We start from the raw sequence: 144,179 nt of genomic DNA on the forward strand, positions 1-144,179 counted from the left end.
CATTAAAATTACCACCGAAATTAGAAATTCCCCAGTCATTCCACCCCATATGAACACAGCACTTATATCACTCCTCCAGTATAGCGAAAAACAAAAAAACCAATACAATGATCTTGTCATTAGATGCCGAAAAAGCATTTGGCAGGGTTGATTGGACATTTTCATTCTCCACATTAGAAAGATTTGGTTTTGGGAAGTCATTTATTCAATGGATCAAAATTTTGTACAACTTGCCCACAGCACCAGTAATCACAAATGGTATAATTTCACAATGTTTTACACTTCACAGGGGTACAAGACAAGGATATCCACTCTCGCCCCTACTATTTGCCCTGTTTATTGAACCCCTAGCAGCTGCCATCTGCCAAAACTTGATATTTCCTCCAACCTTTCAGAGTTGTTTGAACTTAACTTTATGCCAGTTCTTAAAACCACTGGAAATCATTTAAACCGATGAAATAACTTACCACTCTCACTTGCTGGCCGCATAGCTGCAGAGAATATGTCAATCCTACCAAGAATCAGCCTTTTTTCAATGACTCCCATCTTTCCAACATCCAATTTGTTTCCTACTCTAAACTCAATAATCACAAAATTTTACTGGAAAAATAAACAACCAAGAATTAAACTCTCAATACTTCATGAAAGCAAGCTGCTTGGTGGCTTAAATGGCCCAAACTTTTTTCATTACTTCTTAGCTCATCAGTTACAGTACATAATGAAATGGATATAGTCAGACATGCAACAAGATCCTTGGATTGAAATTGAACAGTCAATATGTGAAGAACTCTCCATTAAAGACCTACCATTCTTGTCCCAATCAAAAAACATAGCATCGCTAGCCATAGCATCGACCATTGGTTTTGGCTAGCTGACATCCAGGACCCTTGCATTGTTGGGCTGGACTTGCTGGCTAAGTGGGAGGCCACGGTGGATGTACCCAGGGCTACGCTTGACCGGGACCAAACAGGCTGTCAACGACCTGTATCAAAGGAGTTGCGGGGGCCTTGAGGCGGACCAGAGGTGTGAGCTGCAGGAGCAGGGGACGAGGACTGCACGAACACCAGCCTGGTGCAACACGGCATCGACACCGGTGGTGCGCGTCCCATCCACCTCTGCCCCTGTCGCCTACCCCTCGCCAAGCGGGCTGCGGCGGAGCAAAAGGTTAAGGAGATGGTGGTGGTGGGAGTCATCGAGCCCTCCAGTAGTCCAGCTGGCTCCAGCCATCCTGGTCCAGAAGAAGGACGTCACCTGGTGCTTCTGCATTGATTAATGCCTCCTCAACGGGGTCACTAGCAAGGACTCCTACCCTCTGCCTTGCATCCTCGACGCCCTTGACTACATTGCTGGGTCCCCCTGGTTTAGCTGCCTCGCCCTTCACAGCTGCTACTGGCAGGTGGAGTTGATGCCAGAAGCGAGCCCTAAGACCACCTTCTCCATCAGCCAGGGGCTGTGGCAGTTCCGGGTCATGCCCTTCGGCCTATGTAATGCCCCGGCCACCTTTGAGTGCCTGATGGAGAGGGTCCTGGCTGGCATCCCCCGCAGCCACTGCGTCGTCTACCTGGACGACCTCCTTGTCCACGCTGTGGACTTCGGGGGTGCCCTGGCCAACCTGAGGGATGTCTTCCGTGCCATACACCCAGCTGATCTGCGCCTTCACCCCAAGAAGTGTTACCTGTTCCGACGGAAGACGTCCTTCCTGGGGCATGTAGTCAGCACCGCAGGGGTGTCCACCAACCTGGTGAAGGTGGCCGCAGTAAGGGACTGGCCTGACTCCCACAACGACCGAGAGCTGCGGAGCTTCCTGGGCCTGGCATCCTACTACTGGTGGTTCATCCGGCATTTTGCCACCATCGCCAGCTCGTTTCACCAGCTGACCCAGAAAGGCTAGGTATTCCAGTGGGGTGAGGACTGTGCCGCCACGTTCACCCGGCTCCGGTCAGTGCTCGTCGAGGCTCCCGTGCTGTCTTATCTTGTCCCCCAGTGACCATTCATCGTGGACACCGATGCCAGCAATGTGGGTCTCGGCGCAGTGCTGTCTCAGGAGGGGGAGCACAGTGAGCAGGTTGTCACCTACTACAGCCACTCCCTCAGTCAACTGGAGCGGAATTACTGCGTCACCCATCGAGAGCTGCTGGCCGTCATCCTGGGGCTCTGTCACTTCTGGCCTTACCTCTACGGGCGGAGGTTCGTCCTGCACATGGACCATGCCTCCCTTACCTGGCTCCTCAGCTTCAGGGAGCCAGAGGGGCAGCTGGCCCGGTGGCTCGAGACTCTGCAGGATTAGCATTTCAAGATCCACCACCGGGCTGGTCATCTTCACACCAACGTGGACGCTCTGTCCTGACACCCTTGTAAGGGAGAAGAGTGCCGGTACTGTCAGCGTGTCGAGGACCGGGACGCGCCGGCCCCAGTGGTGGTGGCCCTGCAGACAACCCCCTTGGGCAACAACAGCGCCTCTCCGTTGGGCGGCGATGGCGGCGTGGAAACCATGGACCCTCAGCAGCTCTGACTGGGCCAGAGCCAAGACCCTGTCCTCTCCCGGGTCCAGGCTTGGGTCAGGGCAGGTAAACGACTGGCATGGGCAGCAGTTTCGGCGCTGTACCCTGAGACCAAGGCCCTCTACTCCCAGTGGTCCAGCCTCACCAGCCAGGGCACCCTTCTCCATCGCCGCTGGCAGTCCCCCGAGGGCCACCATGACATCCTACACCTGCCAGTGCCCCGCCAGCTGCACCCTAAGGTCCTCCAGCTTGTCCATGGCTCAGTGGGGGTGGGCCACTTCGGGGTCGCTAAGACCCTGCACCGGCAGTGGTCCCGATTCTATTGGCCAGGGTGTTGGCAAGACGTAGAGCTCACGTCCATGAATTCGACCCCTGCACAGCACCAAAGGGGCCGACCCGGAGCTCACGTGCTCCCCTACAACAGTACCTGGTGGGGGCCCCGATGGAGTGTGTGGGTGTGGACATCCTGGGCCCCTTCCCTACCACTGACCAGGGGAACTGCTACGTCCTAATGGCCATGGATTACCTCACCAAGTGGCCTGAGGCGTATGCGGTTCTGGACCAGAGTGCCACCACCACGACCGAGCGCCTGGTCAGCGAGATGTTCTGCCGCTTTGGTGCACCCGAGGAGCTGCACAGTGACCAGGGGAGGAACTTCGAGGGCTAGGTGTTTGGTGAGGTCTGCCGGTGGCTGGGCATCAGGAAGACCCGGACCATGCCACTCCATCCCCAGAGCGATGGGCTGGTTGAGCTGGTTCAGCATACAGAAGGTCACTTATACAGTTCACTCATTCATTAAGTACAACATTGCATGCAAGTATGGATGTGTAACTTTTCAACTCTCGCTAACTAGCTAACACAATTTTACTGCTGGCAGTAATTCATGTTCAGATTTCAAAACCATAAATTACTGGTTCCTTTGGAAAAAGAAACAAGAAAAAAGATGTTGGCATTTCAAACCTATCGTTGAAAGAGGATGATAGTTAACAAGCTAGCCCACTTTGCGTTAGCCACATAGCAAGAGTTGAAAAATACCCTACACTTTAGATAAATACTTAACAGGGTGGTAAACAGTTTGAGCTGATCAACAGTAGATATATCCTAAAATAAAACACTATATGTGAGTGTAGCGGAGCTGAAGTGATTAGCTCGTGTGAGTCCTGCGTAAAGCCTTAGGTAGCGGGTAGCAGGTAGCCGAGTGGTTGCAGCGGCTACGTCACTCCCTCTGAGACCTGGCTAAGTAGCGTTGTTGCCGACAGGCTAACGGCAATTTGCCTTTAGCTCAACTGGCAACGACGCTGGCTTTAAGGGGTTGGCAGCGAGCAGTAAGAACCTCGGTTCGAAACTCGCTCGCTCGCCGACCCACGTAACATCACATTAAAACACAACGCAAGAGACCACCCGTTACATTGGTGCCGTGACCCGGATCACTGGCTAAAGCACAGCTTGGCCGCCAGTGGTCGCTGAGGAGTCAGAGGAGGTCAAAGGGGGGTGAGTGTAGCGGAGCTGAAGTGATTAGCTCGTGTGAGTCCTGCGTAAAGCCTTAGGTAGCGGGTAGCAGGTAGCCGAGTGGTTGCAGCGGCTACGTCACTCCCTCTGAGACCTGGCTAAGTAGCGTTGTTGCCGACAGGCTAACGGCAATTTGCCTTTAGCTCAACTGGCAACGACGCTGGCTTTAAGGGGTTGGCAGCGAGCAGTAAGAACCTCGGTTCGAAACTCGCTCGCTCGCCGACCCACGTAACATCACATTAAAACACAACGCAAGAGACCACCCGTTACATGAGCAAGGAGGTGCTGTAGAATTAGGTCATTTACATAGGTACGAACACTTGTATTGTTCACTGTTGACCGGGGGAATAAAAAAGAAGAGTAGTTCCGGAGTCACAGGAGTGTCTTGTCATCTGTCGTGTCTCTTGCTCTATCTAAGGTATATCGTTGTACCTAAAACAATAGAACATGGTGTCAGAAGTAAAGGTGTATGTACCTGATATACATTTTTTATATACTTCACTAAATCCGCAGACCGATAACAAACTGGCAATTTCCTGGTAAACAAATGGAGTTAACGAGATTAGCATTGTACATAAGAACATAAGAACATATTATGACGAGAACAGGCCATTCAGCTCAACTAAGCTTGCCATTTCAATTAGAGTACCCAAAACTGCATCAAATCTGGACTTGAACACAGCAAGGGTCTCTGCTTCAACTACATGACCTGGCAACCTATTCCATGTATTGATAACTCTTTGTGTAAAATAATATTTCCTTATATCAGTGTGGAACTTACTCTTAACTAGTTTCCATCTATGTCCTCTTGTTCTACAGACTGAACTCACCCTAAAAAATCTATTATAGTAAACCTTATTGAGTCCTTTTATGAATTTAAAAACCTCAATTAAATCACCCCTAAGCCACCTCTCACTAAGTCTAAATATGTCAAGTAACTTGAGGCTTTTATATTTTATGCCAGTAACTAATTTAGTTGCTCAAGATCTTTCTTATAGTGTGGTGCCCAGAACTGCTCACAGTATTCCAAGTGAGGTCTGACTAAAGCATTGTATAATTTTAATATAACCTCTTTAGATTTAAACTCAATACTTTTGGCTATATATCCCAGCATCCTGTTGGCCTTTTTTACTGCTACAGCACACTGCCTAGATCTTGTTAAGCTTGGGTCAACTATTACTCCCAAGTCTTTTTCAAATTGAGCAAATTTTAGTTTTTTTCCCCTCATGAAGTAGTCTTGTCTAAGGTTCTTATTTCCCATCTTCAAGACTTTACATTTATCTAAATTGAATGTCATCTGCCAGGTATCTGTCCACTTTTGGTTTAGGTCTTCCTGTATTACATTAGTTGATTCTATACTGTTGGCTAGACCCCTTAGTTTTGTATCATCTGCAAATTTTAGTACTTTGCTACTAACCTCTGCATCCAGATCATTTATGTATATAAGGAATAGCAAAGGCCCCAACACCAGTCCCTGCAGGACTCCACTTCGTACAAGACCCTGTTCTGATACAATACCTCCCACAGTTACAGTCTGCTTTCTACTAGACAACCAACTTCCAACCCAGTCAGTGATAACTGCAGATTTAATTTTCAATAGGAGCCTCTCATGTGGAACTTTGTCAAATGCTTTTTGAAAGTCCAAATAGGCAATATCATAAGCTTGGTTTGAGTTCAAACATGCTGTAGCTTCCTCAAAGAAGTCCAGGAGGTTTGTTAAGCATGACCTCCCTCTGCGAAAACCATGTTGGCTATCATTTAAGACACCATTATGCTCCAGGAGTAATTCCAAATTATCTCTAATGATGGATTCCAGTAATTTACACGTGATACAAGTTAAGATGACAAGCCTATAATTTCCTGGATCAGTCCGGTCTCCTTTCTTGTAGATAAGTACTACACTGCCATGTTTCCAGTCATCTGGTATTTCTCCAGTTCTAAGGGATTGTTTAAAAATAATTGTCAGAGGCTTGTAAACCACTTCTGCTAGTTCCCTGAGAACTCTTGGATATATTCCATCAGGGCCTTCTGCCTTATTTTCTTTATGTTTATCTAGTACTTCTGCATCATTTAAATGAATTTCCTCCATAAGTCTCTGAGAACTGACTGTACCTGAAGGCAATGTGAAAACACTTCACTACTGAAACTCTCCACAAAGTAACTTTTTAGTGTATCAGCAATAGCTTTGTTATCATAAACCACAACTCCATCCTTATTTTTTATACCTCTTATTTCATCCTTAACGATCCTTTTTTGACTGTAATATTGAAAAAAGAGTTTAGAGTTGCTCTTTGCATCTAGTGCAATCTGACTTTCAAAACGCCTTTTAGCTTCCCTTATTTTTTTCTTAACTTGAGCTTGCATATTACTGTATTCAATCTTATTACTCTCTGAGCTGAACTTGTATATTCTAAATTTCCTTTTTTGTTTAAAACTGTCCTGTAATGACTTATTCATCCACTGTGGATGCTTCTTTTTCAGCGTCCCTTAAAAAGCTTCTTTTTCAGCTTCCCTTCCCTTCCCTTATTTCACTTGCGGAATGAATGAATTACACTGCACATCCAGAATAATCGTTTTAAATATGCACCACATTTTTTTCACAGTTTTACCATCCAGAAGAGGTACCCAGTTTATAGGTACCCAGTTTATAGGTACTTAGCATAGTTGCTGAGATAACATTGCTGTTTCAAGTCCAACCGCTGGAGAAATTCACATTCAAGGCTGAAGACTGGCCCAAATGGATCAAATGTTTAGAAAGATTGCATCAGGATTGGAAACGCAATCAGACAAAAACCAAGTGAATGCCCTGGTCTACGTGATGGGGGAAGAGGCAGAGGATATTCTGACTTCTCTGTATTTGAGTCCCGCCAAAGCAAGCGAATCAACACAGTCAAAAGCAGGTTGGATGCTCACTTCATAACATGCAGAAATGTCATCTTTGAGAGGGCCAAGTCAGAGGCAGCAGCAGTTGGGTGAGTCAGTTGACTGTTTTATTACCGCACTGCATTGCCTGGCCGAACATTGCGGATACGGAGCGCTGCATGATGAAATGGTGAGAGACAGGCTAATAGTTGGGCTGAGAGACACAAAACTCAGAACAAAAAATCAGAGCAGTTACAAATGGACCCTGAATTAACACTTATCAAAGCAGTCACCACAGTACAACAGAGTGAGAAAGTAAAAAAGTAACAAGAAATGATGAAAAGAAATTTCAAAGGAGACATTTCTAACACGCAGCTCGACAATATGCATGTCCAGCAGCAAGGCAGTGTTAAATACACACAAGCCACAGTCGTCCCAGTCAGTTAAGTAGCACAGAAAGTAGCACAGAAAAAGACTTTCAAGCAGACACAATGTCCCAATACTAAATCAGCTGCCTGCTGCCTGCATCCTTAGAAGTGAGCTCCCTTATAAGGTAGCAACCTAATGGAAAAGGAACCTCAAAAGGCAACAAAATCGGGACACACTTTGAAGGCAGGATGACGTCATAGATCGTAAATAATGTGATTACTAGCAAGCTAGCTAGCTAGTTCATGGAAAGCTCACTGAGGCTTAAAAACATTACGTACATTATTCCAGTGTATCTAAAAAATACATTGTAATTATTTATAACCACAAAAAATTACTGTGTTCACTGTATATGGACATTTATAATGAGCTCCTCTGCTACCACCCTGTCTACGGCTGTAGTGTTTTCAGCTGCCATTAATTTAATGGAAGTTGAGAAGCCTGAGGTAATCGCAAAGACTCACGGGATACCCTACCTAGTGAACGATACATCGGATGTTGCCTTCAAATTTAAGCAAAATAAGGCACCTCAGAAGGGCGCATTTTATGATTAGGACTCGTAATCGAAAGGTTGCCGGTTCAATCCCCGCTAGACGCTGCTGCTGTACCCTTGGGCAAGGTACTTAACCCACAGTTGCCTCAGTAAATATCCAGCTGTATAAATGGATAACATTGTAAAGAACTATAACCTATGTAAGTCGCTTTGGATAAAAGCGTCTGCCAAATGAATAAATGTAAATGTAAAGGTAAATGATGACTTTGGTGTGGGACATGCCTACGAAGGGCAAGTGTGCAAAATTGTGAAAATAGTGAAAATGCTCCCTTCAAATGCTGCCTTCTAAGGCAGCTGACTTCGTATTGGCACACAGCCAATGTAAAAGGTGTGACAAAAAAGGCCACAGCCTGCAGCAGTGTCCAGCTAGGGAAACAATGTGTAACCATTGTAGGAAAAAGGGACATTATGCCAGAGTGTTCCGAGCAAGAAAGGTCAATGAGGAGTACACTGCCCTAGTGACTGAAGATTTCAAGGTTGCATTCCTTGAAATTGATTCCTTCCTCACTGACTGTTGTTGCAGGTGAAGGTTCCATGGATGACAGAAATAAAAATGGATCACTACAACATTGTGTGTAAAATAAACACAGTGGCAGATGTAACGGCAGTGCCAGAGACGCTGTGCAGTCAGGACCAGCTCAGTAGACTGGGAAGAACATCATTCTGTTTAAGTGTTTTTGGCACTTTCTATAGGCCGTTAAGAAAATGTCTCCTTTTCCTGTTATTTTGGATGTTTGCATTCTCATTGGTTGTTAAAAGTCACATGATCAGTCCAGTCACATTGATAGTCACATGATCTTAGTCACGTGATCAGTTCAGCCATTTTCCTGAAAAACAAGCTAGAGAACAGCATGATTTAAGTCATTTTCATCCTGCTCAATCTGCTTGTGTGATCCTTAGAGAAGCTTTGTTTTTTCACACTACAAAAACTTGACTAAAGGGAAGTGCTGTATTTTCATTAAACAGACATGCAAGTGCCTGATAACTTACTTGATGCTCCTTCATCATTGATGCTACCTAGCGCTACTTCAGTCAGGTAAGTCAAGAGTGTTTAGCTATCTGGTGATGTGTGTCTCGCTACATGCTCAGGTGCCAGAATGGTGAAAAAAACAGCTCTCACAGTGGGTTCTACACAGCAGACACCCTCATGAACAAGAGAAGTACTCTCTGTTGGCCATTCCAGTTGTGCCAGCTTCATCAAAAGCTACAAGATGGACGCTACTCCACTCACAGAAGAAGGGCAGACAGCTCTGCTAGCAGATGAGACGTTTGTCACCAGGTCAGTAGCTAGCGTCTCCAGCTCAAGCTCAAACAAGTCTTCTGCTAACTTAGCTGCAGCTAAAGCATGGGCTAAAGTGTTAGCTGCGCGAGCCTGCACAGCCTTTGTTCAGAAAGAAAAAGAGATTGCAGCAGCAGAGTACATTGAGTATCATTCTAAAGCAGCTTCTGAGCCTTCTGAGCAGCTTCTCAGCACATCGTCAGCCTCAGCAACGCAATCCTGCCGCCTTCAACAGTGCCGCTTCAGACCCCTCCAATGGTGGCGTTAAGGGGACTAGACCACATGTCTCAACCAGCCAGCAAGCGGAGCCACATCCTGATACTAACCCTCACAGCTCACACCCCATGAGGTTACATCAGCCACTCCACTCCACTTTCTACAAATAAGCTCATACTCTCTCTGCCGACCGCACAGAATTCAGTGACATCGCTAGATTCCACGTTCGACGTGAACTGCTGAGCTCTGGTCTCACCAAATTCGACGATTGTCCTAAAGGCTACTGGGCTTGGAAATAAAGTTTCCTAAACTCAATTCGAGGAACAGGACTTACCTGCAGTGAAGAGCTCGATCTGTTAACTAAGTGGTTAGGCTCGCAGTTTTCAGCACACGTCAAGAGTATTTGAGCCGTCCTCTAGGCCTGAGAATGAATGGCATGGACTCATCTTCAGGAGTGTTATGGGTCACCAGAGATGATCGAGAAGACTCTCTTCAACAGATTGGAGAGGTTTCCGAAGATCAGCAACAAAGATCCCCAGAAGCTCAGAGAGCTTGGTGACCTACTACAGGAGTTAGTATCAGCGCAGCATGAGGGTAACCTACCTGGGCTGACTTACCTAGACACTGCTAGAGGCCTGAACCCCATAGTGGAGACATTGCCATTTAGCCTCCAAGAAAAATGGATCTCTCAAGGGAGTAATTACAAGCTACACTACAAGGTGTATCTCCCACCATTCGGCTACTTTGCCAACTTTGTTTGCGGAGAGGCCTACATCCACAATGACCCAAGTTTCTCTCTGTCCTCTTCAGCTGCTACAACAATGAAGGCAGATAACGCAGTGAAGAAGATAAGCTGCTCCAGAAACTTCATCTCCTCGTGAAAGACAGAGATCTCTTCTACGTCTGACTCTAACACTACAGTGACCCGCAGTGCTAGGCTGGATGTCAGTAGGCAATGTCCTATCCACAAAAGGCCTCACCCCCTTAAACACTGTAGAGGCTACAGAACCAAAACCATTGCAGAATGCAAAGTGTTTCTCAAAGAAGCTGGCATATGTTTCAGATGTTGTTCTTCAAGTGAACATCTCACCAAAGATTGTAAAATCGCAATTCAGTGTAAAGAGTGCAACAGTGACAAGCACATAGCAGCTCTTCACCCTGGACCAGCTCCATGGTTTAGCCAGACCCCTGAGTCAGAGAATGGTGGGGAGGAGCAAGGTGAGTCATCTCCTACTGTGAACTCCAAGTGTACAGAGGGCTGTGGAGAAAACAGTCCATGCTCCAGTTCCAAAATCTGCCTCATCACAGTGCATCCTAATGGACAACAAGAGAGGTCAGTGAGACTCTACCCTATTCTTGATGACCAGAGCAACCGTTCTCTTGCCAGATCTGAGTTCTTTGACCTCTTTGGCCTTAAAGGTACAGATGCCTACATGTCTACACACTCCAGACATGTGCCGGTCTCACTGAGATGTCTGGAAGGAGAGCCATGAGCTTCGTCGCGCAACCTTTGTATGGGAGTCTCAGCATAAATCTCCAGACTCTCATAGAATGCAACTACATCCCTGAAGACAGGTCAGAGATACCCATTCCAGACGTGGCAAAGCATCACACTCACCTCAACTCCATTGCTAAGCACATTCCTCCACTCAACCCAGAGCCTCAGATTCTACTTCTTCTTGAGCGTAATGTCCTACAGGTCCACAAGGTGAGAGACCAGTGCAACGGACCTAATAACGTGCCATATGCCCAACGCTTGGATCCCGGCTAGGTCATCATCGGTGAAGCCTGTCTAGGCGCAGCTCACAAATCCAAACATGCAAGGGTGTTCCACACTAACATTCTTGAGAACAGGCGCCACTCTCACTTCATGCCCTGTCTGAACCATCTCACTCTGAAAGAGAAGCTCACTATGAACAGTCAAGGATCTCGCAGTTCCCACGATCTAAAAAGCTCACAGCTCGCTTGTCTTCCAGCTCCGTGCACTGAAGATGACTCCTTGGGATGTAAGATCTTCCAGTGCACAGAGGATGACAACAAGGTTGCCTCCTCTATCGAGGACAAGCACTTCATCGAGCTAATGATAAGGAGATGTTCATCAACAAAGGAAACAGCTGTGTAGCCCCACTCCCCTTCCGCATGTCAAGGTCACGTCTACCTAACAATGGAGAGCAAGCTCCGAGTTGCTTTAACACTCTTTGTCGTACTCTTGAAAGAAAGGCTGAGATGAAGCAACATTTCGTCACCTTCATGCAACGGATCTTCAATTAAGATCATGCAGAGCTGGCTCCACCATTGGCAGAGGGAGAAGAGTGCTGGTACCTACCCATATTTGGAGTGTATCACCCCCACAAGCCAGGTCAAATCCAAGTCGTGTTTGCCTCCAGCGCCAAACAACTTGGAGTGTCTCTCAATGATGTGTTGCTGACTGGACCACACTTGAACAACGGTTTGCTGGGAGTTCTGATGCGTTTTCGACATGAACAGATTGCTGTCACCGCAGACATCAAACAGATGTTTCACAGCTTTTTCATGAGGGAAGACCACAGGAACTTCCTCTGATTCTCATGGTTCAAGAAAAACGACCCTACGGATGAGGTTGTTGAATACCGTATGTGGGTCCATATATTTGGCAACAGCCCCTCTCCAGCGGAAGCAACCTATGGCCTCAGACGAGCTGCTCTACACGGAGAAGATGAGTTCGGCCATGCAGCAAAGGAATTCATATAGAGTTCTATGTGGACGATGGCCTCATATCGCTGCCCTCCATAACTGAAGCTGTCCTACTCAAAGCAGCACGAGGTATGATGTCCAAATTACACCTCCACAAGATTGCATCCAACTGTCCAGCAGTCATGCAGGCATTTCCGTCCTCTGAGTATGCTAAAGACTTGAAGGATCTCGATTTAGACAATGATTCTCTTCCAGTGCAGCACCGTCTAGGATTGAACTGGGACCTGAGCAACGATATGTTCACCCTCCGAGTTGCCAGCACCAAAAAGGCATTCACACGCAGAGGTGTGCTTGTTACTGTGAACAGTTTGTTCGATCCACTTGGTCTAGTGGCACCGATCTCTATACAAGGAAAGTTCCTGCTGAGAGAACTCACCCACAATACTGTTGACTGGGACGAGACCCTCCCAGCTGAAAAGGAAGCAGAGTGGATCACTTGGAGAGATTCACTATAAGCTCTCGAACACTTTGAGACCCCTCATTGCTATACAAGTACATCTGTCTCTAATGCCCAGCGCATGGAGCTGCACATCTTTTCAGATGCTTCTGTGAAAGCCTACCTGAAGCTGTTAGATGACAGTGGCATGGACCACGTAGGTTTCATCATGGGGAAGGCCAGGCTCACTCCTACATCAGTCCACACAATCCCAGGGCTCCAGCTAGGAACTGCAGTCCTGGCAGTCGAGATCGCAGAGCTGGTGTCCAGAGAACTGGATGTCAAGCTTGATGACGTGAGGTTTTACACCAACAGCAAGGTCGTGCTGGGTTACATTCACAATGTTAACCCCAGGTTCTATGTGTATGTCAGTAACAGAGTGGAACGCATCAGGAAGTTCTCGAGCCCTGAACAGTGGCACTACGTACCCACCAGCCAGAATCCAGCAGATGTAGCAACAAGGTCAGTACCTGCAGCGCTACTCTCGAACACCAACTGGCTCACCAGGACCAAGTTCCTGCTGCTACCCACGAAGGAAGATGCTCCTGTGGAAACACCTTAGAACCTCGTAGACCCAGAGTCTGACGCAGAAGTTTGATCTCACCTCACTCATGGCATGCACCAACACAAACCCGGACTCTCAGCGATTTGAAAGGTTCTCAACATGGCAGTCTCTCATCAGGGCCATAGCCATTCTGATCCACATCGTCAAGACCACCAGATCCAAGACTACAAAGCAGAACACAGAATATAGAGGTTAGCATCAATGTTTGAAAGCCCACTCACCTGACAGTCTGTCAAAGGCGAAAGAAGTTATCATTGGAGGCGCCCAAAGTGAAACATATCAGACTGAGATGGCTTGTCTGAAGCAAGGGATAGACATCCCGAATAACAGTCCATTGAGGAAGTTGGATCCTGTCCTCGATGGTGATGGACTCCTGAGAATCAGGGGCCAGCTTCATCACTCAACTCTCACAGCAGAGGAGAAACACCCTCTCATCGTCTCTGGTCGCAGCCACATTGGCACTCTACTCATCAACTACTACCACGAGAGAGTCAAACACCAAGGCCGGGTCTTTACGGAGGGAGCTATACGCTCAGACAGCATCTGGATTGTTGGAGCCAAGACAGGCATTGCCAAACATCTGCACAAGTGTGTGAAATGCAAGAAGCTCTGAGGTAAGACAGCCAAGCAAAAGATGGATGACCTCCCTTCAGATCAGCTGAGCACAGAGCCGCCCTTCACCAATGTAGGCATTGATGTATTTGACCCTTGGAGTATCTCTACTCGACGCACCTGTGGTTGCTTCACCTGCCTCAGTGTGCATGCTGTTCATATAGAGCTCATCGAGGCCGTGGACACATCAAGCTTCATAAATGCTCTTCGTCGATTTCTTGCTGTCCAGGGTCCTGTGAGGCTGATCTGCTCCGACTGTGGCACGAATTTCAAGGAGGCCTGCAAAGAGCTGAAAGTACTCCTACAAGATAACAAGGAGCCCAACATCTCCAGGTTTCTCAACAAAGAAGGCTGTACATGGATCTTCAATCCGCCCCATTCCTTTCACATGGGCAGCATGTGGGAGAGGTTGACTGGGATCTCCAGGAGGATTCTGGATTCCATGCTGTCCCAGATTCAACCTTCTCATTTTACCCGCAAGGTTCTGTCTACTCTTATGGCAGAGGTATCCGCCAAAATCAATGCCAGACCTCTGACAACCATCTCAATGGATGTGAATGCTCCATCCCTTCTTACTCCAACCATGATTCTTACTCAGAAAGTCTGTAGTCCTCATCCTCCCCCAGGGTGCTTCGTCGATGCAGATTTACAACGCCAGCAGTGGAGAAGAGTCCAGCACTTAGCCAATACCTTTTGGGAGAGGTGGAGGCGCAAGTATCTCTCTATGCTCCAGAGTCGTTCCAAGTGGCAGAATAGCCATCCCAATATCAAGGAGGGAGACCTAGTGCTTCTTCATGATACCCAGGTGGAGAGAAACCAGTGGCCCATGGCTTTGGTCACGAAAACCTTCCCTGCAAGCAACGGTAAGGGCAGGAAGTTGGAGCTCAAGGTCAACAGAGGAGGGACCTCCAGGACCTTCCTCCGCCCTATCACTGAAGTGGTGGTGCTCATGCCCCCCTAGGATTACTTAGACTCCTATTCCTGTTATTTTGGATGTTTGAATTCTCATTGGTTGTTAAAAGTCACGTGATCAGTTCAGCCATTTTCCTGAAAAACAAGCTATAGAACAGCATGATTTAGGTCCCCATTTTCTTCCTGCTTAATCTGCCTGTGTGATCCTTGGAAAAACTTTGTTTTTTCACTCTAAAACAACTTGACTACATGGAAGCGCTGTATCTTCATTAAACGGACACACAAGTGCCTGATAACTTACTTGATGCTCCTTCGTCATTGATGCTACCTAGTGCTACTTCAGTCAAGTCAGTCAAGAGTGTTTAGCTATCTGGTGATGTTGCTACGTGCGGTGTTGTCACAACTCCAGGAGGCTGGGGTCACGCTCAATGAAAAATGTGAGTTTTCCAAGAGCAAAATCATGTTCCTGGGGCAGGTCATAGAGGCATCAGGCGTGAGCACAGATCCTGACAAAGCGAATGCAGTGAAAGCCATGAGAGAACCCAGTAATGTCAGTGAAGTGAGAGGACCGCTGGGGATAATAAATAATCTGGGCAAATTTCTGCCTCATATGGCTGGGAAAACCCATCCACTGAGAGACCTGATGAAGAAGTCAAACCTGTGGGCATGGGGGTCCCAACAGCAGAAGGCTTTTGATAGAATTAAAAAGGAACTAACAACACACCTTGGCTGGCACTATACGACCCGAATGCTGAAACATTTGTCTCTAACGATGCTTCGTCATATGGGCCAGGTGCCCTCCTCCTCCAGAGGCAATCAGATCAAGCATGTAAACCAGCAGCGTATGCTTCGCGTGCCCTCACCAGCACTGAGCAGAAGTATGCTCAAATAGAGGAGGCGCTGGCCTCCACATGGGCCTGTGAGAAGTTTTATGAGTACCTCATGTGGAAAAACCTCCACATTGAGACAGACCACAAACCATTGGTCCCTCTGTTAGGCTCAAAAACACTAGACACACTCCCACCGTGAATACAGTGTCTTAGGATGAGCCTGATGAGGTTCTCATACACAATATCACACGTGGCTGACAAGAATAATCATAGTCATCCCAGCATCACCCCAAACAGACATAAGGTGCACGAAGGATATCTGGGCATAATGAAATGCAGAGAGAGGGCTAAACAATTGAACTGTGACACGTGCACATGAGAGAACAAACTTAAGGGAACCGATTCTGACTACACTGCTTCCATTGAGACCATGGTCCACTGTGGGAGCAGATTTATTCCAATACAACAACCAACACTACTTAATCATTGTCGACTATTTTTCTAGATACTTTGAAGTTGCCAAAATGTTATCAACAACGTCAGAAGCAATGATCCAGCACTTCAAATCTTCTTTGCTCGCTATGGAATTCCAGATGTGGTGCGTTCAGACAATGGGCCACAATTTTCATCAGGTTGTTTGCGAAACTTTGCACAGGATTGGGGCTTTAGCTACGTGACATCCAGTCCTCACTTTCTGCAGAGCAACGGGGAGGCAGAGAGATCAGTGAGAGCAATCAAAAATCTTATAAAAAAGTCAACTGATCCCTACCTCGCTCTCATGGCCTACGGCGCTACTCCACTGGCCAATTGGTACAGCCGCACTGAGCTTCTCATGGAAGAAAGGTTAGAACACCTGTTCCTGTCATTCCATCCCAACTCAAACTGAGATGTGTGGACATTGAAAAGCTTAAAAAGACAGAAATTACATACAGGCAAAAACAAAAATGTAACTACAACCGTAGACATAGAACACATCACATGTCACACCTCCATCCAGGCAAACATGTGGATTAAAGACACTGCAGAGCGAGGCACAGTGGTGTCTACTGCAGGCACACCCAGATCTTACATCGTGGAGACACCTGGAGGCACCCTATGGAGAAATAGGTTCCACCTATCTTCAACCCCGGTGACTCCTGAAAATGAAACCAACTTACCTGACACATCGACAAAAGTAAACACATCAGATACAGCGAGAACACCTATCTTACCAAAGGCTCAAGATCAACAGCAGCAGCAGTGCCAAAGGACTGAGAGCCGATAGCCATCCAGAGAGAGAAGGGCCCCAGGGTACCTAAAGGACTTTGTACTCGTAGGTAGAGGTACCAAGAACTGAGTGGGTAATAGGGCAGAATAATCCCTACACTCAGTAGAAGGGCTGGGCAGTCTACCCCACCTTTCTTTAAAAAATAAACATGTTGAAATGGTGTTGAAGAAAAAAAAAGTTTAGGTAAATTATTTTGTTATAATTGTTGAGTTCAAAATAGCAACATGAAATGTAAATACAGGAAACAGAAGTTGAGTTGCACTATGGATTGTGAAACTGTTCATTGAATACATCTCCCAAGAAAAAAAAACACTATCTCAGAAAGGGGGATGTAGTATAATGTCATTTACATAGGTAGGAACTCTTGTATATTGTTCACTGTTGACCGGGGGAATATAAAAGAAGAAGAGTTCAGGAGTCACAGGAGTGTGTTGAGTTGTCTGTTGTGTCTCTCACTCTACCTAAGGATCTAGTTTGTGAGATCTGAGTGCCTTCTGTGTGACCATTTTGTACTCTTTGTTTTCCCCTGCATGTATAAAACTTATACACAAAGATGTTATTCTTCACAAAGCCCTCTGTGTATTCTCCTGAAATGTTAATGATGTTGTATTTTTCCTGAGCGGAGCAGATTATCTGCTTCTGGCCTTGACTGGTTTCTGTCCTGTGTGGGTCTAAGGAAGCACACAGGCCATGCCCGGTCAGCAATAGATATGGTTTCACCTGGCTCAAGTTTAAAAGAATGTTTTTTAGGGAGTTTTCATTTTTAATTAACTGCCAACCACAGAATATTTCAAAACACAGTTATAACTTTTCTGCCTGAATACTGCCTAGAAATTATGTATGCGTCTATTTTGAGAATTGCACACCTTATCACTGCATAAAAAATTGTGATGTACACTACTGAAAGGGGCAATTGCTCTGATTTCTCTATGCAAGTTGTTGGATGAATTTTCCCCTGAGAGCTTTCAGAATAAACATGGAATTGTCTCACTGCACTGTTTCATCACCAAAGTTTCTTTCTAGAAGGTAAGATTCCATGACAAGCTATCTAACATTAGTTAGCTAACTAAAATATCTAGCTAATTTAACCAATGCTAGCTTAATGACAATTATTTAGCTACATTCAATGGCCTGAAATTTTTGCTAGACTAAATCAGGGCCAGCCCGAAGCATAAACGAACTAAGCGCCTGGTTAGGGCCCCCCGTGGCCACCAGAGGGCCCCTGAGAGCGCTTGAAATGTTTATTTATTTATTTAATTGTGATATTATAGTATGTCAATGGTAATTATACAAAAATATTATGTTAACCGGCTGGCTAGCTAATACTAGGTTTACTACTGGTTTAATAAATTCCCGCTGCCTCTGTCAGAGCTGGTGTCATGTTCGTGCACATGCGCACTGTAACGAACGTTAACTGCATTTTGATGAAAGCACCCCCGTATCCAGTTATGAGGTCGCCGAGGTCTGGACCTCGGTAATTTTTTTCCCTCTCAGGCTGACGTTTTGCATTATATATGTGTGTGAATGAACATGGTTTTATTTTGTGAATGAAAATGTTTTGACATCGTCATAAATCTCCCTACTGACACATCTATTAGGGTAATGTTAGAGCATAGCCTGGGCAGAACAGTCAACAAATCTGAGCGAATTCTCTGTAGGTCCTATGGTTGTATGGATCTGCCAAATAAGACTTATTCAAGCCAATTAGAACTTATTCCTCAGTGATAAGTGATCATGTTTCTGTCACATCTGATAGTAGGAGGGATAAGAACTAGTGATGTGCAGTTCGTGAATGAACGAATCTTTTTGAACGAATCTTTGAGGTGAACTAAGTGTACTGAATCATGAGTCTAAAAGATTCGTTCCTTCCTCTTTGCAAACATGCTTGCTCTAGGTTAGCTAGCTAGCTAGCAAAGTACTCAATCTATGGTCAATCTTCATGTTTGCAGGGACTAAATGGCTTATCCTCACCTGTTAGTCACTTTTAATAAAGGCTTCTGGGAAGTGCATGTGCAGAATAACATTGTAATCAGGGTTTGACATTAATATTCAGCTATCAACCACTGTAGCTAGTTGATTTCCAAAGTTAACATTAGCTGCCATCATTTTCACCAGCCAATGTCTCTATGCCTCAAGTGTAACTGCAATTTGTATTTTATTTAGACTTGAGCATTTGATCTTACATGACAATATGGAAAGTTCATACGGCATTGATTCAGATTGATACAGAAGGAGGGTAATGGTAGTGCTAATAATTTGTAGCCTAATAATAGGCAATAGACTTGAGCAATTTGACCACAGTGTTAGCTAACGTTAGCTATCTAGATGACAATATTGACTAGCTTAGCCTACCTGGTGATTCGATCAGGTAATGGTAAAAGTCAAAATAAGCGATGGCTGGCCACTCTGTGGGGTCATTTTTCCACACTGATTCTGGGATAGAAAAGGGACACTGAGGTAGTCCAATCAGACTCAGTTTCTCTATATAACTGGCCCTTTCTTTGGGCAGAAAGGTATTGAAATAGGCTGGTGTTGACATTTTATGTTAAAGCTGTTTGAAGACACGCAATTTCCTATTTACTGCCTTTCAACTTCGCGGAATGTTTTCCCCCAGGAGGGGCATGGTTTTCCCTCCGATGACGTGTTGCGCTCTGTCTCTATAGCAGCTATAACCCTCCTTCCAGCGGATATTAGCTATGCCGTCTGTCCATGAAGCAGCCTATCACAAAACGGTATCAGCAGTATGTTCATGTCGACAGCTAGCCAATGGCTGAAATGCTAAAACACTCGAAGCACCTCTCACTGGCAATCTCGGCACAGCTGACGATATAGGACAATGCAAAAGATCTGGTGATTACGAAGACTCCAAACTCCCCCTACTGACCTGATGAACTGTTGACAAGTTCTCAGTACAACAGTTCCTGCAGACTCGAAAGATTCACTGACGATGAAGATCTGGTGACTACGTGTTGCCAGAATCTCTAGTTCTCAGTATAGCTGGCTTGGGTTACATCTGCCATTGACTGTGATGATGCAAAAGGAATCAGAGTGCTTCCGCGACATTATTATAGGAATTAAAAATATTATTAAATATTATTTTGCTCTACCTGGAATATTATTTTATATTTACATTTTAACAGTAGCATATTTTAGGTGCGCACAAGGTCTTGCAGTTCTCGTTTATCACAACTGCAATTTTACGTAGGCTACGATTTATTTAATGTTCTAGGGTGACCATACGCCCTCTTTTTCCCAGACACGTCCTTTTGGGAAATAAAACATGCGTCCCAAAAAGAGGACGTGTCAGGGAATAAGAGGACGTATGGTCACCCTAATGTTGACAACACATTTCCTTTTTAACGTGAATAAAGTCCTTATTAATAAATACTGACAAATCAACATAGTAGGCTACACAACAAAACAGAATGTGATGCATAAGCCTATGTATCACATTTGTAGCGTATTATGTCTACATTAACAACAAATAAAAATACGACATCACTGACTAGGTCTACAAGCATATTAAAATGTTTGGGCTCGGTTAGTTCAAAACTTGTAAAACGAAGTTCAGTACAGTACATACAGAGCCATTCAGATTTGCTCTAATTCTTCCCCTCCCTATTCAAACTTGGCATTTTTTTCTCTTAAGGCCTCACCTATTTCTTAATGAGTGTGTGAGAGAGAGAGAGAGAGAGAGCGAGGGAGAGAGAGAGAGCAACAGTGAGATAGACAAAGTGAGAAAAGAAGAGAGACAGAAAAACATAAAGACAAAAAAGAGGGAAAGAATGAGTGAGAACCAGGCGATAGGATTGCCATTTTCACAAGCAGTGAAATTCGTCACATAGGTTCAAACAAAAATTTAGAATAAAACAAAGACTTCCTTTACATCTGAAAAACATCCAGGTCTAATGATTCATTTTTCTACATTTTTAGGTTTTTGTTTAGAAACAGCAGCATGTTTACATTTTTCCCCTTCAGTTGGTTTCTCCGTTGGCTGATCAGTTCTCCCGTCTTGGAAAAAACTCTCTCTGCAGGGACAGAGGAATCAACGATGCCCAAGTATTTCACTGCAAGTCTACTTAGGGATGGGAAAGTTTGTTCATGCTCTTTCCACCAGTGTAACGGGTCTTGGTCCCTGAGAATTACCCTTTCCTCTAAGTAGCGACGCATCTCAATGAGCGCATCAGTGCCGGCTGAGCGGTACTGTTGGGCTGACAGAGCTTGAGTGTCAAAATGCGACCATAACCCTCCTTTTGCTGTGGATGTGGTAGAGCTTGGTGTAAGTGCAGAAGACATGGGGAGGCAGAACTTGGCACAGACGTGGAGGCAGTGCATGGTGCTTGTGACGTAGGATCATGAATTTCTTGCATTTCTGTCAGAATTTGTCTTTTTACATTTTCAATGTTGTCTTGGCTGCAAAACGCAAGGTTTTTAAAACGGATGTCTAGGAATGTGCAAGCAGCAAGACTGTGAAACGTCTCAATTCCACGGAATCGCCATTGGCACTGCTGTAACAGTTCTCTGGAAAGTGTGTTTCCTTGACACTCTGTGGCTGCAGCTGCTCTCAAAAGTAGAGAAACAAGAGGGATCACCTTCGACATGGACACATATTTTGCTGCAGAAGTTGCCTCTTCGAACGTTCTCAGGGCCTCAATGGTTGGCTGGATCAAGTCCAGCTCTTCAGTGCTTAAGCAGAGGGCATTCTTTCCAAGTACACAAAGTGCGGTGATGACTGCTTCCCTCTGCTCCTGAAGTTTGTCCAACATATAGAATGCAGAATTCCACCTTGTTTCTACTGACTGAACCAGTTTATGCTCTGCCACATTCAGCTGCTTCTGTATGTCTGTGAGTTTCTGCGTGGCTTTTGTGCTGTGGTGGTAAAATGATACAATGCTACTGCATTTTTCCAAGAGCTGAACAATTGCAGGGACAGCTTTAATGGCATCTTTGACTACCAATTTCAAGGTATGGGCAAAACAGGGGTAGTGCATCCACCCAGCCTTGTGTACCGCAGAGACAACATTGGGACCATTGTCTGTGACAACTGCTAGCACCTTCTGAGTTATGCCGCATTCATCTGTGATTCTTTTTAGCTCTAAACTAATGTTGACAGCTGTGTGTTGTTCACGGAAACAACAGGTTTCTAAAAGAAATTCTTCCATTTGCCAGTTGTCAACAAAATGACATGTTACAGCCAAATAGGCCTCTGTGGACCTCGATGTCCACATATCTGTGGTCAGAACCACACTGTTTGCACGCTGTAAAGCTGCCTTTACTTCATTTTAACAGTTTTTGTACATGTCTGTGATCCCTTCCATTAGCCGTTTGCGGCTTGGGATTTTATAGCATGGGTCGAGAGTCTTCACAAATGCAATGAAACCCCTGTCCTCTACAACTGAAATAGGCTGGAGGTCCTTGCATATCATCTCTCCAAGGTGTCTTGTAATAAGTATGGCTCTTGGAGAGTCATCTATAAAAAAAAGAAAAATTCTTCAGCTACACTACATGTAGTTTAATCTTTATGTGCCACTAAACCTTTCATAAAAGCTTAAATAGGCCTAGGCCTAGTTTCACCAAGTAGCCACAGACAGTTAGAATAGGCCTACTTTAATGACACATTTTGAATGAAACTACAGCCATTCCAAAATCTCTTAATATCCACCATTAGATAAAATTGATAAAGTGTGCTAATGATGACTTATAAAAGAGTAATATTCATTGTAGATGGCCTTTTCTCTTCAGATATCAGCAAGATGTGGTTTTAAAACATGTTTGTTTCTCTTTTTGAAAATGTGTCCTATATAGGCCTATAGCTTCACATAGCCTACATCTAACAGTAGCCTAAAGCCTACTGACTGCAAAACTTGGGCTTATATGTAGGCCTAAACTAATCTACACCAATACCATGACTAGCTTTTCATACAATAAATATCCTGCACATCAATATCCTGCTTACATTTTACATGTTTAACAATTCTATTATCACTATTTATCTATTATCACTAATTATCTATTTCCTGCCTTTCTGAAACGCCTCTGCTAAAGAACTTTGCCTCAATGAAGTGGGGGTATCTGCCTGCATTTTCTCCACCTCTCGTCGTTTCTCCTGTAACTGGTCATTCTCTTTTGGGTGGCATTTTTTTAAATGTTTCATGAGATTTGTGGTATTGCCACGATATCTGACCGTTTTGTCACATATGCTACATTTCGAATCATTGTTATTTACCATATCAAAATAACTCCACACGAGGCACCGTTTACACAGTTACACTGCCATTCTGCAACCGGCACTGGGGCTGAGTGACCGAGTCTGTTTCTGTGTGTGCCTTATTACAGACGTTGTTGGGAGCTGAGTGCGAAAGCGGAAGGAAAAGTAGTTCCTATCCAAACTAACCCTTCAAAAAAACGAGCAAAAATACTATGAAATTAAATTAATGAAATCAGACGTTTAAAGCATTACCTGTTATCGATTTTTTAATATAAGGATCGATCCTTAAAACTGAACCATCAGGGTGGAAATATCGATATTTTGGTATCGATCCGCCCATCCCTACAAGCGCAGCACTGGCTGGTGCTCTGCTTCTTGTCAATGTGATTTCATTTTACAGCACTGGCTAGCCTCGTAATTCGACAGCTTTTAACGCTACCTGTGCAATGTGGTCCAACAGAGTTACTATATGTTGCTATATCAACTAACTTACAGTACTCAAGGTTAAGCTAGTGTAACAGACTTGGTTTTCTATCAGGTGAGTAGGGAGATTAGAGTAAAATGCATGTATGTTTTCCCCTCGGGGCTTTCCGTAAATGGTAAAGTGTATTCCTGTGCACTCGCAAGAATCATTTTAGTTGCTCCAGTGAATGACATAAGTAAAACCAAGTTTGTGACTTCTCCCCAACTTTGCTTACGCGATTCTTTATTTCACCCAAGTGCCAACGCTCGGTTACACTAGCTAAGACTGGCTAGCTAACGTCGGTCACCTCGGGCCGCTGTCTTTTTTAACCCATTCATGTCCATAACAGAAACATCTTTGCTTACAGAAAGGACTACTGATTTTACAGGAATCGTTCAAAATGCCTTAAAAGTGAGTTGGTGGTAAGAAAGAAGGGATGTTTGTTTAGCCTACATCTTTGGTACACAATATCATATTACAAATCACCATAAAATTTCCTGGGAAAAAAGTTTTTTAAAAAGTACAAATGTACAGTTATAAAATAAACCTGCTCTACTTATACTTCTGGACCTCGGTTAAAATTTGGCCCTGGCTACGGCCCATCATGCAAGCACAGTCAGTCAGACTAACGTTAGGTTACAGTCCGTTCGAATGATCAAGCATTGACAATAGTCAATAATATTGGCGGCGCTGAGGCGGTGGGGGGCCTCATAAAGGCTTGGGCCGGCCCTTGGAGGTAGACTACGTTTATTCACCTATGGAACTCAAAAGGAACGTTCCATAATTTGCGGTTACTTACAGAGTTGTCTTTGCGCTGATTGTTGGGAAGTACATTGGGTAGAAGGAAATTTATAGGTGTTTCCCCGCTACAATATTTTCCACATTATTGCGAGGTGAAAAGTTTGACTTGAGTGTTTTCTGGTCCGTACTCCTGCACAGTAGGTGGCGGTATGCGCCCATGCGTAAGGAAACAAACCTATACTAAACGTCTACCGAAGAAGAAGAAGAGTGAAGAAGTCAGCTGAGCTGGGGGAAGAAGAGGAAGAATGATGGAAGGGAACAGGGACGAAGCAGAAAAATGTATAAGCATAGCAATCAAGGCTCTCGAAGCAGGAGATAAAGAAAGGGCTTTAAAATTTTTAAATAAAGCAGAAAAACTCTACCCAACCGATAAAGCAAAAGGTAACGTTTAGCTGATCTGACACTTTTGTTAGCTGCATATCTTGCTCTAAATATTGGGCTAGCTAGCTGCAGGCTGTATTCTTTCACCTCTAGCTAGAAACATATTAACCGAGCACTGATCGTCGTAACAAGTTAGCTAGCAATCTCAGCAAGGAAAGAAACGACAGAAGTAACTACGCCTGGCTACGCGTTTTTAGCACAGCGTTTGCCATCTTGTGCCGAACAATTAGGTTATCATATCCAGGGTAACCACGTTAACCGCGGCTTGATGTTCTCGAACCTATTAACCTACAAGCAAAAAAAAAAAAAGAGGCTCATCGATTCACCCTAAATCTGCGTCTGCCTGATCATACATGTGTGCCTAGCTAGCTAGATAAACAGCAGTAGACGTATAATTTCGATGCATTTAAGTGATTGTCTGGCTGCTCGTCACATTAGAAGCATGCTAGCCACTAGTTTGCTAATTGCTGAAATCTACAGAAAGGTGTCTAGGCCAACGTTAGCTAGCTCCAGTCGGTATCGCCTCTGAGGCCTAGGACTGAGCTCATATTTTGTTGTCTTTGGTTTAATGAATGGTACAGTACGATTGGATCGAGAGACGTAGTCGATTCCACGGTTGTTAGCCAACTGGCCATAGAGGGGTGAGTAAGTACAGTGGGGAGAGTGCTGCATGTGTGTCTCAGTTTCGTACATCGCCCTTTCTAACAGTGGTTCATGATTGTATTAGTAGTTTTAGTATTGTTAACAATAATAATCATAGCTTTATCTTGTTGACGGTTATAATATTACAATAAAATAGGTTGTTGTTTTTCTGATGCAGTAGTTACAATTGGTCACAGGCAACGTTGAAGGAGAGCTAGTCGTGACTGCTTAGAATGCAGAGCAAAGTATGTTTGTGCAGTATTATGTTAATATCTTATATAGTTTGTCAATGTCTCTGTGTGCATTTTAGAAGAACACCAGTTTATACCTTCAGGCGTGAAATATCACTTGTGATGGCTTAGTTTAGTGGCCGATATCTTAATCACAAGTCTAATTTTACTGGCAGAGTTTCATGTTCTTGTTTGATGGAGTAGTTTTTTTATTTGATCTTACCTCCTTCAATATACTCTCAGTGTAGGTTTGATTAAAAAAAGTCAAGCTCCACATGTGACATTGTCTGTATGATCACATTGAGAGGAAGTTATGATGGTCTACCTTGAGTGGGGACAATTGGAGGGTTAAAAGTGATCACCTAGCATCATAGTTTGGGGACAGTCTTAAAAAGGAAAGCATTTCACAGCATTCTCTGTACACTCATTAATGAGTGTCTGTGGCAGTGAAGGGGATTTCATGAGGAACAGGTCAGGAGGGATTCCAGAAAGATCAGTAGAGGTAACTAGAGCATGCTGGTTGAAGCAGAGATTATGAGGCTTGAGTGCAATCCTTTAACTGCATGATTGACTACATTCTGAGTTTAGCATTGTGGAGAATTCGCAGTGACTACACAAGCGCTGTATTAAGTCATTATGAGGCCATGTCCACACATACACAGGTGTTTTTAAAAACGGGGGTTTTCCTCCTTCATTCTTAAAAAAATCTCCGTCCACACAAGCACCGTTTTAAAAAAATCTCCATCCACATGAAGACGCAGAAACGCGCTGTCAGGAGCATGCCAAACCAACAGGTGGCGATATAACCCTAACTGTAAAGCCATGTTGGCCAATCAGAAGCTTGAAAAAAGTTATTAACGGTTCTGGTAGGCTAACAACAATGGCGCAACGAGGAAGGGGGGAATTGTATGTGTGGATGTATGTAACTGTGCATGTATGTGTAAACATGTAAAAAGTCCTGTCAGAAAGGTTAAAACCAAAAAAAAAAAGTATTTTGGCGATGTCCGCCATTGCACAAAATCATGTAAACAAAAAAGATAACGGCGCACACTCTGACGTTACAAACAAAAACACTGTTTCCCTGTCTACACATCAACACTGAAAACGGAGTTTCTGAAAATCTTCACCCTGGAAGGCGTTTTGCAAAAGCTCCGTTTTCAGTGACCTAAAACGCCGTTTGCGTGTGGACGAAAGGCCAAAAAGCATAGAAAAAGCTAGGTTTTTAAAAATACCCGTGTACGTGTGGACAGGGCCTGATTTAATATAAATTCATTGAGTTGTGAGGTTCTCACACTTTTTTTTTACTTTGGTACCTCTGCCCTCTTATAAAACATTGTAGATTATGAAGTATAGTAAATGTATTGGAATATTGGAGATTAAAACGTTCACTTTTACTGAGTAAGTATTCGAACAGTGAAACAAAAACTCTGGTTACTCACTAAATGAACTGTTGTGTTGGTGTTAACTTTTGTATCACTTTCATTTGTTGCTAAATGCAGTTTCATCAAATTGGCAGTGTTAAATGAGAGGTACTGTGTTTGACCACTGTGCTACACCTGTTAGTTTGTGTCTTTCTGCAACTGAAGTTGTGGGGAAGACTGGTCATGAAACATTCACTCTACTTAAAAACCAAATGTTATTCTTGTGCTTGTACAGTGGTGTGAAAAAAGTATTTTCCTCCTTCTTGATATTGTCTATAATTGCCTATTTGGAGCACTAAATTGTTTCAGATTTTCAAACAAAATGTAATATTGTCCAAAGGGAATCTGAGTAAACACAAAACACAGTATTTTAATGTTTATTTTGTTCCTTCAGGGAAAATGGTTAACATACACCCATATCACCCCTGTGAAGAAGTACATTCCCCCTTAAACTTAATATCTGATTGGACCACACATAATGGCATTAACTATAACTAAACACTTCCTATAATTTCATATGGGCGTTGCATATCTCTGTGGAATCTTGGCCCACTCTTCTTTGCAGAATGGCTTTAACTCTGACAGATTGGTAGGCCTTGGAGCATGAACTGCTCTTTTCAGGTCCTGCCACATCATATCTATTGGATTCAAGTCAGGACTTTGCCTAGGCAACCCCACAATTTAATTTAGCTTCTTTTTAGCCATTCAAGATGTGGACTTGCTTCTGTGTTTTGGATCATTGTCCTGCTACATCACCCATTTTAGCTTCAGCTCACACACAGATGGTCGGACATTCTCCTTAAGAATTGTCTGGTACGTGGCAGTATTCCATCGATGATAGCAAGCTGTCTAGGTTCCGAGGCAACAAAACATCGCCATACCATCACACTGCCACCACCATGTTTCCCTGTAGGTATGATGTTCTTACAGTGGAATGCTGTATTCTCCTTATGCCAGACATAGAAAGCCTTATACCCTCAAAAAGAAAGCCTTGTACCATCCACTTTTGGCTCATCTGTCCATAGAATATTGTCCCAAAATTCTTGGGGATCATCCAGGTGCTTTTTTGCAAGTGTTAGATGAGCTTTGATATTTTTCTTGGTGAGCAGTGGTTTCCGCTTTGCAACTCTTCCATGAAGCCCATTTTTGCACAGTTCTTGGAAATTTTTCTGGGATCTTTGAGACTTCCTGGATGAGGTGCCACTGTGCCCTCTGAGAAATTTTGGCAGGTCGGCCACTCTTGGGAATATTCACCTTCACCTCTTCCATTTGGAGATAATGGCTTGCACTGTAGTTCGGTGGAGTCCACGAACCTTAGATGGCTTTGTAACCCTTTCCAGACTGATATATCTCCACAACTTTTTTTCTCAGATGTTCTGGAATTTCCTTTCATTGTGGCACTGTGTGCTTGTAGAAGGTTTGTGGTGACTGCTTTTCTTTGATGGTAAGGTTAAATATATACAGCGGGGAAAATAAGTATTGAACGCGTCAACATTTTTCTCAGTAAATATATTTCTGATGGGGCTATTGACATGAAAATTTCACCAGATGTCGGTAATAACCCAAGTAATCCACACATACAAAGAAATCAAAACATATATGTCCATAAATTAAGTTATGTGTAATAAAGTGAAAGGACACAGGGAATAAGTATTGAACACGCTTACTGAAATTTATTTAATACTTAGTAGAAAAGCCTTTGTTGGTAATGACAGCTTCAAGACGACTCCTGTATGGAGAAACCTATTTTCCCCGCTGTATGCCATTTAAACTCAACAGGGCTGGTTGCAATCAAGCCTGGCTGTGTTCAGTCACCTGAATCTGTTTATGAACTAAAATTTTGTGGATTCTTTGTTTCAAAACTAAGGGGGCAATATGGGTAATTGGTGACTTTTTATATTAAATAAATGAAATAATGATTTAAAAACTGTTTTGTGTTTTCTCAGGTTTCCCTCATCTAATAATGAATTTTATTTTATGATATGAAACTACACAGTGAGAGGAACATGCAGTAAAAGAGGAAGTCATGAAGGGGCAAATACTTTTTCACGCCACTGTATGTTGCTTTATGCTGAAATCACATTTCCTTTTTAATCCTTTGCTTGCTTTCTAACTTTGTTGACCATACTGCAGTATTGTTGAAACCGCTTGGAAGTGTATTTTAAATGTATTGAACATTTTTATGAAATGCTACATTTTGCATTTAGGGTACATGCACTGCTTTGACAGATACTTGTATTTGAAGCAAGCCACAGAAGTGCAGCAGTGTAGGGTAGTGGTTAAGGAGCAGGAATCATAACTGAAAGGTTGCTGGTTCGATTCCCCACGGGGGCACTGCTGCTGTACCCTTGGGCAAGGTACTTAACCTACAATTGCCTCAGTAAATATCCATCTGTACAATGGATAACATTGAAAAAAAGATACCTGCTGTAGCAGAAAGTATATTTTTCCTTTCTCATATTAATTATCTTTTCTTATTAATTTCTCACTGTTATGCTGGGGCCTATATCTTGGTGCTCCTTAAACAGGACTGTATCTGTTGCGTTGCTTGTGTTGTACTCTGCCTCACTTGTAAGTCACTTTGGATTAAAGTGCCTGTCAAATAAACCAGAATGAGAACTTTATTCGCCAAGTACAAATGTACAAGGAATTCCTTGGTGCAGGAGTTGACATTGAAAACATGAACACTGACAGAACTATACAATACAAAACAATACAATAAATACAATAGAATACAATACCATTAAATGTTAATGTAACTAATTTGGGGTTGAGGGTGTGGTTACAAATCTGGTGTAGGAAAATGGGTTCAGTTTTATGTGGCACTGGGGCTGAGACAGGTCCTGTACAAACGCTGTGGGTTACATTTGAGTAGAAGGGTCATGGATGCATTGGGCCTGTGAATGTGTAGGGTAGCTGAGGGAAGGAGGGAACTGAGGAGACATGAGGTTACATATGGGGGAACGCAGACTGCCTGGATTAGAGTTGGGACTGATCCAATCCAATGTCGGTATCGGGTGCCGATACTGACATAATTCAGTATGTGAATTATGTGTGTCTGCTACCGTAATGTGCTCTTGTTCCACAGATGCAACATATACTTTTTTTATCTCTTCGCAAAGAAGGTGTAGGCGGGGCACATTGCAACATGACCTCCTCTGTTTGTTATTCATGGCCTGTTCCTCATGCTGTAATAAATAATATTCATAAAAAGGAACTGTGTAAAATATACCGCGCTGCACAGATTCGTATTTCGCTTCATGTTTCTTCAAAGCAGGGCAAATTGTAACACAGCGTTACTATGTTCCCCCTCAGTGCAACTGGGATTTAAACCTAGCTAGTCACTTCTGCTTGCTAGCAAAACATTACAACACTATACAAGATGTTTACCAACATATTAAAGATCAAAATAGTGATAGATTGTCTCATTTATAGTTGACACAGAAAACAGTAATCAAAAATGAATTTTGGTGTGAAGTATTACTTACTCTAATTTTAATGAACTTTTGACAAACTTTATTTTATTGCGCTGGCCGTTTAAAATTTTCACGCTATGTTTGGCCTGTGCACTGTTGATATGGCAACAAATAAAAGAAGTATCGTCATACTACTGTGTTTATAAGCTTAGTAACAAGCAATGTTACAATGTGCCCCACGTTAGTTTGTGCCCCGCTCTCTTTGAAATTCTCTTATTACTTTGGAACTCATGTATAGAAATCTACTTACAAGTAATTTAATGCATTGCTGTGCACTTGATTTGTTCAGGTTTTTCAAAACATTAAAGGAGTTGCCATAGCAATTTGTACTCCTACATCTGTTTGTATGTGAAGTCTACTTAAACTACAGTTCAAATAAATTGCTTTGGAATACATTTAAATTTAATGCATTTTTGTATATTTTTTGCTCTATTAATAAGAAGTGCTGTGTGGTTTACTACAGCCTCATGTGACCTTACACATAACATCAATAACAATAACATTAATAATAATGATAATAATGATAATGATATTCAAGAAAAAAGAGCTCTGGTATCGGTATTGGTATCAGTATCAGCAGATATCCAAATTCAGGTATCGGATCATAACTCTAATCTCTAGCCTGGATGGCAGATGTCAGGGGTGCTCCTGATAACAGCAGTGATGGCATAATTCTGTGGGAGGCCTGATGCAATGAGAGGTTGGAACAGGAGAGGTAATGTACTGAAGTGCTTTCATTTGAGTAGCAGTATTAAAAAGAATTTTTAGGGCTAGATGTTCTTGCTTCAGCTGAGTGCTATGACAGAGCTGTTATTACAGAGACTGAATACAGGTGCTAAGGAGGAGTGCAACATCACTGTATAACCTTTTCAGAACAGACAGAAGTAGCACATGAGGAAGAGTGGTTATTGTGCATAAATGAAAACCTGAATGTACAAGAAATTTCAGGAACTTCTTCCCTAAATCATAATGAAGGTATATGGGTTACATTTCTGTGAGGTAAAAGAGCATGATCTAAATGGCCACTGGGGTCCGATTATAATATACCATCTTCTCTATGCTGTCACATGACAGCAGTCTGTCTTGTGTGTCTCATGCGGGGGTACAGAACATTTTTTTTTTGTGTAGTGCTGCTGGAGGCTTTGACGAAGAATGGAAATACGACAGCAAATGGCACATACCACCGCAGGCCAACGGAGGGCGCCGAGAGGAGCAGGCCAGAGAAGGATAGCCAGGAAGCGGTAACGGGAGAATCTGCCAAGAGCTTCACCAAGGAGCAGGCGGAAGGGGTGCAGAGGTGAGTGTCTTTCCGGGGAGTGTGTTCAGCATGACTGCCTTGCAGCTTTCTTCCCATATTTAGGAAATACCAGCAAGCCTTCCATCTTTCAGAATCTTGCACAGTTATTCTCACCCTGGCAGTTGCTATTGCAAACCAAAATAATGTTAGAACAAATAATCATTGCAGTAAGAATCGAATCAGTGGCTTGAGGTTGTTTCTCTAAGTTAAGGACGAGCACACTATCAGTTAACTGAGCTGTCTACACTTTTTCTCACTGCTGTACTGGGGCCTACAGACGGGTGACAAATGAAAGGAAAACACTGAATAAATAAATGGAGAAACATAACGAACGCAGATGCTTCCACAAAGGTGTACTGCATGGTGCAATTAAGCAATTAACCATAAGTGCAAATGAATAGTATTATTTACGTTATTATTTATCTGAAACAGCTTGAAGCAGTGCAAATGTAAAAGTACTGAGAGTGCAGTAATGAGTGCAAATAATACTTAGCGCTATGGTGTGGAGTTAAGCAGGGTCACAGCCTCAGGGAAGAAGCTCCTCCTGAGTCTCCTGGTGCGGGAGCGGATGCTCCTGTAATGCCTGCCTGATGGGAGGAGAGTAAAAAGTTCCTGGTTAGGGGGGGTATCCTTGATAATGCTTTTTGCCCTGCCCAGGCAGCATTTGTGATAAATGTTCTCAATGGTGGGCAATTGGGTGCCGGTGATTCTTTGGGTAGTTTTCACCACCTGCTGGAGTGCTTTGCGGTCTGATGTAGAGCAATACCACACTGAGATGCAGTTGGTGAGTATGCTCTCAATGGTACAGCGGTAAAAGTCCACCAGTATCCTAGGATACAGGTGAGCTTTCTTGAGGCTCTGCAGGAAGTAAAGGCGCTGTTGCACCTTTTTGATCAGAATGGAGGAGATCAGGGACAAGGTGAGATTGTCAGATGTGGACGCCAAGGAATTTGAAGCTTGATACATGCTCCACTACAACTCTGTTGATGTAGATGGGGGTGTGTGCGTGGTTTCTAGCTCGCCTGAAGTCCACAATGATCTCCTTGGTCTTCTGGGTGTTAAGGGCCAGGTTATTGTTGGCACGCCACGCAGCCAAGTGCTGGACCTCGTCCCTGTAGGCCGTCTCGTCACCCCCTCTGATCAGGCCTACCACCGTGTCATCTGCAAACTTGATTATGGTGTTAGAACTATGTTCAGGAACGCAGTCGTGGGTGAAGAGGGAGTACAGAAGAGGGTTCAGCACACAGCCTTGCGGCATGCCGGTGTTCAGGGTCAGAGTGGAGGAGGAGAGGTTGTCTAATTTAACAGATTGGAGTCTGTTAGTCAGAAAGTCTAAAGTCCAGTTGCAGACGGCTGTGCTAATACCGAGCTGGCTAAGCTTGGAGATCAGCTTGGAGGGGAGCACAGTGTTTAATGCTGAGCTGAAGTCAGTGAAAACCATTCTGACGTAAGAGTTGGGACTGTCCAGGTGGGTCAGGGCAGAGTGGAGTGCCGTGGAGATGGCGTCCTCTGTTGACCTGTTGGTGCAGTAGGCAAACTGATGGGGGTCCAGGGTAGTGGGCAGACAGGATTTCAGATGTGATAAGTCTCTCAAATAACTTTTTAATGATGGGGGTGAATGCAACTGGGCGGAAGTCATTCAGGGCCGTAGCAGTGGAGTGCTTCAGCACTGGCACAATGGTGGCCATCTTGAAGCTTGTGGGGACAATTGCCTGGGCCAGAGACAGATTGTCCGTGGCAAGAGAAAATTATGGTTGACAGCACACATTCGATGACCGTGATGCTCGTGCATTAGTGCGATATGTAAGGAAAAACAGAAGAGCAGATCTTCCTCAGGTGCCTGAGAATGTCAATGCAGGACGTGATCAGACTGTATCAGCAAGAACAGTCCGTCGACAATTACATAGAGAGGGATATTATAGTAGGGCTGCAGTGCATAAACCCCTCATTACCAAGTTGAATGCACATTTGAGAGTTCAGTGGTGCAAAAACCATAGGCATTGGTCTACAGAGATGTAGAAAAAAGTGATATAGTCAGATGAGTCATCCTTCACCATATTCTCAACAAGTGGGCGAGTGCATGTGTGGCGTACACCAAGAGAACGGTACAGGCCTGAATGCTTGACCCCTACAGTGAGGGGGTCCGGTGGCTCTGTTATGCTGTGGGGGGCATTTTGCTGGCATGGTCTGGGTCCACATGTCCCCTTAGAGTGAAGGGACACTGAAAATCAATACAAAATAGTTCAGCGTGATCTCCATTCCTCCATCCCTTGCACATCCACGCCATTGGAACGCATCTTCTTGAAGGCTGGCTTTATTGTGAGCAAGACACAGAGCTCACTTCTCCCTGACAACGTGGAAAAACTCGTGTTCCTTTCTCATAATATGAGAAGACTGAGATCGGAGGAAAAAAACAGTGACAGTGAGTCAGGTAGTAGCCTAGCCTAATATAATAAACACACCTTTGTTCAGTTTGTTGCTAATATAGGCTATAGGCTAATTGATAATTCGTTTGGGCTGTTGTGAAAAACGAAATGTGTGTTAATGTTACATTTTTGTTTGCATTCTGACCTCAGAAAAAATTGAAAGGCTACTTCTCGGTAGGCCTGTTTATTTTTGCACTGATTTTTCTTTGTGTTTCAGTTTGCTGTATATTTATTTATTCGTTTATATTTATTTAAAGAAACGAAAATATTTTTTTCAATTTAGTTTTTTAACAAAAGGCTGTTTTTATTTATCATTTGTTTTACAAGTTATTGTGTTGGTGTTAAAAGTTAATACGTTGTGTGATGTCATACTGTGTTGAAATAAATTAAGAAAATGTTCAGTCCTCTTGCTGGTTGTTCCGACACATTCAGAATCATTACTGCTTTTGCCGTTGGCATTGTCGTTAACAGCATTGTCGTGCATGCGCTTGTAAAATTTATATTTTAAAGGTTCATTATTATGGTTTTGTATTTCTCTGTAATGTAGCACAGTGTTAACAGAATCAGAATAGACTTTATTGTCATTGCACGGTGGGGGTACAACGTGCGCACAGCGCACTGTGGAACATTTATATAAATACTATTATATTCAGAAGTTTATATATACTTACATATACTTAGTATTTGGTAGCATTGCCTTTAAATTGTTTAACTTGGGTCAAACGTTTCGGGTAGCCTTCCACAAGCTTCTCGCAATAAGCTGCTGGAATTTTGGTCCATTCCTCCTGACAGAACTGGTGTAACTGAGTCAGGTTTGTTGGCCTCCTTGCTTGCACACGCATTTTCAGTTCTGCCCAAAATTTTTCTATTGGATTGAGGTCAGGGCTTTCTGATGGCCACTCTAATACCTTGACTTTGTTGTCTAAACCATTTTGCCACAACTTTGGAAGTATGCTTGGGGTCATTGTCCATTTGGAAGACCCATTTGCAACCAAGCTTTAACTTCCTGGGTCATGTCTTGAGATGTTGCTTCAATATACTGTAACCACATAATTTTCCTTCGTCATAATGCCATCTATTTTGTGAAGTGCACCATTCCTCCCTCCAGCAAAGCACCCCCACAACATGATGCTGTAGATCTTCATCTTTCTGTCCACACATAAATTAGATGTTGTCAATACCACACATAGAGGGTAAACAGCTATCCAGTCCATTTGAATGCAATTTTAAAGGTATTTTGCCGCAAAAGAGGAGCGGGACTATTAGGGGCTCTAGATGTGTCCATGTGTCGAATGCTGGTTTGATGTACATCGATATTCATTTAGCAAGCCAACAATCTAAACTTTGCTTTTTTAACTTTAAAATGCTTAACTAAGTCTTGCAAGCTAACCTATAGCCGCTTAACCTTGAACACTGAAAGTAGCTAGCTAGCTAGTGAGCAGGTGTTAGGTAGTTTGCTAGCTTCCTTTGTTTGCAAGGGACTGAAGATGATCAAATTGTAGCTGCAAAACACTGTGTTTGTGAAATTCTCTATTTCTTTGGCTTACTAATGTAGCACTTAAGATATGGTTGCTTTCAGTAAAGAATAAAGCTTGCAACCTAGCTCACTAGCAAGTTGATACAATAAATGTGTATTTTACTGGTTCATTGGGGAAAAAAGACTAATGTGCGGGGCTGCCAATTTACTTTAGTGGTCAAGATGTTCACCTTGAAGCCAATATGAGCTCTATTGCCTAAATCTTCATACTGCCAGGGATAGGAGTGGATAGGTCGGCCAGGATTTATCCATCTCATTGCATGCCAGCGACCCCTGCAGTTCTCCTGATGACTCCACATGACTGCGGTGTGTAAAGAAGCAGCACTTGGCGCCATGTGCTTCAGAGAAGAGACTATGTTTGTCTGCACTCTGTTGGATAGCTAGTGGGGTTTGCAGTGATGAGCTGCATCTCTGATACACCTGGGCATTCCATATTGGGGGGGAAAAATTTTGGGTGTTTCAAAATAAAAAAACTAAAGTGTAAACTTGCAAGATGCTAGCCAATTATGGGTCAATCTAGCGACAAAACAGTTCAGGTCGCTAATGTAGTCTGACAAATAATTCCTTTTTCTATGAGTTACATTATCACTGGATTCAACTACATAGACAATCAAATAGCTGGCTGTGAGAAGGCTAGATTGTTGTGTTTCAAGGTCTTCTTATCAAAATGTGCTCACTGAACTACAGACACAAGTATACTTTTTCAGTGAAGTGAGTGCTGGATTCATGGCCATTTACCAGCTGTTCATAGGCTGTCTTTCATTGAGAAAAGACAAAAAAATTAAGTCTGAAATTGGCATGCAGGGACATTACAGGGACGTTGCAGTCCAGGGTGCCAGAATGGCTGTCCACAGTGACTAAATAAAACAAACAAACAAAAAAACTTTAATTAGGATTCCTATAAAAACTGCATCTTTTGCAAAATGTAACAAGTATTACAAAATTCAGCCCAAGCAGCCTGTATTTTTTTTTTTCTTCAACAAAAAGGTTGATAATCGGATCCGATATTCAGCATTTTTACGATTATCGGCATCGTTATTTTCAAGGCTGGTCCAAGCCCGAAGCAGAATCTTATTTGGGGGCCCCCCACCGCCTTAGTGCCGCCAATACTATTGATTGTTGTCAATGCTTGATCATTCACACACCTACTGTAAATCTAACACACCCATTAGCAATTTTATTAGTTGTAGCTGTGTTGCGCTTTACATCATACCAGTGTCAGCCCGCCATGTTTTTACCCTTCTATGGTTTTTAATCTTAAGAGGTAGCAAACTCACAAGAGTGGTTTGGTGTTAATTTGCACTTTAATATTCAAAATGATACAGTACTAAGTGGCATACTGAATGTGGTAATACTCAAAAGTAACAAAATAAACCAGCAGACAATGCATTTACTGTAAACAAGTTAACCACTGCTCTTGGGGGCCCTCTGATGGCCATGGGGGCCCTAAGCAGGCGCTTAGTTCACTTATGCGTCGGGCCGTGCCTGGTTATTTTTTTTTTATCTGATTGCTGATAAAATAAATAAATTTAAAATTGCGCTACTTTGGCTCTGATGCAGCCGCCTCTCTCTGTCTGTAGTCACCACTCTGTGATCTCGAGCAGTCCCGCCCACATAATAGCCTATCAACATTGAAGGCTACTGTGCCACAGACGGGCACAGAGGAACGCATTTGCAGACTGGAGCAGCAGCTCTGGTGAGCAAGGGGGGCTGTGTTTCGAAGGTAAGGCAGCAGATATTGCCGAAGTTGCAATAAACATCACAGTCCTCTATCCTGAAGTTGCAAAAACACCACAATTTTATGATCCATTTCTATGATGACAAACATGCCCAGTTTCCCAGTTACACTGAAAATGCCTGAATAATGCACTTTGTTGCAGTGATATAAAGTTAACTATAATAAGATAATAGAGTTTATTTATGTAGCGATAGCTATATCTTTGAGTAATGTTGGTGCCAGTGTAACTGGAACTTATTTAGCTACCATATTGCGAACGTAACATTATTCGCCCGCATGAGTTGGTGTTTTTACATGTTATAGGTAGCCGATGGTCATAATAACATAAGCTAATGTTGATTCGTAGAGCTAACTTGAATGCGATAGCGAAAGTCAACAAGTTCATTTGTTGATCCATAATTTAGCCAGCTGACTGGCTGAGCACACTGAGCAACTCTGCTTTCTGCACCACAGTCTAGTGCTGCTGAATTGGGACTACTAATTGAGACTCAAATTTCAGTACAAATTTAAGTTTTACTAGTTTTATTTATTTTTACTTTATTTACTTTATAAAACTTCGGGGAGCTATTTTGGTTATTTATTTATTAAAATTTTAACTTAACTTTAACTTTATAAGAAATGCTGCTGGGAGCTCCCTGTACTTTTTGTTTCAAGATAATGTTGAAAAGTTCTCTTTTAATAAAACATATGCTTGAAGGCATTTCAACAAAGTTTTGTGTTGGAGTTTGTGTTATTCTAAATTTTGACACCAAGATTTTCATTTTTACTGCAAATATATATCGATTCCAAATATCGGTTATCGGTCTCCTTGATTACTAATAATCAATATTGGTATTGGCCCTGAAAAAACCATATTGGTCGACCCCTACTGCTGTGGACCACTGGCTGAGCTCAAAGCGGGCCAGACGACCTGCTCACAAAAGCTGCTGGACCAGTGATGTCCTTTGTGTCTAAACGGACTGACCAGACTTTTTTGGCGTTTAGAACTACAAACTATTTTATTATAGAGATGTTCATACCATTCATATTGTTTATACAGTTTAAAGCAGTTTAAAGTATAAATAATTACATAATTATTAAATACAGTTTGAAGCAGAAGTAATTAAAAACCTAGTGTACATTTTGTATTCAAATACATCAAATCATTTTGCTTGTAAATGTCTCCTCATATCCCTTTATTAAGGAAAAAGACATTATTTGATAAATTTTCACTGCACCCCTAAAGTTCTTTATGCGCTCCTAAATTTTTCAACTTAGGAGCACATGTGCTCCTTGGGAAAAAAGTAAGCGTCAAGCCCTGAGGTGTGTCTGGTGGTTGAATATGAGGAGAAACTAATGGTGAGAAACAGATAAGGGGGGTGTTTTTTCTCGGAAGGTCTGCTGTGATATTGCTCCAGCTTTGGATTGCTGTGATCTTAAGGCTGGTTATCCATGTTGTTATAACAGGAAAGGAGGGTCACTGCACGGCTGTAGAGCACCCTTCTTAGCAGTAGTAAGTACAGCCAGAAGTATCTGTCTTTGCCACTCTGAAAAAGTTGGGTCATTCAGTAGAAATGCACACAGAACCTCAGTAAAAGGTCTTTTACGATTAGACAGTCTGGGAGATCACACATAGTAACAAAATCGTGGCCACAATAAGATACGCCGAAAAAAGCAAGTGAAAGCAAGTCCCTGCACATAATGTGTCTCTGCATTTACAATGTCCCACAGCATAAACAGATCCCACACTATGCATCCACATCAAGCCCCTTTCCTCTTCAGTGTGTAAGAAGTTTTATGTTTCTTGGTCCACTGGGAGTGACTTGAAATTGGCTGCCAGTCTGTCTCTGTGACAGCCAGTGATGGTGTCCTTAGCACCCTGGAGTTTCCCAGTGTCTACTTCATTACATGTCTCCATCCTTCATTTGAGCTGCAAGTGAACAGTGGTTGATATCTTCCTGTCTGTCACCAGATGTTCTGTTTCACAGGAGCTGTTTTTGACATTGCTAAGTCCTTTTTAAAGCAGCAGAATCCTTCAAGAGTAGCCTGCAACAGCTACCATGCTCTTACCAACTCTTCTAGATGTGATTGGTTGAGGTTCCTTTGAAGGACCACCCATATGATTTTTCTTTGAGTGAGACCACCCATCAGGATGTACAAAATGACATGCTGAAAAGTCATCTTTGCCTAAGTATGTGTCGATTTTCACAACATAAAACTAAAAGAAATGTAGCATTTTATTAGGGGTCCAAGCACGTAGTGCTGGAACCCTATTGTGTTTGTTCCGATTTTTATTATTATTTTTCTGCCCTAAAAGTGTTTGCACAGCAAAAACTATAGATGCTCGAGCTACCAAATTTGATAGATAGGTTCCTATGGTCACCCACTACTCAGGTAAAAAAAAAAAAAAAAATCACAGCTTTTGTGAGGTCTGTGTTCTAAAGTTATTGATCATTGCACTCAACCTAACCTAAAAGTTTATTCTCAGTAATTTAAATCGATTGAACTAAATTTAGCTCCATTTTGTAATTTGAATTTTGTAACACAAGAAAGCTATAATGTGAAACATTTAAGAGAAGGCTTTGGGATTACTTGCCACTTAATTATTCAAATTGCCATCCATAGTAATTAAACAATCTCATGCTGTAGTTTTCGCAATAGCACACAAATTTCAGATAATCTGCCGTGTTTTGCGAGCATTATCATTTATTCTAATTACGCGATTGGTGTCAATTATTCTGTGAATTATTTGTTTTATTGTTAATCGAGGATAAAGGGGAACAGGTTGAAAGTAATGACAGATTTAAAGGTACTTTTAGGGCTTCCCCTGTTTCCAGCTCACCAGCTGCCACTCGTATTAAAACATTTTAAATAATTCTCCTGTTGTTATTTACCTATGAATTTATTGCTTGAAGAAGTTTTGAGAAATATTTAGCAATACTGAATAATTATCAGTTATTAAAATAATGCCAAGCATCATGGTCATTGGACATCACGTAGCCTAGTCATCTAGTAGCTAGTAATGTTGCATCATTCAAGGTAGCGAGCTATCACAATGGCACAGAAACTGGCAAAGATACTTTTGCTTTAAAATGTATTTGGCTATGTTGTTGTGTGCTGTGCAAAATGGGCTTTTGGACCGGTTAAAATATTGTGCGTATTTTAATATGTTTTTGTCTGCTGTGGGCAATGGGCTTATGGACCTGTTTAACTATGTGTAGGCTATTTGTATTTTCTTGTCTGCTGTGTGTGTGCACCTGATGTCTGCGCCCTGTCACAGAGCCAGAGGTTTAAATAATGTAATGTAATGTAATGTATTTGTGCTATAGTGTATGTTATATTAGAATGTGACATTGTGCATGGAATTTTCACCAAAAAAGCTTTCACTCAAACTCTAACAAAATTCATTTATGTGTATGAATTAGCCTATAGCTTATTCATCGCTAATGCTAAACCCCCCCCTGGCTGGACACCCAAAAAATGCACCTCCCACTACAGCACCCCCAGCTTAAAGCCTCTTCCTACGGCCCTGTTCCTGAGTGTGATGTTCTGGTGTAGGGACCCTCAGTAGATCCACCTGATTGTGATGTTCTGGAGTTGGGAGCCTCAATGATAATTATGTAATTATGGCCGCTGCTCCACAGCTGTCACTGAGCAGCGGATTACTTACCCTTTTCAGGTGGCTTTCGTGTCCCACTGTATCAGTGGCGCATGAACAAGAAGCAGGAATTATACAATGCTTTATTCAGACCTCATTTGGAATATTGTCTGTTCTGTTCTGGGCACTGCACTATAAGAACGATATTGAGGCTCTTGAAAAAGTTCAAAGAAGGGCAACTAAATTAGTTCCTGGCTTGAAATATAAAAGCTTTGAGGAAAGACTCAAGTTACTTAACCTATTTAGACTTAGCAAGAGGAGACTTAGGGATGATCTAATAGAGGTTTTTAAATTTATAAAAGGATTCAATAAGGTTTACTATAATAGTTTTTTAGGGTGAGTTCAGTCTGTAGAACAAGGGGATATAAATGGAAACTAGTGAAGAGTAAATTCCGCACTGATGTAAGGAAGTACTATTTTACACAAAGAGTTATCAATATATGGAATAGGTTGCCAGGTCATGTAATTCAGGCAGAGACCCTTGCTGTGTTCAAGTCCAGACTTGATGCAGTTTTGGATACTCTTTAATTGGAAATGGCGAGCTTAGTTGGGCCGAATGACCTGTTCTCATCATAATATGTTCTTATGTTCTTAGGAAAGACGGATAACTTGCCTTTAAAGCAATAACTGTGCTGAGCCTGATTTTATGTAAGGATTACCTAGCAGCAGCCAATTCCCTCCTTTGACTTCATTTTGGCTGATTTTATAGCATTACAGGCTACTTCCTGGCTTTTGAGTTCATTTTGGCAGACATTGTAGTGTTACAATCTGATTCTCTTTTTGGCATAATTTTAGCGAATATTGTAGCTTTGCAGTACGTTTGTTCAAGTAATTCTGATTGTAACAAAGAAGTTGGGCATCAGTTTTTAAGTTGAAACCAGTTATTCTTCTGTGCTTTTTATCAAATTCATATTTTTAATGGTTAGGATACACAGAAGAGCAATGATCACCTCTTATTCCTGCTCCTGCTGGTTATGACACCATAATACTGGATTTAAATAACTTGCCTAATTTGTGAAAAATTAGGCATTGGTCACACTTTAGATTCTTAGACAGCCTAGTTTACATCATAATGGAAATCAAGATTCTCTCTAACGAAGCATGAACGTTTTTATTACTTGATATAATAGGTGAGCTATGTGTAGCACTGTGGTTTTGGGTTTAATGCCTTGATTAACTGTTCCTGCTTTTAATGCTGTCATGTTGATGGCTGTATCCAGCAATAACCATAGGAACCCTGAGAGCTGGCTGGGTCTCCACTGGAAGATTCAGGGACAGGTTCAACACCAAGGGAAAATGTCCATATTTAAGGAGATTTCGTCAGTGTGGCCCTGCTACATAATAGTAGTTTGGTTGCAACGCAACACCCATACAGGTACTTCAAGTGGGTCTTTAGGGGCAACATATTATGCAACTAGTCTTGTGCATTGCATGTTCTTTGGTCCTTTTTAGTTTTAATTTGGTCCTATGGGATGTTGTCTCAGACATCAGTCACTGGGGTTTCAGGTGTAGAAAAAAAGATATTAGCTTGAGTTACTCCAAGACCCTTATAGGCAGGTGCAGAAAAGTGCCCAGAATCCTCTGCTCTTTCTTGCTGTAAAAGGGAAGTTCATACAATTGACACAGTCAGGAACGATCTCATGTGTACATAGCATGGTCAGCTGTTAGCATACATGTGATATAGTCAGTGGAACCTTACATTACATTACATTAACTCTATATTATTAAGAGCTACAGGTGCCCCATGAAAAAGCAGTTTCCATTTCCAGATTATGTGATGCCCTGTATTCTCAGAAAATATTCAAAATAATTTTCAGGCAGTGAGTTGTATTGTATCATTGTATCATATAGTCTCTGCCTGTTCAAGACCATGGAAATTTAGTTTGCACAAATGGGTTGTTTTCTAACAAGAAATTACAAATGAATTTGTATCCTTGTTTTAAGTGTTTCTGTTATATTCGATCAGTCATCAAATAAAAAATTGACTATTATTTTTATTATTATTATTGGTTATTTATTTTAATGTGTACATACAAGTGTTCGGTCCTGTGTGGGGTGTAGTCCCCAAATAAATTCAGACAGAAAAACAATGCAGCTTGCATCAGTAATTATGAATGTTTCATTTAGACTGGAAGATGCCTTGTTGATTTGTGTTCCTTTTTTGTCTTTTTCATTCTTCATGGCACTTTTAATGGTGATTTTCACCGACAGAAAGTATTTTTCTGGCTTGTTAGACAGCATCCAAACACATCTTTCTTTCCTCTAGATATTTTATAAGCCAAGTAGCACAGGCTACAAGATTCACTGCATTCAAATTCTAAATATCTATATTTTGTTGCATTGAGTGCAGTGTGCACACTATAAAGTATTCTATTACATGTTGTGAGAGAGCCCAGCGTGATTGTCGTTGGATCACTTAGCAGTGTCCACTAGGGCTGTGACGATAACCGCATCACCGCAATAAAAAAATGAGAGTCCTACTGCGGGGTTGAGGTCATTACCGCATCATCACAATTATTTATTTATTTTACAGCTGTTAACGTTAACACGTTAACGTTCGTTCGCGATTAATCTGGAAACTTTAACGCGTTAATGTTTTAACGCAAATTAATCATTTTATCAGGTTTGACCGCAACTTCCTTCCTTAATTCCAGCGTGGACATTGCCCTGGCTGAATTACTGAAAGGCGTGGCAAACGCAGATGTGCTGAACAGCAAATTTCGTTTTAACCCTTTGGCATGTAACTTATTTGTTATGGTATATAGCCCGCTTGTTACTTTATATGGTTTGTTATGTTTTCATTTGTGTTAAGTTTCTTATAGATTTCAGTTAGCATTTGCTATATTTTTAGAGTTAAATCGCTGTTTCCTCAAAGCTAAAATTAGCTAGAATTTCTCCAATCTAGTGTTTAATCGCACCAGTTCTAGCATATGTGCTAAACAGCTATTCACACCGGTGTTACCTTACGCGCGAAAGGGTTAAAACGAAATTTGCCGCTCAGCACATCTGTGTTTGCCACGTAAAATAAAAAGACCGTAAAATAAAGAATGAGTACATTTCGATTTTTTGCAGCACTTTATACAAGCAGCGATTGTAGTAGATAGCCCACCGACATCATGAATGTTCAATTATGTTGCATGTTTAAAAACCATTAGCCTAATGTTCCCTTACCATCTTCTTGTCATTTTATTTTAAAAATAATTAAAACTGTTTTAATGCGGCTACATATAGCCTACCTGTTCATGCTGCTTTAGACGCCATTATTGTAGGCCTATAGCCTACAGAATTATGTGAATTAAAATATAAAATTAAAATGTTAAAATGTAAAATATTTGTAAGTTTGCAATCACTTTCTAAGTTGTAATCAGCCTTCCCGAGAATTTTGCAGAAAAATAAACAAGTTGTTCATGTGCAAACGTTATGGGTTGGCTTTTTGTGTTGCGTGGGGTCGGAGGGCGGCACCGGGGGGTGGGGTAAATCGCTAAATCGCGGTAATTTGTTGCTTTATTACTGCGGGAAGAAAAAATCATTACCATCACAGCCCTAGTGTCCACTCTACTAGGTCTTTACAGCAGCAAGTCTTTACAGCAATTAGTGCTTTTGAACATCAAGTAACTGTGTACCAATACTGCTCCTGGATTCCTGAGATGCACTGATGCACTGAAACCTCTCTCCCACTCTAGGATAAAGCAGTGCAAGGACTACTATGAGGTTCTGGGCATCAGTAAGGAGGCCAATGAGGAGGAGCTGAAGAAAGCCTACAGGAAGCTGGCACTGAAGTTCCACCCAGATAAAAACCATGCCCCAGGAGCAACGGAGGCCTTCAAAAGTAACGATGCCTCTCTGCCAACACTGTTCATTAGCCCACTCACTGCTAGGAAATAGTAATTTTCCTGCATGTAGAGCTGAAAAGAATTGAAATTTTGGTTCAATACTGAAATGATTAAGTGCATAAACTGAAGTGGATCAAATTCAGTTTCAAAATGTTATATAGGAATGTATACAGGAGTAGGCTTGTTGGCACTCAGTCTTGTGGGATGGGGATAGGGAGATGGGTAGGTTGATTAGTCTCAGCCTGCAGGTGGAGGGGCTACTCTACTGGTCCAACACACCTGAGGTAATCCATGTAAATAAGGAAGCAGCAGAGGTCCCAACTGGGAGGCAGAGGGGACTTGGTTTCCCACAGTGACTTACCAAGTCAAGCTTGAATCTACTTTCAGATGGAATAGAGTAGTTTTTTTTTTCCCTGAACTGATTTAATGATCTTGTTCCTTGCAGTCCTGACTCCAGTTAAAACTGTCTTGTTTTTTTTATGCCATGTCTATTTTTCCATGTTACACTGTTTAGCTGACGTAAGTATGTAATATATGCAAGAGAAGAGGCAGAGTTTGCAGCGCAGTGGCTGGGGGAGGGGTTTGGTTAACACAGTGCAGTGGGGGTAGGTGGGGCTATGAACTACAGCAATTAGCTACAATTATTTGAGGGTGCCTGTAGTCCTCAAAGCTTTGGGTTCACGTTGAAATGAATATATTTTATCCATTTAACTTTCAAAGAACTGAGTCTCCCAATGCTGCTTTTGGGACAATATGCAAACTAGTCACTGAAGTTCATTGTTGAATATCGGCTAACCATCACTGACATGGTTTAATTGCATCAGTGAACCTTTAGCTAATCATCACTAAGGTTGTTGGCAAAATTAGATCTCCAGGTTTGTGAAAAGCAAACCTGTCTTGTATTATACATTTCTTTGGCCGAGAGGAGCTGTTTCGGCCCTAATAACATGTGTAAACCAATAGTAACCTCTCCCAGCTGATGGTAAAGGATGTCCATTTAAGACGTAGTTCCCAAGTATCATTGGTGACTGAGGGTTACAACTGTGAATTTCCATATTGGAGCATCAGTGGGAAAACTCAAACCTGGGGTGTACCTCTGATAAGGGTTCTTCCTTTCTGATCAGCTCACTCCCAACAGTGTTGATCAGTTGTATTCATCTCCATGCTATATTCAGCTAAGTGGACTGACGGTGTGGGTCTGTGTTTTGTGCAGAGATCGGCAATGCATATGCAGTGCTCAGTAACCCAGAGAAGAGGAAGCAGTACGACCTAACGGGAGGAGAAGACAAGCCCGGCTCTGCGCATGGACAGGGGGGCTTTGACTTCCACCGTGGCTTTGAGGCGGACATCACCCCCGAGGACCTCTTCAACATGTTCTTTGGGGGCAGTTTTCCCTCAAGTACGTTCTGCTTTAAAAAACCCGCAATCTCAACACCCCTGTACTCACCTGCAATCTCAACACCCACGTACTCAACTATAGTCTCAACATCCACGCAGTCACCCACAATCTCAAACCCCACGCACTCACCTGCCATCTCAACACCCATGTACTCAACTATAGTCTCAACATCCACACACTCACCTGCAATCTCAAAACTCACGCACTCACTTGCAATCTCAAGAAGCACAGACCCACCCACAATTCCAACACCCATAATCTCAGCACTCACACACTCACCTGCAGTCTCAGCATCCACACACTAACTGTATGAGGATGCATGCACAATCTCAGCACCCTCAGAATCAGCCACAAATAAGATGCTTAACAAACCACACTGCTTACAGGTACCATTTATGAGTGTTTAATATTGAAGCATGGTGTCCTAATTTAGTGTTCTCTTGCAGAGGTTTGTAACATCTCAATATGTACTCCCTGTTTCACTTTCTATTTACATGTACAGTACAAGCCTAGAGAACAGCCTGAATGTTGTTTAAGTAGACACACCCATTTAGGACAAGTTTGTGATCTTCGTTCTTGTATTATGCTAGCAGAGTGATTCTGTGTTCCTTTCAACAGCAAATGCCCACGTGTTCACCAGTGGCAGGGCCCGGTACAGCCAGCAGCCCAACCAGACCCGAGAGAGGGCAGAGGAGAGGGGAGATGTAAGTATCAGTGCTGGCTTCTTATGTTCATGTTGCACTGCTCATGCAGGCAATGTCAGTGGTCCAGGGCTCTTTCCTCATGGAGGCAGATCTCTATGAAACAGAGCTCAGTGGTCTGAAAGCAGCACTTAACTGCTCCCTGTATGTAATGGTGCTGAAAGACCTGGCTGCTTCCTGTGTGTAACGGTGCTGAAGGACGTGACTGCTTCCTGTGTGTGACACTGCTGAACGACCTAACTGCTTCCTGTGTGAAACACTGCTGAACGACCTGACTGCTTCCTGTGTGTAACGGTGCTGAATGACCTGACTGCTTCCTATGTGTAACGGTGCTGATATAGGGGTGGGACAAAATAACAATACGGGAATATATCGTATTACTTCCTCTTGCGATACGTTATTGATACACTGGTGCCAAATATCAATATTTTTATTAAAACATGCAGGCGCTCTAAACGGATTTGACTGCCAATTTGACTTACCAGAGTCACTACTTCACGACTCCTCGTGGTGGTGCTTATCAAATGAATGAGGGTAAACTTGGGGTGAAGAAATGTGCACAACTCTTTCTCAGTCCTCCCTGGAAATGAGACCTGTCCAACTCAATTTCAGTAAGTAACGCTGACTATATGATTTGGATGGCAGAGACTGTTGTTTTATATAAATAGCTAGCTTCAGGTGAGTAGTTATCCAACTTAGCTAGGTAGCTCCTTCTTACAAAATTGTCTAAATTGAAAGGTACTTTACAATTATATTGCTAGTATTCTGCGTGATTAGGCATTTAAACAAAAGCTTGTCTACCTAACATTATCCAACAAACAGAAAGTGGTTAAAGCATCACACTCGCAGCTCGAATTTGTCGTTGATTCCTGTTAGCAGTTACTTAACTAACATTACCTAGTCTTTTCCCTGACCACCTTGAATGTAGCTCCAGACCTACACCCCGGTGGTACTAGCTAGCTCGCGAATTTACACCGTTACTTTGCATAATCCTTAACTCGCAGACGTTCATTTTAATAACTTGCTTTATGTTAATTTGATGACCTACTTAGATGTGTGATGTAACAACTGTAGGATCAACTAGCTATAATGTTGTAGCTATAGGTTGATGAAAACAGGGCATCGAGTTAACTGAGATAAGCTAGCTAACATTTCTTAGCTGGCAAAGTAGTAACATTATGCAATTTAAAGAGGAAAAATGTATGTTCACTTACGGCTGTCAAGTCGGCCAACCAGTCCCTCATCATACTTCTTTTTTTCTACCAAAGTTGGTTTAAAAAAAACATCAGCTAGCGTGCTAGCTACCGTTAACTCCCTCTTACCATGTAATCCAATGTCTTGGTACCATTTCCCAGAATCGAGTTGAAAATGTATCCACACACATCGTTTGTTGTATATGGTGATTGTCACGTTGAATTATGCTGTTAACTTTGCAGTGCTTATAGGGCTTTCCGTGGTTTGTGTCTTCCCTTACGGTTAGCCAACCTCCCAACTCCTCAAAACTAATTTGAACTGCGGCTTGGCCTCGGAAACACCTCTTCATACTCACGATCGTCCACACACACCATCACCATATCAGTGGAGACCGGAGAAAGGGTGTATTCAGTAAAAACAGTTTCGTACTGATGGTGTGGGGTTGTGTACTGCTCTAATATGGAAACTAGACTGAATGATGTAACCATTACAAGCTAATCCAAGTAATCCATGACACATAGGAGCTTGTCATCAACTTGTCCCTACAAGAAATAATGGAGCCAGCTGATAATGGGAAATACATGATCTAGCTTGTCACCTAGCATAACCACTGTGTTTCAATACACATGGAGGCCATACAGAAAACACCTAATGTAAAATATAGAATGAACTCATGACTTGAATTGAATGACTTTAATTGCCGCAAAATATGTAGCACAACAACTGCATTTTCCAATGCCTTCCAAGTTTAGATTGTCAAATTCTGTGAAACTGACACCACAATGCAGTGAATAAATACATAATTCCTGCTTTTTGCCTTTTTAGGGGCATTTTTTCTTCAGTTACACAGATGTCGTGATGTGTCGTAGATGATTGTCTTGCAATGTATTGTAGAATCACTGTATCGTGATACCATCGTTATCGTGGGCAACGTATCATGATAGTATTGTATCGAGAGTTACTCTGTGATTCCCACCCCTAATGCTGAACAACCTGACTGCTTTCTGTGTGTCATGGTGCAACGGTGCTGAACGACTACTTCCTGTGTTCCAGGGTGGCTTCTCCATGTTCATCCAACTGATGCCCATTGTAGTGCTGATCCTGGTGTCCATCCTGAGCCAGCTGATGGTGTCCACTCCCCCTTATAGCCTCTACTCCAAACCGTATGTTAAGCAGCTATATAGCCTGAACAGTGACTTACTGAATGTTTCCCTTCACCTGCCGCAATTAACCAACTAACTTAAACATTGTTATATGGTTATACTCCATATTAAACCTTAGTAAGAAACTGGTTCATACTGGATATATTTTTGTCTAAAAAATTATTTAAAGCTGTTTTACACACAGTCAGTTGATCAGGAATAATAATTGATTCACATGAAGTTATTCATGATTATTTTCCGATTGACTATTGACTATTAAACATCGCACAAGAAAACGTCTCAAAAGCTTAATTTTTGTTACATCTTACTGTAAGACACGCTGACAACTGTCACTCAGATTTGGAAAATTCAGGTTCCCTCTTTGCGGTTTACCTTCAGAAGAGGTGTCACTGTTGCAACCTGGCCATAAACACCAAATTCATGGAGGTGATGACAAAGGGTGCTTTTCCAGACTCCAGATACATGCCAGTTTGTTTTGGAGATCTGAACTGGTGCCTTTGCATTTTGGGTTTCCTCCGCAACAACTTGCCTTACTCACAATGGCAAGATAACTTTGCATCCTCTTCTTGACACCATCACCATTGTACCAGTAACCTTAAATTTCTCTGTATTAGGCATTATAGTCATAAGCTTTTGCAGCTTTGAATTCTTTCATAGCCATTTCTCAGCTTGTGGATGCCAGTGCCCCTTTGCTTACAGTCTTGAGAGCTCTTTGACCTTAAACATAATGACATGCACTTCTGATTAATGTCTTATGTTACCTCCTTTCATACCCCAGGAAAACAAGAAGGCTTAACAAGCCTCTGTATAGTTTCAGAAGGTCCTACTTAACTTCTAAAAAGCAGAATGTTGGTATATATTTGATTTTATTGTTGAATTTATTTAAAACAGTGATTGGCACATTCAAATAATATGTTTCTGGCATATAATTCATTTTTCGTGATTAATATTAGTTTAGTCTTAATAGCATAGTAGTAAGTACAGTACAAAGTACAAAGCACATTACACAGTTAATATCACAGTACAAAGTACAACAGTTTTAAACAGCAGAAAAAATGCTTGAAGAAATGATTTCCATATGCAAATGCTTTGCCCGCAGTTCCACTGGACAGACTGTGAAGCGGCAGACAGAGAACCTGCATGTGGATTATTACGTCACCAGAGACTTTAAGTGGGAATACAAAGGGTCTGCACTGCAGAAAATAGAGAAAAGCGTTGAGGAGGATTATGTCTCCAATGTTCGCAACAACTGCTGGAAGGAGAGGCAAACAAGTAAGCTTCCTCTTTCTCACTACCTTTTTCCTGGACTGAATTACACCTGCGACTTAATGAATGTCTTGTAGCTCAGGATCACAAGTTACCACACAGTATCCCTCCAAGGAGTTCATGAAACTATTTTATCACAGCAATCATCTAAAAAACAGAACGATTCCACCGCATGGACTGTAGTAGTTTGTATACATATATATGTTTTTTTCCCTCACTCACCCATAAACCCATAAACAGTTTCTGTTTGTGTTTTCTTGTGTCTTTCACAGAAACAGACCTGCTGTACGCAGCCAAGGTCTACAGAGATGAGCGACTTCGCAGGAAGGCAGAGCTAATGACCATGGACAACTGCAAGGAGCTGGACAGACTAAATGACCTGTTCCGTGGGGGATGAGCTGACCCCATTGGGACTCTGTGTGTGTGTATTATATATATATATATATATATATATATATATATATATATATATATATATATATGTATGTATGTATATGTGTATACTTTTTTAAAGAAAAAATATGAACGTAGAAACCAGGGGAGAGCTAAACCAATAGGAAAAGAAGACATTAGCCTTACTATGGAAGTTCTAAACTGCCCCACCTTCTCCACTCCCCCTTTGGAATTTGCCTTGCTATGTCTCAACCAAGAGAAAGGCATCTTGAAAATACTAGTGCACACCATTCAGTACCTTGGTTTGTTATGCTGGGATATTTCTCTAAAAGACTGCCTGTATGCAAGAGTTGTGTTATGGTGGTTGGATTTAGGCGAGTAGCATTTTTTGTGCACTTTCACAATTTTACTCCTCAGTTTAACCAGACCATGTGCTTTATTGTAGATCATTTCCAGTGTACTGTAGGTTTGCTCCCTTGGATATGTGCTGTCTCTGGTCAGAGTCCATAGTCATACTGGATTCCTGGGAGTGGCTGGAACGGGTGTGCCATAGACGGCCAGTAAGGGAAAATGGAACTTCATCTCTGAATATTCTGGCTTCAGTGTGGTGTCAGAACTCTGTAGGCAGTAGACATCAAGCCGTTTTATTAATGTTTGTAAATATTTTCATTTTGACAGTTTGAGGTAATGCAAGAGTTATTTAAGTATTTAGAGAGAGAGGTTTATCTTCATTGCCCAACTAATGATTTGAATAAAGTTTAAATTATTATCGAAAATGGTTTGGATTGTTGGATTTTACCCAATTATTTTTATGGCTTGATTTGACAGATCGCTGTCAACATTGTGATTTTAATTTGATTGGGGGGGATGGGGTGATGGGGGAAGTCTGCCTTAATCAGGTTTACATGATTGATTAGAATAAATGTATCAGACTGCATGGCCACACCTCTCTTTTCCTCTGCTATGAAAGCACATGACTTCTCTCCGCACTCCTCCCAAGACCATGTGACAGGGGTAGGAAAGTGTACTTACTATGGAAAATGCAGGTACTGTCGTAGATCCAGCTCTAGCAGCTGAAGCTTTTAAATTAACAAAAGGCTTGCTGGAGTAGGGCCTGAGTCTGAAAATTACTACTCATGTTCTACTGACAGAATAAGCACTTTATACATGTAACTTGCCATTTCTGTACACTGAAAGATATTTTTGGTACTGTATGTGATGTGTTAGATTGATATTATGCGTACTAATTTATGCAGTGTAACAGCAGTGGTGACAAAATTGTTTCAGGACACCCTCATACTTAAACATCTGTAAATGGTGAATCTTTGTGTGGTAGTTCAGGAATACTTTACATTTTTGCATGTTCTTACTCATTCTGAACCTTGTTTGCTGTTGGGCAAGCTCAGAGCATAGTCAGTTTTTAAACATTATTATGCAAGTTGTCAAAGCACCTCACACCTTAAATCTACTCTGGGGAAATATTCCCAGCATTCTGAACTTCATACATAGCCAGTACTGTCCTGGCAGCTGGTTCTATCCACCCAGAATTCTGAATGCCTGTCAGTAGGAAGCATTTCTGTACCAGAGGAGCACTAACCTGGGACACAAGTTCAGAAATGAGAGGGAATCTGTTCTAAAATGTATTTGCACCCTTTATATTGAGTTCATATCACTAAATTAATATTATTATTAATGGTTTGGAATTTAATTAGCTAGCAAGCTTTCATGCATCAACAAGATGGTGGTCATCTTTATTCTGCTAAGGACAAAAAATGACTTGCAATTGCCTGCAATTGTCCGTGTGAGGAGAGACCTATGGCGAGAAGCATAAAAAGAACACTAGAGCATTCTAAGAGGTCCTGCCCGCCATAACTTAGCAGATGGCATACTTGCCATCTCAATATGTCATTTATCTTATTAATCATTTATATATTTTAAAATATTTTACTTATTTTACTTTTTACTAGCTTCCATAACTCTTTTAAATGTATTTTATAGCTATACGTATGGCTGTTGTTTGTCAGGGATAACAAGTATGATTCATAAAATGTATTGTCATTATTCCAGATATGAGCAAAATGACCCAATGGCCAGTTCTTACCAGTAGTGTTTTGTACCCAGTACCCACAGAAAGTGGAGTGGAAATATTATGTATTGTGACAGAAGCTGCTTAATGTTTGGGAATGAAAGGACATGAAAGAACAGTAAGACATGCAAATCATATTCTTCAGACAGGTGTAGATTTAGCTATAGGGTTGGAGAGAGAGAGCACACATAAAGGACAGAATAAATGCATCATCAACAAGAGTTCATTGAAAGAAACCAGCGAACTAAAAGGAAGATACTGGCTTTTTCCCATTGTATTTGTCTCTCTTGTTCTCTCCAGGTTTTTTCTCATGGAAAGCTGGCATTCTGTGTTGTACATCAAATAATGGTGGCATTTTTATTAATGTTGTTAATGCGTTTTTTGTAAACTGGAGTATTATAAAGCAAGGTGTATCTGTACTGCTAAAATGGCTAAAAGTTGGGAGTCCTCAGGAGGACCCATTACAAGCTGAGAATTCTCTCAAACCCAGACAAGGGCAGCTGCTAGTTAAGACTTGGTGTGTCACGTTCAATCTGAGGGTGAGAAAAAATGGAGTATCAGTTTGATAGCTTCTCGATTGGTTAGTTTTGGTAAAGAGCAGTAATTTGTATATTTCCTATTATTCATTATACTCTGTTATTTTGTTATTTAATTTACATTATTTGTACATATATAGGGTATTTGCATTGATGCCCATGCTAGGTATACATCCTGCCAGGGGTGCTGCAATGCCCTGTAAGTGGAGGAAGAGACCCCACACACCTGTCTGCATAATGTCCAGAGTGTGTTATTACTCAGATAACAAAGAAAAAACAAATGCAATAGTGCTCCTTTCCAGTGTTATAAACAAGAGAATATTAAATCATATGCTAAGGTGAGAGGGAGCTTTTACATTTCCTTCAGCTGTTTAATTATGTGCTACTGTTACTGCTTTAATATTGGTGAGTCTGCGGTTTCTGTCTCACTTTGCAGGAGGGTAAGCTGGAAGATGAAAGAAGTATGGTAAATGCACCTATGAGGCCAAGCCCAAATTTAGTTTGAACCATATTTTAGATGGACAAGCCATCGTTTATGTAAGTGAAGTGAGCTTAAGCATTAAGATTGTCCTTCACTGGAGATAAGGGGCCTAGCCCAAACCCTGAAAAACGGTTGTGGCCAAATACTTTTGTCCATTTTGTGTATTTATTCATTAAAATACATTTTTCAACATTAATGTGTAACACATGAAAATTGAACTTTAACACAAGATCTTTTCCATTACAAGCAAAATCTCCAGCAATCACTGGTAATCATGTTTAATGGGGGAAATCATCAAAATGTGTTACCCTTACACAGTTAATGTACAAATGTACATACATTTATTTATTTTTTTTCATGCTGAGAATTATACAGCGCAACACAGAAGGTATTATTTTCAATGGTGAAGGATGCCTCATAGATGCACAAGGTTGATGACATTTCTCCTTGTCACCTGTGTCCTCTATTCAATCCACTGCTTTTGAAATACTTTGTTATTCAAGTATTTCAACTTTCACACCTAGTTCATTTGACAATTTGCAGTTTTGTGTGGGGCTACATGTGAAAGTTTGACATGGATGTGTTCCCACCAGCGTATGAATTAATGAACTGAGACCACTGGAACTGGTGTGTTCCTGATTTTGGCCCAACATAAAGATGTGCTGTATGAAACACCTCTGGGTTTAACTGGAGACAAGCTGCTCAGAAATGACTTTAAGCTATGATAGAAATGTTTTTCCTGTGCTTCATCTGCCTGCTGCTTCTGGTTCATTTTCAACAGGATATTACTCGCTTAGTGCAATTTTGTGGAGGACTTAGGATCACACCTGGCTAATGAATAAAATCAGAAAAGGGACCTGAAGTAAGACCTGCCCAGCTAAGCTACTCTTCAGACCATCCATTCACAGTGCTGAGGATATGAAAAATCCCTACACATTCTTTCCTCACTCAATTGCATAAAAACTGTTACTGGCAGAAACAAAACCTGTGTTTTTCCACATGTATTTGACAAAATATATAGATATCCTTTTTGCAATGGTGTACTGTCTTCATCTAGCATGAAACAGCAAGCTTAAACTCGTTTCCCATTATCTTCTCCAAGGAACAGACGGGTGTTGTATTTGGACAGAATTTAATGAAGAAAAGGTAAAACTGAAATAAATACAAATATAGGTACGGGTAAGTATAAAAGTATTACAAATTATAGCTATTTTACTAACAATCTTCCTTCCACAGGTTTCCAACCGGATTAACAGGAAAGTATGCTTCTTAGTGCTAATGTAACATAACTGTCTAACTATCCTTTTCCTTTACTTTCAGGTTCATAAACAATTACTTACTGGCAATGCCGGGAGAAAACACCAGAATAAAGTTGTTTGGATGAACATGAACTTCTCTGTCCTCTGTCTTTCTTACGTGTGTGATAGATTCACGCTGATAAACTAAAATGGCTGCCTTGGCAGGTCACAGGTCAAACTAAAACTCTTCAACTTAAAAGTCTCCTTTTCCAAATTCTCCCCCTTCCCATTACATCACACTCCCTGCCTGGCACTTTTAGAGTGCCACACTTCGACCTAAACTACCTCTGACTCCAACAGTAAGACCACCTCGGAGACAGGTCTCAGGTAAGACTTGGGGGGCTGGTGGGACACGACTTTCACTTCCACCTTCCTTACTAGTCCATCTGCGCTCGGGATGGCCTTCATGACGATTCCCTTTGTCCATTCATTTCTTCTGGCTTGTTTGTCCTTTAGTAGCACTAAGTCTCTTTCCTTTAGGTTTGGTTTCTTTACGTGCCACTTCTGTCTGGCTTGAAGCGTGCTCAAGTACTCTCGTCTCCATCTGGCCCAGAATGTATCCGCCAAAGCCTGAACTCTTTTCCACTGATGTTTCAGGACATCGGCTTCTGCGAAGTCTCCTTGTGGAAGAGACGGAGTGCCAATCTTCTGCGTAAGCAGTGTAGCTGGGGTAAGTATCAGAGGCGCTTCAGGATCTGAGGAAACTGGTAAGAGTGGCCTTGAGTTGATAATGGCCATGACCTCTGACATTAGAGTGCATAACACCTCATGGGTGACCTTTGATGTTCCAGCTTGGAGTAACATTGAATCAAGGATCCGTCGTGCTGTTCCGATCATGCGCTCCCAACTTCCCGATCCCCTCCCGATCATGCGCTCCCATTTGCTGCTGTTGCAATTTGCCACGCAATATTTTGCATGTCACACACTTGAAAATAAGGCTGCTGATGGCTCTCTTGCCTCCTACTATCCACAATCCACTTGCGCGCACAGCACCTTCAGTGAAGTGCCTTCCCTGATGTTGAACTCTTTCATGGTGGTGACGAATGAGCAGTGTGGCAACATGGTGCCTACCAGGAATCAGGATCGGATGAGTCTCATCTCCAGGTAAGTCTGAGTGAGTGATGCGGCCTCCTACACGCAACAGGCCTTCTTTGTCTATTAAAGGGTGAAGTTTCTTCAGAGGACTGCATGCAGGTAAGTATCGATTCTGCTGAATGTACTGTATCTCTTCTGCATACACCTCCTGCTGCACAGCCTTGATGATGATGTGTTCTGCCATGGTAAGTTCTGCACTGGTCATACTCATTTTACAGAAATGTCAGCCAACACACCGTGGATCATGCAATGGCTTGTGGTGACTCTGTGCAACATGTTTCAGCCGTGCTATGGCACTTGTCAGTCTTCTCCAAGACAAAAATCTTTGGAAGCGCTCCGTGTTTAGCTGTGGTCCCTGGACCGTAGTCAGGAAGGTTGTGACCTCAGGACGCAGCTCCACATCTGAATCTGGATCAATCAGTTCAAAGTGAGTGTTATCTGAGGATGAACTGCCAGGTTTTAGCAAAAACTTTGGTCCGGTCAGCCAACTGGAAGTTTGCAACTGGTTTGCAGACAAGCACCTAGTGGCATGGTCGGCCGGATTGTGTTCTGTGGGCACATACCTCCACTGGCACAGATGACTTGACTGGCGGATTCTTTGTACGCGGTTGTTCACATAAACATAGAATCGCTGGGATGTGTTGTTTATGTATCCCAATACTACCTTGCTGTCAGTGAAGAATGTTGTCTTGTCCAGTTCTTGACCTATGTCCTCTCTGACTTGATCTGCTATCTCTGTGGCCAGCGCTGCAGCACAGAGCTCTAGTCTTGGGATGGTGAGTTCTGCCAGAGGTGCAAGTTTGGCCTTGCCAAGGATGAAGCTGACTTCTTCAAGACCTTCTTCAGATTCTACCTTCAGGTAAGCTACTGCTGCGATGGCATTTACTGAGGCATCTGAGAAGATGCACAATTCTGTGACTATGGCCCTGGTGAGTGGAAATGAAGCATAGGTGCGTGGGATGGTCAACTTGTTCAGTTCTTGCAGAGAATTCTGCCATCCTTGCCACTTGATCAACTTCTTGTCAGGCAGGGGTGTGTCCCAGTCTGTACATTGAGACATTAGCTCACGTAGGAGGAGCCTACCTTGGATTGTCACTGGCGCCAGAAAGCCCAACGGATCAAACAGGCTGTTGATTGTTGACAAAACACCTCTACGTGTGTATGGTTTCTGGGACTCTGGAATGTTGAAGGTGAACTTGTCCTCTGTCATATTCCAGGCCACACCTAGACTACGCTGAACAGGTAAGTCATCAACTGCTAGATCCAGGGTTTCTATTCCCTTGGCACGGTCCTCTTTAGGAAAGGCATCCATGACTTGTGCCTTGTTAGAGGCGATCTTGTGAAGCTTTATGTTGTAGCGTTCCAGTAACTTCTGGGCTCTCTGTAAGACATCAATAGCCTCAGTGTTGATGAACTGACACACGTCCTTGCCAAAGTCCTCTTCCCCTTCTTGAGCTGATCTTCTTAGCCCATACATCGCCACGGCTGGGGAAGGGCTGTTCCCGAATACGTGGACTCTCATGCGATAATCCACCACTTCTTTTTCAGGGTTGTTGTCCTTGAACCACAGAAAGCGTAAAACATCTCTGTGTTCTTCCTTAACTAGGAAACAGTAGAACATCTGCTTGATGTCTGCAATAATGGCAACAGGGTCTCTTCTGAACCTCATAAGCACCCCCAAGAGTCCGTTGTTGAGGTTTGGCCCTTGAAGCAAAACTTCATTTAATGATACTCCTTGGAAGCGGGCACTTGAATCAAACACTACCCGTATTTTCTCGGGTTTCCGTGGGTGATATACCCCAAACATTGGAAGGTACCAGACTTCCTTTCCATCCTCTAGCGGTGGTGCTTGTTCAGCATGGTTGTTATCCAGGATCTCTTGCATGAACTCCATGAAATCCTCTTTCATGCTGGGTCTTTTCTGGAATGAACGCTGTAGAGACTTGAAGCGATCATATGCATACTGCCTGTTGTTGGGCAGATGCCTTCTTGGATTCTGAAATGGCAATGGCGCCATCCAGCTGCCACTTTCATCTCTGACAAACCCCTTGTCCATTATCTGGAGGAAGGACAGGTCGTCAATTGAAGGTGCTAGCTGATTGTCTCTCGGAGTCCTCTGAAAGACTGCTTTGCCTAAGTGGTCGTCTTGCTGCACTGGAGCATAGGATCAAGATACACAGCTGTCCTTATTGCTGTTCTGACTGAAGTCCTCCTTGACTTCAAGGAGGACTTCATACAACCTCACAGGGTTGCATGTAGCTGGGACGTCCACTTTCCATGAAGTGTGTTTTGTATGTGTTCACTGTCTTTGGTGAATGAGCTCCACCCAGACATACGTCGCCAACGGTGACCCATCCTAGGTCATGCTTTTGGGCGAATGGAGCGTTGTGTGGCCCATTGTACTGCTGACGCACTTTGTGGACCTGGAGAATGTCTCGGCCTAAGAGAAGCCAGATGTCTGCAGAGTTATCCAGAGCAGGTATCTCTTTACCTATGGCTCGCATGTGGCTGTGGTGGAATGCTGCCTCTGGAGTGGGAATCTCTTCTCTTGAGTTAGGCACATTGTTACATTCTATGAGAGTTGGTAGGGATATACTCAGCTCTCCTGTGAGTGGCTCGATGACATAGCCATGGGCTCTTCTCCCAGACACCTGTACAGCTCCAGCACATGTTCTTAGGATGTATGGCATAGATGGTCCTTGTATGTGGAAGAACTCAAAGAACTCTGTCCTGGCTAATGATACGTTGCTTTGATCGTCTAAGATCACATACATCTTCTTACTTTCTGAGCGACGGCCTTGAGGGTATACATTAACCAGGCATATCTTAGAGCATGACTTACCACTGAAGCCCTTGCCACACACCTGTGTACATGTAGCTGTCACAGATGTACTTGCCTCATCTTCATGAGTGTTCTCCGGCTCCCCGCCATGATCTTTGGAGGGTGCCTTAAACTGTGTTGTAGCTGGGCCCCGGTGGAGAGCAGCTACATGTCAGTTGCTGTTGCACTCTACGCACCTTATCTGAGCTTCACAGTTCTTGGCCTGATGAAAGACTGAAGCACAGCAGCAGAAACATATGCCCTTGTCTTTGAGCAGTTTTTTTCTGTCATCAAACAGCATTTCTCTGAAAGTCTTACATTTCTTAAGTGGATGAGGTTTTTTGTGTATTTTTGTGTATGTTGTGTTTGGATCCTCTGTTTCCTTTCTTGTGTTATCTTTGAATTCTGTGGACACACTGGTTTTGTGCACAGTGACTTGATTTCTTGAGTTTCCATACCTTTCCCTTTTTGGAGTAGGTGTTGAATAATAGGATGTATTGAAACTTGGGTCGTTCCTTGCTTTGGCCTCTCTTCTCACGAACTGAGAGAAAACGTGGAATGGTGGAAAAGGAACTTTGTTATCTTCCTTGTATTTGGACCCAAACGTTGTCCATTTTTCTTGCGGGTGAAACTTATCTACTTTCGCCGCTTCCGCTTCTGCTCGTGCTTTAGTAGCTGCCATGCTAACACTTAGCGCTGAGCGTGTGGAACGTTGAGAGCTCGATGACTGGGATCTACAGTCAAAATTGTACTTTTCACCTTTCATCACTGTTCTTTCTTCAACCGCACACGCTGCCTGAGCACCTTTATCCTGCGCTGTCTTCTGTTGAGGGGCTGCCATTTTACTGTACTGTCTTCATCTAGCATGAAACAGCAAGCTTAAACTCATTTCCCATTATCTTCTCCAAGGAACAGACGGGTGTTGTATTTGGACAGAATTTAATGAAGAAAAGGTAAAACTGAAATAAATACAAATACAGGTACGGGTAAGTATAAAAGTATTACAAATTATAGCTATTTTACTAACAATCTTCCTTCCACAGGTTTCCAACCGGATTAACAGGAAAGTATGCTTCTTAGTGCTAACGTAACATAACTGTCTAACTATCCTTTTCCTTTACTTTCAGGTTCATAAACAATTACTTACTGGCAATGCCGGGAGAAAACACCAGAATAAAGTTGTTTGGATGAACATGAACTTCTCTGTCCTCTGTCTTTCTTACGTGTGTGACAGATTCACGCTGATAAACTAAAATGGCTGCCTTGGCAGGTCACAGGTCAAACTAAAACTCTTCAACTCCTTTTCCAAAGTCTCCTTTTCCAAACTCTCCCCCTTCCCATTACATCACAAATGGAGTAAGGAATAATCTCCCACTTAGTCTACTTTTATTTTGAAATACTGAACAGTAGTCCAAATAAATTTACAGACTGATTGTGTTTCTTGAACACAGACACATACAGTGCCCTCCAAAAGTATGTTAATGGTTGAATGGAATGTGTAATTTTTTTGTCATTAACTTAAGGTGTTTGGATTTGAAATGAAAAGATGAATGTGAAATGAAAGTAGAAACTATGAAGTTTTATTTAATGGTCTTCACATGCACATACATTTTACCATTTTAGAGAAATGGCTGTTTTTGTGTTGAGTGCCCCCATTTTCAGGTGTGCAAGAGTAAGTAAAACTGACAGGTGTAACTTGTTGCTCATGTGTTTCCATTTGCATGGATTGTTCACACATCGTTTCATCTTTGGAGGTTGCATTTGGAGAAAGAAGACATACACTAGCATGAAAACCAGAGAACTGACAGGAAAAACAGCTAATCTGTAAGAAGAGAGAACAAAAAAAGTCATTAAGAACCATAGCACAGGAAATGGCTATATCAAGTACAGCAGTTTGAAAAGTTCTGGAAAAAAAGAAACCACTGGTGCACTTCAAAATAAACACAGAGCAGGTTACCCACGGAAAACAACTGCAGCTGATGACAGACAAATCATAAGAGCTGTGAAGAAAAACCTAAAACAATGGTCAGTGACATCACCACCAGTCTACAGAGCGCAGGTGTGAAAGTATCACAATCCACTGTTCGCAGAAGACTTTGATAATAGAATTATAGAAGGTATACTGCAAGATGCAAACCTCATTACAGCAAGAATTGAAAGGCTAGATTAGAAATTGTCAAAAAATACAGAGATGAGCCAGAAGAGTTCTGGAGCAAAGTTTTGTGGACAGATGAGACCAAAATAAGCCTTCACCAGTGATGGAAAGCCAAAAGTGTGGAAAAAGATAGGAACTGCCCATGATCCAAACCATTCCACCTCATCTGTGAAACATGGAGGAGGTAATGTCATGGCCTGGGCACGTATGGCTGCCTCTGGAACTGGCTCACCCGTCCTTATTGATGATGTAACAGATGATGGTAGCAGGATGAATTCAGAAGTGCACAGACGGATTTTGTCTGGCTATGTACAAAGCAATTCCTCCAATCTCACTGGCCTGCGCTTCACCCTGCCACAAGACAATGACCCCAACCATACTACCCGTGCAACCAAAGCTTTTATCAATGAAAAAAAGTTTTAGTCTTTAAGTCAGTCACCAGCTCTAAATCAATTGAGGATGCATTTTACTTGCTGAAGAGGAGACTGAAGACAGACAGCCCCCGTAACGAACATCAGCTGAAAGCAGCTGTAGTGAAGGCCTTGAAAATCATTTCCAAAGAAGATGCCACATGTTTGATAATGTCAATCGGGTGTAGACTTGATGCAGTCATTGGGTGCATAGCCCTTTAATGCAAGTATTAGACCTTATCACTTTGATTTTTGAAATTCTTCTATTTTTGCACATCTGAAAAAAGGGGACTAACTACATACACATGTCGGTGTGCTATATAAATATTGCAACTCAATGCATTTATTGACTACCAATTACCAAAAATCGCAGTTTCTGTATTTATGCATTCAAATTGCCAGCCAAGAACTTCCTGGAACTATTTGAATTCTACGTGAATCACGTGACAATCAAGCATTTTGGACTTCTGTTGACACAACTCTCTCTCTACCAGAGCCACCATGTATATAGCCATGTTATATAGCACAATGACATATGTATGTAATTACATCAATGCTTTTTTAAAAAGTAAAATTCAATACTATTTGGGCATTAGTGTGAACAGCTAGCGTTACCTGCCTTGTTGACATATTTTAGGCTAACATTACCTTGGTTAAAGACCATTACCTTGGTGTGTTGCTGTTATTTATTGCTTTAAATTCTTCTTCTTCTTCTTCTTATTATTATTATTATATTCTTAAACTTGTATGGTAGTCGAGAGCAATCATATCCTAATGTTTACTGATATATTTAGAGGGAGGGAAAGGGAAGGAATGTTTTAAAATTCAGATCAGGTTAATTTTCTAACATTTCTTTAATTCATGGTGGTTTCAGTAATCCCATGGTAATTGAGGGCCTAAGTAATCTTAATGATTTAATGACTAATGTAATCTTTATGACTTTCAGATAAGACAGAAGGAGACAGGTGACTATCAATGATTGTCATGAATTCATTAAATAAATCTCTAATAAACTCAGAAAAATGAATAGTATGTCAAGCAGTTTGTCTGTGTCCTTTCCTCCGTGTTGTCCTTGCATATAGTCTCCACGATGGTTTGCTGTGCTGCATGGGGATGCTCCAGTCGCTCGGAGAAAGGAGTACGAATGGACGGTTTCCCCACTGACACGGAGAGGAGAAAAATGGTTGGCTCAAGTCAGCAGGAGCTAATCTTACCAATACTAAAGATTACAACAACAAAAAATATGGGAGGTAATCATTAATAGGCTGTTCGTGGTTAATGTTATGTGTTGCTAACTTTATCCAGTATCCTAGCCTAATCTGTTATCTGTTAACGTTCCCTAAATCTACTAATTTAGTGGGGTATAATCCACTAACATGATTTAATGCACGTTAATTTGATTCAGATGAGCTGATAATATACAATCTGATTCTTTAAACGTCTTACCCTTTACAAGCGCATCTGCGCTGCGAGCATTTGTTGCTAACTTCCGGGAACTATTGAGAGCCTCCTCGATCCGCCATTGCTGTAAAAAAAAAAAAGGTCCATTGGAGAGAACGGAGTTGACGCGACTCTCTCTCTACATGGCTCCGGTTTCCAGTCACGTGAATTAAAATAACCCGGAACAAGAAAGATTGGAATGGCGTTACGTGTTGTAACTGTGTGTACACATGAGTGTACATGAGTGGTGACTCACTTTACAGTTGAATGGATTAAAGTGAGTTCGATGAAATATAAAAAGAGAGACTATGCACAATTAGTTAAATAGAAGGTTCCGTCAAATTCTGCCGTCATATGCTTTAGTGAAGTTTCAAATTGGTAGGTTTAGCCAACTAAGGCAGCATCAGGTGGACTATGCACTACTTTTTCATCTCCATTTTCATCGTACTGTTTTCCTTTGGATTTGTGAGTCGTGTGTGCTCTTGCAAGCAGGACCGCGAGCACGAAACTCCGGATTGGCGCATGACTTTGAAAACTATCCGGAACGGGATTCATAAAATAGACACATATCTCAACGCGGCGCTTGATTTATTTGGAGGAGAAGATGGATTGTGTCATTATAAATGCAACGACGGTAGGAACATGTCTTTATTGTTGGTTCTTCTTCTGTCATTCTCCCGTTCACAAAAGTAGCAAGATGTGGTAGAAGACTGCTATCGCACTTTCTGCGATGTATTTGCCTGTTGTCATAGGACGTTTACATGAGTGTAATGGGTACGTCACAATTGCAGGTGGGGGGGTTCACCAATTTTAACCCGCGTCAGTTTCAGTGTGCAATATGCGGTTTTCTGAAAATACTTTTTCTTAGGGTCGCCAACCCGCTCTACGCCAGCTTCCCACAGCACCTTTACGTAACGATCGAAAACGGTTAGCATTTTTATTCCCTTGACAGAGGCTGACTCATCAGTAGACAGGTAGACTAAGGATCGCCTGTTAACGCGTAGCTATGTTTCGCGGAAAGTACAATTATATCATTTGTTTTATGTAATAAGTCAGATGCCTCGACAGTCGACAACTAAAGACTACACTTAAAAGTAATACTTAAAGAATATGACGCAAATGGCGTTATTGACGGCAATACAAGCGATGAACATGGCCATACTCCTGCTGCTGAGTAAAATAGTTTTTAATGTGTAAGAACTGAAATAACGGTAAGAGAGTCCTGTCATTCGGTGTTAAATGTATGTTTTGCAATTCGTAAGTATGTGTGTATATTCTTTACATTGTCCGCCTGATAATAGGCAAATCCTATAATAATACAGTTTTCTGCGTAAAATGCCTGGAGTAGCAGTTCAGCGAACTCCCTCAAATACATGTGGTGCATTGATTTTAAAACTATGTGGTGTGGGGCAATTACGGGAGTGGTAGTAGAATTTCTTTGATGTTAGGGCGTTTTGTAACAGTAACGTTGAATGGAAAAGGCCAATCAACCATGGCGCCTGTTCAGACGCAGGCTATAGCAGGGTCTAGTCTGAGCTGGGTGTTGATCGTAGAAAGGATATTGTCCTTTGCAACAGAAACGCCTCCTATTCTCAAGCGCCATTAGACATCGGACAGGGGTACGGATAGTCGGGTAAAAGTAGCGACGATAGTGTGAATTGACTCACTTTTTCGCTCGCTTTTCCATATGTTATATTGAATTTGTTACATTACTGTGCAGTAACTTGTTGCTACAAAGCCTTGTGAGTGCTATCGCTGCCAAATTAATTTATCCATTTAAGTAGGCATTTCAGGTGAAGTACCTTTCAGCTCTAATTTCGTCAGCGAAAACGATGAAACTATTTGACGGCGACCTATGACGAAGCCGTGACGGTAACTAGACGATACACCATTTAAAATGATAACTATAACTAAACACATTTTCTTTTTCACCTACAAATTCGAGGCAAAAATTCAGTGATGGACTGAAAGACGTTTAGTTTACCGTGAAGCTTTTGCATGATATCTGTTTTGTTCAATCATACACATGCGTGCCTTGCAAAACGTAAGTCATTCTTAATGTTCTTCCCTAATGCTGTTCTTCCCAGCTCAATTAGCTAGGTCATATTGAATGGAAAAGTTAGAGTGTATACTCTGATGCTCAGACACTGTTTTCTAGCTTGTCAATATTTACAAATATTGCAAGCTCATGTAGGGTTGAAACGGTTATGGAAGAGGTAAGGAAAGTACAACGCGATCATTTTGACAATGTGGGACGGGCATACGCAGCAGCCTTCAGTGAGTGTGGAGAAAAATAATTTTTTATAGTTAGCTAGCAATCCAACAATCCAAATGACATGCCACCCTCACTGGCTTAACTTCCTTTCTTTCAGTCTAGCTTGTTGTTGCTAAATATGTTCATTTTAAGTGAGTATGGAGAGAGAGTGCTGTATCTATGCTGTAGAAAGTGCTATGTTTACTGTAGCTAAATGTATTCATTTTGCAGGCCAATTCGTCTGTTAGCTTTAGAGGCTAGGTGCAACATACAATTAGGTCCATAAGTATTTGGACAGTGACACAATTTTCATGATTTTGGCTCTGTACGCCACCACAATGGATGAAATGAAGCAATCAAGATGTGATTGAAGTGCAGGCTTTCAGCTGTAATTCAAGGGGTTTAACAAAAGTATCATATTAACCGTTAAGAATTACAGCAGTTTTTATACATAGTCCCCCCATTTTCAGGGGCTCAGAAGTAATTGGACAAACTAACATAATAATAAATAAAATGATCATTCTTAATACTTGGTTAGAATTCCTTTGCACTGAGTGACTGTCTGAAGTCTGGAAGCCATGGACATGACCAAATTCTGGCTTTCCTCCCTAGTGATGCTTTTCCATTCCTTTACAGTAGCTGTCCTAAGTTGCTGCTTGTTTGTGAGTCTGTCTGCCTTCAGTTTTGTCTTCAGCAAGTGAAATGCATGTTCATTTGGGTTGAGGTCAGGTGACTGACTCGGCCATTGAAGAATATTCCACTTCTTGGCCTTGAAAAGCCCTTTGGTTGCTTTTGCAGTATGTTTTGGGTCATTGTCCGTATGTACTGTGAAGCACCATCCTATCAGTTTTGCAGCATTTGGCTGAATTTGAGCCGATAGTATAGCCCTATACACTTCAGAATTCATCCTGCTGCTTCTGTCAGCAGTCATATCATCAATAAACACTATAGTGAGCCAGTTATATTGGCAGCCATACATGCCCATGCCATACCACTGCCTCCACCATGTTTCACAGATGACGTGGTATGCTTTGGATCATGAGCCGTTCCTTCCCTTCTCCATACTCTTCTCTTCCCATCATTCTGGTACAGGTTAATCTTAGTTTCATCTGTCCAAAGAATATTGTTCCAGAACTGAGCAGGCTTTTTTATATGTTTTCTGGCAAAGTCTAATCTGGCCTTCCTATTCTTGAAGCTTACCAGTGGTTTGCACCTTGTGGTAAACCCTCTGTATTAGGGCTGGGTTTTGGCACAGATGCTAGGAATGAGATATGAAATACTATATAGCAGCTTTCCATATTTGGAGAAATGTTTGAAAAGCTCTAAAGGGAACACAAATTTGCAAATGCAGAGTCACTGGAAACAAATTGTGAAAACCACTAAAGAAAAGGCCAAAGGCTTGTACAGTCATGCGCCACTTAACATCCATTCAGACAATGTCCATTCACATCCATCTGTAGTCCCGTAAGGTTATAATAAAAGTTTAAAAATCCCGACCGCAGAACGGGACGTAGCGGACATAACCGAACGTAGTGAAGGCAATGCTTCCCGTACGCAATACGTGCATCTCATGTCTCATGGAAATAATGCGATTGCGCTGCCAGGCATATAATGGTACAGTACATAGTATACCATATAATACATATGTCTTGATAGTCATAATAAACGCCTATGCTAATGTCTTATGTATGTACTATACTGTACTTTCTATCATTGTTTTAATGTGAACTTTGCATACTTACAGTTAAAAAGTTTACCGCATAAGAGCCTATGCTTCGACTCGTAGGCAGCTGCATCCAATCTCGTGCTTACTCCATATAGGTTTGCTAAGTATATAGTATGGTGTTCGCACAACATCCAAATCACATAACGTCCTATTTCACAGAACGTATCATGGACGTTAAGGGACGCATGGCTGTACACCAAAATCTTTTTATTTGAGGAACACATAGGTATAGTTCCTTATTAATCAGTTCCTACTTATTAATGACATGAAGTGGAAAGGTGTTTGCATTAGTTAGCTCAGGGAAAGCTGGTTTGTAAGGTAGCTACAATGACTGACAAAACGTAGCTGACTGCCAGTAGCAACTTTGCAATTGTGAACGTTTTCTTGCTAGCCTAATATGAACAACTAGCTAGCTAGCTACCTAGCAAACGAACATGAACAACTACGTTTCTGTTGAATTGCGCTAAATTACATTGCATTCATGAGCAAGTGTTGCTGGTCAGCTAGCTAGTTAGGTAGCTAGGTAGTGGTTGTGCACTGTAGTAAAGTTAAAGCTTAAAAAGCTGTGACTGCAGTGCACATATATATGAATATGTATACCAGGCATCTCCACGATTTCGGACACCCTTCTCCATGCATCATTTTTTTTATTCATATCTCTGTACATATCAAAATGTTGGATCATTTGTTTCAGCAACATGTGTCACGCTGCCTTCGCTTCGTAGACGCTGTGTTGCATCACTCAGTATGTGCATAAAACAGACCTCGAGTTTAGTCTATTTTAGCCCCACCTAGTTGGCTTTGCAACAGCCACTTGTCTCTTGTCGCTGTAAATCGCCAACTCTCATTGAAAATGAATGGCAGCCGGTCACTTTGTCTCTCTCCTGTGTCTCATGGTGAACACTGAGAGGTCGCATAACAGTAAAAAAAAATTATGTAACAGATTTTCCCTTGTGCGTTCGCAGGTTGTTAAACGTTAAAAGTTAAGCGAGAGAGCGACATCTAATGGGGGGGACTAGTAATTGCCTTTAATATGACAGTTAGGCTGTGTCAGAGCCCGTCTATTTAATTCTCTGGCTATGTTTAACCACTGCGGAAATGAACCTAGAAAACCGGAAAAAATGCATATTAGCGTAAAAGATTGATCCATAAATTTTACAGATCGATATTGAATCGGACTAATTTTAAAAAACGATTAAACGGAAAAACAATATTTTTGCACATCCCTACTCTGTATTTACTTTCATGAAGTCTTCTCTTCATTGTAGACTTTGACATTGATACACCTACCTCCTGGAGAATATTCTTGACTTGGCTAGATGTTGTGAAGGGATTTTTCTTCACCAAGGAAAGAATTTTGCGATCATCCACTACAGTTGTCTGCCTTTTGGCATTGCTGAGCTCACCAGTGCGTTCCTTCCTTTCAAGAATGTACCAAAGTGTTGATTTAGCCACTCCTAATGTTTATGCTATCTCTCTGGCCCTGTTTACACTTGGTTTTAAAATGTGTCTTGGGCGATGGACAAGTGGACAGCCAAGACACATTGCCATTTACACCTGTAGTCCAGCTGACCACTTGTGTTCAGATTTTGTTACTGCCTATGTCACTTCCGCTAGAAGGTCAAAGGGACCCAGACAAGCGCCAGATTTGTTTAGCTCCAGCTAGCTAAGAAATCAAAAATGTTTGAAGACCTAATATACATGTACGGCTATTCCAACTGTTGAGATTGGCAGGACAAAGTCATTTGCGACTTGCGAAAGAGCGCAGGACAAGACGAAAAAGGAAGAATGCTAGAAAAGCATTTTTTCGAGCGATGGCACGCTGTCACCAAAACAACCACCATGTCCTGCATTGATGACGTATTTTACTGTTACGTCCTTGTCGGGCATGCATCTGGACACATTAGAGTACACATTAAAGCTGCTTTGTGACAACTTGTGTTGTAAAAAGCGCTATACAAATAAAAATGAATTGAATTGAATTGAATTGAATTAGCGTTTACACTACAAAAGATACGTGGTCAAATGTGTCCCAGACTACCTCGGCAAGCGGTTTGAGTGATCAGATCACAGTGCGTCTTGGTGGTCATTTACACTTGGATTTAGCGCTGTCCACTTGTGATCCAATCACCCAAGAGACATTTTAAAACCAAGTGTAAATGGGGTTTGTTTTGTTTGTGTGAAGTGTAAATGGGTTTTTTTTTGTTTTTTTTTTCAGCTTAATGATGGATTGCTTTGGCCTGTTTTACTTGCATTGACAGCTCTTTGGACCTCATATTGAGAGTTCACAGCAACAGCTTCCAAATGAAAATTCCACATATGGAATCAACTCCAGACCTTTTAACTGCTTAATTGTTAATGAAATAAACCCACACCTGGCCTTGAAACAGCTTCTCTCAGTTGTCCAATTACTTTTGAGCCCCTGAAAATTAGAGCCTGACCAATAAATTGGCGTGCCGATATTATTAGCCGATATGAGCCAATTGCAGATAAATCGGTATTCGCGTTTATATCGGCCGATAAATGAAAATTAAAAAAGAAACAGAGAGACGGAAGATGGATCCTTCAACCACGTTGTGAGTGTTGTCGTTGCATAGTTTGTCCACCAGAGGGCACACTGCAACTCCACTGTTGGCAACACACGTGTTTGGAATGCCAAAAATCAGCTGACCCAAGCAGAGCCTAGCAAAGTAGCCCACAACGGAGATCATCTGTGTTCATGGTAAGTTGATAATTGTCACGTGAAATTCATTACTTATAATAAAATAATAAATATCCCCCATCACTTCTCCTCTTAGCCTAAATAAGCCTGACAACTTTCATGTCAGTCATGCCTGGTTTTGCTGCAGTAACATTCTGCCTAAATGAAGCTATGATAAATATATCTGCGACTCGCATGTCTGTAGTTACAGTCGGTGCATTGGAAATGATCAAACCAGAGGGGACACATAAATAAACGTGAGCTGAACAAATATCTAACATGGCTTGGTATGTTCCAAACAAAGTTATCTAGCTTCTCTTCCAAATGTGTAGTGTGAAATTCCAAAGTCACAAGTGCTCGTTGCAGACAGTCATGTAGTATTAGATGCATTCAACAGTAGCATTTACTCTAGGTCACGTATCAGTTTACTGCATGGTTTAAGATGGCATGATATTTTTTTAAACTCTTTTGTATTTTTATACATTTGACTCTTATCAAAACTTTAATATATTTTGTTATACTTTTGTTCAAAGTACTATTTATGACAATAAAACAAGTTTATTTTAAAATGCATTATGTCATGTTATCTTGGTGAGGACTCTTAAATAACTATGCATTACAAATGTTGGGGAAAATCTTTGTTTATGTTATGTGTTTCTGAAAAAAAAAGAATATCAGCCAATAAGTCATTATCAGATTTTTAAATCCTAAAATATCGAAATTGGTATCGGTCTTAAAAATCCTATATCTGTTGGGCTCTACTGAAAATGAGGGGACTATTACTGTAATTCTTAATGGTTTATATGATATTGTTGTTAAACTCCTTGAATTAAAGCTGAAAGTCTGCACTTCAATCACATCTTGATTGCTTTATTTCAAATCCATTGTGGTGGCATACAGAGCCAAATCATGAAAATTGTGTCACTGTCCAAATACTTATGGACCTAACTGTATTATATTATAGCAACATACTAATCTTCTCACAAAACCTAAAGTTGACATTCTCTTGTCATGAAGGCAAAATAATATTAGCTAGTGAGTAATTGCCCTCAAGATGTATTTTAAATTGAATCGATTGGAATTGAACTGTACATACTTGATAAGCTTTTAAATTAGAATACTGGTTGATATGTCTGCTCTATTTTCCCTGCATTTTTTTCATAAATTCATTTAACAGCTGACCCAATCATTCCATACATTAGAATTATTCGAATATTAGCGTGGCTGATTCAACCTGTCAACTAATAAACAAGGCATTTAGGTTTGCTGGTGGTTTCGGAATACAACAAATACCCAGCTGGGAGTCCTTGACCCTTAGGATAGAATCTGACAGTAGTGGTTGGTTTGTTGGCTTGGCAGTTATAGATATATGATGGGAATATTATCTCAGCCCATCTATGTGTGTTCAGTGAAAGGTTAAACTTTGTAATGATGTAAGGGCAGCAGTGTAGCATAGTGGTTAAGGAGCAGGACTTGTAACTGAAGGGCTGCTGGTTTGATTCCCCACTGGGCCACTGCTGCTGTACCCTTGGACAACGTACTCAACCGACAATTGCCTCAGTCAATATCGATCTGTATAAATGGATAACATGGTTAAAAAAAAACAAAAAACTCTAACCGATGTAAGTCGCTCTGGGTAAGAGCATCTGCTAAATGCGTGTAAAGTAATGTACCAAATAAAACAGAAACAAATAAGACAAAAATGTGACTTAAAAAGATGTGACTAAAACTAGACTAAATGCCCAGGATTTCCACCAGCTAAAACTAAAATAAACTAGAGGGATAAATGACTAAAATGTGACAAAGACTAACGTGTATTTTAATCAAAAGAAAATACCACGAGGAAAGCTGGATGTTTCTAAACTCGCAATTATTTCACGCGACAATGTAACATACTACAAATGTAATGATTAATGGTCGCATACTGGGTACTACACTGAAAAATAGCATGCAGTATACAGTGTATACTTGTGTAGTATGCAGTGCACAGTATGCAGTGGGTGGTTTCGAATACAGCCACTGCGATTTCTGCAGCGTACTTTTTGTGTCATGTCCTGCCTCCTGCACGCTCTACCCAGGCGCTGCCCCTTGCCTAAACCAAACTGAATATTTCCAATAGGTGAGAACGCGTCTAACACGGACAATCTCCTGTTGTGTGCTACATGTGTGAAAGGGCAACTCCAGACAAATGTCCGCACCTGATTCTCTGGACATTGTCCAGAGGTCATATGCGAAAATGGTTTAAGACTAAAACTAAATCTAAAAATCTGCTAAAAGTAACACTGGTACCTTATCTTTGGGAACATCAGCCGTGTCCCACTGGGGAATTGAATTTGTTACCTTTGGGTTACAATCTCTGTCCTCTATACCACGTTGCTGCCCAAGAGAACTCCAGCTGTTGTCTGGATTTATTGTTACCACCAGAACCTATGGTGACAAGATAAACCTGTGCCTCATTAACTGCAGCCTTGCCACTGTAGCAGTGACTGTATTATTTCTTAATTTTGGACATTTTCACTATGGAAAGATTCACTATTTTGTGAATACTTTTATTGCTTTTTCCTGTTTATGGAGGATAATTGCCATTTTCCTGCAGCCTTTTCCTTCTCTGATCTTACCGATGATTACGTGTGCTATTCCTGGATTTTTCTTTATGCAACCAATTTTGTTCCCAGCAAATCTTTTGTGACTTCTGTATATTTCCATTAGCTTCAACTGAATCTCTAAAAAGCAGAATTTTGGTGTGGATTTTTTATTGGATGTCATTTAAACTGTTTCTTAAAGGTGTGAATGTTTTCTGTACGTTTTCTGTAATAAAATGTATTATTATTGAACTATGTGAATTTCCCTTTTGTAATTCCATTATTGCATTAATCTTAATGCTAAGATTAAAAATATTTAAGCATACATTTTATGTCATTTTGTGTAATTTTTGTGCATGTTTAATTGGGGGAGAATTTACACTGAGGCCACTCTGTATGTCTGTGTATATGTAAAAGGGAAAACTGATTTTAGTCCAACAAAGTCTCACCATGATATTCCTATCAGTAACTGAAGTCATTATCTGGTTGATTCCAACTAGTTCAACTCCCACTTGAAATTATCACCCTTCAATGCAGTGCAAGTGTTGTTGAACACAAGATCGGCTTTGCAGACTAGAGCTAGAGAGTGTTTTTGCTCTTTGTTAAGTGTAAAGGGTGTTAATTTTGGCACATCTGCATTTTCATCTCATTCTAAAATAATTTAGTTTAATAGTAACCAATCCAGTGTTGTGTTAAATGATCGCCCTCCTTGACACTGGAATGGAACTGTGGTCTTTATTAAATTATTTTTTGTTGAATTGTATTTAATTCACACCTTTAACTAATTTATTTTTTATAGTTTATATATGACCGTTGTGTTTTCTTTTAGAAAATGCATCAATTTTGAACAATATGACAATATGAACAACATGCTCTGTGATTATGATTTTTTACAAGGTAGAAAGAATTATTAAATACATCGATTTTTCTGTTGTGTAATCTGCTGTCTTTTTTCTTCCTATTTTGTCATGGGTCTGCATAAATGTGGATTCAACTGTAAGGTGAAAGAGTTAATTGTCAATTATACTATGTACAGTACATCTTTTAAATAAAGGATCTCCACAAATTGGGCAGGTATCTTTTGTCTCTGTCCTGGATTGGATCATGGGACATAACATTTTTAAAAACCTCATGCTCCATAGATGGTAAGATGGAAAACAGTACCAAGTTATTTATTATATTCCATACATATTAATGATTATTAATGGTTGGTGGTATCATCTGTTATGTGTTTCTTGTAATTATACTAGCCTGTTTATCACTGCAGAATACACCCAAAACGCACTCTTTGCTTTTAATTACATCGTGTGAACAGTAGGGGGCGCGAAAAAAACAACTATCCTTGTTCAATCTGTGTAGCCATACTTGATAGCTTGCACTGGAAAGCACTGTCTGAATGCGGACATCTGCTTTTAAAAAGCTGAGTTTGTCATTTATTTTAGAAAACTTTTATATCATGAGATTCCATACAGCAATAAAGAAAAATGTGCAAAACAATGTTTTCATATCACAGGAATAGACAAGGAATCTTGTACATTCAAAATTTGTTTCCATTCAGTTTTTGATGAAAATATCATGACAGTTTCAAACTGTGAAGCCAGTATCGTGTATCAAATTGGACCATGAGCTGAGTGTCATTACACCCCTATTAGGGGAAACACCACCAATCAGCCCAAGTACATTGTAAGCCCATATCCACTTTTATTTTGAAATGTGAAAAAAGAGGAATAAGTTGAAAAATAACAATAGTCTGAACCAATAAACATATATCTTCTTGTTGTGTTACCTTTTGTTTGGAGCCAATAAATTGCTTCCATGATAAGATATGTGTGCCCATATCATGACTGTGCTGCAGTCATGGTGAAGCAGGAATGAAAACTGTGTCTATCCAGGGCCACCTAGTAATATGTTTTTCAATATTTTGCTGGAAACAACTGTGAATAATAACATTATATGCAAATTTAAGAGATTAGTTTGTAAGTTGATACTGATGGTGATAGATTCCTCAGTATTCTGATGCTATATTTTATATGTCAAAAGATGGCTTTTTGAGTAGGTAATCACACAGAGGGAAAATAGTGGTGTGACAGTTTGTGTTCTTTCTTGAAAAGTTTTCAAACAAAAAATATGTATGGTGGTTTAAAACAAGGCATGTTAGTTTTTGATTCATTAAACATTTTGATGCTGTATCTGTTATGAATTTTGTTAAATTAGCAATTAAATTAGTCTTGAATCAAGTTTTTTGATAAGATCATACATTTCATTATTTAAAATCTTAATGAAAGTCAAGGATTAAGTCAAATTGTAACCACTGTTGAACTCATTGAGTCGTATATAGGGGATTGGCCTTTAGCTTTATGTGGGAATGTTCATGTATGTGGCAAAAGACTCTCCTCATTCAGATAGGATACATGAACTTGATGACTTGATACATCAGAACATGATGACTTGATACATAGTAGTTTTATACATGTTATTAGCCAACAACCAGATATGTGTTTTTACAGCTAGTTTGTTTTTATATATTTAAGCTGAAAATATTTAATGCAATGAATTTATGGAGTTCATCAATCAATAAAATTGCTGATTTTATGAAAACATAATGTTCGGGCTTAAGGGTGTGCTTGAATACTTTAAGCTCAGACCAGACTCAAATCTTGCCTAATTGTAATAAGATCACAAGTTTATCATTTCAAAAAAGAGATTAATCTTCATATCTAACATAACTTTCACAACAAAGAACTTGAGATTTCATATGAAAAACACCTGAGATTTTGGTTGGCTTATAGGGGTGTTTCCCCTAATGATAACTCTATTTACATATAAATAAAGGGATAATTCATCACCCAAACTGATTTGTGTATTAATATGAGGTGGCCTCTTGGAACACAATAACATCAAGAAAACTGCAGTTTCTTGTTTATTCAAAATAAACTTTGCTTTGCTTCACAAACTTTTTTAAAAAAAAAAAATAATGATATAGCAGACAAAGAATTGATAGTCATTAAAACATGTACATTACCTGACAATGAAACACTTTAATTTCAAAAAGAGGACACTTCTACATTGGAAAAAATGGCATGTGGTTTGTAATGTATGGAATAACATCAATACTGGAACTTATTCTAAATAATGCAGGAACGGTCAATCCATTTTATAGCGTAGTATAGTACAGTAAAGTCATATTAATATTAATTAATTCTCGTCTAGTTGCAGTGGTAAAATCTGAGGGATTGCAAAATGGTGACTGCATTTTATTTTCCACCTGTAGGTTATAAGCCAGTGCCTCGCCATGGCTACAGACCACCCCCCCCTAATGGATGTGGATCGCCCATGTTTGGATTTCAAGTACAGTATCATCATCATTGACATGTTGCATTTGTAGTCCTTGGCTAAACATGTGCATTTGTCCATTTTTTCATTCAATATGCAATGGGATCAGCTTTGGCATGACCCTCTTGAAAGTTGGCTTATGTATTTGTGACATGGAAATCTGAGCAAGACTAAACAGTTTTTGGAAACATAAGAGGTTTGCCACAATACAATATGATGGAAAATGGTGGCTTAGCTGTATGCTGGAGTGTTCACAAATGCAGACCCTTTAGCATGAACAGGGTGTACTTGCCACATGTCTGAAAACAAATGTGTTACGGTACACCAAGAGCAGTACTTAAGTATGCCTGGGTAGGTAAAAAAGGCAACAACTATGACTTCTGCCAGATTACTGTGCACTCCACTTATAAGAATCACGTCCGTTTGAGAGGATTTGATTCTTATAAGCAGTTGATTCTTAAAAGTTGATTCTTAAATGTAAGTGAGAAACATTCATAGCTTAAAGCTTCAGACATATAACAAAAATGTATTCAAAATGGTACTGTTTAAAATACGAATAACAAACAAAATATGTTAAATATTTGAATCAGTGTTAGCCATTCCAAGGTGCAGTTGATATCCTGAACTGAATTCAAAAATAAAATACTAATTTGTCATTGGTATCTGATTATCTCCACCATAATTGGCTTTGTGTAGACTGTAAATGTGTGTTTCATTTTCCTTTGCTTTGTAAGATGCTCATTTATAATCTTAGGGCAGACCTGGTTCCTGGTTTTACAGATGTCTCTTTTGTGAGACTTCTCTGGCGTAAGACTGAAGAGGGCAGCATTGATCTGTAAGATTCGCCCTGCCAGTCTATGTTAACCCGCACCTCAGAACTTAAACACCTCCAGCTACTTTTTTTTTTCTCAACATATCCTAGGTGCAAGGTGATTCAGTAGTTGGCGTCAGATAGGAATTTGATATAGAATGTATTAAAATTTGAAACAGCTTTTAAATTTATGCTTCATTGAATATCATATTACATGTGAGTGAACTGATATTTACAGACTGAGTAGACAGCATTAATATTCCGTAGGAATGATTCTGTGTTTTTGATCACTCCATGCAGTTGATTCTTATGTCAGTACTTCTTATAAATGGAGTGCACTGTATTTACAATCTGAAATGTTTGAGTCTTTACTTTAAATGCGTGACCTATGTGTCAACTTTCAAGCACATCTGTGAGGGTCAATGCCCTATCCATGTGTGAGGGAATATGTGGTTAATTCTACTTGTAAAAACAGCACAGCAAAACAGCAAAATTCATTTTTGTAATAAGTGACAAACATAGGAGGTGATGTGTACAAATGATACAAGTATTACATATCTTGTGCAGCATACCTAAATATTCACAAGCACTGTACTAAAATACCACCGCACACCAAATAATAACAACCACTGTACCAAAATAACCACTGCATCCCAAACACAAAAAAACAACAACAATTGCTCTGCCTTTGCTGACTGCTCCTTGTTTTTAAACCATTAAAGTCAGGTGCTGTAGCTAAATTTCAGTTAATGATTTAATGTTAAAATATTTTGTCTAAACATACCCTATATTACAGACACAACATGAAATTCTACTCTGATGGAATGGTGGTTTTCAAAGAAAAAATGAACCAAGGAACTTGTGGATGGACCTGTTAGGCATAATTTAATGTTTTGTTTCCAAGTCTATTCAGATTGAAAATATTAACAAATGCAGGACTGTTCAAACATGGAAAAATTGCATCTACTGTGAAATTGACCATGGCAGCATAATCTCATATCTCTAGTTGCCACCATTTTCTTGAGTACAGAGCATCTTTACTGTTATTGTATTATTTCAAATGACAGTCTATGGCCATAAACACAGGATTCATCTTTAGCAGTTATTATACACTCTCGACGGCCCAAGATTAGATATGACAGGTGTATGACTTTAAGAGTAATACCGTGACCTTTTGAACTTATGTATCTCGTTAATGGTTTGAAAATGAGGAATAGGGGCATTTTGCCAGCATCATACTTTCATGCATTACCAAACCATGGCATCTATCTTTCCATCAGGTGTACTGTCTCTTTAAAAAGTTTTATGCATCCCATTATTTTCATAGAAATTCACTTTGGATCCTTGCTCCGTACCTGCTTTTGCACTTCATTGAGGCTAGGTGACGATGACTTTGCTTTCTGTTTCCAGTTCGACATTGGCATTCCATCTATGACCAAGTGCTGCAACCAGCACGATCGCTGCTATGATACCTGCGGCAACGACAAGCACGACTGTGATGAGCAGTTCCAGGTCTGCCTGGAGACCATCTGCAGGAACGTACAGAGGACTCTGGGCCTGTCCCAGAGTGTCCAAGGTAAGCCAAGCATGTGGGAGGACTGTGTGGACAGGTCCGGAGCCCACGTCTACACCAGCAGTACGTGCTCACTAGCACTTTCTTTACACCACTGTGAAGGGGTGAACTTGGGATAAAATTAATTCCCTCATGTAGAGACAATAATGGGGCAGTAGGCAGCAGTGTGGCATGGTGGTAAGGATCTTGGCTTGTAACTGAAATGTTGCTGGTTCAGTTCCCCTCTAGGGCACTGCTGTTGTACCTGTGGGCAAGGTACTTAACCACAATTGCCTCAGTAAATATCCAGTTGTATAATGGATAAATATTGTAACTTACTGAATGTAAATTGCTCTGGATAAGAGCATCTGCTAAATGACAATAATGTAATAAATGAAATCTAGTCATCTCATCAGTGCCAGAACCATTCCACCAAATGGCTGGCTGATATCCTTTCTCATACACAAGGTAAATGCTGTGCTATTGCTCTCGGCAGAGGGCAAATTCTTCCAACGGCGTTTTGTTTTAGATCATCTCAGTGTACTCTTTTAACGTATCATTTTATTTACACTGTGTGTGAGAATAAATTACTGGTTAGAAAGATGTTTGTAGCTTGTGAGTATTATTTATGTTCACAGAAAAATTATTGCTACGGCAGTTTCTCTTATCTAGAGCAATTAAACCAAGTAAAATCTTCATTCTGTCCATAGTTATTTGCTTTTTTCTTTATTTGGCAGTATCACTGAATGAATTAATTGTTGTGACTTATTTTAGTTAAAGACAGTTCATAAGTTTAAAAATCGGGGCTGGCCTGGCGCATAGGCGAACAAAGCGCCTGCTTAGGGCCCCCGTGGCCACCAGAGGGCCCCCGAGCTTGAAATGTCCCACAAGAGAGCTTGAAATTTATTTATTTATTTATTTTTTTGTGACAGTATGTCAATGGTAATCATACAAAAATGCAATATTATGTTAACCGGCTGGCTAGCTAATACTAGGTTTACTACTGGTTTAATAAATTCCCGCTGTCAGAGCTGGTGTCATGTTCGTGCGCGTGCGCACTGTAACCAGTTATGAGGTCGCCGAGGTCTGGACCTTGGTAATTTTTTTCCCTCTCAGGCTGACGTTTTGCATTATATGTGTGTGTGAATGAACATGATTTTATTTTGTGAACGAAAGTGTTTTGACATCGTCGTAAATCCCCCTGCCGACGCATCTATTAGGATAATGTTAGAGCATAGCCTGGGAAGAAGTCAACAGATGTGAACGAATTCTCTGTAGGCCCTATGGTCGTATCGATCTGTCAAATAAGACTTATTTCGGCCAATTAGAAATTATTCCTCAGTGATAAGCGACCGTGTTTTTGTCACATCTGATAGTAGGAGGGATAAGAACATTGAGAGCCTACCAGCAGTGAGTAACATTTTAGTGCCTACTAACTAGTGTCCTCTTTTTTGAAAACCAAAATATGGTCACCCTAGATAAATATTAACGTTACATATTTACCATGTTCACATATCTGTTGAACGGGTCCGTTAACTACCTGTGGGACAGCAGCGCTTCCGAATAACATTTTGTATCAGCTAAACTAGCTAGTGTTAGCTAGTTTAGCTGATACAATAGCTAAATAGTTAGCTAAGCTTGCCAGCTAACGCTCACTGTTATCATTTATTTTATTTATTTATTTAAATTATTTATATCAGGGACCATTCAGCTCTGCTCATTTGCTCAGAGCAGAGCTGAACAAAGCTCTTCAATGGTGCAGGAGCAGCATTATGAATAATCTTATGTACTAAACGGACATCTGAATACAAAATTGAGTTGTCAAAGCTTAACATTTTATATTTAAGTATATCACAATGGTGATACTGTTGTGATTTCCTGTCCAGGACTTTAAGGGCTTGTTTGTGAAGCGTCCTAATAGGTTTTAAGACAGTCTTGCTTGCCTGTGACCAACATGATATGCAGTAATGAAAACAGGAAAAAATCATGCATTCAAGTATGTCTTAGAGGCTTCAACTGTTAAAGAATTCCTAATATGTCTAAAATTAGCGATACTATATTTCAATACATGGTGCATCTTTTTAATATGCCTTTTGAATCTAAGAGTGGAATCTATAGTAACACCTAGGTATTTAAACTCATCAACATTTTTTATCTTTTGTCCATTTACATAAATATTTGGAAAAACCCTTTGTTTCTGTTTATTCAAAAAATACATATTCACTGTTTTCTCAATATTCAGAGTGAGATATGAATAACTAAGCCAATTTGCAACTTTTTCCATTGTTAATGACAATTTGGCAGCAACTTGTTCAGAGTCTTTCCCATGTGCATATAAGACCATGTCGTCTGCATACATCAGGGTCTCTACACCATCATTCACAGATGGAAGATCATTGATGTATGTACTGAACAACAATGACCCTAAAATGGAACCTTGCGGCACTCCCATAACGCAAGCTCTTAGAAATGATGTTTTATCCTTTATCCAGACGCATTGGGAGCGGTCAAGTAAGTAAGACTGAATCCAATTTAGTGCATTAACAGAAATTTTGAATTTAGACTTCATTAGAAAAGAGTACTGAATGATTGACTGTATCAAAAGCCTTACGCAGGTCAAGAAATACAGCAGTCAATTTCAAGTCCCCAAGTATCTGTTGCTCTTGAACTCGATAATGATGAAAGGATTTTGTTTACCTTTTCCTCATCTGTATATTTAAAATTCAGAATAGTTTTGTTTGTTAAAACTGTGGGAAATTGGGTTTCTGTAGGATTGCCACCCAGTTCTAGAACGTAGTTAATAAAGTACTCATTAAAACTATTTGCAACAGCTAAACTGTCATCTTGTATAATCCCATTTAACCTAAGATTGATAGGTCCACTCTTGGGGTGCTCTTTTCCTGTGAGTTGATCAATACCTTTCCATAACATTTTTGTGTTCCCTTTTGCCTGTCTTATTATTTCAAGAAAGAAATTAGCTTTGGCCTCAACCATCAACTATACTCTCCCATTTAGTTTGCTTAATTTCATTTTCAAAATGCTTCATGTCCTTCTTTGGAATAAATGAGATGTATTTCTTCCCTTCTGATTTAGTTTGATGTCTATATCGCATCTTTGACAGCTGTCTTGTAACTAAGGTGAGATTATGATCTGATATACCTGTAATTAAATTGTATGTTTTTGATAAACAATCAACTGTATTTGTGAGAATTAAATCCAACAAGGTTTTTGAGGATCTTGTTATTCTTGTTGGATTCTCTATCATCTGAGTCAAGTGAAATTCATTGGCAGTGTCCTTTAACTTCTTTCTACATATTTTATCTAACCAGTTCAGATTGAAATCGCCCATTAAGAGCACTTCTTTGCCATTACATTTTTTGAGAACATCAGATAAATTATCAAAGAACACATCTTTTTCAAACGCTAAATATAATACTGTGTTGTATGGTTTACTAATTGACAAAAATTATTCAGCAAGAGCCTACCTAAAAGTTTTAGACTTAAAACTGTTTGCTGAGGAAAGAGTGGGAGAGAGAGTGGTAGCAGGCAGCGCATAGCTCTGTTGCCAAGCAGCAGTGAGGCAACTGTCACACATCTCTGAAATAGCTGGCTAGCTTGTAAAGTTATCCAAACTATAACAACCTCATCAGTATTCACAAGCGCAGTGTAATTTACAGGACCACATCTCCTGCAAACCCCCCCAAATGAATGTGAGTGTTTACTTCTGGGCTTGCAGGAGGTCAGGAGGGTGCAATAGTTATCTGGATACGTCAGTTACTCTGCAACACCCACCAAATGTGACGAATGAGCAACCCATCCAGGGGGTAGTGGCAGGCCAACCCTTGCCGCTAATCTCTGGTCAGCAGGTCACGCTAAGGGCAGCTGCATTCTGTACTCTGAACTCTGTCTGCTGCCTACAGCACAGCCATACTCAGGACTCTGTTCTTCTCTTGTCAAAAGTATGGAAAGTGTTAATTCTCATGTGCAACATAATCGTATTTGGTGTCATTTGAAAGCTAATTATAGCAGCACCGGCTGGCACTCTGCTTCTTGTCAATGTGATTTCATCTTACAGCGCTGGCTAGCCTCATAATTCGACAGTAGGGTTGGCAACCGTCCCGTAAAATATGGAATGATCCTGTAATTGGAAACTAAAAGACGTGTTCCGTATTGAACTGGTACGGGACGTGCTTTGTTCCGTATTTTTGAGAATCAGTTCAGTGCAAATCTATGGGAGAGAAATATTACAGGTTAGACTATTAAGACAGGGAGATTTGTATGAGATAGAAGGAACCCTGCTGCTCTCCCTCAGCCTGTCTGTCATGTTATGTTCCACTACCCAAACAGAGAATGCGCTTCTCATTGGTTGTGAATCATGAGCAATGAGAAGTGCTGTCAGCGTTGCTACAATACATCTGACAGCGCTAATGATTGAAATTCTTTCACAATACCAGGTCTGTTTTATTCAAAAGTAGGGCTGGGCGATAAAACGATAACAATAATTATCATGATATAATCTTCCCTGATAGGAATATAACAAATTTTTGATAAATGTTCGATATAATTACTTTCCATGCTTTGATAGATAGCATGCACAGAAATGAATCACGAACTGACAATCATGTCACAGGAAGAGAGGTATGCATTGCACAGTTAGGTTTCACGGTGAGAGGTTTAAATTCAGGCCAGCAGTTGGTATTGTTTACAGACACAGTGGCTGACAGCCTTGTAGTTGGAGCGGAATATGCGAAATAAGCAAAATGACTGAAAGCAGTGCCCATAACCAGCTTGAAGGACGAAGATATCGTCTACAAGAAAGGTCACTCAGCTTCAATAGTTTGGAGATATTTTGGCTATTTATCCGACAAAAAACAGAGCAGCGTGCACTGCAAACTGTGCCAAAGATATGTGCCATCAAAGACAGGCAACACCACAAACCTGTTTCATCATTTGAAACATTATCACCCGTTAGAACATGCAGAAAGTAAGAAATTACAGTCCCAAATGATTGTTGTTAGTGGACCCTTGACAAGCACCAGACAAAGACAAAAAGACATCACAAATGCAATTGCATATTGCATTGCAAAAGACAAGAAGCTTATCAGAGTCCACCAAATGTAGTTTTTATATATATTGTTTTTCTTAAAATACAGTTCTGTTTTATTCTAAAGAATGAGAAAATAATATATGTTAAACTGTTGTTTTGCACAGCCCACATAAAATTCTTGAATGATAATCTGTTACGCACGTATTCCTATCGCTCGAAAATACAAAACTGATCAAATTCAGGTTTGTGTGTTTGCTTGTCTTAATACATGGGCCTATAGATACATGTCTGGTAAATGAGCGAAGCCATTGCAGTTTCCTTGATGTGATTACGTATGGTATGGATAGGACTTCTCACAACCAAGTATGTTGCCATTTTTATGTTATATCTTTAGATACAGTAAGTCTACTACTGAAGGGTAATGCAGGTGTAAGACCCATTATATTTGGTCCACAGTAGTCGAAACTCCTCAGTCCAACACCACCAACGCCCCCTCCTTATTTTGATTTCAGGAAGTTGGCAACCCTTTTCAACAGCTTTTAACGTTACCTGTGCAATGTGGTCCAACAGAGTTACTATATGTTGCTATATCAACTAATTTACAGTACTCAAGGTTAAGCTAGCTAAGACTGGCATAAGATAAACGTCTTTGCTCACAAAAAGGGGCTAGACTACTGATTTTACAGGAATCATTCAAAATGCCTTAAAAGTGAGTTGGTGGTAAGAAGGAAGGGATGTTTGTTTAGCCTACATTTTTGGTACACAATATCTTATTAGAATCACAAATTTTCCTGGGAAAAAAGTTAAAAAAGGACAAATGTACAGCTGTAAAATAAACCTGCTCTACTTATGCTTCTGGACTTTGGTTAAATGTTGCCCTGGCTACGGCCCATCATGCAAGCACAGTAAGTCAGACTAACGTTAGGTTACAGTCCATGCAAATGATCAAGCATTGACAATAGTCAATAATATTGGCGGCGCTGAGGTGGTGGGGGGCACCAAATCAAAGTCTGCTTAGGGCCCCATAAAGGCTTGGGCTGGCCCTGTTAAAAATGGTTGATAAAGACATGTAAAAAAATATGATATTTATAATATTTACAGACGTTTATACAAGAAATGTAATAGTTTCTGTAACAACGTAAAAAATGCTGACATTTAGGTTGATTTGCATTTATAAAGTCTTATTTTGAAGTTGGGAGGAAGTGACCTGTCCAGAGTTTTATGTTTTCTCGCAGTCTTGACAATATGTGTGTTCAAGGCTTGCAATGGCGAATGCACATGTCTGCTTATTTGATTCATTTTATTTTATGTACCATGTAGTCAGTCAGTAAATGTGTTTGGGAGAGACACTCGTGTGGTCATTATTCGAAGCTTCCACTACAAATCATTTTCGTGCCGAAACCCTCCCGGTTTGAGGTTTGAGATTTGAACTTGAACTTTTTAACGAAATTGGAAGCTAACTGAACTAGCAGAAATGGCCGAGCTCTGGTTGAGGAACAGGTGAAACGAAAACGCGGGGTAATCCGCGCAGCAACAACAAAGCTGCTGACTCGCATTGAGGAGGAGGTTAGTAAAGACAACCCAGACTGTGATAAACTGCGCAAAATGCTGTCGATGAAAAAAGGTTTAATAGACTTGGACAAAGGCATTGAAGACAAAACTGCAATGAAAGAATTAGAGGCAGAAATTGAAGGTGTGCTGGAGTATCAAGAACGTATTATTGTGTGGAAGGCTCGTGCAAGCAGACACATTCAGAAGGCTCAGGAGTCTGAGAGTGTGCGGGTGAGCAATGCAAGTGCAGTTTCAGAAATATCGCTAAATATGTAGACTGTTAAGCTGTCTAAGTTAGAGATAGAGAAGTTTGGCAGAAATTCTGGAGCCAATATTACACAGCCATTCATAATAATGATAAACTGTGTAAAAGGGACAAATTCTGTTACCTGAAGTCCTATTTAACTGTGGCAGCAGCAAGAGCTGTAGCAGGACTATGACCGATGGCAACTATGATGCAGCAGTAAAGTTGCTTCAGGACTGGGATGGAAGAAAGGATATTGTGGTCAGTGCACACATGTCCAAATTATTAAACCTGACTCCTGTGAAAAGATCATCAGATTTTGCAGCACTCAGGCAACTTTATGATGAATGTGAAATACAGATTCGCGGTCTAGAATCCTTAGGTATGCACAGTGACACATATGGCTGCCTGCTATGCCTAGTACTGTTACAGCTGATACCGGATGACCTTGCATTAGCCTACACACGCATCAAGTTATACTCTGATGGTGAATGGAAAGTGCTTGAGCTCATTTGATATCTGAAAAAAGAAGTTCAGAGCAGGGAGAAAGCACTTCAACTGACAAGTCCAGGTAACACACAAAGGGACAATAGAACATTCATAAGGCCAGCATCCTTCAGTGAGCATAAATCCAAAAAATGGAGTATGCCTTCAGCAGCTGCATTGCACACAGCTGGTAATGCTCCTCAGACCTGTGTGTATGGCGTCAGTCCCAACCATAAACCAGAACATTGTCAGACAACTCATTGACTGCCCGCAAGGAGAAATTGAGAAAACTGGGAAGATGCTTTGTGTGCCTAGGCTCAAAGCACATAGCAAAATTCTGCAAGGTTAAAGGTGTCTCATGCACCTTGTGTAATCGTAGACATCACCAGTCTGTTTGTGATCAAATCCAAGCGCAGCTAGACGCTAACAGTGGTGCTACAGATGCTGTGGTGTCCTCTGTGTCTGGTGCAGTGAAATTGAAGTCTGATGGCTTCAATAACACCATACTGCTTCAGACAGTCAGACAGTCAAGGCATGGACAGAGGGCCCAGCAGGAGAGTTGTGCGATGTCCACTGGATGGGGGCAGCCAGCAAAGTTTTATTCAGGAGAGTGTAGTGAAGGCACTTAAACTGCCATTAGTAAAACAAGAGACACTGCACCTCCATACCTTTGGATCTGCTGCTCCTCTGACAACAAAACACAATGTTGTGAGGGTATTGCTGGAGAATGTGTGGAATATGCAGCAAAGGATTAAAACTGAAGGAGTCGAAACCCCTCAAGCCTGCACTGCTGTTATAAAGGTCCCTGGTGAATCCATTTAAGAAGGGTGTAAGAGAGGTCTGCAGCTTGCTGATTTCCCATTAGAAAGTGCTGATGATCCAGATAATTGTGTTAATAGGAGCAGACTTTTACTGGCAAGTAGTGTCTGGTAAGATTGAGAGGATTACAGAATCTCTTGTTGCCACTGAAAGTAGATTTGGATGGGTACTGCAAGGACCAGTATCCTCATCTAGTGTGACCAAGACAGCTTGCATGCACATTAGTTTAGAGGAGGACATACAGATCTCAAAACAGCTGCATGCTTTCTGGGAGGTAGAGTGACTAGGCATTGTTAATGAGAAAACCCAAAGCCCAGAGGACACAGAGGCTCTCCAAAGCTTTGAACAGACTGTAAAACTCAAGGATGGATGCTATCAGGTTGAGTTACTGTGGCAACCTGACAAACCAGATCTTTCAGACAACTTCAGAGTTGCTAAGAAAAGGTTTGAAAGCCTAAAGAGAAGGCTAAAAACTGATGCAACATTATACACAAGATACAATGATGTCATACAGGATTATCTGCAGCAAGGCATCTGCGAGGATGTCCCAGAGAACAGCCCAGCAAAAGGGCAAGCAGAGGCTGTGAAGTATTATCTACCGCATCATGCCGTCCTTTGAGAGGATGAGGTACCAACCAAACTGAGAGTGGTGTTTGATACATCATCACATGTGGAGGGTTGCCCATCCCTCAATGACTGTCTACTAACTGGGCCAAACCTGAACCCTAATTTGTTAGATGTGTTAATCAAATTCAGACTACACCAGATAGCCTTCACAGCAGACATTACTAAGGCTTTTTTGCAGATAGCTCTAGCAGATAGGGACAAAGATGCTGTTAGGTTCCTGTGGCTACATGGGCCTCTTGCTGAAGATGGTGAAGAGGAGCTATGCATCATGAGATTGAGTAAAGTGGTATTTGGAGTTTCACCAAGCCCGCTCCTATTGGCTGCAACTATCAGGAAGCACATCACGTAGAACAAAACAGAGCAGCCCAAGACTGTGGAGGCACTGAGAGAGTCACTCTATGTTGATGATTTTATTGCAAGCTCATGTTATGTGGAGGAGGCCTGTTTGGTGACCACAACAGCAAAAGAGATTCCCAGGATGAACCTCTGCAAATGCCCTGAGAGCCAAGTGGGCAGAAAGTGAAATGGAGTGCACAACAAAAATGGACACTTATGCAAGTGTACTCAAGGTGTTAGGGTTAGTTTGGAGAGCAGAAGTGGATGACTCTGTGTTTGATTTAAAGGCACTATTGGTTGCCTTGAGAGGCAAGGAAAACACAAAGAGAAGTGTGCTACAGACATCAGCTCGCATCTTTGACCCCATTGAGTTCCTTACTCCATATACCATGAGAGTGAAGTGTCTGTTTCAAGAACTGTGGGAGAGGGGAATGGGTTGGGACAAGCAGTTACCCCCAGACTTGAATAAAAAATGTAATCGGTGGTGTTCAGAGCTGCCAAAGCTCCACCTGCTGGCTATTCCAAGGTAGTACCAAATTGAGATCCAGCAAAACTCACAGGTAAACAAACTGCATATATTCTGATGCTAGCGATAAGGCATATAGTGCTGTTGCCTGTCTGCAAGGATAGAACCGGGACGGAGAGACTGTGACAAGTTTTATTGCATCCAAGTCAAAGGTGACCCTACTAAGGAAGATGACTTTACCACACCTGGAGTTGATGGGGGCTTTGATTGGAACAAGGTTAGGGAATAATCTTTTCAAGCCACTGAACACGGAAAGGAATCAGCTCAAAATGTGGACAGATTGCATGATTGCTCTTCACTGGATATGCAGCGCAAAACAGAAATGGAAGCCATTTGTGGCAAACCGAGTGACTGAAATACAAAATCGAACAAACCCAGAGTCATGGTCCCACTGCAGTGGCAAGGCCAATCCTGCTGATTTACCCACCAGAGGCCAAAGTGACCTCGTACAGAGACCTACTTCACTGTTGTCAGCTGATGAAGCACAAGGGATTGGTGAGGACTGTATAACAGATGAGGTAAACACCAAGCTTAGGGCTGAGTTTACTAGCACTAAACAAGTTGAGCCACTGTTGGACCTAGACAAGTACAGTAGATTAAAAACAGTGCTGAGAATAACTGCATGGGTAAAGCGGTTCATAGCTAATACCCGCTCAAGTCAAGGGATGACAGGGGAGCTCACTGCAGAGGAGCTCGCTTCAGCAGAAGTATATTGGATAAAGGTGACACAAGAGCACGGTTTCAACTAAGAAATTGGTCAGCTGAAATCGGCACAAGACATTAAAAGCAATTTAAAAATTAAAGATCTGAAACCATATCAAGATGAGAACAGCCTTATTAGTGTAGGTGGAAGGCTACAGCAGTCTGACTTCAGTTTCAGAAAGCAACACCCATGGGTGCTACCCACAAAACACAGATACTCAGAGTTACTAGTCCAGCAGTATCATGAGAGAGTAATGCATGCTGGGGTGAGGGATACTCTAGTGCAAGTGAGGGATGGATTTTAAAGGACAGACAGCTGGTCAAGCAGATTATAGTCCATTGTTACATCTGTAAGAAACTAAAGGTGAAACCAGCTCAGCAAGTTACAGCTCCACTTCCCAGGGACAGAGTTACTGAGTCCCTACCCTTTGAAGTCGCTGGAGTAGACCATTGTATGTTAAAGTCTAATGGTCAGTTAAAGAAGGCATACATTGCACTTTTCACTTCTGCTGTCACTAGGTCAGTGCATTTAGAACTTGTCTCAGACCAGACTACAGAGAATTTTCTTTTAGCCTTAAAGAGGTTTATTGCCAGATGAGGACTGTGTAAGGTTATTTACTCTGACAATGCAAAGACATTTAAGAGAGCAAACCAGGATCTGAAAGAACTGTGGAAAGCATTCAGAGCATCAGAGCTCACAGAGTTTTTCACTGACAAGGGCATTACCTGGAAGTTTATTGCCGAGCGAACAGCTTGGTGGGGTGGCTTCTGGAAGTGACTTGTGAGGTCAGTGAAGAAATGTTTGAAAAGAGTCCTAGGTAGGGCCTCGTTGAACTTTGAGGAGTTAACAGCTATGCTTGCAGAGGTAGAGGCTGTGCTGAGGTCTAGGCCTCTGTCATATGTGCACAACAATGCAAGTGAGCCCCAGCCACTAACGCCTGCTCATTTTCTGGTTGGGAAAAGACTGACTTCTCTGCCACCAAAGATTATGTTTTCCCAGTCTCAGGCAGCCAGTCTGAGCAGAGAGGACATGGCCCAGAGATGGAGATACCAGCAGAGACTTTTGACCAGGTTTTGGACCCGCTGGCGAAAGGACTATTTAATGGATTTGAAATCAGCTCACAAGTGTGACACACCTACACCCACTGTCCTTAAGGTGGGAGATGTCATGCTGATTGGGGAGGACAATATGTCCAGGCAAACCTGGAAAATGGGCATGATAACAGAACTGTGTCCAGGCAAAGATGGACTAATTTGTTCCTGTATTGTTCGTACTTCAACAGGCAGTGTGTTAAAAAGGCCTGTGCCGTTAATATATCCACTGGAAATTGTATAAGTTGATGGACCTTATAGTGATGAACAACAGTTCATCGGGCGGGAGGATGTTATGACTAGTTAAAGACAGTTCATAAGTTTAAAAATGGTTGTTAAAGACATGTTAAAAAATTGATATTTACAGTATTTAGAGATGTTCATACAAGAAATTTAATAGTTATTGGAACAATGTAAAAAATGCTGACAGGGTTAACAGGGAATGCATTTAGGTTGATTTGCATTTTTAGACACTCTTATTTTGAAATTCATTTCAATTCAATTCAATTTTATTTGCAAAGCGCTTTTTACAAGTTGTCACAAAGTAGCTTTATATTGTTCCCAGGCCTGAAACCCCCTGAGAGCAAGCCAAAGGCAACAGTGACAAGGAAAAACTCCCTAATTAACAGGAAGAAACCTTGATCAGAACCCGGCTCAGAGGGCGAGCCCATCTGCTTCTGGCCAGCACTGCAGATAGAATTAGAGAGAAACATAAAGTTGTACAATGTACTTTAAGACATTTGAGTTTGATAGACAGCAGTAATTAACAAGAGTAATTATAAAATCTATCCTAGAATGTCTGGTTCTTGGCACGCAGTTGGCTTGATGGGCAGGGCAGTGAGGTAGCAGGACTGGAAATCGAGATGTGATGCTTGGGCTACAGCTCCAGGCAGGAGCCTGGAGCAGGGATAGGAAACAAATAGAAAACAGTAATTAGTGGATGTTAATGTATGACAGCAATGTAATGACAGCAATGACCACTTAGTCCACCAGAGACTGTACGATCAGTGTCAGCACCGTGCCGTGTCCCTCAACTAAAGGATTTGAAATAAAGATACGTTTTTAGCCTAGACTTAAAGGTGGAGAGAGAGTCTGCTCCCTGAACATCTGTGGGTAAATTGTTCCACAAAAGAGGGGCTTGGTACGAAAAGGCTCTACCACCTATAGTACTTTTACCCACTCTTGGAACAATGAGAAGTCCCGCGCTTTGGGAACGTAGAGTTTGTTTTGGAGGATATTGACAAAGAAGGTCCTTAAGGTAGGAAGGGGCAAGCCCATTTAAACCTTTAAATGTAAGGAGAAGTATTTTGAAATCAGTGCGGTATTTGATAGGTAGCCAATGGAGAGAGGCTAATACTGGGATGGTGCGCTCAAAGCGCTTTGTTCTGGTTAGAATACAAGCAGCTGCATTTTGAACCAGATGAGGGGGCTTTAGGGAGGCATATGCACATCCTGACAAGAGGGCATTACAGTAGTCCAATCTGGATGTAACAAAAGCGTGGATTAGCTTTTCAGCATCGTGTATAGATAGAATTTTCCTGATTTTGGCAATATTCCTCAAATGAAAGAAAGCAGTCCTGGAGGTGTTTTTTATGTATGTCAAAAGAGAGCTCAGGATCAATTGTGACACCAAGGTCTTTGAAGGTTGCACTTGAGGCCAGTGAGACACCATCAAAATTTAATGTAAGTTTGAAAATTTAATGAGTTTGCTCCTGATAGACTTTGGGCTGATAACCAATATTTCTGTTTTGTCCAAATTTAGAAGGAGGAAATTATGGGCCATCCATGTCTTTATGTCTTTGAGGCAGGCTTCCATGATTGATATTTCCAAGGAGACATCAGGTTTGTCTATAACTGGGTATCATCTGCATAGCAGTGGAAATTAATGCCATGTTTACGAATGATATTTCCAAGAGGGACCACGTATAACGAAAACAGCAAAGGTCCAAGCACGGATCCTTGTGGTATTCCATGTCTTACTCTGAAGTGTTTGGAAGACTTACTGTTAATGAAGACAAAGTGATGTCACTCTGAAAGATAAGACGTGAACCAGGATAGAGCCTTTCCACCAAGTTGAGAGGAAGTGACCTATCCAAAGTTTTATGTTTTCTCGCGGTCTTGACAATAAGTGTTGCTTATTTGATTCATTTTATTTTATGTACCATGTAGTCAGTCAGTAAATGTGTTTGGGAGAAAACACTTGTGTGGTCATTATTCAAAGCTTCCACTACAGATCATTAATGTCTTTAATGTTTTGCCTGCTTCCCTGGGGCTTGCTTCAGTTGTGGGTTTGAACACGCTGCTCTAACTGGCTACATTCATTTTGTCATTTAGGAGACGGTCTCATCCACAGCGACATACAAAAAAACGATACCAAATCATCAGTGTTGCAACCAATAGTAGGACTCATTACACAACATACACCATTCCATAGTAGGTGCAATAGGGAGTCTGAGGACACAGTGCTTCTGTTTAGCAGCTACATTTTAGGGTATAGTGTGAATGATCAGATTGTGGGGTTATTTGAACCAGGGTGCAGTGTGAACAGATGAGTTTTTACTCTGTGGTGGAAGACAGACAGTGACTTGGCTGTTCTGACTTGTTGTGTGTTCCAACACTAGGGGGCAAGAGTAGCAGGTAGACGTCTCCCAAACATAACAGTGTTGTTACATTTAAGGGTGCTAGTGGGCCAAATATTTTCCACTTCCAGTGTCAATATATTTATTCATGGCACCAGAGTCCTGTATATATTGAAGAAATTAATGTTGGAGTTCTGAGCAGTTTCAGTTTTTGATGCTTGTGAGTACAGTTTTGCTTCTCAATGATTAAAGAGCCAAAAGGTAGTTGAATAGTTCAGCATTGCTGCACTTCATTAGCCTGCTTTCCTGAAGTATTTAGGCTTAATGCAAATTATTACTTTGAATACAAAAAGAGCATAAAGGCAGTGTTGCAGACCAGGTCTGAATACATCAGATTCCCATGGGTGAAACTGCAGCATTCACACATTGTGGCCTATTCTCACTGAACTGAAATGTGGGTTGGTAAGGCCTAAGTAGTACAGGGCGCCAAGTGTAACAGACATATTTTCGTAGACAGAATGCCTTCTGTGCTATGAAACGCATAAATTCATTATGAAACCATGTAACATGTCTACGGATGTCTACGAAAGTTCAAGCAGCATTTGCTTTCGTGGATGGAATGCCTTCAGTAACTGCGGAGTCATGGAATATATTGTGCTAAATCTCTTTTGTGCACATCATACTTAAAGTAATATAGCAAAACAGTTAAGTAGACAAAATGAACATTCGATGGCACGGAATGATGATAGTATAGCACATTCTGCATTTCGTGCCACAATAGCATAAATGCTGGCCTAGGACATCTATTATGTGGACAGAATTACTTTTGTCTACAAAATGAGTTTCTTTCATCCACATAGTGCGAAGTGCATTCAGCCTTTTGTCCACAAAATGAAGAGTGCACAACAGGACTCAACCATTTTGTTTTCTGTGCACGAAAGTATGTGCTCTCTTCAATATTTCATGGACACAGTGCTAACATGTTTGTGTTTTTCGTGGACGGTGTTACATGGTTTTGTAATGAATTTATGCACTTCGTAGCACAGAAGGCATTCTGTCTACGAAAAAAGGTCTGTTACATTCGGCGCCTCTTAGAATAGCGGCATGTGTTAAGGAACCGGGGTTGGTGGGAATAGGAATCGCGTTCGGCAGTATAACATAGTAGTAAGGAGCAGGGCTTGGGCTTGTAAACAACAGGTTGCTGGTTTGATTCCCTACTGGGGCACTGGTGATGTAACCTTGAGTAAGGTACTTAACGGAATTGCCTCAGTACATAACCGGCTGTATAAATGGATAATAGAAGTACAACGTATGTAAGCTGCTGTGGTTGAGAACATCTGTTAAATGCCAATAATGTAATGTATTGTAATGAATTGGCATTTTCCACAGTCTCCTGCTCCTTTTCTCCCATTTGCATCGCACTCAGCCTCACACTGTTTTTCCCGCTTGTCTTTCAGCCTGTGAGTCAGCTGTGAGCCTGCTGTTTGATGCTGTCATGCACCTGGGCTGTAAACCATATCTGGACAGCCAGAGGGCCTCCTGCATGTGCAGGTACCAGGAGAAGCTGGAACTGTGATACCGTGCGGCCGCATTTTCACGGCCACCCCTGGAGCAGATCCTGTAGAGCACCCTCCTTCCAGTGATTTTTAGAGTTTATTTCTACTGTTGTTTTCAAGTGCTGCTTTTAGATTTATCCCCTCTCAAGTTTTTTTTCTAGCTGACTGCAATCCAAGGTGAGCTGACCTAGTCTAAGATCAGATCTAATTAGGGTTAATGAAATATACAATGTGTCAACCTTTCAAATAATGTGCCTTGCTATAACTGATTTAAAGGGATTTAAGTGCACTGTACACTGTACACATATTGTACACTGTAAATATTGCCGGAAACAACAGTATCTTGGCTGAAACTGTTTTCATAATTGAGTATGTTTGTTTAATTAACTAAGTGTAATTAAGCCACATTAAATGTTCTGTGTTATATTATTTGTTTTCATCTTTACAATATTGTGCATTGTGTGTTTTGTGTGAAAAGCTGACCAGATATGAAAAATGAGTGTCTGTGTTTTTTCTCTGGTTTTGATTACTGATGTTGATTTATGCTGTTGAACTGTACTGCTGTCTAGTCAGTTGTATGAATGTGTATATGTGCAAATGAAACCAAATCAAACCTCAGAAAAAGCACCTAATAACAATAAATAAAATTAAGTGTAAAATCAAGTCTCGCTCATACTGCATATATTTTTCAAATATTATGAAAACACAGTGGTCAAGTGTTAAAATTCAAATTTGATTGCTTTTGTGTATCAATCTTACTTCATCAATACACTGCCAACATTGGAATAATTTCAGCCATGTGGCACGCAGCTAAAAAATAAAACTGGAGATTCTGATTGCTCTTCACCTATCAGGCCATTGTAGTGAATGTGGACTGTGCACTCTTAACCTGGGCATAAAGAAGGAAACCAGTAAGTGTGTGTGAGCAGTGAGGATGCCGTGCCATGCAGAGATGCTGAGTGGCAGAGAGGAGGGACTTCCTATGCCATACCTCACATCCTGTCATTAGAAACAAAAACTCCTTCAATGTACACAAGTGCCAAGTTACATGTCCGTAAGTCAGCACATACACATTTGCAAAAATAGTCTGCCCCTCAAAGTATTGGTACTTCAACAAATAACATCTTTGGCATACAAAAGCGCCATATCACCATATATATTTTTATACATACCCACAGCTAAGCAAATAGGATCATTTTTTCATCTAAACATTTTCAAAAAAAATTACAAGGTAATCTTGATCATTGTGCAGAGCTGAATCAAATTGTTCGTATTATTCATTATAAATTTAATAAAACATGATGATCATATTTATTCAAATCTTTAAGTGTTTGAAGCAATATTTAAATGTTTGACCAAAAAGACACTTGCTTTTTGGAAGTTCAATGCAAGCTTCTGGAATAATGCAGAGGCTTCTGAAGTCTTGTTCCCTTGGAGCATAAAAGGAGGTAATGTGAAAATACATCATGTTGCACGGTCTATTATGTTTGGGGCTTCACATCTACTGGTCCTGGAACCCTCCTTATTATATATATGGAGGTCATGAACTCCAATATGTACCAAGTTTAGTACCCTCTGCCAAGAGGCTTAAGTGTGGTCAGATATTGACACTCCAGGATGACAATAATCCAAAGTATTTATCCAAAGCTATAAAGAAATGGTTAACTGAACACAAAATAAATGTTCACTACTTGTCATTTTCAGTCTCCAAACCTCACTTGTATTGAACATTTGCAGTTCAAACCCAAGAAAACCACACATATGATGTATGAAACATTTTTTGCTTTGTGAAACCATTACTGTTATGTGTTAATTTATTTGTTTAGTGGGTATGATGTGTGCATGTGATTTATGAACTAGTCTATTGGTTTAGAATGGGTATTGTAAAGGACAATTTGGCAATATGAAAATTGTATAATACTGTTCAAGTATAATACCCAAGACAAACTACATTTGTGAAATCATCATTTACAGAAACGAACACATAAGAGAAAGGTAATAAAGGATGAGGGAAATTTAGAGAGGAAAGGTGGGAGGCTGATTAATCTAAGTAAGCTCAGAGCGAGAAATTAAGGGAGCGAGTGGAGGCAAGACAGTCCCCACAGCTTCAGTTTGTAGATTGTGCCTGGAACATCCCCAAATGGAAGGCTGGTAAATTCTCACCACGCCCCTTTTCACTAGTCATGAGAAACACAGCAACACTGTTTTTACCTTTTTAAAAGAAATAATGTCCATATTTTGTTGAACAAGCTGACCCACTTAAATACGTCGCCTGAGCAAGAGGGGAGCTCTCACTGTGTTTGAAGTCATGCAACAAATACACAAAAACGTATCTGCAACTTGTTTCGCCACAAAAATGAATTCAGATCCACATCACTTGACGGTGTGAAATAATTTTTCCTCGGTCTTTGGGGGAACCTACCAAAAATTGTGCCACTTCACCTAGGTTCATATCTTTCTAGTGAAGCAATATTCCATATTTTGGGAAAAGTCTGGTAACTCGTGCCATTTGCATCAAGACATTGTTATATACAAGAATCCAACATGTCTGAGGTATTGGAAATCGGAAGAGCGGTTAAGACACGTTTGGCCTCTTTGGGTAGAGGAATTAAAAACGCAAATATGGCATATTACGGCATTTCAGCAAATAAATGATTCTGAGTTCACAAAAAATCCACTTATTTCTTAGGCTGTGTTCACACCTGGCATTAACATGCGTCTTGGGTGATCCGATCACAAGTGGACAGCTCTAAGTAGGCGACGTCAGTTCACACCTGGCATTAGAATGCGTCTCCACATGCCTCTCGAGTGACACTGCAATGAAAATGTTTCATAATGTTGTTTAATATCAAAGGGTGTTTGCTGGTTTGCTAGTATTGTTAACATATTTATGAATTACTTTTATAAAACCGAAGCGCGCCTGTTGTGGAAGAAAGTATTCGAAGAAAGAAGTGCATGCATTTCCTAAGAAGCGACCTGTTCAGAGTTAAGAGTGCACGGCCCTGTTCACACCTGGTATTAACATGCGAATTGGGTGAACCGATCATAGGTGGGCAGCGTTAAGTACAGGTGTGAACGCACCCAAGACACATTTAGGACGCATTGAGATCCGATCTCTCAGACCACATTCGGAGGGGCCACATATGGCCACATTCTTTTAGCAGTGTTAAGGCAAATGCGTCCTGGGCCACACTGAAGGACCGCCTACTCAACTGACGTTCTCTGCTTAAGCAGAAGTAGCCTACTTAGTTATTAGCTTGCCAACGGTGTTCACACCAGTGTGATTAGCTGTTTAGCGCATAAACCTGGTTCGATTAGAACACGAGATTGGAAAAATTCTAGTTAATTTTAGCTTTGAGGTAACCGCTATTTAACGTTAAAAAATATAGCAAATGCTAACTGAAAACTATGAGAAGCTACATAACGCTAATGAAAACATAACCATGTGCCCTACATAGCATGAAAAATAAGTTACGTGCCAAAGGGTTTTAAAGTGCGATAACAGGCAACAACAGCAACTAGAGCTCGCAAGCTACCTCAAATGTTTCCAAGCCCCAAAGGTGTAATGCAAAATATTGCATGAAAAATGGTATTATGAATAATACGCAAAGTGTTGTAGTTCTACAAGTAAATGTTAGACTGTTGTGGGAGTCAATATTTACAATATCATGAATATCAAGGAGACATTCAAAAACGCTTAAGGTGGCTTAACCTACCAAAACTGCGATCAATGATCACCAAATTTCTCTCCGACATCTCTTGTCAGAAACAGTTCCTCCTGTCAAAAAATCAAAACCGAAATCCTAGAAGTATGGTCGTTATCTCACTTCCTTTTCCTCTCCATTGACGCCCATTATAAGGAAAAAGCTTAACGTGGCTTAATATCCCAAAACAGCGATCACCAAATTTGTCTGACATCTCACATGTCATAAACACTATCTCCTATAAAAAAGCGTCCATACTCATAGGATTTCGTTTTTGATTTTTGTCATGTGGGAGTGTTTATGACAAGAGATGTCCACAAAAATTTGGTGATCATTGATTGCTGTTTTGGAACATTAAGTCCTTTCACGTTAAGTGTTTTAGAATGTCCCTTCTGCCATAACAAGCGCGCTTCGGTTTTAGGAAAGTAGGCCCTAATTCATACATGTATTCACAACAGTAGCAAACCAGCAAACACCCTTTGATATTAAACTACATTATGAAACATTTTCATTGCAGTGAATAACATAAGAAACTTTGGAAACATAATACCTTGCTTAGCCTATTTAATTCAACCATACTGGCAAGGTGCCATACAAAGAGGGTGAAGTTCAAAATGTTCTAATCTAGTGTTTATGCTTTTTCTAACAATAAACATAATTTAACAAAAGATCAGCTGCAGAGCTGCAGAGTTAAGGGTATTTAATTTCAATGATGAACGGAATCTAGCTTGATAGTCAACTAGGTTTTCATTTACAGATACAACACGCATTATTTCATAGTGACAGTCATAACAAGATTCGTTCAAGCAGACCTTTAAATGACGCCTAAACTTACATTTGCAAACAGAAATGACGTACGTGTTTATTTGCATATAGAGCGGGGAAGTGAGATCTGATCACAAGTGGTCACTTGAGACACATGTAGGGACGCATTTTAATGCCATGTGTGAACAGACGTATTTAGAGCTGTCCACTTGTGATCGGATCACCCAAGATGCATGTTAATACCAGGTATGAACAGGGCCTACGTAACCTGATATTCATGATATCGTAAATCTTGTTATGACTCCCACAATAGTCTACTAACATTTATTTGTAGAACTACAACACTTCACGTGTTATTCACCATTTTCCATGTAATATATTGCATTACACCTTTGGGGCTTGGAAGCATTTGAGGTAACTTGCGAACTCTAGTTGATGTTGCCTGTTGTCGCACTTTAAAACCTTTTCACATGTAACTTATTTTTCATGCTATGTAGGGCCTCGTGTGACTTTACATGGTTCGTTATGTTTTCATTAGCGTTATTAAACTTCTCATGGTTTTCAGTTAGCATTTACTATATTTTTTAACGTTAAATCGCTGTTTAGTTATACTCGGTATAGTACATTGTAGAGAGTCAAAAACGTTCGTAAATCACAATTTATACTCATACATTTGGGATAGACAGCTACTTCTAAATGAAATATTTGTACCCCAAACTCATTCACCTTATATAATTCCATACCATTGAGACATCTACTGCTGTTAGATATGACACATGCTTACATATGATCTGGCGTGTGAGCATGATGTTTAAAATTATGACGACGGTTCTTCCTGTGCAAAGGTCTTATCTCCTCTGTCATTGGTCAGATCAGACATCGAGATAATCGGAAATGACACCTGAGCGTCACTGAGAACCACAGTCGTAATATTGGCAATCTCACAAAACAATGAATTGTCCAGAACCTGGAAGACCGACCATACACAATAAAATTAACACAACAGCCCCCTCCTCTGGCTGTGGCAAGGAGGATTAAACTGATTTTGCAAATCCTGCTGAACTGCTGGATTTGCTAGTAAATCGTTCAAGCGCAGTTTACCGCGCCAAGGGAGACTTGGTTAAGTCAAATCATCAGATGTAGTAGCCTATTTTATCTTTGTCCTTATTCGGAGCGATTGATATCACTATGCTCCTGCGCAGTTATCTCTGTCTTTTGAACACATGTAGCACTTGATAAAAATGTCTCAATTCTACATTTTAAGTATTGAAATCAGCATAGGCTATAGTAAAATATATAAATATAAATATACAGTTGCTAAATTTTTAATCTTTTAAAATCTTTTCATCTTTTTATTGATGTTTTTCCTCATATAATGGCAGTTGTTGTATAGGAAATACATTCTTTCTTTTTTACATTTTGACGTTAATAGGCTACGTTCCTCTGTAGACAAGAAAAAGTTATAAAGATAGTGAAGTCATGAACAGAAAGCGATATCGGGGTATTAATGTGAATATATTGTTAAGAACAAAAGGTTTACATCATCAAATGTACATGGAGTGGAAGGTAAAAAATAGATACAGTATTGTGTGGTTAATGAGACATTTATGTTAGCCTTAAAGATTATTTTTTCTCAATTAAGAAATGTTGGTTTATATAAATATTACCCCTGTGCGCTGCAATGGATATGTGCATTTTTTTTTCCTTAAACACGGAGTTTTGCCAGCTCTTCAGTATATCAAATCTGTTCCGCTTTCCATGGAAAACCTCAATAGCATTCCTTAACCAGTTACCATATTCCATTCCTATACCAGTTCAAGTAGGTCTTAGTGCCTGATACACAAGTCAGCGATCATTAACTCGTAGCCCAATCATCCCCTCTTATTCGTTTTGGGTGATATGTTATTTAAAATAAGTTAAACGATTGTTCGAATTAATCGCTTTACTTAACGTTTGCCTATCAGACGCCTTTATCCAGATCTACTTACAAAGCTTTACGTGTTTGGCATGCTATCCATAGGCCTATATACAGCTGGATATTTATTGAGGCAATTCGGGTTTAGTATCTTGTCCAAGGGTACAAGACCACATCGCTTTACCGCTGCGCCACACTATCTATAGTCTTTTTAAAGGTTTAATATTTTTACGTCATGACAATATGTCTCGTTCATTCACTTTCACATGTTTACACGTTCACTTTTAATATGCTTATTACTGAAAATCTCTTTTCGATGTGAGGAAGCAAAAACTGAACCTATTTTGTGTCACAGTACAGGTGGCTCGAGATATATAAAATTCCTGTGAATTTACCTTAGCTCACCCTCATCAAAACAGCAGTAAGGCAGCAATAACTGGCTGGTAAAACTGTATGCAAAGCAGCAGCAATTTAAGAGGTGCTTGTGCCGAAAGAGAAATATATTGATATGAAAAGATATTATATTCCCATTTTAAATAAACGATGAACAAGCTTGGTCAACGTTTTGATAATTCCTTTCATGAGGAAACATGTTTCTAAGATCCTAAAATCCAAGTTTCCAAGGTTCTGTGATGGTATAGGCTACTTGTCTCCCCAGCGAGGGCCTCAGATGCAGTTGTTAGATCCCACAACAAGTTGAGCAACGAGGCTTGGATAATGCAGAAAGGAGGTGAATTCTACTGTCATTACTGCTGGAAAAGATGAAAGCCTGAAAACGGACTGTTTGTTTATTAAAATTTAAACTGGCCTACAACAGCTTACATTTTTTAAGTTGTAAGTCTCTCAAAATAAATGCGTAAATGCGCATTCTACGGGTGTTTTACTGAGGTAACCAAACAGATTTGAGAATTCTAGAATGACTACCTACGAAACTCAAGAATATCTTTTTATCTCAAAATGATTAATACAATATAATTAAAACAACCAGCTATTACCAGAATTACAAGTAATTGAACAAAACCAGCAACAATTAGGCTGAGGTTTTAATTTTTAATTTACTATTTTATTTGCGCACCAGTGTCCACATCCTTAAAATTACATTTTGAAACGTTTTTTTTAAAAATCATTTTCACATTACCAGCTCAAACTATCTCAATTTAAGTCATATTTTAATCGTCTGACTTCCTAAACGACAGCTCAAGCTCTCCTATAAGAAAAAAAATCTTTTAATTGCCTATTTGTTATTCTTTCACCTATGTGTGCGTATATTAAATCCAAAAGCAATTCCGTTTCAAATGCATACGTGCAACAACAACAATAATGGCCAATATTTAGTGATTAATAATACCCCTACAAATATTATAAGACTGTATTCCTAATAATTCAGAATAAAAACAGACCTCAATACCCTACATATAGGCCCTAATATTAATTTAAAAGCACACACAAAACAATTCTGTTCATAACAGCATTTATAAAACGGCTTCATTACCACAGTGGCATTATGAACTCGTTCACAGAAACATCACACATTTAAACAGAGGACACTGTTCTCCAAAATGTTTATCGACAAATTACACGTAGATTAGATTATTATGTCAATTTAAGAACATCGTGTTTAAATGTGGTTTGGAACTGTGCATGGCTTACAGTATATACTTTACTACAGAAAGGGAAAATTGAACAATCATCCATTATTTTTTCTAAAAAGCTGCAGCTATTTAAAATAAATCACTGCCAGTGATCGAATTTTGGTTTACGTACGCGCACATTGTTACGTACACATGTTTTTATGAATTTGTTTTTGTAAAATAATCCTACAAAAGACATTTCTGGGATCACAGAGGGGCTTTACTCCAGTTTCGCCCATACATTGTGCATTTATAAATCAATTTCTTGAGTTAGTTTGTCAAAAAGTGTGTCACCGTAATCGAGTAGGCTGTTCTTTGCTTTCCACTTAAACGTCCAGTCTCCCCTTTGCGGAGTCTGTAAATCAGCATTGGCATCAATGAACTTTATTTCCCCGGAGCCTGTTTCTTAGCGGTGGAGGTAGCTCTTAGCAGAAACACGCCTCCCATGCCTCAAGATGAGTTTTCATTGGCTGAAACTCACTATGAATATTTTGCCCCAGGCAGTCATGCGCGTTGGGTGTAGGCTATAAAATACGAATTCTAGTAGCCTATATCGGATTTAGCACTTGTCGCAGCAACTGCGTACGGGAAAGTTAGAAAATACCATACAACCGTCCCCGTGTTGTCTAAAAGTGGGGCTTCCTCTGGGGAGTATGAACTCCACTGATTCGCAAGCCCATCACACGTCTCCAGCAGTTAGCCCGCACCAACCTCATCTCAAAGCGCACCGGAGACTCTAGGACATGGTCCCGTTTATTGCGACAATTTCAAGCATGTATCACCAACAGAGCCTTCATGGCACACAGAGGCCAAGTGGCTACGGGTTGGGGGACTACGCGTCCTCTTCAAACCCCTACTTGTGGCTTAACGGGCCCACTGTTAATTCTTCAACATCATACCTGCACGGAAACAACTCTGCGCCGTTCATGCCGTCATCTTACGGGTCGCAGCGGCAGTTCCTACCCAATTCATCCGGATTCGCAGGTGCAGATTTGGGCTGGCTGTCTGTAGCGAGTTCAAGAAGAGTTGCTGAAGCTGGTGCGTCCACCTTACTCCTACTCTGCCACTTATCGCCATGGCTATTCAAAACGCACACGAAAGAAACTGACTCTCAGTCAGATCTACCAGTACGTGGCGGAGAACTTTCCTTTTTACAAAAAGAGCAAGGCTGGCTGGCAGAACTCTATCCGCCACAACCTCTCGTTGAACGACTGCTTCAAGAAGGTTCCCCGAGACGAGGACGACCCAGGTGAGCACTCAGCAAGGATTTGAAAAGTCGAAGCAGCAACAGGTTTAACACGAAGAACATTTTCAAGCAGTTTTAAAGTCCTCTGCATATTGCATTTTAAGTGACTGGTTTCTAGTGCAGTATGTATACGGTATACTTACGACTTTACACTGCAAAAAGTAATCTAAATATTTGTGCATTTATGAAATAAATGTTTGTATATTTATAGATTAGAAATCATTATTAACTTTTTATTTCGAAGTAGACTATGGTCTGTTCGTTGTATTTATTGGGACAACGGTCCGAGGAAGTAATTCGTGAATTGTAACATTACCTTTTAATCGCTCCATCAATAAAAATGTATCCTATGGGTCTAATATAGTCATTACCTCAAAACAGTTTGTTCTTAAATTGCAGATAGGCGTTACTTAGAAGTGGGCAACACAGTATTTTAATTACTCCACTATTGCCCAACTCAATGTTGTGTAATTTACGAAAAAGTACTTGCTTATTCTAAAGATTATAGGAAGCCCTCTTGAGTTTGACCGAATGTATCCAACAGTTGCTGCATATTGTAATGCACTTCTGGTATACCCATAAAGTGTAGCCTAACGTGTTGACTTAATAAGTTTTATTTACTTTGGTTAATGGACCATCGGATGATACATTAATTATCTACCATTTCGCATTACTGTATCTGTACTTACTCTACTGTCTGTTTATGAAATTTTAGGAAAGGGTAACTACTGGACCTTGGACCCTAACTGTGAGAAGATGTTTGACAACGGGAACTTCCGTAGAAAAGAGGAAGCGGCAGGTCAGACTCTAGCAACGGCATTCCTGGGAAACGCTAAAGTGGAGGAAGGACGACCTGCTCCCGCTATTAAGTCTTCCGACAGTCCCACCGTTGATGGAGCCTTCCTCACCAGAGCTGGACTCAGCGCAGCGAAGACCAAAAAAGCGTATCACCTTCAGGGCTGAACGGCTGCACCATGTTTTAATAACTTTTTTCAGCAGCATGTCGGCTCTGGCCCCGGCCCCACCAGTAGGCAGGGGTCTCTTGGACTGATGAACGAGCTGTCAAGTCGCAACATCACAGGGGTCAGCCCGTATCACACAAATTCCTCTCAGGACAGTGGCGGTCCTGAGATTTCGGACAGCCTACACCTCAACCGTAGTGTCTACTACAACTCGTTCAGCAGCGGGCAAAGTGGACAATTTAACGGACATTTCTACAACAGCTTCAGTGTAAACAGTTTGATATACCCCAGAGAGGGGACTGAGGTGTAGAAATATGTTGATATGTAGGCCCATATAGACTGGAGCCTTGCGCGATAACAGAGTGGTTTTCCCTGCTCGACCAATGTTTCCCATAACCTGCAATCACGGTCACAGTGGTCGCTCACAGGAATGAACAAAGTTTGCAATTAACTGTGCTTAACGAGATTCATCTGGGTGGCCATAAATGTCAGCGCAGATTACGCACCAAATCGCTTCTTTACACTAAACCCTGTTTAACGGGAAGACAAGTGTCCTGTCACATGGTCTTCCGATGTCCAAGATCAGCCCTGCGGCGGAGCAACTGGACATGTTGACCCTTTTTAATAGTGTTTTTGTAGGTGCCAGCGCAAAGATTGACAGGATTTTTGCTGATACTAGATAAAGAGATGTCACGTGTGCCCTCGTCAGAATGCAACACTGTATACGCAATAACCGCAGCATATGATGCTCAAACAAGGACGAACCAAACATGTTAACTCTAGAGAAAATATTTTGTGTTTCTTCAGTCAACTGTTCTTTTTACACGTGCGCAATTTTCGAGGGATTTACCCTCACAAACTATGTATATGAGATGCATCTGAAAACGTTTTCTTCTTGTTTTTTAGTCTAGACATATGTTCACCTTAATGTATTTTTCTATTCGGGTAAATAAAATGTATATCATGTACTTTTGTAAATTACGCATATAAATCTGTAGCCAACTATTTATATTAAGTTATACGCAAGACGTTTTTGTAGATGTGTATTTCTAAGCTTTATATAAGGTATCTATGCAACAGTACAAAATCACATTCTGTCATGTTATACCTATACCTTCTTGCGATACAGGCAATGGTTGTGCACTAACGCGAGAAATACGCGCTGAGGATAGTATCAAACTCTATACAATCTGAGTTCGTTGTTTGGAGTGATGGGAGAAATGGAAGTATTTTATGTTCTTTCAAAGGATGGAAACACATTTCAGACACAAACCCTAATACTACATGGAATGAAAGATGTTTCCAGCGTAAATGCCAGATCGTGGTTTAGTATAAATATGCAATTATTCACTTGTCAATATTTGATTAAAAATAGAGGTCTGCACAAAAACAATGCAAATGCAATGTATATTCCCGTGTTCACCGTATTCAAACAAAACTATCAGAATTTTTTTTTTTTTTGCTGAAAAACGTCAGTAAATGCTGTTTCAGAACGCATAGGATAATACAAGTTGCGCCACTGTTACCACTTTACCCATCACAAACAAAAACGTTTCTATAAAATAAGCATATTATTGCCCTGTTTTGTAGTCATTACATGGTTACTGCTTTTATCAATGAAGACATTATTTTTAAACAGACATTGTGTTCAATCCATTATTAATCAATTTGCAAACAGGTCGATCTTAAACGCACGTTATCTGAAGAATAAACACACCATTTTAGACATTTGCTGTCTCCTTTTGTTTTTTTTTATGTCGACGTTGAGATGCTGATGTTTATGGGAGACGAAAAGGCGTGCCTTATCCTGTAGGACACACAGTTGGAACATTTGACCAAAGTCTCATTCAAGGGTTTTAATTTCACACTGCACCTGTGCGATCCACATCAACCTTACACCCACAAAAAATGAGACCTGGCGTGTAACCATGTAAGTCGACAGACAACCACATGCAGATTTTACGATACTCAGGATAAAAAGAGCGAAATTTAATACAGACCAGGGAATTGCAACACTAGAATCCCAGCATCCCAGACTGATTATTAGCCCAGGGATGTGACCCCCAGTTATGACCCCAGCTCCTAGTATAAGGGGATGCAGCAGGTAATAAAGTTATGGAATATATTCTATTCCATTGTTATTTCCTTTGCATCTGTATCTTACCCGTAAGGAGAAGAGCAGCAGCCATGTGATACTCTATTACTTTATTCTTTCTTACGTTTATTTATTATTGTGTGACTTTGTAAATTGCACAGCCTATTTATTTGTTTACTCACTCATTCATTGGTTTGATACTCTTCAGGATTTCTCACTGGTTCTGTGATATCCACATTTACACTTTTTATAGCTGTCCTTGGCACTGCATTGACCTGTATACGATGCTGAATGCCAATAATTTTATTGATTACTGTGTATGCTACTAATCTCTTAATTTGTCACAGTGCGTTTAATACATTATTTAGAAGAGATACCACACGTACTACACGTCCCTGCACATTTCAGATGGAGACGTCATTGTCTAAAATGCTATTACGATAATATACCTATACAAGCTTAGAATGATATGCACGAATGAACGAATTTTTATGACATTCACTATCAAAGGACCTAAACCCGAAAAATATGATGCACTGCATGCTGGCAGACTCATCCTTCTGACTATAAATTGTATTGGTTCCTTCTCACTTTACGGAATACAAACAACGGTCTTTTTTAAAGGTCATCGTTGGGCCATTGCCTTGAGATAGTCATTAGGGCAGGGGTGTACTGAGAAAGAAATTCAGCCCTGGACTTATCCGCAAGGACCGGCCCCCGGGGGAGGGGGGGGGGGGGGTGTTAGGGAATTAAATTATATTTGGCTACGATTCTCAAGTTCTGTCTACAACTGAGACTACCTCTTAATTAGTTAATGTGCATGGACTTTACAAATATTCTTCTGAATATACGTCACGCAGCAAGTTTTATATCATCGCGTTTAATGCAGTTAGCAAGGTAGGTACATCAGCGGTCCTGAAGTTCCCTTTAATCCGCTAGGTAGCTAGCTAGCTATCTAGCTTGCTTGCCTTGATAACGGCACACAACTAACATTGAAAACTAGTCTCGTTTTATTTAGCGTTAATTTAAAAAAAAGAAAACTGCGGTGACAATGCAATGTTTTACTTAGGTGAGATGAGCGCGTTGTTGGTAAGATTACGCAACTGCTCTGTTTGAACTAATCGTGACGTGACTTTGTCAGTGTCAAAGTAAAGGTTTACATACGAACGTGTGTCATTGAAAACTGCTGTACAACATGCCTTAACAGTGAAAGCATTCATGAAATTATGGTATCTTGTTATTAAAATAAACGTTCATTTCTCAGTCCTCCCATTTGAGCCATTTCATCAGATGATAGGCACACAAAGAGGGCCGTTAGAGACAGACAGGGCCGGTAAAACTTCATGGGGTTTTTGACGATCCACCGGCCCACCGATGCGGCGGCCCAGCGGGATTCGTCCCGGTATGCCCGATGGCCAGTACACCACTGCATTAGGGTAATTTTTTATTAAGTACCACATTATACAATTACAATCGACCCTTTGTTGCTTTTTTAATCAAACTTGATTGTTGATGCATCGACAACGTCCATACTTGTATAGGCGTGTACTATCATATTAAAATATGAACTGACCGCGACCGCACTGACCATAGCGTCAGCTTTAGGAAAGAACCGGGAATATACAATACCGCTAACAGTCAGATCAGAATAACTACAAGCGTAAGGACTGCAGGCAACAGATTATTGTCGTCGTCATCACCATCATTATCATCATCATCATCATCAACAACATTACGACACCTACTGTTACAAGTTAAAGATATTCCTTGGGCAATATCAAGTATGCATTCTCACATTAAAATATTTATGAAGCTGGGATAGTAAGCCTACCCGCGTTGTGGATCGTCGGCAATCTTTGTCTTCATCTTTATGAATAAGTTTTATGTTTTTTTTCCACAACTTTAACCTTCTTTATACTTCTATTTTTATCTTTTTCAGCTATCGTAGAAATCCAAGAACAGCAAAAGTAAAGAAAAATATACGCTTGTCTCGTTTCTTCAAGCAGGGTTAAGGACAAGAGAGCTAACGAGAAAGCTATTGAGAAATGTGGAGCGTTTAATAAAAATGAATATATAGGCCTATTACCCTGGTATTGTATTTTCTATTTAGTGCTGATCAACGCTAGTGCCAACGCTACCTACCTGGCACCTGTGCAATACATGGATATGCATCGGAAATCTCAGTACCTCAACAGTGACTTGATATCGCAAAAGAGGCCGTTATAAACACTGTACTCTCATTCCGCGTATTAAGACAGTATCATTAAAATAGGCACGGTGGCGTTACAGCCATGGTTGTGCATTTCCGTTTTGTGGACCAAGGAAAGTATAAATTGCGCGTGGCAGATGAAATCATTTTTATTGGCGGGTTCTCCTGTCATCTAAATAGTTCTGGGCTCACTCCGCCCTCTTCCTAGAGATCGCATCCACAGCCAAGAGCAGTGTCAGCTATCGACACCGCTCTGAAAGGCCTATTATACAAGGCATTTCGGGGAAACTTCTGTCAAATCTTCTCGCGTGGAATAGAGCCGGAATAGAGTAGCGTTTTAATAGGACAAAAGGACGAAAACTTTGTCCTCATTTTATGTAAATTTCTGTTTTCTGTTATAACATGATAGATTATTTCATTCCTTGTGGAAAAAACGAATAGGCTACATGCGAGCATTTTTGGCAAACAAAAATGGTATTGCAAAATGAAAATGCTGGCGTTGTGAGCGCATGAGTGAGGGTTATGATTCAAGCATTAATTTGCGATTAGCTTTTGAATGAGCAAAAAGGAGACTAAATATTTTTTATATGTACTGTCATGATGGATTGAAATATATTTAATAATTTATGTACAAATTACTGCTACCTTTTGGTAAGTCGACAAAGTAGACCAGAAAGAAATGTGGTATTCAATGAAATTAAATTCTGTTTTTTATTTTTAAAAATTGCAAAATAATAATGATACAAGCAATACACAAAGGAAGAGTTACAGAGGCCATTGCAGAGAAATGATTACATTTACAGTTGACAGCATGACGTTAGAGAGGAAGGATAAGCAGCTATATTTTCCCAACACAGAAGACATTGGTGATAGCCAGAAGGCACAACGAGTTGTGTTCAAAATATGTTGGTTTGCAGAGGGAGGAATATCCTAGCAGAGCACCTCACAGTTACATATTTTGTAGGTATCATGTGTAAGACTGTTCTAACACAGGGTCCCCCGCAAAAGCTCATATTTTAGCCAAGAAAAAAGTGGGAAAAATGTCCTTGTTCTTCTGATCGTAACCATAGATCAGCCTTAAGAGACAAATCCGCTTCTTACTTTTGGTGGACAGGGAATTAAGCTAACCTGAAAAGAAACAAAGATGCAACAGAGGGATGCAAATCACAAAAATTCAATTTATGAACACCTGAAAGAGAACAGACACAACTTCTGGAACAGAACAGGGTTGCTGTGCTGATTGGGCTTGGATTAGGAAGAAGCAGGAGAAGTGGAGATGATATCTTAATGGCATCTGGATACAAGGGACATATAGAAGAGCAGGATGAGAGAAATCTCATGAATGTTCCCATGTAGTAAGTTTGTGAGAGTTTTACAATACCTTAATTCAATCTACACCAGGGTCACATGTATGAATTTCAACATGAGTTAAACTATGGCAGCACATTTATGCATAAATGCAGTTCACACTATGAGAAGCTGCTTCTTACTCAAAAGTTAAAGGGATTTTTTACATTACATTAACATATTATTAGAATTATCTTCCTGGGGTAACAGTTTCCATCTGTATGTAGAAATCTGGGGTATGAGCATGTACACCGTGTTAGACTGTGAGTGGGATTGTTATATGATATCATAAGATCACTTAGGTATGATGGAGATGGCCCTCATTGTAGGGAAGGAGCACCAGGTAATGTGAGAGCCAGGATTTAATGGGGAGCCTACAAAGAGAGACAAAGGCTGGCAACATATGGAAAAAATAAATATATATATTTGTAGAAAGTCTTTGCAGCAGAATCTTGGATTAACTGGAGGTTAGACAAAATGCATTTTGGAATGTCAGACAAGAAAGGACAGCAGTAATTCAACCTTGAGAACATGAAGGTGTGAACATAGTGAGCATCTGCGGTAACTACAAATAATCCTTGCAATTTTTCTCGATTGAAAAAAGCTACTCTAGATATGTTTTTATTACAGCCAAACACCAAGGATTAATATTATGCAAAGATCTTCAATGTCTGCATTCAGTAAGAAACTGATCATATTTAGAACAAACCCTGTCAATCTTATTAAATCTTATCTTATAATTTGAGAACATGGTATCATCCAGAAAGTGCAAAGAATTATTGGCCAGTTTGCCAAAAATGTTACATGCAAGGGTGTTTTGGTTAGTATATTTTTGTATCCTAACTGCACTGAAAAAGTCTTCAAAAAAAAACCTCTATGTTCTAGAGCTGTTGATAAAATAGTATAAATACAAATATAAATATAAATGTAAATATAAATATGAATAAAACCGCTTTTCAATTTTCCTTTTCTTAGACTTTGAAAAATGCATTTAAGTGAATACTGCATTTTTATCATCCCTGTCATTTTTTTTGTCAACATCAGACGAAGTTCATTAAAAAATGTGTGAGAACAGACATTGGCAGCCTTGATGGCGCGAACTGGGGTGAAAACCATCCTCCCCGGCCCTCATTACTGTCACATGGAAGTGAATTTGGAGGAAGCTGATCCTGAGGTAATGAGCATTAATGGGTGTGATTCTGGGCGCATGATGCTGCCTCCCCACTTTTCTAAAGTAAATAATGACATTTTAAAAACGTAGGCAAGACTGCGAGACTCTGCAGGCTACAAGTTCATTCATGTCTGTCTTTTTCATCGCAATAAAACCCTTTCAGTTCTAAGTTACAGGCTCGGATCCCTACCCAATCAAACTTGCTTTGTAAAGTGATGGATTGTGGATCAGACACATTTGCCCTTTACGGAGTTCAGGGTCACTGCCCTCTCTCTGAGTTCCTTTCGGTGTTCCTCGCCCTTTAGCCATGCAAGTGAATCTGCTGAATGTGCGTGAACTGCACATGAATAAATGACACAGACGTTGAAAATGTAACAAATAATTGTGACTGGGATATTAACTTTATAGGCTAAGGACAAAATACAGTTTTATTTATTTCTTAGGCAAACTGTGGACTGCATATAATAATAAGCCACTTATGACTCATTGGTTTTAGAACCTGGGGGTCTCTTTTTAGAATGAAAAAGTGTAATAATGTGTGTGTCCTCTGGTTGCTGCTCACAATGTTCCTAACCAATGTCACAGCACCATTAGAGGAGCATTTCTGTAGGCTATCTCAGAAAATCATATTCCACTCAATGCAGCACATAGCACAGAATATGAGTACGTGGTCTTGGTCACAAGCACAACATCATTGCGAGTTTGACAGACACTGGCCGCGCGCAGCTATGCTTTGTCATTGTGTAACTGCACGGCTGTTATTTCGCACAAAACTGGGGCGCTGTATGTCGGGGGCCAGGATCGTTTCGAAAACGTAGTAAAGGCTTACTATGTAATCAAGGACACGTCAATTCACACGAAGCTCATCCCGGAGTTGCTGTGTTGGTCTTCGAGAGCTGATGTGACCAAGGAGACACCAAGATGTCTCCGTCGCACTATTTGATGCAGTTAGGTATCAACGACGCTTCATCTACGACCATACAGGTTTGCATACTTGTTTGTCATAGTGCACTACCATTCATTACAAATCTCGAAACTCACCTGTCTTCTTCACGAATGGGTCGGATTAACCTGCTTGAGTCTCTGCCGGTCCATTCAGTGATATCTCTTTATCTACAAGGCCATTACAAGAAAATTAACATTTTACATCTTTACTCCACTGGAATTCCAGTTCCAGCTATTACCTTCACTGTAGTGGTGTGATGTTTTTTTTTTTTTAAGTTCCCTGACCCTGTAGTGAACTTGGAGTTGGAATAATTTAAGGACCCACATTCTTGCTTTATGTTAAAAAATATTGTAATAAAGACAAGGATTAAAAAAGAAGTCATTAGATATGAAACATATAGCACTTTTAAATAATTTTAAATTGAAAATTCATAATAGAGGAATATGCTTCCCTTGTTAATTTTTCCTACCCTTTGTGTTATCTTACAGTTTTCTGTGTATGTATGATGCCATCTCATAATTTGTCAGGTGAGGTTTTGCTGGGGCTTCCCTGGCAAAAAGGATAAGTAAAACAATAAAAAATAAAATCAATCCACAAATGAACCATTTAATTATGCTGACCTCGTGCAGGGGTGGTGGGGTGTGGCTTTCCTGGCTGTTTTCAGCCGTTAGTTATACCCGTGTGGATGCACTGTGACTCAAGACATGATATTGTCAGGACACATTAGCCTTAGATTTATTTGGCCATAACTGCTACAAACTCTCCCTGCCTTTTTTGTACCCATAGTCAAAGTTGCAGAAAAACACATGATGATTGCCCATGGCCACATTTACATATTTGAAATGTTTTAATGATAATTTTTAATATCTACCTTTGGGGGAATACTGTGGTCAAAATCATTTGTTGTTTTTTAAATGTATATATTTAGTGTATATATTCATCGGATTTTATTGCATTGCAAAAATCCTCTCCAGGAACATTGTGCAAGTATATATTAAATAAAAGACACATGAAAACACTGAGAATGATAAAGAAAAGTATAATCAAATGTCCCTTGATCTCAGGATTGATTTAACATCTGATCAGCATGTAAATAATTTTATAGTGTAGACAGGACATTTTGACCATTTGACCTTTGTTGGTACATCTCATAAAAGCATCACTAAAGAAGAACACTGATACATTACAAAACATGAAAAAGAACACAAAGCAACTGTAAGAAGTTTACATTATGAAGACCTATTACGAACCTTTTGAAGCAAATGAATGGAGCACAGCTAGAATAATATTTTGAAAAATTAACTAAGTCATTTTGTTTGCCTAAATTGAAAATATAGGCATGTGTCCATCAGTGATAATTATTGATGCCAAGCATAACCAGAAGCCCCTAATCTCAGAAGCACTCTGGAGTTTTTTACATTTTGCAAAGCACAAAGTTCTCTGAGGCAAAATGGAAGCTGACTCAAACGTATGGCTGTTTAAGTAAAGAGTGAAACAAAGGCATTGCTGTGTTCTCTATGCTACAGCAGTCCTCCTATATCATCCTGTATTCTCCTGCTGAGGGACTCATGGATAACCCCACAATTTTAAAAGGCTTATGCATCTCCTTTGTCTCTATCCTTTGGGATTGTTTGTCCAAAATCTGCAGGTAGTGCAGCTGTCCTGGTAAGGCTGGATTTTGAAGAACTGGTTGTTTGGGACAGCAAAAAATGCACCCCCCCACCCCCCGAAAAAAAGATTCACAGAACCACCCAAGTTGTAGATTAGCAGAACTGAGATGTACTGTCTTACTGTGGATAATCAGGTAAGCAATGCCAGAGCATCATGCCAGACAGTGAAACCTTTCCCTTTGCCATGGCTTCTATTCTTCTATTGTTTTACTTAAAATGCAAGTGTGGGGTGGAAATTTCCGTCAGACACATAGCTTCAAGTCTGGGCAGCTACTCTCCCTTGCTTTCCCCTCTGTCTCTCTCTCTCTCTGTACATATTACACACACACACACACACACACACACACACACACACACACACACACATACATATGGTGATATAAATGTGATATATATACGTGAAAAATGAGTGTCCATGGTTTCAGAATTGCCAAAGGCACGAATAAAGAGGGAAGCATCTTGGAACAATAAAAAGTATTTCTAAAACATTTAAATTTAAAACAGAATTGGACACATGTAAATTTCTACATGTTCGAATAACAACCTAACATGGGATTGTTTTATGGGAGGTACCTATATTACAGTGTGTGCAACAGTTTTAACAGCTGATCTCAGTTTATCTGGATTTAAACAGTGTTTAAAACAAACAAGGCAAACAGGATGCTAGGATACATGGAATAAGGTATCAGTTATAAAATGGAGGTTATATTAATGTTATTCAATGGCTTTGTCACACCGCATTTAATGGAATAGTGTGTCCATTTTTAGGAAACACACTTTAAGATGGACAAAGGAGCTGTTGAGATGTATGATGAGTATGGAGAAGGGCAACAGGACTGGTTCCAGGTATCAAACAGGTAAGTTACGAAGAGATTCTTAATCTCTTCAGTCTCTGCTTAAAGTTATTGCCAACAGAACAAGAGGATACATATTTTGTTACGCTTTTTCTCCTTTTAAGGAACCCTGATTTGCAGCTGCCAATTCTGCTCTAGACAGGTTGTCCATTGCCCTCTGAGGCAAGGTGAATGCAACCCTCTGAGCCAATGGCTTTTATTAACCACTATTGCAAGGCACACAGAGCACTGCAATGGAGTGGGCACTCCTTAGAGCAGGGGTGGGGGACGTTCAGCCTCCAGGCCGTATGTGGCCCGCAAGACAGCAATTCATAAATACAAAAAAGCAACTCAGAAATACAATAAAAAATTCTCTCACTGTGCATTTTCCTACTCTGCAAGAACAAAAGCCTGCTATGACATCTGAATATGCTGGTGAGTGTGCAAAACTCCTTCAGGTATTTGGCGAGAGGTTTCAGGACATGAAAAACAAACAAAAGGAACTGAACATATTTGCTACGCCATTTAATGTGGAACCAGCTGCTGTGCCTGACAACCTACAACACGAAATCATTGAGCTGCAAAGCAACAACAAGCTCAAAGCTAGGTACAACAACCTCCCTCTGCTTGAGTTCTGTAAACTGTATGTACATCCTGAGGATTTTCCCATTCTGAGGAGACATGCACTGAAGTTTGCATCTCTGTTTGCAACAACCTACTGCTGTGAGCAATTCTTTTCAAAACTGACTCTTGTAAAGACTCAATTCCCTCAAGACTGACTGACCCAAACCTGGAAAACCAGCTGTGAGTAGCATCATCATCACTACCATCTGATGCCTCGCCAAAGAGATGCAGTTCCAGCCATCACATTAGAGAGGTTAGTGTGATATATGTGTTCAGTACTTTAGTATGGCCCTCGAAGGATGTTATAAAAACTGAAATGGCCCTTGATAGGAAAAAGGTTCCACACCCCTGCCATAGATCCGAGCAGCTTGCAGGCACCTGGCGAATCACAGGGTCCCTGGGGGTGGTGAGACAGGGGGCTCTGGCTGACTTACTCACCCCCTATCCCCAGTGGAGCTACGCTGATTTGTTCTGCTGCTGTGGTCTCCTGGTCATTGTCAAATGATGGCATAGCTGGGATCGAACCTGGGCCATGGAACTCAGCGTGTGCTCAAGGCAAGCAAAGCAAAGACCAAGGACCTGACAGTGGACTTCAGGAAGCGAAAAAGGAGTACACACCTCCATCTCCATCAGGGTCAGAGAGGGTCAGCTCCTTCAAGTTCCTTGGTGTGCACATCACTGAGGACCTCACGTGGACAGAACACTCAGAAAAGATGGTGAAGAAGGCATAGCAGTGCCTCTTTTACCTCAGATGTCTGAAGAGGTTCAGCATGAGCCCCCGCATCCTCAGGTCATTCTACAACTGCACTAGTGAAAACATCTTAACTGGATGCACCACAGCCTGGTATGGGAACTGCACCGGCCTCAACCGCAAAGCACTGCAGAGGGTGGTGCAATTGGCCCAGCATATCATTGGGACCGAACTCCCCTCCCTCCAGGACATTTACACCAAGTGTTGCCTGAGGAAGGCAAGGAAATCATCAATGACTCAAGCCACCCAAGCCACAAACTGTTTGCTACCATCATGCAAAAGGTACCACAGCTCGTCAGGTTAAGGTTCAGGTTAAGCTTGGACCAGTAGGCTCAGGGACAGTTTTTGCCACCAGGCCATCAGAGCACTGAACTCTCCCACATAGATCCAACAACAGACAACCACCGTATCTGTTGTGTCCATTATACCCAACTGTTATGTCTATATTGTATTTATTGTGTCCATTATGTGTACAGTGTATTTATTGTAGTTTGTAAATTGTGTATATTGTGCATACTGTTTATAGTGTTTATAGTGTATATTGTGTATTGTGCATACCACTGTCTGTACTACACTGCACTGTTGATATGAACTATGCACACATGATTTTCACTCTCCTGCACAACTGTGATAAGTGATGTGACAGTAAAGTGATTTGATTTGATTTTTTGATTTGAGAACCTTAATCACTCCTTTAATTACATCATTTACCAAAAAAGGTGCCACATTTCAATGGTCAATTAAAAATAATAAAACAATTATTTGCTTCCTTGTACTGAAAATATGTACAGGAGAGATTTCAATATTTTAAGACATCTGATAAGGTCACCTGAATGATACAGCCTTTGATACAACCTTTGATACAGTGGACCATGCTCTACTTTTGCCTATCCTGGCTACACTGGGGATTGCTGACATTGTTCTTATTTAAGTTCAGTCCTACCTCTCTGGATGCTCTCTCGTACCCCTTTTCCACCAACGCGAACTAGGTGCTAGTTCTGGGCTGGTGCTAGTGCCAGTTCGGAGTTGCTTCAACTTGCAAACCTTCTAAGAACCAGTTTTCCACGGGCTAGAGAGCCACATCATTACGTCACTGTATACGTCTGTATATGTCTCCGCTTTCCCACTAGTGCCAAGCCAGTGGTGGTGGCTGGTGAGCTGGAAACAGGGGAAGCCTAAACACTACCTTTAAATCTATCATTACTTTTAACTTGTTCCCCCTCATCCTCCTTGATTGATAAAACAAATAATTCACAGAATAATTGACACCAATCACATAAATGATTATGCTCGCGAAGTATGCTCGAGAGTAAATGATTATGCTCGCAAAACAGTGCAGATTGTCTGTAGATTGTGTGCATGCAAAAGCTACAGCGTGAGATTGTTTAATTAACAAGGATGGCATTTATCAATTCACATTACGTTAAATGCTCATGACACATCACAGCTTTTGTGAGGTCTGTGTTCTAAACTTTATTGTTCATTGCACGTAACCTAACCTAAAAGTTTATTCTCAGTAATTTAAATCAATCTAACTAAATTTAGCTCCGTTCTGTAATTTGAATTTTGTAACACAAGAAAGCTATAATGTGACACGTTTAAGAGAAAGCTTTGGGATTACTTGCCACTTAATTATTCAAACTGCCATCCTTGTTAATTAAACAATCTCATGCTATAGCTTTTGCAATAGCACACAAATTTCAGACAATCTGCGGTGTTTTGCAAGCATAGTGTTTTCGCTAGCTTGCAGCCGCCACTGCAAGCTAGCCAGTGGGAACAAACAAGATAACAGTGCTTTAAAAAACAAACTTGTTCACTACATTTTATACAATGTTAGCCTTTTGTGAAGCCAAATGTTAAGTGACATTGGTAGGTGAGTCAGGGTGGGTTGTCCAGCCCCCTCAGCCTGTTTGCAGGTGTTCCTCAAGTCTCTGTACTTGCCTCCTCCTCCTCTCTTTACGTTCAACCTCTTGGCTCTGTTATCTCTTCCTATTGCTTTTCACACCACTTCTATGCTGACAACACACACTCTTTGCTTGCCTTCCTGCCTGTGCCATTAAACCCATACAACTCATCCAGAATGCTGCACAACTTGTCAAAAATCTCCCTAAACATAGTCAAGTTACCCCCTCCTCATCTCACTTCTTTGGCTTCCTGTTATTGCTCGCATCAAGATCAAAACCATACAGCACAGTGAATAGGATAGATCCCTCATTTACATTTACATTTATTCATTTAGCAGACGCTTTTATCCAAAGCGATGTACAAAAGTGCATATAGTGGGCAGACAGGCACAAGGGCAAGATGTGTATAGGTCATACAATGCAGATAGTGCTAAAGCTAAGCGCAAGGTCAGTGTAGCGAGACAGAACTAATCTGATCTAAGGATTACATATATCGAATACAATCACAGGGACAGTAAAGTACCGCTATACTACCTAGGCAAAAATGTGCACAATACAAGGTAAGAGATAAAACTACAAGTGCAAGTCAGGAATCTAAGATTTACAAGGTCAAAGTTACGAGGTCAAAAACAGCAAGGGTGTCAGTCCAGGTAGAGTCTGAAGATGTGTGTCTTCAATCCACGTCTGAAGGGTTGCAGTGAGGTTGTTGTTCTCAGGGGGGTGGGGAGTTCATTCCACCACTGGGGGGCGAAGATGGAAAAGCGTTGTTGTGAGGAGTGTGGGCCTTTCATTCTGTTTGTGGGAGGAGCGAGGCGTCCGGATGTAGCGGAGTGAAGTTGTCTAGCAGGTACGTAGGGTTGGATGAGGTCCTGGAGGTAGGTCAGGGCAGTCTTTCTTGCAGCAGAAAAGGTGAGAGACAAGGTTTTGAAGCGGATCCTGGCTGCGATTGGGAGCCAGTGGAGGGATCTCAGTAGGGGGGTGACGCTGGAGAACTTGGGGAGATTGTAGATCAGCCTAGCAGCTGTGTTTTGGATGAGCTACAGCGGCTGAATGGTGCAGGCTGGGAGGCCTGCAAGGAGGGCGTTGCAGTAGTCCAAGCGGGAGTGCACGGTGGCCTGGACAAGCAGCTAGGTGGAGTAGGGGGTCAAAAAAGGGCGGATCCTCCTGATGTTGAAGAGGAGGAATCGACAGGAGCATGTTGTCTGAGAGATGTAGTCAGTGAAGTCTAGCCTGTTGTCGAGGGTGACTCCTAGGCTCTTCACAGAAGTGGAGGAAGTTACTGTGGTGCTGTTGACAGTAACTGAGAGCTCTTGAAGAGGAGAGGGCTTGGCCGGGATGAACAGCAGATCAGTCTTGTCCAGGTTAAGCTTGAGGTGGTTGGAGGCCATCCATCTGGAGATGTCAGCCAGGCATGCAGAGATCTTTTCATTGACCGGGGGCTGGAGGGAGGAAGAGAAAAGATTAGTTGAATGTCATCAGCATAGCAGTGATAGGAGAAACCATGCGAGTTAATGACTGAACCAAGTGAGTTGGTGTAGATGGAGAAGGGGAGAGGTCCCAATACAGAGCCCTGGGGGACACCTGTAGTGAGGGGAGTGGGTGTGGAGGTGGAGCCCTTCCAGTAGACCAAGGAAGATCTACCGGTCAGGTAGGACCTGAACCAGGAAAGGGCGGTCCCAGAGATGCCAATCTCTGAGAGCTTGGCAATGAGCAACTGATGATTGACGGTGTCAAACGCAGCGGAGAGGTCGAGGAGGATTAGGACCGAAGACAGGTGGGAGGCTCTAGCTGTGTGGAGGGCCTCTGTCACCGCCAGAAGTGCTGTTTTGGTTGAGTGCCCGGGTCTGAACCCAGACTGGTGGGGATCCAAGAGGTTGTGCTTGTGGAGAAAGGGAGACAGTTAGTTAAGTACAGCATGTTCAAGGGATTTGGATACAAATGGCAGGAGGGATACTGGACAGTAATTGTTCATGTCAGATGGGTCAGCAGTAGGTCTTTTTTTTAGGCAGGGGAGTATACAGAGTAACCCTCACACCTATGATCAGTCCTCAAACCCTATGTTCTGCCAAAATCACTACACTCTTGCAACCAATGGGGGAAAATTGACTGTCCCCATCCTGATAGGGTCACTCCTCTCAGACATGATATCCTGTCTGTACTGGTCCCTCGGTGGTGGAATGAACTCCCCACGGGGGTCAGAACAGTGGAATCACTGGTCATCTTCCAGCTCAGACTGAAGACCCACGTCAGACTACATCTCAGTTCCACCTTAATCCCTGCCACCTACCACTGCTAGTATTTACTGGTTAATTACATATCGTATTTGTGATGTGTTTTGGATCTGTGATCTAGTGGACTGATGTATGGTAATATCCTTGGCTTCCTTTTGTCTAGTCAGGTTGCACAAGTTAACTTGGGGTAGGGCTTGAATGGTGTTATGTTCACACTCACTGTTCTGGGAGTGCTGTTAGCCTGTGTCTGACACTGTTGCTCATTCAACTTGAATGGATACACTTATGTTCTATTGTGCTGGAAGTGGCTGTGGATGACAGCATCTGCTAAATGAATATACTGTAATGTAATGTAATGATGATATCCAATGGATCCAGGTGTAAAATTGTGCATTCCAAACAAATAAAGTTTTCCTTTTGGTTAAATGACAACCATGTGAATAACAACAGGACAATTAAACCCTCTTTGATTCTGTTTTCATAAAAGCTGACAAACAGCATGGAAATTCATATAAGAGCACCACAGGACAAACAGATCTGCCCAACACACTTCTGCGTTGCTTAACTGGGAAGCTGCTGTAGAGGTAGCTGTTCATTCCAGATGGTATATATTCTGTGAGCAGACCAGTGGTTTGCTGGGTATTGCTGGGTAAAACAAAACACTCAAATAGATATTCCTCTAGACCAGCATTTCCCAAACTTCTCCTAGAGGACCCCTTGTCCTGCATGTTTTAGATCTCTCCCTGCTCCAACACAGCTGATTTAAATGATCAGTTTGTTATTAAGCAGCTTCAGGAGTTCATAACGAGTTTATCATTTGAATCAGCTGTGTTGGAGCAGGGAGAGATCTAAAACATGCAGGACAAGGGGTCCTCCAGGAGAGGTTTGGGAAACACTGCTCTAGATATTTCTCACCCTGCTTTATGAACAACATGTTGTCAAAGAATATTGTTAGTCATTATTGTAAAAACAAAAACTTACCAGGTGATGGAAGTACAACTGGTGGTGGCAATGTCCCATCGTCCTCACAACTTGACACCAGCATTAGGATGACCTCTGGCTCAGCTGACGCTGTCGACAATTCAGGAGGCAAAGCTGGCTCTGGCAGTCTGACCTCTGAGCCATTGGAGATCCCTTGTGGTACATAAGTAACATACTTTAAGTTACAACTCACAGCTAGCTACATTGTTTTGGTTGTTAGCTAGCTACAATGTATCAACAGTGGACATCCGTTCATCTTATATGGCAATTTTTGTTATGTTAAGCCTAGCTTGCTTGACTTGGCATTCTCGTTTTAGCTAGCTACGTTAGTTTTAGCTAACGTTAATTTCCATGTTAACCTACCTTCCATGTAGACCTTTCCCATCACGGCAAGGATCCTTTCCTCTAAGGCAGTCAGTGGCTTCACCTCTGGCTGGCCTCCACTTGTCTTCCCTTGGTCTTTTTTTAATAAAGCGCCCCTCTTCTTCGTTTCGCTGGCAATGGTAGACCACTTTTTTTTTTAACTGCGTCCGCAGTCTTCAAAATTCCGCACACAGATGTGACAGCATCCACCACCTCTTGCCACTTCAAGTCTTTATTCTGGGTTGATAATTTAGAAGAAAACTTCCCGAAAAGGTGGTGTTTCCTCTCCTCCACCGACACGATTAATGCCTCCAACTCTTCGTGGCTAAAATTGTACGCCCGTCTTTTTTTGTCCATATTAGCAGTGAGAACCGTCGATATTATTCTGTGAGAGCATATTATGGCTTGTCCATGTTGGGCAGCCTACCGGTACATTCTAATCAAAGATACAGGCAGTCTCGTGTACATTCTAAACATAGATACAGGCATGACAGGACGACTGCCGATTGAAAAATTGAATTTACAGTTATAATTAGGATTTCTTAAGATAGGATGTCTGGCATAGGATAGGACACGGCCACGAGTTGCTTCTGTAATAGGAAGGTAGGATTTTTCTTATCTCTGAAACATAAGTTAATATAGGACAAGCAGTTAGGATATTTTTCTGTAATGAGGCCCCAGTAGTGTAGCTTTCTAATTCCAGACATTCCCATTATTTAAACCCAGGAGAGAGAGCTAGTCCTGTTTACGAACATGACTCATGAAGGTCAGTTTTAAGGTCAGGTTTGATCCTAGCCTCGTCATCAGTTGATCCTAACTGGAAACCCATATCAGTGGAATGAAATGGCCTTGTTCCACTGAGGATAGGGGTGGTTATGCTCCAGGCATGTAATGATATGTTAATATATCAATACATAATCCATACATAATACATCAATACATAATACATAAAAAACAGCTGCTGTTTGAGATAAACAATCCATGCCATTGATTTTTTAAAATTATCTTTTATCTTTTATCCATATTAATGCAGCAATCTGCTTGTGACAGTCCTGCCCTTTATATGAAATAACACACTTGGTTATCTCTGAACACTGAATTTTATTTCATTGGCACATAATGCCAATATATTATTCTTATGATCATGATAATGATGATACGGCGATGATGATGATGATGATGATGATTATTATTATTATTATATTTCTTTAAAAGCACAGAGTAATTGTAAGGTCATATTAAATCTTAAATGTATCCTATCAAATAATATTGCATCAAATAAAAGTGACTTGAAGGGATTTCCTCATCTTGGGTGCCTTATGGCTTGTCAGGTGCCTGCAGGTTGATTGGATGATGTTAGTAAAGCTGTACCCATCCTCTAATAGGCCCTTAGTTCACTGTGGTGTGCAGGGAGACTGCAGTGTGAACAGTAGTTGCAATGCAACTGATGGCAAGCAAGTGCATCAGAGGACTGCATTCCCTATGCCCCAGCATTCCTGCATGGGTGCAATGGTCATCAGATTAATTATTTTAAATAAATAATTAAAAGAAATGAAAACTTTGTTCTGTGATAGCTCACTGATTCAGGCTATAATTGGAATAAAAATCATCAATTGCAGGGATGGGTCAGGATCATGTAAGAAAAACCCTCCTTTGCTTATTAATCTTAAAATTTTGATGACGGGAAGGATTTTTTTGTATGGCAAATTGTCATTATTGTAACCACAATCAAAAGAAAATTATAATAGTAGTAGTAGTAAATACTACATCAGAAACAGCACACTCTTTCCAGCAGTGAATCCTACATCAACTAAAAACAATATTATCTTCTCAGTAGTGAATACTACATCAGTTACAAACAACATGGTGCACTCAACAGTGAATATTACATCAGTTAGCCAAGCAAAGAGCCATGGAAAAACACGTATTTAAGAGTACTGTGGCACTCTCATTTGAATTGTTTGCTAATTTTTCAGCTTTGGGTGGCTCTTCAGCTTCATATGATTTTTCTGGGCCCGGTGATGTCCTCCTCAGCATTTCCAGCAGTTGGTGATGATGTCATAAAGTCTTGATTGTTGTAATCTGAAACACATGTGTGCCAATCTGTGCTGCGTCACAGGGCAGTAACGTAGGGCAGCCCTGCTCGCCTTCTCTCTGCACTTCATAGACTCACACTTTGCTGCCTAATTTCCATAAACACTAATGTGCCATCTACAAACAAGAGGCGCCTGATAGGGACAATCATTAATTAGCACTTTTCCTGCTCTCCTGTCCGGCTGCAGACTCGGAGTCCAAATGAGTGATGGGCCATAGGAGGCTGGAGTGATCATTAGCAGCATTCTGGGCCAGCTAGTCTCCATGACCCTCCTCTGCCCCCTCAGCCAGGGACATTTGCAATTACTCAATGGCAACTCTTTTGTCAGTTGCTTGTGAACCTCAAAATTTAATCAGTAAGGGAACAGAGGACATAATAGGAGCAGGGACCTTTGCATAAGAGGTCTGCGCGGTTATAAGCTCCTGTCTGCAGTACCGCATGGAGGCGAGCTCCATCCATGTTCTCCATATTGGCTTTTCCAGGCAGAGCATGGGCGCGTCTTTGTCTCATGCCCCCAGTCACTGGATTGGGAGCCCTTTGCCTGGCTGCCAAGTATGAGTTTCTCAATTAGCGGCACCACGAGGCTGCCAGGGCTGACCTGTCACCGTTGGGTGATTTTGACAGTCTTCCTTTGCACCCGGAACATTGGGCACCCCGTTCTAATTTTGCTCCTCTGGTGCATCAGTGGTTTGAAAAGCTCCTTTGTTGTACTTGGCTGGGAAATGGTTGGGAGAAATGGCAATCAGGACCCCATGGGCTACTTAGGGGAGCGCAGCTGTGGTGGATGTCCTAACCTGACCCCTTCATGCCCAGGGGGCTCAGCATCCATAGAGACCACTGAGCCTGGGCCATCATCGCTGGGGGTGTAGATCGGAAATCATAACCAACCTGCTGCAAAGACATCACAAACCCACTACAAAAAGATCACAAACTCACTGTAAAAACATTACAAAGTCATTGCAAAACCATCACAAAGCCACTGCAAAAACATCACGAAACCACTGAAAAAACATTGCCACTGTAAAACCATCACAAATTTACTGCAAATCACAACATACCCACTACAAAATATCACAAACTCACTGCACACACATTAGAATCCACAATAAAAATCAGCTGCTGGGTTCATTTTGATTAACGTTGTTGTCTGTGCATCTTCCCTGCCTAAATTTAGACTAGATTTAATTTTAACCCTCATATGATCATAGCTGTTGACACCCTCACATCAAAAAGCAAGGAAACCATAAGAGGGTCACACCAGTCTGTGAATCTGTGCTTACTATCTGCTTTCACTCAGGATGTTGGCTTTTGAGTAGTGGAGTGGCCTGTTCATCCTGACAAGGGCCATGTATTTAAAATGTATTTAAATGTATTTAAAACTCTTAACTCACTCCCATTTACTGGTTGATGTTTTTAGCTGAGGGGTTTCTCCTAAATGCCCCTTCACTGATGTATTGTTCAAGAAATGTAGTTCACTTCCTACTTTCAGGCCTAGAGGGACTATGTCAATCTAATGCTGCAAGGGCTGGGGATTAAACTGGTGCTGGAGTGGTGAGCATGGCAGCGAATAGCTTAACGTGTAGCATGTAGCATGAAAGAAAAATGAACCATTGGATACTACATTACAGTGGATGCTGCAGCGAAAAGCTGGGAGGAGGAGGGTGGAAACTTCATGTGAAATCATGGAGCCAGCAGTGCCCTGAGGCAGGGACACAGATACAGAAATTATTTTAGTGTTTATGTCCTTAAGTTCAGGATTGGTCCACCTCTGTCATTCACCAGGGCAAACAGGCTTGACTGTTCTGGTTGCCTCTGTGTGGACACAATGCAAATGTTAGTTAATTGACTCATTTTCACATTACTTTGCAATTGGTCTTCTATGTCAACAGAACACATTTCAGTTAGAAAAGTCTTGAAATGAATCCAATGATTCAAAGCTGTCATTGCCCCATCTGAAAATGATACTATTAATAGTGTTGATGAAATGAAATATTACACATCTCACATTCCACACATATTCCTCTTATTTCATCACGACCATGTAGTTAGCAGACATTTCGTGTAAAAGAAGATATTCTACGCCTGCAGATGTCAAGATATACAGTAGGGTATTGTTGTATTTAGAATACTCAGTTGGTGAGAATAACAGTGCTTAATGTGCACAGCAGTGACATTAGCCCCACGAGGCTGTCATAAGAGTAAGTTATTCACCTGTGATGAACTTGGTGCTTTTCTGCTATTGGCCAAACATTAGCCAGCTTTATTCTCCTCTGGGGTGAAAGCTGTGCCACTGGGTACCCAACGCTAAGGATGATGGGATTTAGAGTGATGTCATTCTTTTGTGTTGTCTACCATGCCAATCAAAGAGAAAACAGAATATGGAGCACTTCCCTTTACGACAATTTTCTTCACTGTCAGTTGCCAGTCAAATGTTAAATGTTAGCCTAAAAATCCTTCATATCGATGAATTAATTAATGCATTCTTTTCTCAAAACACATGGACATTTAGAAAGGAAAACAGAGTGAAAAACAACTCAGTCTAAGATATGCTTGAGTGGGGGTGAAGGGTGAGGGTGCGATACGTTATTTTATCCTGTGAAGCTCAATTAAGTGGTTCATTTACCCTCCATGCGGTGCTGGTGAATTGGAGTCGGGTCAGAGCCAGGCTGAGGTGTTATTCATTATTTTTCCGCCTGTCGGATCCCATGAAATGGACGTGGAAAAGGCTGATGCGTGGTAGGGGAGGACTGGGGCTGCCGGCGGGGTATGTCAAACATATTCAAAGCTTCCCCCTCCAAGGGGATTATGATCAACAAAGCATATCCCACACCTGCATCGGCTGCATAATGGAAACTGCCTGGGCCAATGGGCAGGGGAGACATGAACGTGTTATTAAGACTCCTATCTAATGAAATTAATTTCATTAACTCCTTCCTCCTCGGAGAGGTGGTTTAAGTAGACAGAAGGTGACACAGGAGCACCAGGCTTGAGCCCAATGCACAGATTAAAATCAGAGGGAATATGATATTTCAAGCCGATAACCTATTGAGGGATGCAATACATTTCCTGATGTCTCTGTGCCCTCAGTCCAGGCATACAAAGTCTATGATAACATGTGTTTCTACCAGCCTGCTTTTTTGAATCTGTGTGTTGCTCCCACTTCAGGGCTGATCATAGAATAATCTCAATTTCTGATTATTTTGAAAGAAGAAAAATCTTTGATTGTATGTACACCAATTCTGTAGTGCAGTGTTGGTAAAGCACTTTCTGGGACATTGTCTTAGGCAAGTTAAACTATACATAAATTAGGACAATAAGCAGGACCATACAATACAATGACAATAAAATGTGTTGAAACCTCCTCATTTACTATCAGAATGACTCTGCTTATGTTGATCATACAAGCATCTTTGTGCAAAAAGACAATGTTGATAATCTGATACAGGTGCTTTATGACTTTAAGTAGATAGTGTGAACAAACACTGTAGATGCTGTTATAGCAGGTGGATCACTGTATGTTCCTCACAGGAATGACGTGTCAGACACGAGGGGGTAAAGTAATTCCATCATGCAGGGGTTTTTGCATCTGATTCCCCCTGGAATCAGTTCACAACAGCTCATCAGAGGGGCCCTTCCAGTGGGTCTCACACACACATCATGTTGTGAAATGACTCTGTGATTGTGCCAACAGAGAGCAGCTTTCAGCACAAGCCAATTTGTGGTGGCAGATCAAGACATAACCAAACCCATTAAGAAAAATATCCTTTAGATGTTCACAGTGAGGAGAAAAAACAAACATGGAAGAGTTCTGTAGATGAACGAAGGCAAGTGCCTGCCACTGTGTCCATGCCCAGTTGCTATGGACACCACTGATGGGATGTCAGGCTAGGTGAGGAAGAATGGGTGTGTTCTTTGTGGTTTGTTCTGAATGCTGGGAACATGGAAGTGGCAAAAAAATTGAAACAAAACAAAGAGTACGTGTTAAGGCTCAGAGACAATTTTAATGGTGGAATTAAAGTTATTTAATAGCATTAGTTAATATTTTAGTATCGCTGTCATTAGTGTGACTAATGATCCCTGAAAGAGCCTATGTACAATCACTGTAAATCTGCAAGATGTGGAGCTATGGACTGAATCTAAGAGACCGAGTGTGAAACAAACTGTCTCTGTCTGCTTTGGTAGGGACTTCACCAAAGCAAGTGAATGAGTGAGCAATTATGGAATCAAAATATTGGGAGCTGATTGAGGCAAGACAGTGAGGCTACATTCAGACTATCTGCTCTTACTGTATGCTCAATTCTGAATTGCTCCTCTGATCTGAATTTTCTTTTCCTGACTGTTAATATTCAATTTTAAAAGTGGTCCATATCTGATATTATTGTGAACGGACCTCAGTCCTGAAATATCTTGCATATAACCAAGAGAATTATGGAGAATCATGGAGAATTATAATGACAAATGTGATGTAAAAATCACTGGGGCCACATTAAATGTGCTCAATTCCAATTTTAGACACACAGGTCTTTTTGGAACTGAAAAGATGTGACTTCATGTTCATGTTTTTTGCTGTTCATAGTGCTCTAAAAACATCCACACTAGATCAGAACTGGGACACTTTTTAGTTACAGTCTGAACGTACCCTTAGTGAATGAGTGAATATGGAGTTAAAATACAGGGACCTGATTTAAGTGGGTGAGTGAGTGAGAAATTGAATGAATGTGGAATTGTAAACAGGGATTCGATCACAGTGCACAAGTGAGTACTGAGTGAAGAGTTAAGATGGAGATGTTGGAGACATGGCTGGTGCCTTAATTGGACCCGCAGAGCCTTTTCAGGGGGGAGGGGAGGGGTGTCTGGCACTTGTCCAGATCACACTGTCACTTATGCTGCATGAGGAACCATTGCCCTATGGAACGAGGTCCATGGCGGCTCTGCTCTAATCGACATGGACAGGTCATTGTGGCTGACCCACACATCAACTGGGGGCAGCACACAGTCACAGCATTGTGCTGAGAGACTGTCCTGAGATGGCATAGGGGAATGAGGAGAGTAATTCTCCACAAACACCCAAAAAAACCCTGCCCTCCATTACCATCACTGTGACTCCTGAAACACAACTCCTGAAACACAATTCATTTTAACAGTCAGTATTCATTTTTTGTGCAACAATGCACAAATGGCTGTATCATTTTATACCAATAACAAATCATTATTTATGTGTAGGACAAACAGCACAATGTCTACTAATATGTAAGTGTGTTTATTTTAATAGCACATAAAGTTTGCCCTTTCATAAATGGATATTTTTCCCATCATACTATAAAACTCATTAATCTGCTTACTGTTCTGTGTCAGGTGATCATTTCCATTCCATTGCCAAAATAGAAATGATGGTGATGATGATGATGATGATGATGATTATGGTTGCCATCATCAAAAAGCTGTTGCTGTGTGGCTCACAGCAGACTGAGACTTACCTCTGCAGAGCAACTGGTCAACACCTGATTTGCTTTTATCCTCCCAGAAGATATGAGTTTCCCTTGGCTTTTCTTCATGCTGAATTTTGTGTACCGATCCTCCATTTAGCCTTTTATTTATTGCCATAGGCTAGAAAGCATGTCTGGCCACCTGTGAAACAGAGAAAGGAGACAGGGAACTCAATGTGGCATTCTGGGACTGTGGAGGCTGGCAGCACTGCACATGGAGCAAGTTATAACAGAACTGTCAGAATATGTGTGTGTGTGCGTGTGTGTGTTGGGGGATGGAGGAGTAGGTAATTCAGGTTTGTAGATCCCCAGCTAGTCTGGAGTTTATAATATCTGTAGAAAAGTTTGGCAGGGAAAGAGACAGCTCCATATTTCATGAAGAGAATATTACAGGGTACAGTGTTCAGCTGCTCCCTGCTGCAGCTCTTGGCACTGTAACCAGAGCCTTCGTTTTGGTAAGACTTGGATGGGGGGGGAGGTGTGCACCCCTCCTGAGTGGAGAGGGGTTTAAAACAGCACTGTGCAATCTTTCTAAAAAGAGACATGAAGTTCCAGTTAATGTTCTACATGAAGAGCCAACCCAGGAGCTTGTTTTGTTGTTTCAAAGAACCTCTCTCAAGCCTTCTTATCTGTCTGGAAGGCAGACTAACCTTCAGAAACACAGATTTGACTGAACTGAGAAACCTGACACAATAGGTTCAATAGAGCCACTGTGGTTAATTATGCAGAATAGGTTTCTTTGCTTTTTTGATTCACTGATGGACTGACGTCTAGCTCCCGTGCTAGGCTTGCCAGCTGATGTCTCCCCTACACATGAGCTTCAGGCCCTTCAGTTTATGCAGCACTACTTCTGGGTTGTAAATCCCGTCAGTTTAGTCTTTTTTTCCCAAATGGCAGTATTCTCACTGGACTAACTAGACTCATTTGGTGATTTCTTTTTAGATCACTTGTATATATTACATTTATGAGTACCTGGAAACTACAAAGAATTATATAAGTTGTCATCCTACAGCAGCTGAACCAGGCAATTTATCAACTCCTAAACCTGAAGGAACAGCCTGACTCCCTGCTTGTCTGGCTGCTTGCCACTCTGTCCATGCGATTCAGCAATGCCTGTGAAACTATGCCTCACATGAGGCCCGCAGTGCTAACTGACCACATAGGGGCCATGGTGCTAACTGACCACACAGGGACCACAGTGCTAACTGCACTCCTTGGGGACAGCATTGCTAACCAACTGCACATGGACTGTGGTGCCATTGGACCACACAGGGTTCACACGAGTGCTTACTGACTCCTTAAGGACCATGAGTGCTAAACTGACCATACAGAAACCACAGTGCTAATTGTCTGCGCAGGGACCACAGTGCTAAATGAGTGTGCTGGTGAGGGCCAGGCTCTATCAGGGGAGCTGGAGGCTTCCTCAGAGCGCTGCCACCAACAGGAATGCTGAATGGGAGGAGGAGGGCGAGCCTGGACAGAGAGCAGGAACAGGTGCCATAGACTGGTGGGGTCGGTGGAGGAGCTGTCTGCGGTTGAGGCGCGGGACTGGAGCCAAGGTAGGTGGGGTGGTGGTGTCTGCTCTGTTCTCTCTCTCCTCTCCTCTGCCAACACCTACAGCTTGATAAAGCACCTCACATGTCTGTGACTAGCTCTCTCCATACCTTCATTTTGCTCTTTCTCTCCCTGCTCTTCTCTTTCTGCTCCCTTCCTCTTCATTTTTACGATATCACAATTATGTACAAATTTCACCTCTGTGGGAATCTGTTGCTATCACAATATACATCTTTCTTAAATGATTTTAAGTCAGGATCAGATTTGATTACTCAAACGAGGTAAGTTTGAGTTTTAGTACAAGTTACATACAAATCCCATTCTGGGGTCATTAAATGATGTGTTATCCAGAAGTATTATAGTCTGGAAGAGACCTATGTCTCTAACATCAAAGATTTTGGGTCCTTTGGCACAGTGGGCTGATGACTCCAACAAGTAAGTATTGGCAGATAGTGATAGTATGCACGGGTAAGAGATGGCAGTAGTACCTGTGTTCAGGGACGTGTGTGTGTGAACAGTCAGTGATTTTTTTACCATGGTGGTGTGACTAGCTGATTTGTGACAACCAGATATTCTCTATCATCAGAAAAACATTAGAATGGCTTCTTTGGTTTGACATTATGCCATGGCCTAATAAGGCAATATTCAGGCTTCTAAATATATGGCATTCTATGTATTGTAATGTTACTTATGCTCCTTTTGTTCACAAGGTAAACAAGAGAAAGCATGATTAGACTCAAAGTGAACACTCACAAGGCTGTGCTGTGGAAGTCCTCTGTTTTGGACAGCCATCAGTGTGGCACAGTATGGAGAGCCACACCATACATTCTCACTGAGTGTGTTTTAAAGCAAATAGAGGGATCAGAAGGGGAAAAAGGGGGTCTCTTTAGTCCCCTGGCCCCACTCGCCCCCCTTCTGTGCTGCTAACCAACCTCACCCCCCACCCCGACTTGGCCCGACTGGAGCAGCCAGACTTCATCAAGCATAGGAAGACACTCATTAAAACACAAGTCCAGCCATGAGCCCACTTCCATTTCCCAGCCTTCAGTAATCCTACTGCCGGCTCACATCAGAGCAGGTTCACCCAGAGGCCGGAATCAGTCTCCATGGTGTGTGGGTCTGGGGAGGGGGGCTGAGGGAATATATGTGAACCTCTCCACTGACACCTTGCTTCCATTGTACATGCTTAACCTGAGTGGTTACTGCTTGTCCCAATGTACCCTCACTGTACTCTGCCCCAATTACCCAGAGGTCTTCACACTCTGCTTCACAGCTGCTCTGTGTGGTCAGGTGCTGGCAATGGTGACTAATTGGAGTGTCAAGGCCCCCTAGTGATGTTTAGATTGGTAGGTAATAATGCTACATTATTAAATGTTACAGGATGGAAGCACCAGATGAGAAAGTAATGGTGAATAAAAACAAACAGCAGCAAAGTAAAACTAAACACCTGGCCATTTTTGTTGGTCTTTTTCATCTCAGATTATACCAGCTGAATGGACATTTTACTTGTAAGAATATATTTTTAAAATGCTTTTTTTAAAAACTACTTGTTTTAATAGTTAAATAAAAAGCAGTCATAGAATTTTATCAAAGTCATCAAACAATTAACATAAAACACAAGTTAGCATTTATCTTCAACCCAGCTTTGTAATTAAATTGTTTTTTGCAGTCAATGGTACTACAAACTCGCCTGTCATTTCTGAGTGTAATCCCTGGTGCTGTGTAGTCACAGAGAGGAGTCGCCACAGTGCAGTTTTACTGAGCCACCAGGGATAGAGGCACATACGTTGTTATGCAATAAACACTGCCCACACATCACGGTACGCCGCCAGAACTAAGGTCAGGGGATGGGGGAGCTGATGACAGTTATACAGAGAAGCAGGGCAGAGCACGCAGCCTGCTGAGGATTTGTGCTGTGGGGAGCCCTGGACTTCACTTTAAGAAGAAATGCAGGACTGCCCTAGGTGTCTGTCAGGTCTGCCCTTAAAAAAAGACCTGCCTGCTGTCTAGCTGGGAGCAAATGAAGGCAGAATGTTTAGGAGTACAGTGTGGTGTTATGTTTTGGTGCATGCATGTGTATGTGTGTGTATGTGTGCGAGCTAAAAGTCATGTTGTATTCTGTCATTGCCCTGGGCACTGAGTGATGACATCATAATGGTGTTTCCAACAGAGGGTATTTAAGTTTCTATGTCAGCTCTGCTGTCATGACAATGATGGATAAGTCTGCTAAAAATGCTCTGAAAATACTCTCTAAAATGTGAGTTTTCAAATAAGTTAATGAGCCATAACTCACAAGGGTGAGTTAAAGTGTCTTAAAATGTTTTGAGCTGACTAAAAAAACTGGATGTTGGTCAATTCCGAGAACTAATAAATAAAGAGAAAAATGGACAGCCCATTGCTCATTGGCTACACAGTTTATTTTCATAGAGTGAAAATATGGACATCTGACATAGTTTTGGTTGTTAAAGAAGTATGATCAGAGAAGCTAAAAACCTATATTTTACATGTACATTTTGTTGCTTTGCTGATACTCTTATCCAGAGTGAAGCACAATATGAGTGCTTTCAGTAATACGTGTACGTTGTTGACACTCCTATCTAGAACAACTCCAGTAGTAAATAAACAGTAACAAATACACAATTAGCTGCAGAGGTTTTACCGCTAAAATTATAATTCAGATCCACCTGCTGATGTACATGGTCTTGAGCATTGGAATGTGACATGTCCCAACACAAGCACTTTACATTTGCAGGCATGGATATGACAGCTGGTACCGTGCATCAACACCAAATAGTATTATGGCTCCACAACTCTATAGTGTCAAGTTCTTAATTTTCCTCACAATCTTAGAAACATAACCTGTTATCCAGCAGAAACATGCTTAAAGTAGAGATACTGGTAGTTCACAACAGGCTTGAAAGCTTAAGGCAGATAGAAACTACAGCTGGTACATGGACCCTAACATATGTTTGGTTGGTGCCTCAATAATTAGGTTGTTAGTATGACAATTAAACATGTAAATCCTGTAAAACACAGCTGTAAAATATTCTAGCCCAGAATGATCAGAAAAACATTGCCCATAGCAGCAGATTGGCTTTGCTCTGCTCTGGGTGCATTTATTGGCAGGGTTTCCTCATCTCACAGCTCTTCGGCATCCTGTGATTCGTCAGGTATCTGTAAGCTGCTCAGAAGACATCAGTGAAGACACACATATACTCCAACTGCCATTTGCTTCACTGTGGTGCACTGTGGGGCTTGTAGTGTGAAAAACAGGAGAAATCCTCTGATACACTTTCAGAGGATTTCATTTGCTCCTGAGCAAGTGCAGAGGTTGCTGTGATGAAACGAGCCCAATATGTAGTCACTGTTTCAAAAAAAAGGGGTGCAAATGGGGCTAAGCATAAAAAACACTGTAATATCTTTGAAAGTAAACTCTGTCATTGTCATCTCTTATATTGCCAAAGCTTCGCAAGATGGAAACACCAGAGATATGTAATTTCAGAATGGGGTGATATATATTACATATATACTGTACATACTTTGTGCTGTTTTTATACTTACTGGCATGTCTCACATATCCAAATCAAAAATCTTACATTTGTGCTAATACCAAAGCCAAAATTAAGAATTGAAAATAGAGACTAGAGGCCTCAAGTGAATCCTGGGATTCTAAGACAACTAAAAACACATCCCAATACCAGGCACCTATAACCTTAAATAGTTACGTGTCAAATATAAGACTTCTGTTAGCTAGAATTTATGGCAAATGGCTTTTATATGTCACAATGCATCTTTGAAAGGTGATGAATCTGTGACTTAGCTGAGCTGTGATTCAAATGTGCAGAAATAGCAGAAAATACAGTGAGCAACACAAGATACTCATAAAGCAGTAACAACTTCAAAGAGGCTGATTTTAATGAGACAGTAAGCGCGTGTGCATGGCTCAGGGTGATTGTTGCATGTTGAATGTTTGCCAAATTAATCCAAATAAGACTGTCTCACAAATGTTCATTTAAACTTGATGAGGTTACTAGTGACTCAGGACAGATGGTTGGAAAAATTAGCTTGTTAGCTGCTGCTCTCTTACAATGTATCATGCTTAACTATCTCTCACAAAAATGCTTTCAGTGTACAAACTTACAAATGTACCAAATTACTCACAGATACAAAGAATGCAGTTGAAGCAAAGGTTGAACCTTATTTTGTGACTTTCTCTTCTTTGCGTTCTATTCTGATGAACGCAAACACAATACAGTTATCTAATATGTTACTCAGATCTCCTTTGTGATCTCAAAACAGCAGTGCGCCTGTTTTTAAAGCTAGAGTAGGTTTACTGCTTAGGCACTTCTGACAAGCTGGTGAAAATTAAATAATCAAAATTGTTATCAGCTTTTAATCACTCACTGAAAGTCCACTCACTCGCAGCCTTAATATACCCCACGTCTCCCAAACCATATCCTGGCAAGAAAATTGCTTGAATAAATATGAGACCCGGGCCCAAGAAGAACAGACTACATCAACCTGTCAAGGGTAAGGGTTTAACTGCTCTCTGGAGTCAGGCTCTGCCAAGGTGGCTGATATACTGTATTTTAATAGAACATTGGAGTGCAGATAATTACCACACATTAGTTTTAAAGGGTTGTATATGGTGATTCATGGGTGTACAAACATGATTTTCTTGTTGTTCCTCCTCAGAACTCAATTACAAGCAGTAAGAGTAAACCAAGTAATCTTCCATCTGTGATGGAACAGCCCTCCCAAGATGCTCTTGGGTCCATTGCATGTGCAAATGCATTGGGGTGAGGTCAAATAAGGTAAAGCTGAGCCTGACTCTCCATTGCTCCTCTACAGCAATAGCAGGTCACCAGAGCGCCATCACCAAGGTGAGTGTTTCAAAAATGTATGACTGCACATTGGAGTACATCAAAGTGAAAAAACTACTTTGTAATTTTGGGAAGGTTTGCTCCACACTGTAACTCCCCCCTGCTTCTTTGACCTCAGATGAAACGTAGGTGTGCACACTGGGTTTTCAGAAGGAACTGCAAATGGGGTTGAGGTTTCTGGACAGAGAAATATCAGTGTAGATATTTATTTTCAACTGTAAGTCTCTACTGTCTTACAGGCATTGACACGCAAGCAAGAATAGGTTCTAATATACACACATAGATATACACATCCATAGACTTATAGATGACCAAAAACACATTTATTGACAAAATATTTGGAGGAACATCTAGATGAACATAGGCTCCTATAGCCTTGAGTAGCATTGCCCTCTGGCTATGAGGGGGGCTGTGCCAAACCTGGATCAGTGATTGTGCTCAATTAGTTTAACATTACCCTCATTGAAGAAAAAAAGCAACAGAAATAAGACACAACACAATAATCATGCTGAAAGATAACTCAAAAGAAATGTTTCCGATCACGGGGATACCCATACCAACCCATACCAACCCCCCCCCCAACACACACACACACACACACACACAGACCAACCGCACACACACCTATAAACAAACACTCACACCCACACACGTTCATACACACATGAGTTCTCACTATCACATCCAAACTCCAAGATGCAGACATCAAAGGCAGCTGCAGGCAAACCATGAAATTACAGGTAAGGTGTCAATTACCCTTTGAAACCAAGTCCCCATCAAATCCAGGCAAGACCCAGCCAGTCGTGGAATTATAACAAATAAAGAAGAGACTGAAGAAGAATGACAGAGTGAAAAGAAGGGTTAGAGGAAGAGCTTTTACAGGTAATGTTAACAATATGATTGGGCGATTGCAGGAGAATAAGAGCTTCTAATGCAAAGCTGAATTAGGTGGGGGAGTGGCCTAGTTCTAAGCCCCCCACCCACCCTTTCCTTAGTAAATGGTGTCATGGAGTACATAGGACCTGCTGACTCTCCAGCTGCTCTGTTTGTGTGTGTGTGTGTGTGGGTGTGCAGGTGCGAGTGTGTTGCTTGTGTGTGTGTGGGTGAGTAGAGTCCTACCAGTAAACCTGTGTAAAGATCCATGTGCAAACATCAGAAAGTATGAATGGCTGTGGAATGGAAGGAGATGGAACTCCTCTTTTTATTCACCCCTTTACCTAAAAGTGTCAAGCATATGTCTCCAGCTTAACCCTCAGATGTGCGCCAGGAAGCAACAGGATGTTTCTCTTCTTTATTGTGCAATTATAAATGACAAACCTGTCATCCTACAAAGTGAATGAATTAATTATCTTTTCCCTCCCCCCATGTCATAAACCAGCCTGACAGCATGCCCAGAGTCAAGTGCAACCACAGCTTTGGTTTCACAACACAGTGCACCAGCCTCCCCAGACGGGACGCCCACAATGCACCTCTGCTCATGCCAGGTGGCGACGGTCCAGCACATCTCTGAAAGCAATAAGAAAATGTTGGCTTCAACAAGCCCCGGGCGCTGCAAGCTGCAAGCCCGTGTATAGATCCGTGAAAGAATGTCTGTCTAGATGACGAGAGTAGCTGGCAAGCTCCACCAAGATCATTCAGGTTTCTGGAACCTGGGTATGATTTGGGTGTTGTGTTGATTTAAGTCATGAGCACCAAGTACCAAGACTGGGTATGAGAAGATGAACTTCACCCCCCTCCTTGATCCACCGCTTTTAGGGTCTAGTGCACCATTGATATGATATTACTTGCTGCTTATTTACTTTTAGTATAGCAAGGCATTATGGATATTGTGATCTAGTGACACTGAGATACACTCAGTGACCACTTTATTAGATACACCTGTATACCTGCTCATTGATACAAATATCTAATCAGCCAATCATCTGGCAGCAACTCAATGCATAAACTCATGAAGACATAGGTAAGAGGTTCAGTTGCTGTTCAGACCAAACTTCAGAATGGGTAGGAAATCTGATTTAAGTGACTCAGACCGTGGGATGATGGTGCCAGATGGGGTGGTTTGAGTATCTCAGAAATTGCTGATCTCCTGGGATTTTCACGCACAACAGTTTCTAGAGTGTATACAGAATGGTGTGAAAAACAAAAAACATCCAGCGAGTGGCAGTTCTGTGGGCGAAAACACCCTGATAATGACAGAGGTCAGAGGAAAATGGCCAGACTGGTCCAAGCTGACAGGAAGGCGCCAGTAACCCAAATAACCACGTTACAACAGTGCTATGCAGAAAAGCATTTCTGAACATACAACATGGTGAACACTGAAGTGGATGGGCTACAGCAGCAGAAGACCCCTCTGGGGGTTATTATTATTATTATAATTGGCATTTAGCAGAAGCAGAGGTGGTGGTGTAATGGTGTGCGGAACATTTTCTTGGCACACATTAGGCACCTTAATACCAATTGAGCATCATTTAAATGCCACAGCCTACCTGAGTATTTTCCCTGACCATGTGCATCCCTTTATGACCATGGTCTACCCATCTTCTATTGGCTACTTCCAGCAGGATAATGCATCATGCCACACAGCACATGTTATCTCAAACTGGTTCCAGGAACATGACAAGTTCAGTGTACTCCAATGGCCTCCACAGTCACCAGATCTCAATCCAATAGAGCACCTTTGGGATGTGGTGGAACGGGACATTGACAGCATGAATGTGGAGCCGACAAATTTGCAGCAACTGCGTGATGCTATCATGTCAGCATGGAGCAAAATCTCTAAGGAATGTTTCCAGCATCTTGTTGCATCCATGCCATGAAGAATTCAGGCCATTCTGAGGGCAAAGGGGGGTCCTACCCGGTATTAGAAGGGTGTACCTAATAAAGTGGTCAATGAGTGTATATGGTAGTATATGTACTTGACTTCCCTCTGTTTTCTACACTGTCTAGTTTCAGATTAGCAGAGGTTAACTTGTGGTGGTGCTTAAATAGTGTTTTTCTCACACTCACTGGTCTGAGAGTGTTGTTAGCCTGGTTTGACACTGTTACTCATTTAACTTGGGTGGATAGACTACTGTTCTCTTGTGTTGAAAGTAGTTCTGTATAAGAGACATCTGCCAAATGAATGTAATGTAATGTAATAGCAAATTAAATGTCTCTGATCACACACACACACCCTGGGATTAATGTGCTAGACAGTGAAGGGCAAAAGCATTGTAATGAATAAATACACACACTCTAAATACACGCCTCCTACATTGCACATTAACAGATCATCAAAAAGCTGATGTTCCCAAAGGATCTGCTTGCACAGGTAAAACTAAAGCTGCACAAAAGCTGTCAACAGTGGGAAAGTCCTAGCAAAAGCTGATTTATTCATTTAAATTGCTCCAGTGCAAACAAGTGCAAAACCAAAAGAGACTACACAAAATAAGTTTTCAATAATTAAATCATCATCAGCTCCTGGAGGTGGAGGCACACACATCAACATATTTAGACATGTAGACTTGTTTAGATGTTTCTCTTTCTGACAGTGTGCGAGTTCCTTTTATTTTGCCAGTATTTGTGTTTTTGCAACCTACACACCTGTGGCTGATATTTATCTCCTGAGCTTACCTGTTTGCTACTCAATAATTAAGGTTTTCTGGAGAAGTAGAATGTGTACCACTTTACTCATCTCCATGAGATTAGGTTTACACATAACAAGGAACTCTGATCATTGAATTGAATTCACAGTTTCATAGTCCCAAATTTTTACAATTATACTCCTGAGATGATTTTTACCATAATTTCACAGAATCTACTGTTGCTCAGAATTTCTAGAGATGATGTTGGTGTTTTTGAGGGATGTGATTGTTCCTGTGGACAAAGAGAAGATCCATGCACATTGTTAGGGGTATATCTTGAACATGTTTACTGTTATAACAAAGTTTGGCAACTTTGAGAGAAAATCACACAGTTGATCTGAGAGGTAAATTATCTTCTTCCCATAAATTGTCTCTAAAAGCAACAACACGGGACATTATGATTAGGTGGAAGAAGAGAATTAGGGCTTGATTATTGTTCTTATTTGGCAAAAGAACCACCTCTTAATGTTGAATTGTATGTATCTGAATCATAATGCCCTGTACAACATACGAAATTATAGCTTGACAAAATTACTCCCTCACAGTTAACAGACATCTGGGAGTTCTAAACCTGCATGTCTTGCTCAAGGTAACCCTTGAAAAAAACACCATGTTTGAAAAAGCTATTATGCACTCTGCCGGAGACTCTGACCAATACTTAAACCCATCCCCACTGATGCAAAGGTGATAAGACCATAGAAAATGAATTTGTACAACTACACATATTCCCAATGACTTCTGAAAATTAACGAACAGTACATAAAAACTCACAAGATACAAAACTTATACTTGGCTTAAAATTATCTGGCAAAGATTTTGTAACCACGGATGGGTCCATTTCCATTCAGTAAATCTTCAAATGTACTCTTGATTTCTAACCTGGTGAATGAATAAACCCCATTTGATTTTAAGACAGGCCTGTGATTCACTAAATCTACAGTCAACACCTCATAATTAATTATACAAAGTTCAAATTGTGTACATCAGAGATTTGACCATAAACATATCTCTGCTGTTTTTATTTTCTTTGTACAAAGGAAACACAGTAACATTCCCTGGAAAATGAGAGGCCATCTGGGCTCAGGTGAGACAATGTTGTATCCAACACAAAGTAGCTAGGCTGAGGTAGACAAAAGGCTAATGAACAGGGAGAGAGGAGAGGAAATTCATTTTTGACTCTGGTCCATCAACTGAAATTCCCTAATAATTTTGAGCCATAATTAATTATTATTTAATTTCAATACATCATCATGCTAAACCTGCAGTTTATTCAGTTTGAATCAGCCATGGTATATTTGTTAGCATTTCCTAATATTTAGGAAATTCAATGAATATTACAACTTCTCAGTCTTGGGTTTTCTTAGTAGTCCTGAGACTGTGCAGTTTAATGTAACACATTTTACATATATTTTACATATACTACCCCTCGCAATCCTACAGAAATTCCTTCTAAAAGTGCAAACCAATAGTATTCCATTCAAAATAACAAATTATGGAGAGGAGAACCCAATTTGCAGTGCATTGCAATTTGCTTAAAATCAATGCTGACCTGAAGAAAAAACAATGACAGAATTCATTGTGATATTTTTTTCATCAGGACATGTTCATTTTTTCATATAGAAGAGTGGTTCTTAGCATCTCCAAAATCACTGCTACAGCGCACGTTTCTGCTGTTGTCAAATACAGTGAATCATTGATGTTGAATGTTACACCTGTGTTATGTGTCAACCAAGACTGGTAAGAATGTAAGGTCAGAAAACATATTTGTGTGAAATGTATAAAAAATAAACACATATAAATCTATCGTAAATTGTTATTATTATTATTATTTCCCAGTATCCACTATTTTTTGCTGCTCCCACATTGAACCATTTCCACCAAAGGAAGCGATGCAGGAGATCCTGATGCCTGATCCTTCCTGTGGCACTGGGGAACAGTTTTAAGCAGAGCTTACACCAGCCTGGATTTACTGTGTTTCATAACAAAATGAGGGCTACACAAAATGCATTAAATAACTGCTCTTTTTCTCATTCCACAATCTTTTTTGATAGAGCTAACATCAAATGCTTGATTTCCTTACACACATCAATCATCTTATTGTTGTGAACTACACAGTGATGCTAGAGCTGAGTTCATTGCTGCCAACATTTAACTAGAATTTAAGTGCCTCTACCAACCACCTAGAAGCTAGCAACAGTAATCACTAAAAGCCAAAAGCTCTTCATAATTGCAAAGATATACAAAAAGCTGCAGCGTAATTTCTTTTCCTTCACTTTACATGGTTTCATAGTTTTCAAGATAGTTTGGACAACTATACACATTGTGAATGCATACTTACAAAACCCTGAAATGTATCTTTTACAGATAGCTGGCATGGTTGACTTGCTGCATTTGATGCATTTTGATAGGAAATATGTCAGCAAGAGGGCCCTCTTTCAGCTCTTTAAAAGTGTACAGATGTCCTACCACCCAAATCACAATTACTCATAATGAAATGCATAATAATAAAAAGAGAATTTTCTGAAACTGAATTTTCTGTGTCACAATAGTCCATTTTTGTGGTCTTCTTCATACCAGTCAGAATTACACACCTGAGACAGAATAAGGTGTTCAATAGAGAGTAAAGACTAAGCAATTAGACTAAGACAAAGTAATTATGTATTAATACGCTGGTTTACCCTATAGAACATTGTTTTCTAATACTTTAAGTGTGATTTACCTAAGGCTGTTAAGGTAATTTACTTATGTAACTATACTTTCACAATTTATGTGATCACATCTCTTGTCATGCAGTTGTAAATGTGGAACACATATTTTACATTTACATTTTACATTTTTTACTTTCCCACCCTTAACCAAAACCCAATTCTAAATGTTCTTCAAATGTTCTAATTAAGAAATGAAACCCATATCTTTACAAGGTCTTACATTCTTTATATGGTCTAAACAAGTAAATAAGCAAGTTTTGCTATAGTGTGATGCATTTGGCTATACACTTACTAAAATGCATACTTGCCAGTTGTGTTATTCTTTTAAATTGTTTTTGCATTTATTTCTGTTCAAAGTTGCGTCACCCTCAGTGTGAGATTCTTATTGTTTATAGGCTATGTTTCTTGAGATATAGGTTTGTCAGATCATATATGCATTTATCAGCAAAGCGGGTTTGTTTGCAATTCGAGAATAAAAAGTCCCAATCAGTAGAGAGATTCCACGGATGGTCACCATTCATCTCCTTTCATACAAACACCCTTAATGACTCACACTTTATTGAGAATTGTGTTTGACTTGACAGTGGAATGTTTTATTAATGGATTTTCATTACAATAACAGAAAACAAAATGAATTGCTTATTGCATACTTTAGTAAACCTACCAGCCAAAAAACTGTCAGTTTTTTTACACTTCCAAATAAAGATTTTTTTTCCTCTTGTTCTTTGTTTCCACTGGTGCTAAAGAGCTGCCTCATAGCCTCTGACACACAGAGTGCACTTTGGTAATCCAGTGCTGGAGTTGTACAGCTGACATTTTCATTGTGGTCAATCAATGAATGACTCATACCTACAGAGACAATACTCCCTGTCTCTGTTTGAGACCGACAAGTTGTGGCGATGCTCCATCAGTTATTTGATGGTATCGCCTGTCCATAGAAACTCAGATCAGTTTCAGGTTGTGCACTCAGCTTTCTGCATGCAGTTCACCTGGACCCTGCCCATCGGCAGTAATTAATATTTTTCTTCCCAGAGTTATTTTTTATATCATAAAGCTAATCTTTATCTGAGTTCTTCTCAGGAAGAACTCCAATACTCAGACATCAACAAATAACATAAATTTATTGTACACACAACACAATGACTTACTTATAATGAGAGGACTTGGAGTCTGGTAGTAAAAGGTTTTCATTTAATTTATAATGGTGATGGTTTACATATAAGGAGGTACATTATAACTATCAACAAGAATTCAGTCTTTTCATCTAACTGTGTATTTAGCTTGCTTTTTTTTGGTTCAAAGTTACTACCAGCTGTCACTGAGCAGTCCAGTTTAAAGCTGTGTGAAAGCACTGTTCACCCTGCAGCAGGGACTAGGCAACCTATGTGTCCTATGTTTAGTCTTTTAACTAAACAGCCAACCCGAATCTCAGTCTTTCAACAAAACATTCTGCTTACATCTAAATTGTATTTCATTTTAATTATGCCAGGGATGGGCCGTGCTCAATGCAGTAATTTTTTTATCTTTACATAAGATAAAACTAACCAAAAATGAAATGAAGATTTCACCATGCTAACTCATGACAACATCAATGTTTAGTCTTTCTATTTGCAAAAGAAATTCCCTCTTGCCAAATATCCACCACAAAATCAAAATGTGTGTGACAATTTTGTTGTCAGCGTCTGTTCTGGCAGGGAAGTGATGCAATGTCTAAGCCAAAGATTCAAAAACAACATCAAGCGCAATCAAAGGGAGAGGAAAACGGCCCCAGCTAATCTGTCAGCCTATCGTTGACAGACACGCCACTTGAAGTGGAAGTGGCCGGGCCAGAGGTGGAGTCTGGAGTGCTCCTGTCAGTCATGGGACAGGGAAGGGAGGAGTTTAAAAACAACAAAGGAGCTCTTCCCAGGAACCCTAGGCCCTTGGCAAAAATGAGCACCCACGTGGTGCCTGGAGCAGTGGACAAACCCTCAAACCCTAACTAAATTTGATACAATTCACAGAAACAGTGAAGCTCTATCTCTTACGTTTTTGGGCTGGTTATTTTTCAAGGCCTGTCCAAAAAGCTTGGTAGAATCCCAATTTTGATGATTACTGTGTAATAAGTCTATAAGTATTGCATTAGTTTAAAGGACACTCTCTCCCTTCTCCCATATAGTAACTGGCATATGTAGCAGAGACATTTAATATCTGTTATAATTCTATCCCCTTAGCCAAGCCAGAGAACCATTAATGCTAACTTTCCATGCATAAACAAGGGGTAGAAACCAAGCTCTATCCTTTTCTGAATTTAAAGTAAAAGTCACTCATATGTCCTATCTGTCAATATTTTATGTCTGAGGAAGTTTTGCATTCATTCTGTGGTAGCAGCATGCATGGCAGATTAACTGCAATCTAAGCAAACAATGCAGTTCAATTGCAGAAAATCTAATCAGAAACATATCTCTCAAGACAAAATGAAATATACACAGCCAGTAATGTTTAAATGTACTGAGCAGCTGCTGCTTCCAGTTAGTATTGCCAGTTGTCATAGATCAACTTAACAGTGTAAATCCTTATACCCCACAGGCTACATTATTAAACATGCTAATGCTGTACTGCAGCCCACAATAAATGGACTTATGGTCACCTCCACCTCCGCATTGCAGTGTCTTCGCCTGTATGCAGTGCTCATGGAAGAGACTAACAAGCCAGCCGTGCTGCTCCATGCAGTTTGGCAGGGCTGTTTG

At 41.0% G+C, this 144,179-nt stretch overlaps 3 protein-coding genes and 1 long non-coding RNA gene across 4 annotated transcripts; 3 read left to right on the plus strand and 1 right to left on the minus strand.

Annotated features, from left to right (window-relative positions):
• The first annotated feature begins 24,392 nt into the window (after window positions 1-24,392).
• Window positions 24,393-50,911, plus strand: dnajb14 (DnaJ heat shock protein family (Hsp40) member B14). The gene is made up of 8 exons (XM_036516880.1): window positions 24,393-24,554; window positions 31,452-31,620; window positions 44,642-44,787; window positions 46,005-46,190; window positions 46,809-46,894; window positions 49,139-49,248; window positions 50,348-50,520; window positions 50,787-50,911. The coding sequence occupies exons 1-8, from the start codon at window positions 24,419-24,421 to the stop codon at window positions 50,909-50,911; spliced, it is 1,131 nt and encodes a 376-aa protein (XP_036372773.1). The 5' UTR covers window positions 24,393-24,418.
• An 11,941-nt stretch (window positions 50,912-62,852) lies between these two features.
• LOC118769848 lies at window positions 62,853-63,343 on the minus strand. The gene is made up of 2 exons (XR_005004520.1): window positions 63,236-63,343; window positions 62,853-62,949 (listed from the first exon to the last, which is right to left on the minus strand). It is a non-coding gene; the product is annotated as an uncharacterized LOC118769848 (long non-coding RNA).
• Window positions 63,344-63,443: 100 nt separating this feature from the next.
• On the plus strand, window positions 63,444-94,313 carry pla2g12a (phospholipase A2, group XIIA). The gene is made up of 4 exons (XM_036517292.1): window positions 63,444-63,863; window positions 75,764-75,840; window positions 78,047-78,212; window positions 93,655-94,313. Exons 1-4 carry the CDS (start codon window positions 63,644-63,646, stop codon window positions 93,771-93,773), a joined length of 582 nt encoding a protein of 193 aa, XP_036373185.1. The 5' UTR covers window positions 63,444-63,643; the 3' UTR covers window positions 93,774-94,313.
• Window positions 94,314-102,421: 8,108 nt separating this feature from the next.
• On the plus strand, window positions 102,422-104,286 carry foxi2 (forkhead box I2). Its single transcript, XM_036517439.1, is given in 3 exon segments — window positions 102,422-102,784; window positions 102,786-103,017; window positions 103,730-104,286. Coding segments are annotated over 3 exon segments (1,152 nt in total).
• The last annotated feature ends 39,893 nt before the right edge of the window (window positions 104,287-144,179 follow it).

This window comes from Megalops cyprinoides, chromosome 22, assembly GCF_013368585.1.
Source record: "Megalops cyprinoides isolate fMegCyp1 chromosome 22, fMegCyp1.pri, whole genome shotgun sequence".
NCBI classification, from domain to species: domain Eukaryota; kingdom Metazoa; phylum Chordata; class Actinopteri; order Elopiformes; family Megalopidae; genus Megalops; species Megalops cyprinoides.

Coding starts and splice junctions, on each gene's coding strand:
- pla2g12a (XM_036517292.1), top strand. CDS start 63,644: ATGCACTACTTTTTCATCTCCATTTTCATCGTACTGTTTTCCTTTGGA. Junction 75,841..78,046: donor CGCCCATGTTTGGATTTCAA/GTACAGTATCAT, acceptor TTCTGTTTCCAG/TTCGACATTGGCATTCCATC. Junction 78,213..93,654: donor CCTGTCCCAGAGTGTCCAAG/GTAAGCCAAGCA, acceptor CTTGTCTTTCAG/CCTGTGAGTCAGCTGTGAGC.
- dnajb14 (XM_036516880.1), top strand. CDS start 24,419: ATGATGGAAGGGAACAGGGACGAAGCAGAAAAATGTATAAGCATAGCA. Junction 24,555..31,451: donor CCCAACCGATAAAGCAAAAG/GTAACGTTTAGC, acceptor TTTTTTGTGTAG/TGCTGCTGGAGGCTTTGACG. Junction 44,788..46,004: donor AGCAACGGAGGCCTTCAAAA/GTAACGATGCCT, acceptor TGTTTTGTGCAG/AGATCGGCAATGCATATGCA.